Source organism: Vanessa cardui, chromosome 9 (assembly GCF_905220365.1).
Source record: "Vanessa cardui chromosome 9, ilVanCard2.1, whole genome shotgun sequence".
Lineage (NCBI taxonomy): Eukaryota > Metazoa > Arthropoda > Insecta > Lepidoptera > Nymphalidae > Vanessa > Vanessa cardui.
Window position 1 is genome coordinate 6,917,682 of NC_061131.1, and position 121,896 is coordinate 7,039,577.

General features: G+C 32.5%; 2 protein-coding genes across 4 annotated transcripts; both read left to right on the plus strand.

Moving 5' to 3' along the window:
* Positions 1 to 41,876: 41,876 nt before the first annotated feature.
* Positions 41,877 to 53,454, plus strand: LOC124532216 (zinc finger MIZ domain-containing protein 1). The gene is made up of 11 exons (XM_047106973.1): positions 41,877 to 42,264; positions 42,838 to 42,986; positions 46,872 to 47,001; positions 47,144 to 47,906; positions 48,015 to 48,147; positions 48,256 to 48,466; positions 48,551 to 48,891; positions 48,976 to 49,123; positions 49,330 to 49,668; positions 49,937 to 50,140; positions 50,349 to 53,454. The coding sequence occupies exons 3-11, from the start codon at positions 46,903 to 46,905 to the stop codon at positions 50,508 to 50,510; spliced, it is 2,400 nt and encodes a 799-aa protein (XP_046962929.1). The 5' UTR covers positions 41,877 to 42,264; positions 42,838 to 42,986; positions 46,872 to 46,902; the 3' UTR covers positions 50,511 to 53,454.
* Positions 53,455 to 60,830: 7,376 nt separating this feature from the next.
* On the plus strand, positions 60,831 to 121,633 carry LOC124532519. 3 transcript variants are annotated; one of them, XM_047107446.1, is made up of 10 exons: positions 60,831 to 61,101; positions 80,702 to 81,184; positions 89,762 to 93,648; positions 95,193 to 95,421; positions 113,419 to 113,546; positions 116,540 to 116,734; positions 117,292 to 117,546; positions 118,340 to 118,509; positions 119,249 to 119,457; positions 121,440 to 121,633. In XM_047107446.1, exons 2-10 carry the CDS (start codon positions 80,722 to 80,724, stop codon positions 121,571 to 121,573), a joined length of 5,670 nt encoding a protein of 1,889 aa, XP_046963402.1. In that variant the 5' UTR covers positions 60,831 to 61,101; positions 80,702 to 80,721; the 3' UTR covers positions 121,574 to 121,633. The 3 variants fall into 3 exon arrangements, with proteins under 3 accessions (XP_046963402.1, XP_046963401.1, XP_046963403.1); XM_047107445.1 differs by lacking the exon at positions 60,831 to 61,101 and adding an exon at positions 79,331 to 79,785; XM_047107447.1 differs by lacking the exons at positions 60,831 to 61,101; positions 80,702 to 81,184 and adding an exon at positions 86,439 to 86,737.
* The last annotated feature ends 263 nt before the right edge of the window (positions 121,634 to 121,896 follow it).

Consider the following 121,896-nt stretch of genomic DNA (forward strand, 5'->3'; position numbering starts at 1 on the left):
CTTACTACTTCTGTTAACTACTAAAAAAATTAATTCTACATACAAAGCAATGACAAAAAATTTCTTTGTAACTATTTTAGGATATCTGAAACTATGTTACGAGTTAATTTATCGATAGCACTAGTTATTTCTACTTCCAATTTAAATGCTTGCTGGCAAGGATAATTATAACAGAAGATAATTTATAAAAACCGTTGTTCAGTAGACGAATTTTGTAAGAAAAAAAAATGAAACCCTTGATAGACAGTGCCATGCGACTGTGATTATTAACAATAAAGCCTTTTTAGGGATAGCTACATGAAAACAGCCACCATAATCGATTTTCAAATTTAACATTCCAAGTTGTTAGTTCTTGTAGAAAAGAACTGCTGATCATATTTTTTATTATACTTATTTACACGTCACTCATCAGCAATGAAGATTATAATTAGTTATTCCTCGTACATCGACTAATTCGCAAGGTTGTAGCGCGCACGCGCCACCTTGGCCGTTAATAGTTTCAACCATCTCCACGCGTTTAGATGCAGTTCCCACGTTTATTCGCTTATATTTATTACTTTTTGCTTCATTGTGAGTGGAATACCGCGTAATAATAAAATCGAGGCAGTAACGTTGTACATTTCTTACTTAAAGTATCAAGAAACAATTTGACATAATGGATTTTTTTCTAGCGTAAGAAAGTCATTACGATACACCAGTATGAATTGTTTTTCCTCTTAATTGTTTAATTATCTTATGTAATTTATACATTAACTTAAACACTTTAAAAAAATGATGATGATGTTCTGCTGACCGGTTTCGGTCAAGGCGGTCATTCTCAATGCCAACTGCGCAAAAGATATGATAGCACACAAGTGTTTGCGCAAACAGTCGCATGAACAACGGTTGTACGTGTTTTCCGAGGCACAGTATGTGCTAACTTCAGAACTACAATTGAAAATTACTTACCATATAAAAAAAACCCATAACTTAAACTCTATAAGAAATGACGAATGGAGTACTCTTACCAGTATTTTTTTATATATTTGCATCAAATAAGTATACATTTGATTAATTTCAACACAATTTTGTGGCAGCTCAGAAAACTTATAAGGTACAACACCTATTACGTAATTCTCAACGTTTTTATTGTCATTATTCTCACAGCGAATAGTTAGATTAACACGTGCGTTTCGCCCTAGCGTATCGATAATAAACGACTTATCAAATAATCGATGCCTGCTACCTATACAAACTAACGCACCAACGCATACGATAATCACATTCTAAACTCGTACCTACATCTTGCCAGAAGTTGTAAATCGTATGCCATTGTCATTAGGACTATAATAGTACAAAATAATACATATAACTAGTAATCATATAATTGTAGTTGTATCGAAGCTGTAGTGTATGTATATATATAGTTCTCCGATGTCGCATTGTGTTTGAGAGACTTAATTAAACTATTATATGGAGTTCATTAATTGATGTAATTATATTATCAGTTTAGTATAAACCTTTAAACCTTTGAGTGTTATGTAATCGAATGTTAATTTATAAATATAGTGTTAAATATGCAGTGACCGATTGTTCACTAGATTTCTTCCTAATATGGTAAAGATTGTGTGATACCTAACATGATATGTTTCGAAATTTAATTTAATATATACTTAGTTTTATAGTTGTTAATTTTGACTAAAATCTATATTTTTTACCTTATGCTTAAATTAAATTAAATATACAAAATAAAAACTAGTTGTCGAGCAGACGATGTAATTAAAAAAAGAAAAACATAGTAACTTAAATTAATAAATAAGTATTAGATTCTTATCTCATCTATGAAATTAACTATTAACGAAAAATGAGAATGTAATGTTTAAATATATATAACACTGAAACAAGTATTTCCATTATTTTGTTACCTCAACTAACTCTTTCGCTTATCACTTAGCAACTCCTAAAGCGACACATACAGCATTTTAATTGAAAAGATATTACTAATTGATACCACATTTAAAACACTCCTAGTTCTAGACTTCCAATAAGGGGCACATTGCGAAAATAAAGCCAGCAAGTAATTTACTAGGCAAGTTGATCAGAGAGTGGATAGTTACCATGACATACCGTTTCACAGTAATTTTTCCACACCAGAATGACAAGCAGCAACAAACATAAATTTATATTATTCTATTTTCATTGCGTGTCCAGTGTGACAGAACGTATACAGTTAAAGTGATTAATGAGCAATGTATAATAAACAAAGGTAAAGGGTCAGTCTAGGTCACGGGTTACCGAGAGCTTAGTAAATTGCGGTTAAGTCGGCGTCTTGGCAAAGATCGTGGCGTAATACTAGGATGGCCGATTAATTGCGCGCTCTGTTCAGTTCTTTCGTGACAGATTGAGAGAATGTCTTTAAACTTGGGAAAACAAATAGATCTCAACGAATCGGAGTTCTTGTTGTCAATTTGGTTACGAAACAGGCAGCAAATCTTACAATTTACTGATTATGAAACATTATTATTGAAAACCCTTTCAAGTGTTTCAGTTTTATTATTAAATGTTTAGTCAATCGTAATTTTAATAATAATAATTTATGAACATTTTTTTAAAACTTAATATATATTTATATTTTTTTATATTTACTTTTAAAATTTCCTAACAGTACAGGTGGCCGAGGAATTAGAATGGGTGGTTATAAATGGTGGAACAGGTTTCTCCACGATGCAACGAGCCGTATTGGAGCAAAGTACTGGAATTGGCACCAACCCTTTTCTTTAAAGGTAATAGGAGAGAAGGCCTTAACCTAGCAGTTAAACATTCACAGGCATTGACAGGGACCCTGTCACAGATTCAAAAACTTTTAAATTAAATAATTCTAAAAAAAATACATTTTTCTTTATAATAGGGTTTCGCCCAAGCCCTAGGTGAGTAGAGCCCGATAGACGATATTCTACCGCCAAACATCATTACAAAGTATTTTATTCAGGTTTGGAGGGTAAATAAACAAATGAACGTTACTACAGCCGCAAGGTACATAGCAGCATCTTAGCTCCCAAGGTTGGTGGCTCAGTAGTAACGTAAGGAATGGTTAATTTTTCTTACAGGGCCAATGTCTATGGGCTTATTACCATCTGGTGACCCACGTGCTCCTCTGCGTAGATTTAGAATAGAAGATAGATGACCGTATCCAAATCATGCGGCCTGATGTGATTCATCAATTCTCTACCCTATACAGTACAGAAAATAAAACAAGGAAGTGAAAGACTATGCTACTACAAAACAAAAAGAGAGATGATGATGTAAATTAAACAAATTTAAATAGCGAGAAAATTACAAGAGGAGAAAAAGATGAGGACATACATGAAAACGTGTTTTCGATCATTCCAAACAATTTCGCGACATAACAACGTATCGTTTCGGATCTCATTTACCATATTATATGAGATTTCTACATATTTCCACAAACCAATTGAAATTATAAGAGAAATTCTTCATCAGTAACTACTATGCATATCAAATAAAAGTAATACTTCCATAGTTGACAAATACATAAATAATTATGTACTGACGCCGCGACAACGATGATGACCCGAATTGTTTAACACGAAGATAAAACGTATCGACCCACTTGATCGCCGAGCGTGTTACATCGTTACGTCGTAGGACCGCTATTTTGTAGTCTACATACGATGCCTAGTTAACGATTTCCACTAAAATAAATTGATGATTGTTACATTAAAACAAGAGATGCTATCCATGCATGTGATCTGGTACACCTGTTTTGAAAAACATTTATCCACATCATAAAACGAAATTCATAGAAAACAGCTAGCCGCCAGATAGTCCCAATTTTAGGCAATGACTTTTAAGATAGCATTTACATATCTTATGAAGTAGTGACAAACAAAGTAGCTTTTTTTAAGTAGGTATTTAAATTCAAGTAATGGTAACTTTACGTCACAAAGTTGTAAGTTCGCAATCTGCTAACACTTGCACCGGCCGACCCTTGCGACGTAACAATTACATAAAAACGTTCACATCAGGTCGTCGTCAGCCGCGTTTCCTCTTCGATCGTATAAACTTTCACGAAATCAAACAAAGAAATAGCGAAGCGACTCATTTGCATCATTCCCACGCGGACAAAAGAATGACCCAATCTGTTGGCAAAGAATAATGTGTTACCCGAAATTCAATGGTCATGGTTCGTCTGTCGTGGGTCAGCCGATCGAACTAGAGGAGTTTACAAACTCAACGATCTTTCCCACAATTTGTATTTTCAATAAAATTGCTACTAAAAATGTTTAATATGTAGGTGAAGAAAACAAGTTACAAGTTGTGTATACTTTATTTACATTTTCAGTGTTTTCTATCCAATGAAATATAGAATATCACAACTCGCCAATGAGTTAAGTCTCTAAATTCTGTAACAACAGGGTTGATTTGCATAGAAATTGCAATAAGCCGGGTATATTGGAGTGACGGTTGATTAATAAGTGTCGTAATGAAGAAAACAATAGTAAAGTACTTTCTACTCGCGCGTGCGACAACGTTCCACCGCTCCCCACTTACTGTCCCCTTCCCCCCATCGATGGAGAGTACATACCTAAGAGCTGCCCACGGAGAAAGCCTTTGACCTCACCCACAGGGCTTGTTTGCTACAAACCGTATTTGTGGCGATTTTACATACCAAGACTGGTATTTAGAAATTGGTCTGCGAGCTCCGATTAGAACTTTCGTGTCGGGATTTTATAGCCCCAAAAATCTGGCTTATAACAATGAAGGTCAAGACTGCGTCCTATAAATATCTGAAATAGCAACTTTATAACAAATTCCACACAAAACTATATTATGTGGTATTTCTCATGGAATAAGTACAAACTTAATGTACGTAGCAAAAATTATTTTATTATTTTTACTAATTATATCTTACCATTATTTCTCAGAAATTTTTCATTATTTTCAAGATAATAGGCCCGATATATTTAATTGGTTACGAATACTCAAGCATTGCTATTATTGCAATTATTCGAACGTATTATATGTCTAATACGTAAGCCTTTTCTAACAAATATAATATAAAAATATAGCAGTTTGTCAAATGCGTATTAAAAATATATAATTACGAAATTCTCTAAATTTTTACAACTTTTAAATTAAACACCCGACAATAAATTAGATAATAAAGTTTGAATTAGTCCTTGCTATAAGATATCAGACCAAGCGCGATAAAGACGCGCTGTCCGAGGTCGTCTGATCCCGTTGAGCGGGAGACGGGTCGGGGTAACGGGCGGCTAATGAGAACGAAGCGGTTCAGCTATGCAGATGCCGATTGTGCACGAGCCGAGTAAAGATGCTTTCACATCGCTATGCTAGGAAATCATTTTATCTAAGTATATAAATGACAAGTTTTGAAGTAGGTTTAGAATTTTTTGGGCATAGCAAAATGATAACGAAATGGATTGAAAAAATGATCACTTTTTTAAACACAAATAGATAACTTCATAAATTTGATTCACTGCGATTATAAACATCAATGTGATATTTTATAACTCTACAACTAAGTTAATAATTAAAAAGTCTATAACATAATCTATATCTAAATATCAATACAAACTTACCTTATAATGATTTGATTGTTATTTCAGAGTGTAATTATTATCAAATTTAGTATAAAGTATGATATAGATGATACTGTTGACATATCTATTGTGAATATGTTAATAACGGATCGAGATTGCAATAAATCATGCTGCATCTGCGCCGGCGCCGCGCACCGACGCGAGACATTGTGCAACCGCGGCGCAATGTGTCCCCGCCTTCACGGCCTGTTGCTTCGACGGTCACTTCTCGATCGCCGCACTACAATGAAATTATTTATGACTTACGCAAAACTATTCTTATTAAAAAGTTATGTACGACTTAATCCCAAAATGTACATTATGAAATCAATATATCATGATTTATAAATTCGCAACAAATATTAGATTGTTCGTAATCGTAAATGAGTAAGTGTTGTTTACTAACTGTAATTAATTTATAATAATGCTTAAGATTTAAATGTACAACGAATTGAGATCGCCAGCGAACATACCCACTTGTTCCTTCCCTCGGTATGAGCAAGCGGTGATCTGCTGAGGATCGGCACGCGGGGAATGTTTCAGTGACTAATCGAGCAACCGCGGCGAGTTCAACTCTTAGAACCTTAGAATAGTGGACACGTTAAAGAGGCCATCTCATAAAAACAATTTTATATCATAATTATAAAAAAACTTTATCATCACATCTCTATTTTGAATCTAGTTTTGGATGAAAAAATCTTATGTTTGCAATTTGCATGCATATTTTGCAAATTAATATTTTTTAAGAATTGTTTATTTATTAAATAATTTGTAATAAACACAACAATATGCACACATACCACTTCTAATTGACTTCTCATTCAGGAGTTACTACAGTCTACAAGGACTAAAAGTTGCGACGTCGTATTTCATGCCACACTTACGAGCTACAGACAGATTGCGACGTTTTAACAGAACAAAGATTTAATGTTCGCGTGTAAACCACGGTGCTTTATAAGTAACTGTTTGTCATCCGATGTTAGGGATAAAGACTGTCTTGTATAAACATTCAAATCTTTAAGATTAAAGTGACTTTGTTAGGACTATTTTATACTTAAAACGGTCATCGCAAACGGTCGGTTTCTTCGTTTTGTGATTCAAAATGTATTACTCTAATAATTTTAATACAATAAATATACGCTGTTATACACTTATACATAAAGAAAAGGTACGCACACTGAATTAGTTCATTCAATTTAATAACAGTAAAATAGAAGGTGGATTTTCGACGATTTACTTCAAACAGGCAGCCTTAAAGGAAACCGCTCGAACACAAATATGTTGCATGTATTGGCAACCATGACTAATGACAAATGAATGTATAAACAATAATTGAGCCGTATATATACTGCATCTGACCGAGCGATCTAAATTGTCCCCTACTTAATGCAGTTTAAAATGGACAGTTCGAAATCAGACATTTAAATAAAAAATAAATTATACAAATTTACAATTAAACTAAATGCGTGTCTTGTATTTTGCATAATTAATAAGGAATTTATTAGTAATTTTATTGTGTTGTAATTACATAAGCGTTGTCGCACGAAACAACTACAACGGCTCTCAATCTACGTCACGCGATAAAATGATGCATTAAAATAATTTAGTTAAAATCCATTTATATGAAATAAATACTACTCAAGTAGTATCATATTCATGTTCATATAATTGACTACTACATGCATGCGTATTTTTAATCGAAGTAAACACATAGTAGTGGTCATTATGCACTAGGCGTATTGAAATGAAAATAACAATGAATGTTTTATGAAACCTCTCGGTGGAAGGTAATCTAATTGCTCGAACGGTATTACACAATTACCCCGAAACGAATATTAAACCAGTTCACTAATCACTACAGTTAATGTGCTGTATTTATCAATAGACAAAAATGTAGTTTGTTATTCATCGTATATAAACCGTACGATTAATGCACAAACAGGAATTAAGCATTTATGGAATGTGGTTTGCGAAATATCAAAATTGATTGAGATTCATAAACTAAGCATAGTATTGTCATCGAGGAGTTATTTGCCGTTCTAAAAAACCTAATTCTTTTTGTTCGTTAGTTAATTCATGTTTACTTTTATTTGAATTTGGTTATATATAAGGTATTTATAAAATAACGGATAAAAGCCAATTATTAATATAAACACATAATTCCGATTAATACCGTGCTCGTATGAAACTCGTACTATAAATCGCTCAGTTCAAAATAGAAATTATGATTAACTTTATAATATATTAATATAGTATTTACAAGGAAATAGGAAACACTTCATCGTAGATTACATATAGGTCCACATAAAACAGCATAACTTTCTCCATTTGTTTTGTTGTAACGGGGCCACTGCGCCAGCGCAAGTAACAATACAATAGACAGAGATTGCGTACATCATATTCATGTAACAGAAACATTTACTTATACAGAAAAATAATTATTTAAAAGGAACTAATATTAATTTAGGTTATGATTTTTCTTATTAGAGATAAATTTCGCAAATTAAAATCATATGATGATATGATCAGTTCTACGTACGTTTAAGTTTACTTCATGGTGAATATTTACATAAAAAACATCGTTATGTGTATTTAAATGGCTTTACATAATAAAATCTAATCGATATTTATTAAAATAACAACAGATATTTATTACAACGCAAAATTATTTCGAAAAGAAACAACACAAATTCGTCTATGCGGGTATATCATTCTGCCACTAATGTACGATACAAAGTTACTGAATACATATTCAAGTCATACTAGAACCTAGATAATACCATACATTACAAAATCAACAATGCTAAGACTTTCTATTTTAAATTTTCTTTCGAATTAAAATTTCGTAAATTAATTCTTGACGATTATTTTTTACATTTAATACCTAATACCCTTCCCAACTCTTTAAATGTCAACCGATTATGAAACATAGTTTCTCTATAACCGATACGTCATAGCGAAAACACTTAGTCGCACTCATTGCGACGATTTGTAGATCCGTATCATTTTTTTTTTAATTTACATCTATATCTATAATATATATAATCTGTATTTCTTAAAGCATTTAAAAGTTACTTTCGCTCTGACATTGAAGAACTCTTCCAACTCCACGAGTTGCTTAGTTCGACGATTACTCCCCAATAACAACGGTAAGTAACCTCGTTACAGTTATACTCGTAAAATGTCATGTAAGCACGTTCAAACTAAACTAAACTCAGGCTGGTCCGTTGCTGTCGTAAACAAAATGTATTTGCGGTGACCGGAAAAATAAACTCATACAGAGTACGGTCACCGTATCTGATACCGAGTAGGTACTGGGTTAGTATTTAGCGTTAAAAAATACCCATACCATAATTATTTTTCTGGAATCCCGATAGTCTTTAAAATAGATCATAAAAATTGTTTTAATTCTATTTTATTTATATCTAAACATTGTAAGTTATTAATTTAAAAGGGTCATACTTGTTGAACAAAAGTCTATTTTTTTTTAAATTTAAACGCAAAACGAACAAGAACATGTTGAACTGGTCAACTGTTTCTAAACTAGGGATACTCGTTGAACTTTCTTAGGGCAGGTCACGCGAAAGGCAACGTGCAACTGACGCTCTGCACAATTTATTACTTTCTTTATTTTTAACATATTTTTTAATTTTTATTCCATCTATTAGAATAAAATTTAAAAATACTAGGAAATTTAGATAATCGATCGAAATGCCATCATTCTCAAAATCATCTTAAAGGCACGCTAACAAATGACCGTAGTGTTCCAAAATAAGACACAAATTGAACAATGAGCGCGGCGACGCGGGCCCGAAAAGAAAATTAATTTAGGTATTGGTGTCGGTCGGCGAACCCATGATTGTGAAACGCTGAGTGATTGCGCTCAGCATAGTTTGTGTAATCCACCGGCAACAGTACAATGCGCCACCGAGTCAACCGGCCCTCAGAATCTTCACTTGTGGTGAAACCTTTTTAACATCATTTTAAATTCATAGCTTGATATATCGAGCCAAATTCTAACTTTCATTATATTTAAAATATTAAGTAGGCTTCAGCCATTTTACTTTCGCGACTTTTTCAATAGAGATATTATACGAAAAAGAAAAAATAAAAATTTTAAAATCAAAACATCAATATTAATTAACAAATTCACAGTTCCACACTTTTTATAAATATCACCACTATCAGAAAACAATTACAAAAATTGCTGAGCAGACCATACAGTCGGTAATTGGATGATGAGATCTCGTGAGGAACGTAGCCCGAGGCGGCATGAATGAAAGCCGCTCTCTGGCATCGCTCTACGCACACTGCTGCTGTGTCCTGACCGCAAACAAAATTGACACTGTGATTATTAATATGTACACAATACATTGCCGTTTGTGGCATCCACAGCTTAACAAGTTCCTATGAACTTGTGTAATGTATTTTCACAATACGCAAACAATTGTTAACAATAACTACCATCGCGTAAACCTTTAAGGATATCGACATCCGCCAAACGAGTTTTTCCAGTCCGTATCATCGCAATATCACGGTTATTATTGAAATGCGCTGCGATCGCGACAGGTAAGTAAAACATTTATCATGATATGTTTACCTAATGAAGTGTATTTAGTGCGGTGAATATTAGGTGTGAAATAAAATGTAAATAGACGAAACATTTTGCCGCAAAATTTAATAAGTACTAGATATTTTTATAACGTATGTTTTTTATATTACGTTAGTTACGAAAGATATATATCAATAACGCAAATGGATAATTCTTATAGGCAAATGACATTAAATAACATGTATTATGTTTCTCAATATCATAACAATGACCGAAATGTGGCGCTATTTTTAATGATTACGTTTAGAAAGTCACCGGGAAACTTTGACATCAATAACATGTTGATTACATCTCCGGTCGTACTTTGTAGTCATATGAACACGTTGACTTTCATTTAGTTTGTTAAAACAATTATACTACATTACTAGGTTCTGTAAGTGACCTTCGCCCTATGGTTTTTTTAATATCTTTGACCTCACGGTACCGGGCGGACATAAGTATATGAGATTAGTTTCTAAAGAAACATTGATTTTGATGTTAAAATATTTACTTTGTATGCTTTGAATGAAATAATATGACTTGACTATTAAAATTACAAAATAATTATTATAAAAATTGAGATAAACAGCGAACATCTCTGTTCTTTTTTAAATATATTTTTAATCATTTTGTTATTTTAAAAAGTATTGACAAAAATTAAGGCAATGTTAATACCCAATATTAAAATAAGGATTATAAAAAAATACTGAAACGCTTGTCGTAGCTACGTAGCAAGCGTAGGGTCCTGACGTCACTAGTGTAACGCCTACGACTGCTACACGACGTGGGCTGTATCTATTCAGAATAATATTCATATATTTGACCTTTTCTTAACAAAAATATTTTGTATGAAACCGTAGTTTAGATACTAGTTATTCATGTATTAGTAGTAGTAAAAAAAAATAAAATAATAGCGACCAATAAACTAATAACTTAAAAATTCATAAAAATATTTATGAATGAAAAAAATGAGTTTCGTCTTTTAATGGCGTCAAATAAGCTACAATTGAAATTAAACTTACTCTTTTCGGCTGGTAATTACCAAAAAACTGGATAAAGATAAAACCACCATAAACACGTATATATATCTAACGGATTTTCAATCTTTTTGTCCACTGATGACTAATTAGGCAATTTGATCACATTTTAACAGAGCAATAATAATTAATTATTCGTGTAATAATAATACACACAAATTCAATTGGAATACGAAGTGCTTAGATACTACAACTTAAATAACATTGTAGACGATATTAGAAAAAAATCACTTTTGACAAATAAAATCCGTCTCATACATAATCGACAGGCTAAATAAAGCATAAATTGTTTTTCTCGAAAGAGTTTTTATTTACGACCACAAAAAGTAATAAAGTAGCGAGCAAGTGCGCGCTTTATTAAACTCGGCCGTATGCCACGGCGTACATTCCGGTCTCAAAACCTGTCTGAACGGGTGAAATCAAACGCTGAAATGTGAAGTAGGGACCGTCCTCTTCGCATTGTCTCATACATTATCAACGCCTTAACTCGTCCGTATAATATTCGTTTGAATCCGGGCAAAAATCGCGGTGTATGGTATAAATGGCCGCGATCTATGTAAATTGTGAATGCCTACACGCACAGATGCGCTTTCGAGATGATATCAAGGATGATGTAAACACCGGCTCAAGATAGAAGCGACAATCATTAGCCTTATTGCTTTAAGTCATATTAGATATGTTTGGAAATTGAAATCTTTAATAGATACACATGAAAAAAATTAAATATTCAAAATGGTAAGATACAGCAAAACAAAAAATAGCTATAACTAGCTAAAATATATTGAATTATGCGAATACGAAACCAGAAGCGTGTCATTCAGTTCGATTTCACCGCTGTGCGTTTTGATGTCAGTGACTAACGATGCAGTCTACTTTGCAAACGCCGGTTCGCAAACTAAACATAAGTAGCATAATCTGCATATGAACGTAGAAATGTGCAAGCATTTCTACACAACGACGAATGGATAAGCTTACATCCTTACAGAATTATCTGTATTTTAATGAACCTAAATTTTGAATTAATAAATATTTTCATACCTTTACTAGACACGATAACATTAACCCTATATAAAAATTTAACATAAATCATGGTTCATGACATATGTATCGTTATAAATTTCAATTAAAATCAAAAAATTCAAACAATACGCTTAACTAGATTAAATTAATAGCAGAAAAAATAGTTACCTTAGAGTTTTGTCAAATTCCACAAGAACTTGTAACTTACCGAGCTTATTTTCGGGCATTGACCTATCACCGACCCGGACATAAATCTTCGTAAGCTCATATTATCATCTGAATACTTAACAAATACGGACCGCTTACTTAAATAATTTTACTCTTAACTTTTATTACTCTATTTATTTAAAAAAAACTGTAAATATCATTTAAAAAATATTAGCTATTTGATCATTGTGGCCGACATGTCATTAAGTTACAAAATTTTCCCATAACAAATCATATAATTTAACTACTTGTCACAAGATAATTTCCATAAAATATATATCATTTAATTGGATAAGCCTCACTTTATGTGGCTTATATTCAACTTGTCTAAAGGAGCTTAGCGATTTAAGCAATGATTACCTAGTGTTTTCGCTGCAAGTGCGAGTTCGTCGCTACAAGACCGTTTACAACGCGAGATTTATAGCCTTTAAAAACTTAATGACTGCGCCTTAGCCGGCTTAGCTTAAGAAACCGATACACACGGAGGCGGTCTATACATAAAATTAACATTAAATCAATAAATACAACTATATAAATCTTATACAAATTAATTTATTAATATAATTATAACTCACACTGTCAAATAGATATCTATATTAAAACTCTATTTTCTGGGTGATATCTACTATGTACTTAGTATATAGTATTCGGTTCAGAATGGTTTATCAACTCTTAAAATTTTAATTTTAAAGGAATATTTGAGTACGGCGTTTAATTGTTTTATATACTAAGTAGACGTCAACTTCGTCAACGCTCATTCCTTACATGGCTCTGTGTCAACGCGGTAGCTTTTTTATTTTAAAATAATAAATACATCATTACCAAAATTGGTATGATGCATTACGGATTCACTTAGCGTCACCCTTGGACCGAACGCGACCGGTTTTGTGTCGAAATGAGAACATTAAGAGGAATAAGATCGCGTATTTCGACGGGTGTATAATCAAAGTAAAGCCGTACCGATGTAACTGTGAAGCAGGCAGGCATTTGTCGAGCTTGCCGTGTCAATAAACTTGATTCGAAAGTGGAAGACGCTCCGACTTACATAAGCAAGTAACAATGTGAGCCACGACCGAGTACGCATAGATTACGCTACGTAGATACGATATGTTTTAACTGCTTGAGTGACACATATCTACTACATGTTTTCTAATATATATCAAATTAATAAAAACAAGTGTATCAGTCCAAACCTATCCAAACCAATCGTAGTCACCTGTACCAAGTAAACTATCCACATTTCCGAGACAGGGTTATATGCAGCATAATACAAGTGCACTTATAAGGAAATTCTTTAATATTTGAACTTAAGATTTTTTTTATTATAGTTCACTTTAATACAAAAAGTTGCTTTCCTACAATCTAAATGAATAAATATCATAATTTAATATTTCTATACCATTAGAATAATTTCTAACGATAATATAAAAATATATAACTATTTTAATACATAAAGCACAAATTAAAATAATTTTATACATCGTATTTAAACCTCTACATCGAATGTAACGTTACATGTAGCATCTACATGTAACGTTTAAGATGATAAATCTTTTAAGATATATCACAATCCCGTTATAACTTATATAACTATAATTAGCTGTAAAATAAATTAAAGAAAATATATTTATAATTTAAACTTCTTCAAATTACGTTAAAGTTGTAAAAAGTAACGATAAATATGTTAAACCAATTTATATTTGAATTTTCTACCTCATTAACTTCTCAATTGATCGACCTTTTAAATTAATCAGGTGTCGATCTGTTTATATAGATATAAATTATAGGAATATAATGCTAATGATGCCTTGTAGCGTTTCTACGGAGCGAAATCTAGGCGAGTCGACTCAACAGTCAACACGGCCATGAATCGCGGCGGTAGTCCAGTTATTTGCAAAACCGCTATTTATAGCAATCCCATAAGCGAGTCGGTATTAGACTTATATCATGTATCATTTATAATAAGACTTATGTATATACATTTATTTTTCGCAAACATTTTTCATTAAAATTATTTCATTTTAGATGAATACCGTGACATAAACATTTCACAGTTGCTTACTGTTGTATCGTAGTGTAAATCAATAAAATAATTTATGTTTAATGCTTGTCATCTCCCTGGTGTTAGCTTACTATATATATAGGAAGACGAATCGAAAAGTAAATTTTAGCTAACGAATTACTAAAATGTAAACTTATATTTATAAACAGAAATATATTAGATCAATTATTTACCCAAGATTTCTTAGAAATTCTACAGTAAAATAAAAAAAGTTGACATTTAAAAACCACATACGAGTTGGTATCATAAAGACAAATTATTATAATTTTTCAGACTCTTTAAACAAATTTGATTTGTATTTCTACACTTCCTTTTCAACTGTAAAAAATAAAACTAAATAAACGATGACTTCCTAAAATCTTATTAAAAGTTTCAATATAAATTATTTACAATATTTAAAATCTCAAAAAAAAGTTTTTCAGAATATATTCGTAAAACTAATCTCTACTAGCGCGTAATTTCTGGATACAGGTGTGTTTATGGTTCCAATACCAGAATCAATGAACGGTGCTAACCATTTTTATTTTAATTACTTACTGCACTATAAAAGTCAAAGCATCAGAATCAGATTATGTAAATAATTTATATTTGTAAAAGATCCAAGGGGGTTTCATATTAACTCTTAAAAGTACTTTGCTTAAAAATATTTTTTTGTCAAGAAGAATTTTCATACGCGTAATATACGTCTACGAATGTAATCGCACAAAATGCGCTTTGAACTTTACGAGAAAACTAGTAATTCGAGGCCGTTGAATATCGAGCACCCCACCGCAGGTGTTAATAGGTGACGATGACAGCTTGCTGTCAGGTGGACAATTTGCGACAGAACATGTTTTTATGACTAAACTACTTTTCACATTTATGACAGATAAGTATTTTTGTCGGCACGTGTCGCAATTTTTTTTATAAAATAAAAGAAATTCCTTGTGTCTGCCCATATTAAATGGACACTAGCCATTTGCGCGGGAGATATAGTCCAAATATGTGTATAAGAAAACTGGTGTTCCACTATTCCCTAAATCTTTCTTGATTCGATGAAACAGTAATAGAACAAGACCAAAGTTCAAGAGTAGCAGCTTTATGTGTTTTCCGGAGCATGGAAATGTAAACATCGCCACCTTCCAGATTCCGAGCTACTACTAAGAATTTCTTAACGGAAAGCCTATAAACATTTTACTGAAGCAACCCAATATTTAAACCGAGAACTTTGGGATCTAAAGCCTGATATATAGAGATCTCAATATACGTATGAATGTAGTATTATGTAAAGATTACTCAAACATAAACGCAGTCTTTCAAAAACACTATGTTCATGCAATTTGTGTCGAGTCACTTTTGATTACAAGTATAATACGATCAGTAGCATGATTTAAAAATGAATTGAAATTAGCAAATCCTTAATGGATAAGATTAAAATGAAACCATATTCGTAAGTTTAAATTATCGTTGACGACAAAAATAATTAGAAGTACCTTGGTCGGTGTACTCGGTTTACTCGATGTGTTGGAGTACGCTTTGAGCGAAACGAATTTATATAAAAAGATATTAAAGTTGTTAGTTAATTCGAGTTTTTATAATTGGATGACGATATTGATTCCATTCAATGTATACATTGAAATTGTTCCGTCTTGATAAAAACAATATTTTATAATAAACAATAAACTTGATTAAATTATAAAAATATCAACCATCAGTGAAATGAATAAACTTATCCATAAACAAAATATTTTAATCGTTTACAAATTTATCTGAATTCTATTTGGCTTAGAAATGCTTAGCAAAATGCCCATCATTCAGCGATCAATCAAAAAACCTTTAGTCCGGGTCAATAGTTAGACAAAGGCTTAGTAAGATTGTAGTAGTCTCCGGTCGGGTCGAGTCAAATACTTTACGGTGAGTTTATTAATTAAAGCAGCCGACCTTGCGAGCGGCACTTGCAAGGAGGTCGGGCGCGTGCGAGCGAGACGACACTCAATTGCGCAGCTCGCACCTCCTTCTTCGATGCGATAGAATTAGGACTCGTTATTGAAGAGGGATACGCCGAGTTTGAATTCCACTGAACGCCGTATATTGAACGAACTATGTTCAAGCCACTGGCAGGCATCAATACGTTTTAAACTTTAATTTTAATTAAAGTGACGCAGGGGCGTACCATCTGATGCGGCGCGTCATCAAGCCGCCATCCGATCGACTCTCCTCATTGACCTTCCGTTATCTGCAGATTATCGGAGCTATAAACACTTTTGCATCATTTCCTGAAAAGCTAAAAATCGTTAGAATAACAACTTCGGCATTTATTTTTTAAATTTAACTAACAATTATGTATTTTTATTTTAGTCATAAAGTAATTATTGTCATAATAAATGTAGAGTATGAAAATTTAATGAAAAGAATAGCAAATTGAAAAAAGTTCAAAGTAAATATTCAATAATTTATTACGATCCAAAAAGGTTTTATTTTTTAATAAAATTTGATGATTATTATTAAGAATACTTTGAGTCTGTAACTGCTTAAAGATACGAAAATCAAATAAAACAAAACAATTAGTAACAAGTGTTTTAAAACTATATAAATCAACGCGAAACTAATCAACAAAGAGCTTTAAAAGTAGCTTGGACGCCGAGCAATTATGGATGCTAAGAGGCGAATCTACAGTAAGCCGGTACACAATGACGTATCATACCAACACAAACACGCGTCGAGTAGCGGAGAGAACAATCACAGAAGAGCGCGAGCCGGCCGCCGGGAGATCACTCGAAACCGCACCTTAAGCTCATTGTCAAACCGATTACAATAAACAAACAGGGACAGACGCGGTTGGAATCCTGTCAAACAGGCGAGTTCGAGCGTTGACTTATTATCGGTAGAGCATTTCTGTCGCGGAGGTCGTTAACCTAAATTTATCTTTATGTGAACCGAAAAAGGTCCACTTTAGCATGAATCTCGATTCGTACAGGTAAGACACGGGCGCCGTCGCTTACTGCCCACACACACAAACGCAGCTCTGCGCTGCCATAAATAAAAGATTCCTACAGAAACAATTGTTGCGTGGAGGCGAGTTGAGGCCTCAGTGAATGTACATAGTCGACTAATCGCCGTCAGTCGATCGCGAAAGTAGGTGACCGCCTGTGATTGACGTTCTTACGAAATCTCGTCCGATGACATTTAAACGAGGATGGCCAATATTTTATGCCTTAATTCAATATATTTTTCATTGTTATTTATATATTTCCATTCATATTGGTAGTTGTAAAATCATATAGTAAATCGATATCGACGATAAACATTTTCATAGTTGATAAGATTATTGACATAACTGCTAATCAATATGAGCAATGATAAGAAATCGAATGATAATAACCAAATTACATTTCCAATAAAATATCGTATCGAATGGATGATTTCTAAAAATAAATCACTTTGAAAAATCAAAGTACTTAAAAATAATATTGTTTTATTAATCCGAACTCCACGGAAACTTCTGTTCCGAGATAAAGCCGCTCTACTTAACCTCACCACACAGAGACGCGTAAACATGAAACAATACGGTACAATGCAACAACTTTATTCATGCATTCAATATTACATAATTTATCATATTTTAATCAGTATTGTTATGGAAATAAGGTTCTGATAATGTTTATCGACAACAGCGATGATCTGGATGCCGTATGTACGGCTACGTGTACTCATACAGTCGTAGGCGTGCTACGACGTACAAACACATGCAGGGAAAAGTACGTTCACGTAGGTACGCGTTGACGTTAATGTGTGGGAATGCTAGGGAAATTTATACGCGTTGTTCATTTCGTTCAGCATCACACGCCCGACGTAATTCACACATTTGTAACACTTTACAAAACGTTCGCTCCTTGTGATATTAACATTAATTGTACTTACTTTACTGATGTTATCAAACCACCAGTATTTGTATTTATTTATTGTATTTATAATAATACAAAGTTTTTTTCTATTATCATATCTCCTTTTTTTCTATATTTTATGAACACAATATCATAATGAAACACATATTATATTTAATAATTTATGTTTAAAATATATTCGATGCTTAAAACAAGTTACTTATAATTAACTTGCCTTGGCCCAATAGTGTTTCTTATCGGAATCATTACAGAGAAACTCACTGAGTTTTCACAAATAGATTTGCAGTAGTTTATCAGTATTTACAGCATGCGTTACCTCTATAGTTAATTTTTCTATATTAATTGAAATATTTGGAATTAAAATACGTTTTCTGGAACTACGAACACACAAACACGAACGTAAGTATTTTGTAACTCGACTATTGAACACTACGCTTAATGGTATTGAATCCCGGAGACGTTTTCGAAAGTTTTAGTGATGGTCACTTAAAATTTAAATAAGCAATATTATAATGAGATTGTTCGGATTAATCCCACAAACAAAATTATTTTTAAAAAACACATACTTTTATTGTCTATAAATAAAGTATACAAAACAAAAAGTTAAATATGCAATGCCTTGGTACGCATGGAGTATTTTATTCCAATACATTGTATGTGTAATAGCAGTGAGTTATAAATCTAATATATCTTAAGAGCAAGCTACGGAATCCACTTCTCACACTCTAGACTTATACTTGACCAGACTTGTGTACACATTTGTACTTAGCGAAGCGCGCCCACTCTGATGAACACTCGACCAACCGTAATAGTTTTATAAACTGGATACGGTATTTTTAACACTCATTAATTACATTTATACATTTTCAAACTATGTAAAAATAACAATCTTCGTAAATGCATTTATTATTTATTATTAAACGTGAAAGTATTTTAAATGCTCTTAATATAAACCTACTCTCATAATGATTTATAATTTAATGTATGTAAAATATATTTAACCTGTAGGAAAGATGTATTCATTGTATATATGTATTATGTATTTTAAAAATTCTCTTATTTATACCTTTAGTAAGGAACTATGAAATGAAATTATTTTATAGCTTCTTGTTATTTTATTTGATGCAGCGCTAAGCGAGATGTTAATAGTAACGTCCAACGGGCGCCGTTTTTATTACAAAATGACACCCACGACTATCTCTGAACTATATAATATTAAGCTTACCGTATCTATCGATACTAGAAAAAGTTATTGTGAATGAATGAATGAATGTTTTCAAGTAATGACTCGAACTACAGAATACAATTTGTAAAAATTGGGACAAAAATTCATAAGTCATCTTGAAGTAATAAATTGCAATATTTTTATTTGTTATTTTAGTCATTATGTTTTTTGTATGTCTATTCCATAAAATGAAACATAATTATCTCATAACTTCTATGAAGAGGTACAAGCTATAAGCTTTTAAAAACTATCACTCTCATGTAAGTTATCAACTTATTGGAATAATTCATCATTGTTTTCAGCTGAACTTGGTCTCTCAACAACGATATAGGTATTGATTTATTAATTCACACACATAGCTCCGGGCGGTCATTGAAACTAGACATATCAAGTATTATAGTCGGTTCAGATGTGTGTATAACCCCATTCAATTGATAAACTTCACTACTACAGCCAATATATTTACTATTTATCGGTTATTTATTGCAACTTTATAAGCGAAAAAAATAGTAAATACATACAAAATGGTAATTACTGCTCGTACTCATTGCACATTAGAGCGTTGAAACTCAATCAACACTTTGTTGATTAAAAGCTCAAAATTAGTCGTATTAAAACAATTTGATTACTAGCAGACAGGTACGAACTAACTAAGTAACTACGGTATTAAATAAAAATACGAACCCTTGTTTCGTTTACAACATAAAGGCATTCTTATAGCTACAATATTTAATCAACAAAAATAAAAAACAATAAATTCGAACCAATTAAATGTACATACTATATACCAATGTACTTACTTCGTATTTAGCATTAAAATAATTAATAAGTTGAGGAGGTTGAGCCTCGGAACGATAAAACGTCAAGTTCGTAAGAGGGACCAATTACATACAATTGTAAAAAATGTAATTACTCGGTAAACTGTGTCGTAACTTAGTTATTTGTTTGCCTTTTACGTCACGCTTTAATGTTCGTATTGTGAAGTGACACGTGATATGTCGTACGTTCGCATATAATACCTACAGCAGCCGCTATGACATCAGGGTAACAAAAATAGGAAATTGAATTTTTTTTTTTAATACCTAGTTTTGCATAGGTCGTGAGATTTTCAACCTCGCTGAGATTATGTACCTACCTAAGTGTGTTAATAGGTAAATTGTGTTAAAATCTAATAAATATAAATAAACTGAGGGTCGTTTAACCTAGAGCCCGTTTACCTTCCGGATCGCAATTTGAACTTCCGTCCATAACAAATTATATTTTGAACTATACATAATTCAATTATTTGTCAAATTTGTATTCTTCAAATAAATATTTATTTTAAAAAATTGTATTCATTTAATGATAAGTAGTTTCAAAATGAATGTGCTATTTAAAGCGACTTAACAATATTAAATAAAAATCGGTGTAAGAGGAAAATGACGTGGAATGAAGTATAGTAAAAGATCACATACGTATTTTTTACTATTTTGCTATTCAAATAAATCGAGCAAGTAGCCAGTCTGTAACTAGTAAAAATGTAAGTAAACCGAAATTTCCTTAAATTAAAAATTTAGTTTGATCTTGTAAAAAGCTCTGTTAAAGATGATAAAAAGATAATTTTAAAATAATCGTACGCAAAAAATAAAATACTTTTGTGTTTTCTCAACATTATCTAAAGGAAGTCTGTACCTTAAACATATTCACATAAGACTGCATTTTCATACTTTGTTAACTATGTGATTCGTAAGTATTGAGTGTACTTTTAAAAAAAATATGATAAAAAATCACTGAAATAAAGTAATGCGAAACAAGGACGCTATGTCCAATAGCTAGAATAATAATAAGAAGTAGTTTTGCTACCTCTACAAGGCCTCGCTTTTGTGACATCATACGTCCGCGTCCAAGATTACAATCGCGACGATTTACATTATTGTCATATTGATTAACAACTACCAAGTATACGTATAACAGGCTGTTATTTATAACGTGTTAGAAATTAATTGGCCCAAAACATATAAAAGTTTCATGTTACTAATTATTCTCCTGTCAACAAAGATGTAATATTAAATAAAGCAGCCTGTAAAATATTCCGGTCTTTAGATCAGATACACATCAAACTATCCGTAAATCAAATTTTATAATATTTCGTATAAACGATTTTAAAACCACTTTTTTGGCGTTAAACTTTTAGCTTTAACTTATCGTTTCGAACTAGGAACTAGAACTAGGAACCTACAAAGAAATAGGAACCTACTTCCTACCTACCTAAGGTAGGAAGTAGGTTCCTATTTCTGGGACACTTAATTGTTTTCTAAATTGGACGACAATCCACTTTTAGGATCCGCAAATATCATACTCTTATATTTTTTATAAAATAATTTAATTCATTTTTACTGTTAAACACTACCAAAAATAACTCAAAACGAAACCTAAAAAGTATAATAGCCTCAAAATACATAAAATGGAAACAAACCAATTTACGATACTCATTACAATGGGTCATAGATATGCTTGTCTTGATAGATTCAATTAAATAAAAAGCTCTGCTTAAAGGTAATAATACAGTTTATTGAAATATTTAGAGTTTACCATAAATATTTGGCTGAACCCTTTATTTTTGCGCTAATTTTAAACACGTAAAATATTTATCTCACATTTTTAAGTCTATTCTATTTTAATTAGCTTTAATTTGTCCGTCCAGGTTGATAGACAATGAAGTGAATTATTACAAGAAAATATTAGGTTTAAGGGCTGATATATTTTCCTACTTCTTTTAAATTAATATTATAATCTTACAATCACCCCATTTTTAAATATTTTTTTTAAAAAAAAATACTAAATAGGTATGTTTTATGCACCTTATTTTGTTTAGAAGAAACATGAAAGTTATATTTATATAGGTACCTACTTATAGAAAACCGTTAATACTTATTTCTAAACTACGGGATAACATTTTACAAACAATATCGATTACAGACTATGCCGGCTGAACAGTTAATCAGGTATGTCAACAATCGATTGTCACTTGACACCAGCACGTGGATATGTGATATGTGTTAACCCTGTCTGCATTTTGACTGTCGTATTGATATACCGCTCAAAATAGCTACTGTATATCGCTAATTATGCTCAATTATTTATTTTTCAATCTTCATACATTTAATCTATTACAATAAAAAAGTAGGGTCATGTCTGATCTGATTAACTTTAGCGAATACTTGACCGGTTGATTTATTTCGTAGAAAATTTCCTGGCCTACAAAGAGCAATCTAAAATAATGCTTCGATATCAGTGGCGATGTTATGCTAGACGTCAATAGCACACGTTCCTATTTGTCTATCTTAACTAATATTAATGCGAAAGTGGCTTTGTTTATGTGTTTGTTCCTTTTAATAATTAATTAACTGATCATCATGACATTTTGCACACAGTAACATACATAGGGTATTTAACACCTACAATCACATGCGGATGAAGCCATTTACGGAAATTAGTTTTTTTTACTTCATAAATAACATTTATTTCATAATTTACAATATTTATGTATAGGTAAACATAAATCAACTGTGTGAAAAGTTATCCTAGAGTATAAAATAGTTTCCTTATCAAACAATGATTTCCTATACTCTCCGAAAAAGGTCAATTCCAGGACATTAAGCGTCCACGGTGCAACATTGTTATTAATTACGGATAAGAGTTGCAGAATAATGAACGATAAGTGAGCATTGCGGCAGAGAGAGACAACAAATGTACGACCTCGCGACTCATCTGCCATGCTTAATCGGGTCGAGCGTTCAATGTCACATACGTCATCAAGTTCTTCAAGGGAAAAGAGGACGCGGTTCGCAAATCGCGATATCAATATGAATACATCAACATAAAATACCAAGAATCCAAATTAAATTCGATTTCATTTTGAACGTGTTCTTTAAATATATGATTCTCAGAATTTCATCTATGATCTATTAATTTAATCATTATGCTATTAAAATCTGATTTAAAACACTTAAGATTTTACTTTCTCGATATTTATATTTATAACTAATTTAATAATTATTTATTGACGTGATCTGTAGATAACATTTTAATTAGATAATCATGACAGTCAGACAATCATAAAATGAATACCTTTAAATATTTCGATTGAGCTTAAACAAAAAACTAGTATTTATTACAATGCAAACGTAGCTTACACGATTTTCGATCCGATTTTTAGAAGATCGTTAAAAGACAGCCACAGAGGGTAAGTATTTAGGAATAATTTGACACAGTTCGCGGGATTTAATTAAATTCAACAAAACAAAAGTCATTTTGAGGAATCGTGTGTACGATAAAAGCTAAAAAGATGTCAGCATTGGTAGTTACTTTACATAAACACATTTTTAACAACACTCGATTATTTTAGTAACAAAAACTCTATACAAAGTTTTACACAGGCGTAACACATTATAGCATAACTATAATAATAATTTTAATACAAAAAATTTATAGCGAAAATTCGGAGATTTAATATATGATAATAAAAAAAGGTTGGAATGCTCTATTCTTGTAATCATTCGCTTAAAACCCTGGTAAAATATAAAATAAAGCAATAAAAATAGATATCCCTAACAAAGTCATAACGACAATGTGATATTCGTAATATTGATCTTGAAATTCTAAAAGTAATTTTGTATAAAAGTTTACACAGAATTCGATGAGATGCTTTTAGTTTATTTGTTTCGCGTGTGACTGATATCAACGTTGTCGTATGCACGTAGCCGTCTAAAATTAAAAACAATTTGTACAGAAGACACCTCTACGTAGCAAAACAAAAGTCACTTTGACGAGATTTGTAAATTGTTTATACATACTCGTCTCTAAATAAATTTAACGACGCGCTTGGCATTGTTAAATTAATTAAAAATAAAACAGATTTTGTAACACAAACGTATTAGCTAGTATTATAACAATTCCACGTTGAAAACAATAGACTTGATTTAAAGAGTTGAAAATCGTTCGATCAGGTAATTCGCTAGAATGCGATGCACTAAAATTTTATCTCATCGATTAATTCCATACATCCTTGTCAAATAAATTTCAAGCAAAAAATGACTTTGCATCTGTAAAGGTCAAAGTTATAAAATGGTGTCATATGTTTTAACTAAACTACTACGAAATTATACCCACTTCTAAGTATTATCCCTAATAAATTATAATGAATAACGACAATTTTATTTCAATAAATATTTAAAAACCTCAATTGGTTAATCTATAAATTTGTAATATTCACCAACAAAAAACAGTCGCTGACATTCACTTATCAGGTTTAGCTAGCCATAAAATTAAACAAGTACCTCAATGTATGTGTGTAAAATAAAATATAAATATTAAAAATAATACAAGATATCACATGCACAACACATAGTATTTTTTAACAAAGCATACATAAATCAATGATTTCTTTTCCTGATGTAGATAATGATCGTTGGTCCGGCCGCTTGTAGTGGAAAATTTGTTGACATTTTAAGTAATTATATAACGAGTTCACAGGGAACAGTAATGGCATATTTTATGTGAATAGATGGAATAATTACATTTTTATACTAAATGTATCCGCTATGAATGAGTTTTTAAAATGTCTTATGTATGTTTAAAATATATATTATAATACAAATTATAATGTTTTAAAGATTAGCCGAATATGATATTACATGTATTACTAATAATTATATTCACAGTTTCACAAATTGCCTTTTCATGTCCCAAACCATACTTAACTTATAAATATTATATAATCTATTTTTTTTTCTACTGTACCTTTCCATACAAGATAGTTTGTATGGACTATTGATGTTTTCGAAATTCGTTCGTACATTATCATAATAATATGACAATATGTTTATTGTATATATCATGTATTTGATTTGCTAAATCAATGCGATTTTGTGGCAACTTAAATAATAGATACAGCTAATTTATGATCATGGTGCCAAGGCACTTTTAACTAGTTATTCAACGGATAATTAACCGATTTAATAATTGAAATCAATCATAGCTATCGAATGTATCCTTATTGGCTAAACACAATCACTCCTCTGTTACATTCAAACTTGACAAGCCATGAATAAACATGACTACTAAACATTTAGTTTTGACATTATCAATCATCGTTAACAAATTAAAAGTTGTACAAGTACTACCGTGTTATAAAGACATACTTTACTAATTAATTACATCATTATGCCAGACAGTATTAACATCATTGTAGCATAGTTGTTATGCATTTTATAAATATGCATTGTGAATGCAGGCACTAAATGTTAACGCGGTACATTATTAGATAAAAAATATATTATTTAAAAAATTGTCGAACTATCGATAAATATTAGCCAAGCGCTCGTAGAATATGTATTAAAATGTACAAGGTAATATAATTATAGAATATGTATTTGTAATGGACTTATCGGGCAAACGGGGTTAGCTATGACGAGGCACGCACAAACTTACATGTCAAATTAGGCATATGTTGCACAAAATTTGTGTCTTAACCGATACAGCATTCCATGCATCGTTGTATATTAACGCTTCTAGGTTGTATTGAGGACAAGTCGGACCTAGGAAAGGTAAAGGCTTCAATGCTAGTTGTTATAGAGCGAACGCGGACGGAGAGGCCGGTCGCTCTAACGCTGCGGCCCCGAAACAAATACGCACTATTTGCCAATACACAAACAATCTTAGTCAACGTAGGTAACTGTACTCGTGATCACCTTTGTTTACTATTACACAATATAAAAAAAGAACTATTGTATTTGAAACCATATTTTAATTTATTTACTGAAGTTCCATTTAAAAGTAAAAGTTCAAATACCGAACAGTGTTTATATAAAATTAATAATTACAAATAGTAATTTGTAATTATGGTTCTACTAACAATATCAATAATTATTACATAATTTGATGCAGGTCTTCATTTCCGTCAAGTTAACATTACATTTAGTACGATGCAGTATGCAGAGCATTAATTAAGATGGGTTAGATTAATGATTATCCGATAAGATTCTAGAACGATTGAATTATGAACGAAGTGTGAATATGATACTGCACATGTTCGCGAGCGCACATTATTTGTCCTCGAGAACACGTGACTCTTCTCGCTCGATTATAACAACAATAACAACCAAAGCCGCGTCAGCATACTACACATAACACACGTTAACAGCTATTAGGTCAGATAACGAAGCTCTTATTACCTATCGCAGAGAGACTATAACTTACACGAAACTATTATGTTACTTATCTTGAAAATTTTCACATTTACTATACTTACTCGTAGTTATTGTTATAATGCAATGACTGCGTTTATTATAAATTTTGAATAATATTTTTTTTACTTGTTGATAAATAAGGTGTATAATTTAAACTATCTTTTAAGCTATTGTTTAATATGATTCATATCGTTATCACTATAGACTAGGTTCTTAGGTAGGGCAGACAAACTGGCATCATTGACTATGGCGAAACAGGCATAAAAACATTTCAAGGTAAGTAGTGCAATGGATGCGACGCGGCGGTGCGCGTTCGTATATGGCAAGGTCGGCGGGTGCGCCCGCGCACGCGACATCAGCGCAATCACTTTCACTACGCGTCTTACCAAATGCACGGATATAAACAAGCTGGAACAGGTATGCAAGTGTTATAAAAAAACTACACAACTCGTGTTGTAGCTCGTGCGAAAGTCGTGGCTCTCATATTAGGAAATTAAAGTTGAAATACCTGAGATATCATATCATAGAAAAATCTAAATTTATTCATTCGCAATTAATTAAAGATTTACTATAACATACTATATTTCGTTTCGATTATAAAAATAAAATACCAAATAATACGAAAAAATTATCATTAAAACGATTGTAAACAGATAAATAAATTACGTAAAAAATTCTGTATAATATTTAATCTGGTTTAAATCACGTGTATGATATGAAAACTAGAGATAACGTCGAACGTTATTTTCGTAGGTATGCGACTAATTAAATTTTGATAAACGATTAAACAAAACAAAAGTATATTATAAAATTCAGTAAACGATGATAACAATTTTACTTCCATTGTTATTTTAGCTTTTCAAGCTGCAATGCATTGTTGTACGTGGAAAAACTGTGTTGTATTTTTATGTTTCTATACTATTTCAATTACGAATTAACAATTAATCGTCAGAAGATATAAAATCTTTTTTTTGTTACGAGTCTTTGAATTCTAATAATAAAAGGGTGTAATATTTTTGGACCTAGCATTTTAGATTTACACTAAATTTCATAAAATCTGTAAACATATCCTATAACCTTATTAGGAAACAATTAAAATTACATCCAATACCTTTCCTTTATTTTAATTTGTAAAATGTTATGTACTGAGCAGTCTAATAAAACGTGTTATATTGGCACAGGGTAAGTCGCCATAATGATAATATTTTTTGAATAATCTAACTTTGTTTCACCAGTAATGACACATCCAGTAAACTAATCACACACAGTCATATCGGTCTTTGCTTCCTCTTCACACTGCGCTAAATTCATTTCAGTGCGAACTGTATTGTGCTTTCGTAACTTGACTAAGCTCACGTAATCACTGTTACAAAGCACAAACAACATACGATACCCACACCCCGCAGCCTTTCTTAAATAAGAGTTCCTCTAAGCTATACCTATTAATCATTTACACGTTTGTTTTATTTAATATTGTAATACTTAACAACCCTTATTTTTAAGGAAAATATTATAATTCTTTACTATATTAGGATCTTAAAAGCAATCGTCATTAGAAATCGTCATTCACGTAAATGTCAAAAACAATACAATTATTTTTGTAACGAAAAGTAAATGGATAACATTTGAAGTAATTTTTTCTTTATAAATATATTGAACTACTCTTAAAATATTTTGTATATTAAAGTCCTTCTTGATGGACACACACTAAGTATGAAATTTTGTTATAAATTATCTAAAGGCGGAAGAACACGCAACCATGGCTAATTATTAAAAATACTGTAAAAATCGTGTAAATGTCAATATAACAACAAAATATTAATAATTTATTAAAAGACATTAATTAACTCACATTTCGATTGCATGTAAAGATTCCACGTACGGTAAGCGTGAAAAAATTGCTCGAGTGGCGTGCACACATAAAATTAACCGATAACACAGACGTTACAACCAGCATGTAAACTGAACGAATAACGAATTTCAACACGTTCAAAAGATTTGTAAGTAATAAAGCAAAATAAATCAAATCATAATTTATTTAAATATTTTAAAGGTATATATTTAAATAAGAAAAAACACAATATTTAAATAGGCAAGAGTGAAAAATATATATATAAATATACCTATATATTGCCCTTGGTTTAGGTATTGTAGGGTATGGTAATTATTTTTAGAATATTTTTAATATCGGCAAACCGCGGTCACGATTTGATAACTATTGGAAAATAATGTTATATTTGTGACGCTTTTATATTAATAATATAATAAATATATCTGAGGAAGTCCCAAATGAAATTCTTGAAAAATTTTTAGTCACTTAAACATTTGTAGTGTTAGTTAGTTTAAGAAATGACATTTCCTGTCTAAACATCAACTATCGTGCGATCGTTCGCACGCCTTAATAGAAATAAACTTTCCACAATTGTTTTATATTTACTATTGAACTCTATTAAAAATATTCTATAATAAGTATATTAATAAGGAATTGAAAAGCTGCCACTGAATTGACTGGTCACTACGAAAGAAAACTAAAGAGCTTCTTAACTCAAGCGTTAGTTGTAGCGCTTTATTCAATTATCTATTCTACATCTATTATATCTCCGATTTCTGTGTATCGTATGAGTGACTTGTTTCATAGAAATCCCAGCGATTCTTTTCATATATACCGCACGTTTGTGTATGCAAAGGTACTCAGAATGACTCACATGAACCCAAAAATTTCCAACTCGAGCAAATGACTTCATGCGATGCGGTCAAAATTATCATATGACTGATTTTTTACAAAATCCTTTTTTAACAAATGTTTAGCTTAAAAAAAGAGGTTAAATATAAGGTAAACAGAAGTTATATTAAGATTTTGAAATTACTTGACTGATTAGTACATTTTATAAATAAAGCCTTGTGATTTTTTTTTACAAGCAAGTAATTACAAATATGGTTATTGTGTATTGTTTAATTTATTACTTAAAATTATAATATCGTTAAAAATAAAGGAATCAACGTTTTCAAATTCAAAACTCCGTTTAAATTCCCCTATTTCAACCTTTTCACTTGAAATTGGGCATAGATGAGCTTATATTATTATATATATATATATATGTATGTATGTTTGGAGTGATAAAATCAAAATAAATTTAAATATCAGAGAAACAAAATCAAATTGCATGTGTATCGCACGAATAAGATGGAAAGGTTAAGTTTTTTAATTCCGATTGACAGCTCACCCTGAACAATACACTGATATTGATATACATATATACTGTAAGATAATACTTAACATATCGTGAATGTTATAAAAGAAGGTCTCAAAGTCAGTAATTTTTTATAAAATATTAATTAACGCTTTTGATATATTTCTATTACCACCATTTTATTACAGTTTACGTTTTACGATGTGCCTAATGGTTATATTTTTTTATGCGTTTTGAGTGTATTAAAATAGTTAACATACTTCATTGGTTATTTATTGATTGTGTTTCCACAAAATAAAAAATTTAAATACTTTAATAATAATACAAATAAGTATAATCAAATAAAATATCTTGACTTAGCTCACGAGGTTGTCGACATGTGGGAGATGGATACAGCAGTTATTGTGCCGATAGTCATTTCAGCGAATGGCCTAATGGCCAAGAGCCTCATCCAACACCTTAAGAGGCTCTCGTTAGGCAGCTGGGTCATGCGCCTGATGCAGAAGGCAGTACTCCTCGGCACGGCGCGTATTGTGAGGAAGTTCCTCTCGCTGGAGCCCTGACCACCGGTGGCTTGGACCCTGTTCCCGCCACTGGTTGGCCTCTGTGTTTTATATTTTTAAATATATTTTATAAACTTTGTATTTTATATTTAAAAATGTAATATATATGAGTAAAAAACTAAATAAAGAAAAATACAAATAATAATATACTATAATTTCATTATTTCTATCGCTATGATTCCTAGCAGAAAAATAAAGTTCAAGGTTTTCGTTCTAGGTTCAAGGTTCTGTCAGCTTAGAATCTGGTCAATGTAAGAATCTGATTTTATAAAAAGGTTCTTTAACTGTCTATTTCAGCTAATTTAATTTTTTTAAAGATATGATCGTCAGACTGTCATTGCTTGGCGCTGGGTCTCATAGGTCTAGGTTAGGTCTTCAAAAACAGCTGTGACCACTCATTGCCTGTCGGAAAACTCGTTGCTTTCGGCGCATCCAGATAGCTCTAACGAGGCGTCTGCTTCTCGCTTATCTTCGAGAGCTGGTCGCTAAAGCTGTCGGTGCTCCATGCACACTCGATTGCACTCGGAGGTGACGCAAATATTGTCGCCGAATCATTTAGTGAACATCCCTGCAGGTAGAGCACAGAATCGTATTAAAGAAAACCTCTTATTGCGTCCCAGCACGTTTTGCACTCGTCGACTTTATCAAAACTACTCGACAGTGAAAAAAAAACTTGCTAGCCTCGTCCAGCAAGCATATAGTACAGCACACAAAGATATATCCTACAGCTCTACTATTCTTGTACCAAGTGCTGCATAGACCAAAAACCTTTTGGATGTGACAAAACGTCTGCGGCCAAAGCAGCGAAGATACTGCATCGAAGAAAAAGACTATTTCACCCAATCTCATAGTTGCCGAGAGACCCATTAGGAAAAGCATAAGATGACTTAACACAAGATCAAACAGCATGATTCTATTCTTGGTAATTGACATGACCTCAAATATTTCCTATGTTGATCATCCCTTTTTAAACGACTTCCTCTCTTCCTTTTGACGTCAAATCGCTTTCAGGTGGGTCTCAACACCAGTCTCAGTGAGCCCCATTGATGTTGTCATCTACGAGCCTATGTTCTTGACCGCCGGTAAGCCCACGAGAGGTGGATGGGCTGGTATCTTTTTCTTGCCCTTCCTCATTCCCGGGTGAGCTCCACCACCGCCTTTGGTTTTCTCTCGAACAAGGATCTTAAGGTCCGACCGGGAAAGATTTTGACGTAAGGACTGGGAATTTCGCGACAGTGAGAGTCGCGAATTATTGTTCCTTTATGAATCCGAGAGTACAGGAATGACGATAACTTGTGTGCAACTAACGCGGATGTAACGCATTAGTTACATCGAGAGCATCACAAGTTATCCGAGATCTCTCTAACTTGTATTGATCCGAGCTTCTGTTTCAGACCCTCGATGCACTCGCTGTTGCCTATATAATAATTTTGACGCGAACATCCACGTTTTCCCTCTCCGGCCAGTGCATATGTCCGTCCACAACATTGCATGATTCTATTCAATTCTTTGCTTCAGCTATGCGATTGCATAACTGAAGCAAATCGTAGACTGGGGTTTCTAGGATTCTCTTTGACTGTCTTTTTACTTTCAAGTTATAACAAATGAAGGCGCCATCTTTTCGGAAAACTGTAGTTCTAATAAATTTTATACAATTAAATGAGGATTGACACAATTTAAGGTTTAGAAAATTTGAGGAGGTCTTAATATAATAGTTATAATATTTTTTTATTTGTTCACAAAAATATTTATCAAATTAACATGCCAATATAACTAGGCCTGTTTGAACCCAATGATTAGTATCAACTATCAAGATGTATCATCTGCAAGTAGCGCATCATCGAGGCACGGATGAATCAATGATCTGCACTTCTAGGTATGTGCGTCCGTGCAGTCATCATTCTCTGCCTGCACTACAATAATGAATACAAAGGACGGTAATAATTAATTAATTCGTCTAATGTACGAGGAATGTGCGATATGCGATGCGGCTACAGCTCAATGTAACTGGCTCAATCAGGATGTTAGAATATTAAGATTCAAATATTTGTTTTTTATTCTTACCGCATATGTCAAGAATTATTAAACAACATACATTAAATAGGTACAATTTCAAAAATCGATACGTCATAGAAAAAAAGAACATAGACCTATTTAAAAAATATTTTAAAAACAGTATACAAATATTTTTTGATCGCTTGTGATGAATGGATTGGTATAAATAAGAAAACACGACGTCAATAACATATTACATATACGCTAAATATGTAAGTCGCTGTTGTCCGATGACGGAAGGCAAAGCAAATAACATCATTATCCGGGTACAGTACATGTTACGAATGACATTCATTCATAGCTATTGTTATAATCGCATGTTTTGTTCAATGTCGCGCAAACTACTCTTTTCAAGCGTTTCGGTTGTTACACGTTTTTAAAACTTTAAACGCTTGGCATTATCAACTCAGAGTTAATATGAAATTATTTATTATTTTTATATGATTACTGATATTTCCTTCATTAACGTTTATACCTATCGATCTTTAAAATCTATATAATATATGTATAAATATTAATCAATTTATGGTATATCGTATGTACCTATCTAAAAATGTTTAATAATTACATATTACGTAATGCCTCTGTGATTATTATTGAACAATAAATGTTACTGTTAACTATATATACATAACTAATAAATAATAAAATTTACTCAAATTTTAAAAAACATTATGTGAATACTTATATAATTCTATGAATGAAATAAAGATGATTTTAACTCATAACAAATGAACAATTAAAATAAAGCATAATTGCGAAATGTAATGATTTATTTCCCATAAAAATCTATAGTTACGACAAGCTGTATTTACACGGTAAAATCTAAACCAACACAATCAACGTTTCGAGGTATGTACTCGTATATAAACGGAGATATTATGAACACTAGCTAGGTGACCGGTTCGAGCTGTATATACTCATTTACAAATACTAAAAGTAATAACTATTCATATAAAACAAAAACCGTTAGTATATTAAAAACATAAAGAAATTCTAATATTTGCGTTGCACTGTCCATTTAGGATATTTCTTTACACTAATAAATGTTTAATCTATTATTGTTAATATCACAGCCATTTTTGTATAATCAAAAATGTAGCGCGGATGTAATCGTGAGACAAAGACCGTAAGTAATAGAATATACCTACAAACATAATTTAAAACGCGGTCAGATCTAACCAAGCGACCTATCTATCCGCTATTACTAAATACGTGTTCTATATTGTATCCAATACATTGTGTAGTTTTCGTTAGTGTTAAGTTTTAGCTGAGATAATTAATATATCCTGTTCTGAAACCACATACGTCAATCTGTGTTGATATAAACCTACTAAATGTTACAAATTGGCGGGTGAGACACTTCTCACTTTGGGCGGGTTGCAGCAGAAATCGCAACCACGGCGCATGCTCTAAACAGAACGGGGCTACCTCACCCACATTCCTGTCTTCCGGAATTTCACTTACATTGACAGTCATAATTGTAACCATAATACACTGATAATATGGTTGTGTTACCTGAATCAGTATCCTTCAATTATCTTGTTATGTCGCTTGTATATAGGTCTCTAAAATCAACATGTATGACAATTTAATTAGGAAATCTAAGCCCTATATTTCTTGTTAAACTTCTGTAGGTACTTAAAATGATAGCGTACACAGTAAATGTAGCCTCGCAGGTTTAGCTCAATAGTTTTAACCGATGAAACGAATGACGCCTTTCAATCGTTTTATTAAATAGGTCAGGAAGCTCTTACTGTAATATGTTGTTATAAACTTTATGGGTGCGGCAGATCAATGCAATAATTATGTAATACCGCACTTACCTTAGTTATTTGGTATGTAAATTATAACTTATATTTGATTATTTATTACACATATTTATTGCATGCACCATTCAATCGATAACTAAAACTATATCTGAATCATCATATCCAATTCAATTTCTAAAGCTTGTGTTTTACATCAATCAAAACAGATTCTAAATAATGATATATCTATTTATTATGGGGCTCAAAGGTATACCTAATGTAAACCGTAAAAAATATCTATGAACTCGTGATGCAATATAAGTAGAACATGAAAATGAGTAGAGATAATTAATTTAAAATGTAATAAAATAAAACACTGACCATGTTAAAACTATATATAGTTTGAGTTTTCGATGTTGGCTTGCGGACAGAGACAAAGAATTGCCAATTATTCCACCTGCCCCCGCCGCACCTGGACCGGCTGCTCTTTTTATTTATTTCAACGACGCTTATATTTTTATTGGTAACCTTCTGACGCTACTCAAATGAACACTGAGTGCACTACTTTACTAATGCACCATAGCATTAGGTAAGAAGGAAAAAATGTTGAGTTATTATATTAGAACGTAATATACAACGCAGATCTATTTTAAAATTGGCAATGCTTTATCTTTGGACGTTATTGAATTTAATGTATTTGAGCATTGAATTAACATATTCATTGCAATTAACTATGATATTTAATTATAAGCTTTCTTAAAAACCCTCTGAAGATAAATTACTGTACGGAGTAATCTTTTGTTCTTATAAGTGCAGCTAATGGATCGATCTTATTTTGTTCATCCAGAACCTCCAGACACAAACAAAAAATACTATAACATTCAAGCTCGGTGGAGAGACCAACTTAACCTAACTGGTTACAGATAAGAACCACATGATATTGATGTGATTTAAAGATGCGGTTTGTATAAATTGAAATAAGGTAGCATTGACATTTCTTTTTAAAAATAATTTATTAATATTATCAAAGTTATTCCAAAAATTTAACTATACGAGCATAGGATAATGTTTTTAAGATAGCGAATCGGAAGTTTTCTTAGCAATGTTTTGTAAGATCTTGTCACAAAATGAGAGTAGGACACTTGCTAGTTGCTCAGTCTTACATAACTCCCGAACACAATCATTAATCTCAATTAGACTACAATAGACGTTTCAATTGGAAATTTTCCGAAAAAAAAAATAAGGAGATAGTGTCTCCGATAAACTTTCATAAAATATAATTTATTAAAATCAAATGTAAAATTAGTATTTCATCCATTCTGTCTTATTGACTGTTTTTGTATTTTTTGCACTTGTAATACGTAGTTGCTAAAGCAGTGACACTTAAAAAGTGTCAGCAGAAAGACACTATCCAAAATCACCATAATGATCCGAAAATATTTAATAAAATAAAGCGAGAAAACACGGACAAGATGCGTCGACATGGTTCATCGACCTCGTCGATATTTCTCGAAATTCGCTGCGGAATCCACGCTCTTTTCGCTTTTTAATTGTAAGTACTCAACTCACCGTCAAGGTGATACATTTTCAACGAATAATTAATGCCATTATCCTCAAACTGAAATCAGCGTAACAGCATACATTTAATTGAAACACAAATGATAAATTAAAGGGATAACGAACCTATAAGTAAATAGAAAACTATTAATTAAGTTCTATATTTGAATATTTCCTGGTAAGAAAAATAAGACCGCACCACAACCTGTTATAGTAGAGCCGACAGTAGAAGTGGGAAACGCAACTGTTGTGCAAATATTCTACACACCGAATCACGTTCTTCAGCTTTCTATATTTTGGAGGTTAAAAACATTTGAAAACATTATACTAACGCTGCAACAAAACATACTCATATTCAATGAGATATTGCCGTTTCCCATGTTAAAGTTTTTAATAATATATGGGTCATTTAGATACAAGACGGTCTTCGTTGATCGTAAACTAATCGAAACACATTGGACAAATGAGAAATATAATATTTACTACCTCTGGCCTTGGCCTTGCACGTTTATGACTACAAAAAGTTTTATCTTAAAATGCTCTTACAAATATACGTCTATATACAAATAATATAGACGAAATTAAATAATTTAGGGACATTTTCTATACTAGAAACTCATTTGATAAGGAGAACTTGTGGTATAAGCAAACAAAAAGTAAAATAACAGTGTCACTTGTTATTAATATATTTTTGCAATTCTCATTAAATAATTCGATATAATTACCAAAATAAGTAAATATATCATGACTTTCTATTGATACTAACGTATACAACACCAATACGCATTTTTAAAATGATGTTAAATAAGATACGTTGTATAGTTGTGTAAAAGACAAAAAATAACTCAAAATTTGAGCAAAACGCAGTTACATTAGGGTTGTTCCATCTGCATTATCAAAACAAATTAAAAAAAAATGTAAACGTGTTCCTAAAACAGGAATTGACAATTTATTAAATAGGTACCCCTGTTTGTCATATTCATGGTAATTATTAAAAAAAAAATATTTTTTACTCTAGCTTTTATTTATTTGTTACAAGATTTTATTATGGCACAATTACTACATCTTCATCATCTACAAAAACGTTGTTTTATACTTTAAAATAAAAGTGTACCTAACGTATTCGTATTTTGAAAATTAACAAAGGACAACATTTTTAAAAATACATTTTCGAGGTGCGACCCTAAGTTACAAACACTCGATGATGTTTAGTCGATTATAATTAGCCGCGCTCCCGCGCGGTGAGTGGTGTAAGTTATGAGATTTATCAATAATATTTTGTGGTTTAAGAAAAAAATATATATTTATATATATAAACTAACACTATTAAAAAAATATTTTAATAAAAAAAAATTATTATCTTTACTGACATAAAATAATTCTCATAATTCTGATATACATGCTTGATTTTTATTATAACACGTATTTGTGCACCCACAATGTCGTTTATAATAAATAATAAATAAATAATCTTTTGCTATAATTGTATTAATTCGTTTTTATATATTCAGTCGTTTACTTAGACTAGATAAGTCTGCAGACGGCTGCATGTAAGCGCGTGCCAGCGCGGGCGCGGGTAGCGGCAGATGTGCGCACAAGGCGCGTATGCGAGCTTGCATACACCTTTGCATAACTCACTCCTATTTACCTAGTGATATACTAAGATCAGTTTAAAAACTACTCATATCGATAAGTATACCTAGAAAAAGGTTGTTCTTGCAGTATTATTTAAGAAATAAATATTTTTACAGAAACATACTTTTCACACCAGGATATCGATATATATACATATTTATTTACTAATTATTTATTTACTAATTGGTATCATTTAGAAACACAGAGAACTGGAGTACAAACATTAATTTCTATTTCTATTCATAGAAGATGGAATCATCACACTCTTAATGTTTAAAAGTTGTAGCTACTCGTAAATTCAAGTACCATTGACATATTTTATTAATTCAAAATTAATAAGTACCTATACGACACAATATCGTAGAAAAAATCTGACGGGGCTACTACCAAATGAACACTATTACACTTTTATAAATGGAACTTCTGGCACTTTGACTCAGACGCGAGAAATAATAAGGATTCGGAACTATATTTAGTTCATTTGTGCCATGAATAGACGCGCCCACGATGTATAGCTCCGTAAATCAACGCCCGACTAATGTATTACAAACTCAAATTGGTGATGTCTCAGACGAAAACAGAATAAGAGTTCATATTTACAAAAAGTTACACTCATCATTTATAACTATTTTCCATTATTATATGGAATAATCACAGTACATATTTTAAGACAAATCTACTTAAAAGTTAAACAATATGAACTTATATTAAAAACCCATCTCCACGATAAAAAATCTCAGATTGGGAACACAGAAGTATGTATATAATAATTATATTAATACACAGACTTAAATTATTTGTATGCATTTACAATATAATATAAAGATAAATATAAATGTGCCAGTAAAGGGCAGAAGCGATATGTCGACACATGCCGGCACACCGCAATGCGGCAATGTTACTCCTCTGTACATATTACGAGCTGCTCTCCACTCCCTAATACTGTTGCTATATTTATAAATACAGAAAGTGTTTCAAATATTTGTAATTACATCCCTTTTTAAAATATAAACAATGTATATATTTACATATGCTTCTAATTGCTCATAAATTTCACTTCCGATTTGTTAAAAATACTTGCTATAAATAAAAGAACTGTATAGCACAAATATGAAACATTACAAAATTAAATAGAAGAAAAGCACGTAAATATGGTTACAAATTGATAATATGACCCGTAGTGAGCACGCTACTTCCTGTTTTTCCCATAGCATGTTTTTTTATTGTCAATGGGTTCGATGAGTGTGTTTCATTCAGTGAGCTATACCAACCGCAGATGATTACGTTCGGATTCGTTCTCGATGCGGTTTAGTTGAAACGTTCGCGAGCGATTGAGTTGAGGTGCTGGACGGATGCGTGCGATTATAATTAGGATTGTATTTCTGATTCCGACGAAGCTCGGTATGGCGGACACCACTGAATTCCATCTGAGTCATTGTGCCCGTTCTGTAGCCTTTATTTTCGTAAAACACTTAACCCTTTCACGCGCATCATTGTTTCGCGTCATCTTTACGAGTGTTCGCGCCAATTAAACTTCAATTATAAAGTTTTGGTTGTTATATTTCAGATTATGTTTTTATATCAATTATAGTATTATATTTCTTTATAATTCAATTGAATTAAAATATGAATTTAGCTTTAAATTATGAAAAAAGTAATATAAGTTTCAATTTTTAATAACTGATGCAGTCTATTTTTGATACAGTTTTTTTAGGAGAGCAGATAATCGCCTAGCTAATTTTATGCAAAATCAAACGCAAGAGTGTACACAGAATGATAATTAATTATTAAATTTAACAATATGTTATATTAGTAAATATTATCATATTTTTTATATGCTAATAGTAAATAACAAAACGGTTTTATTTAACATTCATTACATATTTAGAGATGTTAAAGCCAAAGCCCTAATACTATTAAATATATTATTTTCAAAATAAATTCAATAAATATACTTCACTTATACTTAATTCAACAAAAATATTCAATCCGTACAAATGTACCCACACAGGCGAAGCTATTGCGAAAAAATACAAATAATTTGCTGTAATGTGGTGTGATGGAAACAAGCCGGTTACCACGCGCGATTGGCGACATATTTTCCGAACGAAGCGCAGAACAGGTTTGTGCATAAGGGAGGTGCATGTAACTGCTTGCGAGTAGCGATGCCGACATACCCACTTGCCACATTACATTATGTGCTACTTACGACCACTCTAATATACTTACTTTAATTGTAATTAAGTTATAATCATCTTAACATTCACATTTTTATATAAATAATAATTATACTATAGAATTTAATTAAAATCATCGCCATACTATAGCAGTTATAGTAATAATTATAAACAATAAGCATGAGATCTTATGATTTTTAAATATTTTTATACGACGTCATTACATTTTGTTGGTGCCGCAGGTAAATACGTTGTTAAGGTAACCCTGATTAAGTGTCATAATTTATACATATATTTTAACTTATAATAGGATTTAAAAGTTAGGAAACTAAAGCAATTAGTTGAATATTACGTATTAAAATTAAAAAACAAAATCCTTGAAAAAACTAAACTAAAATTCAAATCGCGGGATAACCTAATGCGTTACATTGAATACGTGAACATATCGATCATAAGAAATATAATAAGTATTAATAGCAAAAAAACTTTTACACTTAAAAAGCTGTCAAACCTGGGTTTGACGTTTTCTAAAAATAGTTGATGCATATTCAACTATATCCGCTTTTTACGACTCGTGCGCATCAGGGCGGGCGTTGCGGCCACGTTGCAAAACCACTGAGTTGACGATTATAGCTCGATCATAAAATAAACATGGCGAGTTTGATTTATACCAGGTATCCAAAAGAATATATTTTTTATGATCCACTTTGTTGGTGATACTTTCAACAATATATCCAGGTTCTGTTAATCAAGGTATTTATAATTTATACAAAATTTTGTCACGTAGTTATATTTTCATGGTCATTCGGGTAACTGTAGGTAAAAATACATTACGTGCTTTTTATTTAGATAACTCATAATCAGCCACGATTTAACGTCATAACATTATCTGTAATGATAAGATTTCTACATAGTTAGAGGAAGTTCTCACTTACGTTATAATCAATGCGGTAAATTTAAATATTAATTCCACCTAAAAGTTGTACAAAAATGTACAACTCTAAAAATGTTTCATTTTTTTTCTAAAACAATGCCTTCGTAAAAACCGAAATTATTTCTGCTAAATGCTTAGACATTTATGAAAATCAGTCAGTTTCGGTGTTAAATTGGTAAAATGCATTGAATACTTTTAATATTATAGATACATATTGGTAGATTTATACTACAAATTAGATTTGTTTACGATTTGGATTATGCGCAGGGAAGCGCATCGGAACGCGGACAAATGCGCGTGCGCTTCGCTTTTCTTACTTTCCAGTCATCAGACTGCTGGTGGCTAAACGAAACTTATTGGCATATCGTATAAAACATTTGCAAACTGAATACGGTTCGTAGGCAAATGTTACCTATGATAATAACTGTAGCAAAAATAAAGCGTTATTCATTAACGGAGGTAGTGAGCATGTTGATGATTATTTTCTGAATTGTAAGACATACATATTTATACTGAGAACATACGAAGTTATCATGTATTAAAGACCGTCATCAAAACAAGTTGTGTCATAATCTGCACTAAACATATACAACATTGGCGAGCAAGGACATCTCAGGACAAGTCACTTGTCCTCTATCGTCAGGCGCAGGTAGTGACCAGGGGACATGCCCATTGTTTACCGCAGTTAATTATTATGCCTCAACACAGTCGCAGACGGACTCTTGGCAAATGCCGACTAAGCTTGTCGCTGTCCACAATTCTCACAAAAATAACAATTAATATGATACTAATTTTTAAAATTGTGTGTTTATTGAAATATTCTTTGTAATGAAATATCAAATAAAAAATCATTATACAAAAACATTGTCTAGTTTGGAATCTATAACATATCTTAATAGCATTAGATGAAAGATCACTGCGACTATCATGCTCGCAGTATCGCGCTCGATTGAGGACCGTTACGTGAAATGAAACATCGAGTACGCGGGGTGGGGTAGGGAGTCGACTTGATGACGATGGCGCCCGAGCTCGGCCGAGTACCGAATGCCGAGACGTCGACATACGGTGGGGGACGCGGGGGTGCGCCACTTTATCGCAGCGAGCTGGCAACGTCGCGCGGGGTGGGAGCGCCCCGCGGCGCAACCTCTCACTCACCGTCGCCGGTTTGCCAGCCAGTGTTACCTTTGACGGTCGAACGTGTGGTTGTTTGATGTCAGTGACGTTGGCGTCGGCACTCGTGCAACACGTCTATCATGTTTCGTTGAATTTAAAGTCAGATCGTTTATGGACGATAACAATTAATATTAGTACCTAATGCTTAAATATAGTGACAAATACAAACGATATTGGATTTGGATGCTCCTCTTGAATTGTGCAGTGACAATTTAATTTTAAGGAACCAAAACAGTGCAGTGAACTACCGAAAGGATTGCTAAGTGGTTTAAAAATTGGATTTTGAAGAAGATATTGGGATTTTTTACTGCTTAAATTGGAAGTGCTCATGATTGATAAAGGAATAGAAGTGCATTAAATAAAAACTATCAAGGTGTGTGATGGAAGTTGCTAAAATATTTTTTTAAATTTTGCCTAAAATTTCGTTTAAGTTGAAGTTAAAAAGAATTTTATTTATTTTTAAAGATTTTCAAAATTTTATTTGTGCTACGTTTAAAACGCTCGTAGGCTTATGCTACGCTATATTTGCCTCAGCTGATCAAAAAAAAAAAGAATACGACGATCGAACCGTTCATCGACACATAAAAACTGGAGAACAAAATAAAAAAAACCGCCGTTACACATCACTATTTGTGTGTTTTTTTAAAACCCAGTGTTGTTGTTTTCGAGCATAAAAAAATTTAGCATACCTACGTATGTAAGTACATGAAATTATAAAAATACGTGTAAATTCGTGTTTTGATGAACGCTTCGTCGTTTATAGTTATGACTAGTTAGTTGGCAAACTTTCGTCTAACGTTAACATTAAAATTGAGAACGATCGAGCGCAAGTGACACGAATGCACGACAATAAAAGGAAACGGGTTGAATCAATTGATTTTGCGTTGACAACAAGGCCAGCTGAGCATCATGAAGGTTATCTACAGTGAAGTGCATCGTGTTTCAGGGGGTGCGTTGAAACGACAGGACGGCGAACTCTGGTAATACGGCAGGATACGCGGGAACGAACATAAGCTACGTGGGAGCACACGCTCCCGATTCTGAAAAACATCATATTCTGCACGATAACATAGGCTACAGAGTCAACGCGCCAAGGTAAGTAGTAATGTACAAAAAAAAAACATAATTTGATTATAAATTTCCTTTTATTTTTCGAAAAATAAACATATATCTTTTCTGTGGAATTTATTATCGATTGGGATTAAACATCAAATTTAATTTAAAAGGTAGTTTTATCTCAAATGAATTTGCTTTCCTCAATTTAAAAAGTTTACGTGAACAATTCTAAAACATTGTATTTTTATGTATTAAAACCAAAACCACGTTTATACTGCATAGAATGTTTTTATCTTATCCGGAATAAGTTTGTTTACATTTCAACAAAACGCTGAAACGTGACTCGCTTACCTTTGCTTACCTTATCGTAGTTAACAAGCAATAAAATCAAAAATAACGTATACTTAAAATACCGCAGGTGTACGACATCTAAAATTATAACGATTATTAATTAAAAAAATTAATATCATTCGATATATACTTAAATAAAACAATAACGTTAATATTCAATAAATCATCCAATTGCTTAATTATTGAAGATTAGTAACAGTACAAAGCAAAAATGTAACTATTTAAGTGCACGATGCACATCGCTGCAATTATAATGAAAGAAATGGAAATGTGCTCTTCCATTCACACGCACAGACGCTTTCGGCACCAAGCACGCACACCATCAAATGTTGACGCACACTACGATAAATTAACGCACACACTACCACTTACACTCACACTTACGCGAGATGGGAATGCAAGCGGTGACTGCACTTTAGCTCTTACAATAAACACAAACAAACAACACATTAACACACTAAGCGCATCGACTAATTAAAGGCTCATTAAAATTATTTTAATGCTTCTATATCGCCAATAAAATTAGACAACTAAATATAGAATATAGTGACGTTTTAGAAATTGATTACAAAGCATAAATATTAAAATAAAATAACTCTTAAAGGCAGAGGCGACATCGATGTTGTGTAGAATCCTGTCATTTTAACGCTTTCTAATATATTTTAAAAAAGTTAACGAATGACCTTAAGAAAAAAATGACATATATTGTTGCTCAATGTTACAATTATTAAAGAATAAATGAAATGCACACATGTCTTACATGTCTCATAAGAAATTAATAAATTAAAATGTTCTTGTTTCATTTTTAAGCTTATGCTTATTCAGGTTAGACATCGGGTTATCGCTCACAGTTGATATATTATATTTATTGTAATAAAAAAATAAAAAAGGTATTAATATAAAGAGAAATATGTTGAAATATCTATATTAATATACAACTTATAGGTTAATTTAATCATCAATACGAAACACTAATAATAGATTTAATTTATCTTATACGGAAAAACAAATTGTTATCACAGTATCGTAATAAAGCCCCATATTGACGTGAGCAGGCCCACTTACCCTAAGCGGGCGACTCGGCCTAGTCGACCCTTCCCGCTCATTGTGTCGTATTCACCCCAGAACGCTTGCCTCCATTTGCAACCCCCGGAATTTGCTCCTTGAAGCATGATTCATTCGTTCCCAACTCGGGTGTCAATTGACAAAAATAAGATAAAAATCGATGCAATAACAAACAAAACAAATGTATCTAGCGAGCTTTAATTTACCTCAGCATTATAAAAACAGAGATTGGTTAAGTTTTACGATAATAATGAGGCATTAATTTAATAGTACTTACTATTTTTGTTAACTTATTCTTGTCCATCTCATATCTTAATGTACAAGGTACAACATTTTTGTACCGAATATTTTTGGACATAGTTGGCGTAATTAATTATTGGCAATTCTACGACGTAAAAGCCATAATACTATTTTGTGTGAACAATGTGCTCACAATTTTGAAGTAGCGTTCAAAGGGGGGTGACCAACTGTCAGCTTACATAGGGGCGAACATGCCATGGCTTCACGCTAACTCATTTACAATCTATACGAAACTTATAATGATTAATACCTTATTTAACATCGTGTTAATCTTTCAAAACAATACTGACAGTAGAAATTTAACATCATGTTATCAATTTAAAAAATATATGTTGTATGTTCTTGTCTAATAAAGTTACCTATGAAATAAGTTACTACTTGTACTTTAAAAAAAATGTATAGGTTATTTACTATCATCGGAATAGAAGGTTTTTAAAGAAATCAAAATTACACGTGATTATCTAGCTACTGCCAATTAGCTAAGAATTCACCACGTCTGCGCAACAATCTAAAATTAACTGCAGTCTATGTATCAAAATACCTACATGTTACTCGCCCATCTCTCAATAGTATGCCAAACACCTTCCAGCTTCTGAAAATAGCACCGTAGTCATTCAAAATGATTTATTTAGGCGTCCTACGGCAATTGAGAAATAATACATGTGGGACGTCGAAACTACGATATTATATAAAGATTAAATTAAAAACAGTAAATCCAAATACATATCGTCGATGTGTCCTGTACTTATCATTGCTATTTACAATAGACATGTTCCAAGAATCGTCACAAAAGAAATAGCTTGCTTTCAAGACCCAAAATATTTTGAGCAGAACGTAAGTTATTATTCGGATGTGGTACCTCTTTAAAAAAAACCAGGATGCAGAACACTCTTGATTTTTTGTCGATCGCGCTCTGTGATCGGCAAAAAGAAAAAGTCTCAGACAAATCTATAAAAAGAAGTGTAGGTCGGGCCGAGTTTACCTAAGAAAAGACCCTTGTAAATCATCTGCAGTGTCGATGTATTGTAAAGCGACGCGACGAGTTGAGCGTTGTTGACTTGTGTTTATTGGCTGTCGACGCTACTAAGTATCTGTTAAGTTATTTATTTTGAAGTATTCTAAAGTGGCATTTATATCGACCGAAATGGTTTTTCATAGCGACAAATTTCATTCTTTCATATTATAATCTTTTTATGCATTACACTATTTACACATGCATTATAATAGTTTTGTTTCCACGCCTTCTTTAAAGAGTTACAATAAAATTTAGTTCTCATATTGTTTTTGTGTGAGTTTATATTCATTATAAAAATATCCCGTAACACAATAGTCCACATTGTAGCACTACTACAGAAGCGCAAGTAACAATAAGCCCGTGCGAGTGTTTGTCGGGCATTTGTCGAATGGGAATTATTAGAAAGGGCTCCGGGAAGGCTCGGGAATTCGCCCCAAAAGCAGTTCACATGAAATGTTCTCCCACTCCGGCACCGTAGAAAAAATCAAACACACATCCCGATTGAAACACAGGGGTAACACGTCACTCACTGTATATGAACATATTGATTTTTTTTTCGTCATTGTTCATATAATAATAAGATCTCTGTACGTTCTAAAAAATGTCTTACGTCAATAAAATTCGGGTTGAATATTGGGTTTGAGTGTATTAATAATCGATGCGTTAACGCGTGGAATGTAAAATGTAAGACTCTGCAAGGCCACTTGCAATGGAATAGAAACTATTCATATCGTAGGTGAAATAAAATTAACTACAATGATTTCACGTTTTAGTATGTGCTCTGAGTTTGTAACAATAGTATGACGAGTTACTCTAGTATTATATAAATATATTTATAAATGTATATATCTATTATAAATATACAATATAGTTACCTAATCGAAACTACAAACGTATAAAATAGATAAAATGAAAATACATATTTTGTCTTTTGGTTTCGATTCGGTTCATTGCAACGTTTTAGTTGAAATTCATTCCGCACATCGGTTTCCCCGAAACTCGTAAGCGGGCTACAAGCAACCTTTTTACAATATTTTTTTTCTATTAAGACTAGTTTGTGTCTGCCTTTTTATCGATACTAAAATCCACAACGATTAATACCCAAACAACCATGGCTATTTTCTGTATAGTATTTGAAATAGGCTCAACAACGAAATGAATCCGATATTTAACATTATGCATTTGTTCTAAAGCGGCTATGGGTGCGCCGGCGGTCCGGGCGCGATGAGCGGCGGGGGCGAGAACGCGCAGTTCGGCGCCACCGCCGCGATGGTCGCCGCGGCCACGACGGCCGCGATGCAGGACTCGCAGCCCTTCTCGCAGGTAAATAATATTTAAGACGAGTTCGTAAATCACGGCTTAGAATTGGTTGATGGTTTCTACCTTTGGTAGAGGACGTTCTTTTCCTTTTTTAAATAGTTAGATTACGAGACTCAATATATTGATGCGTATTTTAAATTTTCAGATGCAAAACAATATGACTATGGGAAATCCCCAGTATAGTGCGATGAACGGCTACGGTCAGCAACGCAGCCATAACCCCGCTATGACGGGAATGGGAATGGGCGGGAATGGCGGCATGAATGGCATGACTGGCATGGGCCAGATGGGAAACGCTATGAATGGCATGAATCCTATGGCTCAAATGGCCAACATGGGCATGCACGCTAATATGATGTCTTCACAAATGGGTCCAGGACAAATGGGCGGATCAGCGAAAATGGGTCCTGGATACCAAAGGCGTCATACGCCGTATCCGTCAGGAACAATGCTTATGGGATCCAGGAAAACTCAATACATGGGGGCACAACCCAGCTTTGGTCCCGGACCTGGTCAATATCCCACAGGTTACGGTGGAAGACCGAGTTTTCAGAGTCAATATCCACCCCAACAACCCCTTGGTCCAAGTGGCAATTTCAATACTGGAATGAGAACTACCATGAGGCAGTCAACGCCACCCTATTCAAACCAAGGCCAATACTTCAACAGTGCTGTTCCGAATCAATTCCCACAGCATCAAGCTGGAAATGGACAATACGGTAGCCAATATGGCGGACAATTTGCACAAGAAGTAGCTATGCGATCCAATATGAGTTATCAGCATAGTCCCGTGCCCGGAAACCCTACTCCTCCGCTTACGCCTGCAAGCAGTATGCCACCTTACATCAGTCCAAATGCCGATGTTAAGCCTCACTTTAATGAACTGAAACCACCGATCGGCATGCAAAGTAAGAAACGCTTTAAATCATTGCAAACGACTTAATTACATTAACTTATAATTAAAAATGAATTCCTACTGATTATATAGTGTAATTAATTACTTATTTTACTTCTAGATGATGAGCTCCGGTTAACATTCCCCGTACGAGATGGTATTATATTACCACCTTTTAGATTAGAACATAATTTAGCAGTTAGCAACCATGTATTCCAATTAAAACCTACGGTTCACTCAACGCTTATATGGAGGTAAACATTCGTCACATTTATTTAATACATATAAACATACAAAAAAGCTAAGTGAAGAGTTGTTTAAATGAAAAACCCAGTATAACATATTTTTTACACCACTTGCAGATCTGATCTGGAGCTACAACTTAAATGCTTTCATCATGAAGATCGACAAATGAACACTAACTGGCCTGCAAGTGTGCAAGTTTCTGTAAATGCAACGCCATTAATCATTGATCGAGGAGAAAACAAAACCTCGCACAAACCATTGTACCTGAAAGAAGTATGCCAACCTGGCAGGAATACGATACAGATTACCGTCTCCGCTTGTTGTTGTGTAAGTATTTAAATATACATAAATTCTACGAAAGTATTAACAATCGTCTGAGAAAAATTATAATATATTAATTTCTTCTTTCAGTCACATTTGTTCGTTTTACAATTAGTACATCGGCCGAGCGTACGAAGCGTACTACAAGGATTACTAAGAAAGCGGTTGCTTACAGCAGACCATTGCATTGCTAAAATTAAAATGAACTTTAATCAAACTCCAGTCAACCCTAACAATGGTTCTAACCCTACAAGTGATAGAGACAGTGTTGAACAAACAGCCTTGAAAGTATCTTTAAAATGTCCAATCACATTTAAGAAAATAACATTACCCGCGCGAGGACATGAGTGTAAACATATACAATGTTTTGATTTAGAATCGTACTTACAACTTAATTGTGAGAGAGGATCATGGCGATGTCCAGTTTGCAAGTAAGTGATAACTTTTATATTTTGTTGTAGTTGTAAGTGTGGAAAGGGAAGAAATAAATTTATAATTATATTTTACTATTACAGTAAACCTGCTCAGTTAGAAGGCTTAGAAGTGGATCAGTACATGTGGGGTATCCTAAATACCTTAAACACTTCTGATGTTGATGAAGTAACGATCGATAGTGGGGCAAATTGGAAAGCTACTAAGATAAACACTAATGCTGGTATCAAGGTAAGCAAAAATACTTTAACTGAAATTTTTTTATGTTTATGTTTCTGTAATATCGTTAATACGAAAATAGTAATATTCAAATATACTTTTTTATTTACTTGGCAATAATAATTCTTATTTTACTACAAATTAATAACTGGACTTTCGTTTGATTTAAATATTACTAAACTGACATTTATAATCAATATTTTTTGTCAACTTTGCAGCAAGAGGATGACAGCAATGATACACCTGGGAAGAGAAGTAAAGCCGTGTCTCCTGGATCAATGAATATGCCAACAATGAATAATTGGGACATGAATCAAGCTCTATCACCCTATTTACCTCCAGATATGAACACAATTGCTAGCGGTTCTATGATTTCGTCATACAACCAAGGAGGCCAAAACAGGAACTCCGGGTCGAGTAATCAAAACTATGACTTCGGTATGAGCAATGGTCCAGGCAGCAACGAATATGCGGGCAATGGGCCACTTTCACACTTGAATGAGAGCGTAAACTCTCTAGATCCCCTTAATGCAATGGAGAAAAGTCTAAACGAGCAGGTTAGTACTATATTTATAATAATAAGTCTATTTCAACTAGATAAAGTAACACTTTACAATCTCTCTATAAAACTTTACATATAAATTGTTCAAGTCCTTTGTATTTTTTAATCCGGTATGATTAGCCAATATAATTATAGTAGGATGCTGTATTTTACAGTGTAAGGAAATTTGAATACTTCTGCTGTGCCGGTGTATAAAGGCGAAGTTGACCACTTACTAGTCTGCCTACCTATAATACATAATAAAAATAAATAAAAAACAATAGATGCCGCACACACCTCATACGCCGCACACGCCGGGCTCTGCACACACGCCGGGAGGTGGCGGAGGCGCGCACACGCCGGGCTCCAGTCACACGCCCGGCCCGCCCTCTGTCGACCATCATCCACTCACAGATGTCGACATCCCGGCAGACCTCAACTTTGATCCCGCAGCCGTTATCGATGGCGAGGGCACCGATAATCTCAATGTGAGTATATCTGCAAAAAAAAAATTAAATAAATAGATCAATTCAGACAGTAATAAAATAGTTTTTGGTATTTTATAAAAAAAAACAAGACATTTCAAACAAACTTTATATATGCACTCTTCCACAGCGTATTTACAAAAATTACCCGTAATTAACAATTATTTCTCTCTGTGTAGCTTAATATCTAATTGATTATTTATCGTTACAGTTGCTTCCGGAGACGAGTGTAGACCCGATGGAATTGCTTTCTTACTTGGATGCACCTGCACTCGGAGAGCTGTTGGCAACTCCGCCTTCATCCTCATCGTCAGCTGGTTCTCATCCACCTCGGGCACCTTCCTCTGACGATCTCCTGGCTCTCTTCGAATGAACCGGAATCATGTAAGAGAGGGCAACAATCTTACGAATGAAAGCTAATGAGGTGAAAAGATCTCGTTTAGTCATTCAGCTTCCACGTGTTTGCCGTGTACGGCCAAAATCCAGCTCTTCATACAAGTGGAGCCCGACATTGTGATACTAGATTTTAGTTCCTTCTCCAGAAGTGAAAACGTTGAGTGTCGCAAAACTTTCCCAAATGTATTACTCTAAAACTAATCATTATAAAGTGAAGAAAGCGACATTTGACATAGTCACGTGTGTCTTGTTAAAACAACGGCGCAGGAGAAAATTTAGTAGGTATAATATTATAGTTAATATTGTATTAAGACGAGCCGTGGGCGGCGCCCGCCATGCACTGCGGTGTTGTGCATGTATAGTTCCTCGCACCGCCGCAAACACGGTGGCGCACCTAAGCTATTCTAAACTGTAGTTTAAAATGTAACACAAATTTAAATTAATTATATATTAATTCAACTTCTTATTCGATTTGATAATATTATCGTCGATTAAAGTTTTTGATTTGTGTCCATACTTTGTGAATAATTTATCATGTGTAAATAAAAGAATATATTTTATTCATATTGTTATTTCGGTAACATACAGGACGTCGCACCGCCTGTAAATATAGATTAAAGCATCGCGACGGTCGCGGGAGGCATCATGAATCTTATAGTTCCTATTTAATGCGAGCGAACTATAATGTTCAATTGCCGTTTATTGTAAGATATTCATTGACGTTTTCGCATATTCTGCATTTTTAAATGGTAAGGTATAGGATACGTGAGTAAAATGCTACTCGCTTTTTGGGTGATATATTCTAAATGAGTTGTTTCCAATCAACTTTGCGTAACGAATCATTTGTTACTAAACTATATTGTAAATGTGAGTGCAAAATTGAACTCTGTTAAATTATTTTGCGTTATGTGAATCGAAGAATGATAGAAATATATTTTAATTTCTATAAATAAAAGAGTAATGAACTGTATTATTTGTAAATAAGAATCTAGTTAAGAATATTATATTATCTAGTTATATCTAGAAGAACATGGCAGATACTTATATGATGGCCAGTTTTAGTGTAGTATTACTAAATTAAAAATCTACACATGGTTTTACATGTACATACAAATTATAAATACCATATACAAGTCATTGCGTTCAGAGTGCAGATGTACTGACAATATGCCTTATAATATTCGAATACCATTTACCAATTTAAAAAATTAGTCAAATTTAATAGCTCAATATTTCATTACAAAATAATCATCAGACTTCTTAATTTAATTTAAAAACTTATTATACCTTAGTCAAATTATAAAACGAAATGTTTTATTAACAAAAAATATACTTGATTCTGTACTCTGAAACGCTTTTCTTATAGTTCTGAATCTAAGCTATTAGCAAAACCTCTCAATCTTTGCTCATCTTAATTCTACATTGTCAATATCAACTTTATATGCATCTATAGAAAGTCTAATTGAAAGCAATAATCAATAAATACAATATATATACAGACATATATATTATATAATTATCTCTAGATGTTATTTTAAAATATTATATTATATAGTTTTATTAACTGTTGAATAACTGAATCAGGAAATTGTGATGAGCATAGTATTGACATGAACTTGTTTCACATATTTTCAAATGTTTGGTTCTGATTAGATGTTTGTTTATAAAATATTTAAACAATTATAATTTATATTTTCAGATAATTTAATAATTATTATTGAAATCTAAGTGGAATTAAGTTCCCATAAAACAAATCAATACAAAATAGATTTTTGACTCCATTGCTTATTTTGAACTGCCAAGCCAGACTAAATAAAAACAAAAATAAATTACCTAACCCTTGAGATTATTTTTAACTCTATAAAGACTAAAAAAGGGTGTGCTTTTTTGGTTAAATGCATAATACAAAGTAGATGATACGATTGAAACAACAGAAGATACAAATTGATTTTGAAAACATATTTATTATTACTATCTGCAATCACCAAATTTAAACTTTTTGTATTAAAAAAGTCTATTTGGCAGTTCTTTGTTTCTAAACTGTGTATAAATACAATCAAAATGGAGTATATAGAGTAACCTACAGTGATAACTTACTCTTTAAAGTTAATGAACAGTTTTAAAATAATCTGTAACTTAAGAGTTATATGTATAACTTCTCACTAACTTTTGTAAAAAATTGGTGATTTGTGCATCTTTACTTCATGCTATGAATATGGACGCCTCTTTAGAGTTAGTCAACTATTATGAAAAACAATATAATAAGTCTTATACAAAGCCGTGGTCAATTATTCCTCCATTATAACATGAAAACGTCATTACATCTTATTAAAGTCAATGGTAACAGTAAGTCTAGTTGATCACAGCTTTTAACTTTAAAATACATACTTTTAAGGGACCTTCAATTCCAGTTAGCTAGTTCTATTTATTGTAGTGAATATTGCTATTGGATGGATTATCACATAAATTTTTGCAAGACCAAATCATACTTTTTTACAATTTTACCTTTGTAGGGTAAAAATTAATTTGTTTATATAAAATGAAAAATATCATAAAAATGTATAGCATATCACAGTACAGAAAGCAAAGATCAAATGTGTAATTCATCCAAGAGAGTAAATTATTACAATATATTTTGTTGAATATTGTAATGAACTTCTGTCAAATAAAGTAGATTTTGTGCTCATACAATTTTAAGAAGCAGCATTTGGAAATAAGTGAAGAAGCAATTCTGATACAAAATGTAACCGTGACTCAAAGTTCATGGAAAGCCAAACTGTACTTTAGTAGTAAAACTTTAAACTTAACATGATAATTCTTAATCAGGTTGGTTTCCACTGGAATTCATTTTGAAATGTGTAAAATGGGAAAACATAACATTTTTATGTTATTGAAAATAAAAGGAATTTAAAACATTAAAATAGATCTTTCATTTTACTATCTATTATGAACGAGCCTTCCGTGTTAAATGAAAGTTTATTATTCCAAATTACAGTTCTGCATGTCATATTCATAATCATCATTCTTCATTTCCATTCATATTTATCGCACATTATAAGCAATAACTATTCTAAAAAGATTTAACAAACTTACCTCTGCGAGATAGTTCTTGCGGTTGTTGTTTTGATCATATTTTGTCGTAAATAGTCAAATGCTTAAAAAATAACTGCTCATTATACCTTTAAACTTTTGATAAAATTTTCCTGAAAATTATTGGATACACATAATATTTTAAAATATTCAATTCTAAAATACGAAACTTGATAAAATTATATTATACGTGTACTTGTATATTATCAAGTTTCAATATTATTAATATTTAAGGCAGATCATTTACAGAATCATAGAGTTAGAGTTACCAGTGTATAACTCCTGAGCAAATAAATTAATATAACAAATTATTTATTAATTTTAATAAAAAAAAACACACAGTTAATAACTTAGAGGGTATTACAAGTGTTAGGTTAATATTGGAGTTGGTCGAAAACAATTTAGGTACTTTTATTTTATTTACGATTTTCATTTTTTTTAGTAGCAAAGCTCTCTAGCCAGCCAGTAACTTTTTAAATTTTTATTTTATTGATACTTAACAATATAAAAAAATGTCATCAATAATGTTTTTTAATTTTCTTCAAATCAATAACTCGGCAGTTATATCACTGTAATGTAACAAAGTTCGGCTTACGCTATTAAATTAATAGCGTTACGCTATTAATTTAATAGTATTAATATATCATATTGTATAAAGGTTCTCATAGAAACCAGAATATGATGCGTTCATATTCGAATCATTAGGTTTTTATTTAATTAAATTAAAAATCAAACCGAGTTTATACATGATTATTTAGAGAATCAAGTTACAAACTACTGTAAGTAATTAAGATCAGAATAATACGAGTTTCGTTTAAATACGTTAAAGAAGAAGATTATGAATTACAGACATTTTCGCAATGATAAAGGTATTATGACAATAACGTACCTACAACTCGACTCATGGAAGAAGGAAGAGGAGGAATTAAAATAAGATAAAATTAACAGAAAAAGAGTGTAGTTTATAAATAATATAAATAAATGCTAGCTAATTTCAGACTGTAAAACAAAAGCAAAAAAAGGAGCTCACACACTCGTCAATGAGAAAAAGCTTATATAAACTTTGTTGATGCGAATTGATACGTAACCCCAAAAGTGCTGCAACCAAAATTAATTATGTTGTCTGTCTTTGCGTTAAAATTTAGGAAATACTATTCACAAACATTAAAAAAGGACGATGGAGTATCATCCGCAAGAGTACTTTTAGGCATATTTGATTTTAATTTCCTTTTTTATTTGTTTTTGACTTGGAACACCAAATATGAATTACACTTCTTGAATTTTTCTTAGGTTAGATATTGTTTTTTCCTAGGAGAGGGTTAAGAAGTACTTGTTGAACCAAGTAGTGGACAGTGTTTTCAATAATAATTTTATTTATCTATAACTTTTGCCCTAATTAAAATTATTGTAAACAATTTTTTTTTTTAAACAATATAATATTTATGTATGTATACAATTACATAATTATTATAAATATATATAAGATATTATGCAGTATTTATATATGAACAAGGAGAAAATTTGTAAGGGTACAAGCTAATAAATCTTCAATAATGATTTTCTTCGTGACTCAGATCGCTTAAGAGCCCTTCCATTACCTTAGAAAGTGCTGTGGTGCTGGATATATGCCGATATTTATTTAGGTCAGATCCTCCTTTTTGGAAACAGCTTGCACATTAGTCTTTCTCTTTAAGCCTCCGGCACACATCCTGTAGAAACAGACATCTAGAACAAGCGCATTAACACTGAAGACAACTTCACTGCACACTTTATCACCACTATAGCTTTTCCATATATAGTAGTTAGTTATAATTAGTTTTGCCAGAAAATTAGCTTTCGGTTGCGGAATGTAAACTAGTGATCAGTCCGAATTTATGTGCTTTTCGTTCTTACAGGACTTGGATTCTATATTGTACTTTGCTTTCAGTGAACCTATGTTGGAAGCCCTCCTAACGCTGGGTGCGTCAGGTTAGGTAGGGGTTATAAGGAGATTTGAGTTAGAAATGTAGTATTCCATTCCCAAAATGTCTCACCAGCAATAGTAGTGGCGCTAGATCTCGAGTCTTTCCTTGTGCAGCTCGTTCTATGCAAGGGCTGCCGCAAATTAATTGCACATACCATTACATTATGGCGGCTAATAGCGCCAAAGACGACGTCTACATACTGGTTTTGTCACATGAGGAGCCTGGACCTCAACTTAATATTCTACTGAATGAGCAATCTGCAAAAGATACAGTAGAGAAGGCGCCTGCTCATCTATACCTTGGATCCTGATGGCCTAATCAACCAAATAGATCAAGTCATGCGTGATATCGAAAGTACGAGCAATCTCCCTAGCATGGTAGCCGGAATAATAGAGGTAGCGACAAGAAGGAGCATTTGTGTCTCCATAAGAGATAATATTACTAATCGTGCTATCTCAAGATGCTGGTGGACAGCATTGAAGTTAGCGTGGAATCCACAGATGATAGCAAAATCGATCTAAAACAGCTGATGATGATCCAGTCACGGCGACTGTCTTCAACTCCGGCTTTGACGTTGATGTGCTTGCATGTGGCTTACGTAGCCAATTTTATTCGTAAAAAACCTCGCACATTGCGGGCATGAGAGCACACCATTCAGTGTGCATAACATAAGTTTGGATGCCAAAATGAAATATTTGAAGAACCTCGACGAATGGTTGTTATAAAAAAAACTTGTCTCGCTTTATATTTTTGTAAATATTGGGTTACTTGATTTGACTACCAATATATTAAAATCAGGTAATTTTCTTTTCTAAATTCTATAAATAATTAGGAGACTCGACAATTTTACAGATTTTGATATTAATAAAATATTGTATTATTTTTTTTATGGGGGGTGAAGCTAGTATACATAAGCTGGGTGGGATCACTTGGGTGCCGGACCTGGTGATCTCTAAAAAATACCCAATAGCGCTTACTGCAAACTTTGATGGTGAAGTTTAGTTAATGCAGGTACTAGCCAGTCCGATCTGTCCACGTCCCCGCCGTACCCCCTGGGACCTTCTGCGACCGTGCTTCTGGCACGCTCACCATCAAGTTGGATCACAGATGCTAAGGACAAAGGGCGCAAGGCGAGTTACCGGCGCCTTAAAACCGGTACCACCGGCAGGGACGACACCCGAAATAAAACGGAGCATAATCTCGCAGCTCAAAGGTGGTACTCCACCGGGGATCTATAGATGCAGGGGGCTAATCACCCACTCATCTGAATATAAATTGATTACGAAAGGAAAAGTAAACTCAACGGACCAGATACAAAAATATCGACCTGGCTATGGAAAACGGATCAAAGATTTCACTTCATGTACTTGGAATGTTAGAACATTATACCGACCCGCAGGTCTTAAACTTTTGTGTGAACAACTGGACAAGCATGGAGCCGATATAACTGCAATACAGGAAATGCGATGGTTAGGGAGCGGTATCCGAGAACAGGCAAAGTACACGACCTATTATAGCTGTAACACCAAAGACCACACTTTCGGGACCGGCTTCATTGTAAGTAAGCGAATTAAACACCTTGTTATCGATTTCCTACCTATCAATGAACGAATGTGTAAGTTACGGTTAAGGGGGAAATTCCGCAACTATTCAATAATAAACATTCATGCTCCTACAAATGAAGCTATAGAAGAAGAGAAAGAAAGATGGTACGCCCGCCTAGAAGGGGAATACAACAAGACACCTAGGGGCGATATAAAAATCATCATCGGGGACTTTAACGCTAAGATTGGAAAGGAAACACTTAATAAACCAACAATTGGACTGCATAGTCTCCATGACTACTCTAACGACAATGGTCAGAAGCTTGTAAACTTGGCAACTTCTTTAGGTATGGTAGTTGAAAGTACTTGTTTTCCTCATAAAAACATACACAAGGTATCTTGGAGATCCCCTGACGGCCACACATTAAACCAAATTGACCACGTTCTTATCGATAGCAGACACTTCTCCAACCTTCTTGATGTAAGAACCCATCGCAGTGCCAATATTGACTCAGATCACTTCTTGGTAGTGAGCAAAATCAGAGCCCGTATATCTAGAACCAAGTATACCAAGTCCAAGAGGGAAGTTAGATATTGCACATCAAAGTTCAAAGAAGAGGATTATAGACTTATGTACAACAACGAAGTTTGTCGGCATTTAAGTATCACAAGTGACCTAGATACTAGCAGCAATATAGATTATGTCTGGACTCGACTGAAAACCGCTATTTGCTCAGCGGCGCTAGAGTCTTTAGGTACAGAGAATGAAAAGAAAAGGAACGATTGGTTTGATGTAGAATGCCAAGAAGCCACAGACAGAAAGAATGAAGCCTATTGTGTATTGCAGCAAAAATTTACTCGCGCTAAAGAGAAGATATATAAAGACCTTAGAAGAAATGAAAAACACATTCATAGTAGTAAGAAAAGAAAGTGCGAAGAGAAAAAGCTGAAGGAGATAAGTAACGACTTTTACCAGAAAAACAGAAGAGGTTTCTCCAGGAAAATAAATAAGGGCAGAAAAGAATTTAAACCAATAACGGCTGCTTGTAGAGATGGGGAAGGCCTAATTTTGGGAGATAAAGGGCAAATATTAGAGAGGTGGTCCCAATATTTTCAAAATTTGCTGAATTCTCAGCCTGCCAATGAATTGTTTCCATCAGGCCAGCCTCATAATACCACACCGTCTCTGGAAGAAGTGAAATCCGCCATACAACAACTTCAGAACAACAAAGCACGTGGGGTGGATAAAATACCCAGTGAACTTATAAAATATGGCGGAGCTTTTCTAGCGAAAGAGATTTACAATCTCATTAAACTAATCTGGAATAGGGAAACAATGCCAGGCGAGTGGAATGTCGCTCTTATATGTCCACTCCATAAAAAGGGCGATATTTTAGAGTGCAGCAACTACAGAGGCATATCACTTCTCAACACCTCATACAAGCTCCTTACCAACTTACTTGACACACACCATCTGTTTGTTGATTTCAAGGCTGCCTATGATAACGTGAGCCGTGACTTTCTTTACAAGGCAATGGAAGAAATGGGTATTCCAGCTAAACTCATCAGTTTAACAAGGATGACTTTGAGTAATACTGAATGTAGAGTGCGGATTCAGTCAGATCTCTCGAACATCTTTCGTGTGCACAACGGTCTTCGACAAGGTGATGCGCTTTCCTGCCTTCTATTTAACATTGTTCTTGAAAAATGTATTCAAGATTCCAAAATAAACACCACGGGAACTATCTTCTATAAATCTACTCAGTTGCTGGGGTACGCTGATGACATTGATATTATAGGAAGATCCGCCCAAGCTCTCGAAGATGCATTTATGGCCTTAGAAAATGCCTCAACTCCTGCTGGACTCCACGTCAACACTGATAAGACCAAATACATGAACGCTTCAAAACACCAGCGAGAACACCTGCCGCAAGTCATCTTTGGTGACAAGAACTTTGAAAAAGTTGACCAGTTCGTGTATTTGGGCTCCCTAATAACAAGCAGCAATGAAATAGCTGAAGAAATAAATCGACGACTTATTGCCGCAAATAGATGCTACTTCGGCCTTCTTCGCTATTTACGATCCAAACTCTTATCAAGAAGAATTAAAATACTTCTTTACAAGACCTTGCTTAGACCCATATTAACCTATGCATCAGAAACGTGGGTTCTGAGCAAAAGAAGTGAGGAGATGCTGCTTGTTTTTGAGCGCAAAGTACTGAGACGCATATACGGTCCTGTCCTTGAGAACGATCGGTGGCGCATAAGATACAACCACGAGCTGTATGCCCTGTATGCCGAGCCAAATGTGGTTGGACACATAAAAAATGGACGTTTGAGGTGGGCTGGTCACGTGCAGCGCATGGCTAACACCAGAATGCCTAAACTACTTGCAGAAAGCCAACCAGAGGGTCGCAGAAACCCAGGAAGACCAAAGCTTAGATGGCAAGATGGTGTTAATAAGGACGCAAAAACAGCGGGAATTTCGGACTGGAAAACAACATCTCTCGATAGAAAAGTCTGGAGAGACCTACTTGACCAGGCCAAGGCCCACAAGAGGCTGTAGCGCCAGAGATGATGATGATTATTTTTTTTTTACCTTAAAAAAGTGGATTCATCTCATATTCCTGGCATTGCTACACATACTCTGGCGTACGTATTTCTGCAGCACCATCAAGTAACATGATTAATTTCAGAGCACAATATTCGTTCCGAGCGCTGCGTAACAAGGAAGTGTTTGTGTAGGAATATAAAAAATGTGTCTCAAACAGTTTAAATGTAGATGGCGCTGCTGGTAGAGAGTGAAATTTCAAAAAGCAGTTAAATTATAGATTATCTTAAACTTAAGCACGAAAAGCTAGACTTCTACTATTTAAAGTGCTATTTATGATAATCAAATATATGAAATGCTAATTTCCTTATCTAATACACTCGGCGTACAGACACTTTTTCGATGAAAGACTCATGAGTCTTTGAGTTTTTGAAACGTTTATCTAAGTTAGATTAACACAATACACACTCAATAGTCCCCAATTGCACCATAGACTACTATCTAGCATAATTATTTTTTATATTAAATTTTAAAATTATTGAATTAATAACTATATATAGGTATGAATAACAACCTGGTACTACTTAAATTGTTATTGATTGTTGAGTGTCAAGTAATTACCAAATGGTATATATAATTATACCTTACTTTCTTTCGATTTATTCAATAATTTGAATAAATGTAAATTTTTCGTGTCTTTAGTGACTAAAATACACACTTTATACATATAACGTATTTTAAAATTTGCATAAAATAAATTAAAAATTTAGAAAAATCAATCTCTCTCATATTTTTGTATAAAAATAACCTAATGTTAATGATTTAAGTTAGCTTTAGAAATTCGTATTTTTTTTTTGTTTTATGTTGTTCTTAGTTCTACTCAGCACTCAAACCTAAAATATATGTTTTGGCTCTACAGGTGTATTAATTATTATCTTTTATTTAAAATATTGAATTAAACTTGGTTAAATCTGTACTACCTATTTTAAAATATTATAAAATATAATTTCATAATTCGTGTAGCATGCACAAGATGGCAGCAACTTTTTTCTCTCTCACACACGTACTGTAATGTATAACTTTTGTTCCGTTCTTTGACTTCTTTGTGATAGAGGCTTTAGTGAATAGCGATTGGCCAGTCTACAACACGACGGTCTTTGGACAGGTATCGTACTTGCCTTACCGGTTGAACGACACGAAACGATCGAACGAACGTCACTATTTTATTTAATTTTTAAAGCGAATAAACTAGGCACTACAACCCTCTAAATCGTGAAAGCAATGAATTGTGTATTATAATATTAGTTTTGTAAGTTTTAAAGTGTTAAGTGAAGTTTACAAGGAGTCTGTTTTTGTTACAATAACATGTTTATTTACTAAGTTTTTGTTGGACTTCATCGTTGTTTCTTGATTATTGAGGTACGTATGAGAACTTTATAATATAATTATGTTTTAAAAACGTTGATTTCAAATATGTTTAGATAAAAAAGATGAAAAAGTGAACTGAAACATGTAAAGTATGTTTTTTTTTTAATTATCTGTAAATCCGTAATTTGAATAAATTTTCTTGTCAATCTGCATGCATTAAATATAAACATGGATGGGTTATACTAAAAGTCAACATCATGATGTTTTTTTCTTTCTTTCTCTACACTAATGAATATACATATATTGGTTACTTTGGTAGTGTATATTAACTAAATTACGTTAGTTAATACTTTTGTAGATTACCTTACACAGATTAATTTGATTAAATGTTAATAAAAATGTCGTATCCATAGAAAATATATAGCAAAAATTTAATTGTCTTTAATAAAAATTATGTGGTGTTTTGTTCTATAAGCTTAGTAGCTTATGCCGTCCAGATTTTTTATTAATCCAATTACCTACTTATTATTTTCCTTCGACTATAGTTGAGTAAAGTTATCTGCATAATCAAATACCTGTTAAGTACCTATCGTTACAATGTTTAAATTTTTCCTCGACTGTATAATTCCGATAAGTATAAAACTTAGATCGTTTCATGTAGTTCAAAACTGAATACTGTAATAAATCTTATAAATTGAATTTATAGCATATTTTTGTGTATTTTTATGAATTAAAACAACCAAAAGCTGTCGTACGTACGCACCTAAAAAAATGTGTTTGCAAATTTTGGCGTCTAACAAAACTAGCTGCCCATAATATTATTGCAAAACATTTTTACTGTTACGTACTTTTGAAGTCCTAAATACAGCACATTTAACGGTGCGATACGTTAAACTCGTTACAATAAACGTTTAGTTATCCCGTCACATTTTTCGAATTACATGATAATCATACCGAACATGACTTCAAGGATAGTTAAAGCCAAAATCTGCATTTAATTTAAGAAGCAAAAAAGTTATTTAAATCTATCGTCGGATCGGGAAAACACCTTAAAGAACTGGCAAAAGAAATTCAACGAAACTATTGTTATTCGTGGAGCAATTATTCTCATTTCTATTCGCCTGAAGGCGTTTTATTCCCGAGATGTGCTTTCATCTAAGAAGTCATTCGTTTTATAATATATCCTTTGATATTTATATGCAAAAATAATAAAAAAAAACTTTAATGAATATGTAAACGTTCCTTGAAGATTTTTTTCAGCATCGACAACTTTGTGTTTTGAAACATCATAATAACTCAACCAATAGTGCGAGAAAGATAAAAACTTTGGTCAATTTTATGTTCCGATTTATTTTAATATTGTAGCGATAAATCAAATCGATTTAAAAACAGAATTAAAACAAAATTAGAAAGTTTAGAGGCCTCAATTCGATTCTCACAGTATGCCGTCGCTTATTTTGCCTATATGGTTCTGCATGAATAAAATATCCTACCGTGTAAAAATAACATTTTTCACAGACGATTTATTAACTACTTATTAGGTTATTTTCATGGTACAAGTAAAAAGTAACAACTGAACGTGACTCTAACATTAAGAGGATGCTTTAACGTGACAAATGACGGATAATTTATATTTCATTCACATGCTTTTGATAGAAAATATAAAATTGTATACATATATTTTGTTGTAAAAAATGACGCTGTAATAAAATAGCAAAAACAAATGTTCTAATTGTTTTTATACTTTATTATATATATAATATGATGTGTTATAAATGAATTGCATAGAAACAAAAATAATATTATGACAGTGCTTTGTACATTAAACATTTGTTGATTTGTCTTATAGCCACAAGTTAAAATCTACTTTAAATATAAATGTAAATCTTAAATCTGTAAACAATAATAATAAATTTAAATATAATTTCGTACACTTTACGAATTAGAATTACGTACATCACCTATATATTATAAAAGTGCGAAGTAATAATATAAGACACCTCGACGTACAATCGAAAGTATGTATAAAGTAAAGATGTAACTATAAAATAACGAGAATTATATGTATCTATATATCTACATATATATTTGAATGTAAATAAAAAAAATTGTGTCGAGCTATATCAAAACTCAAATGTTTATGGAAGAGCTTAAATATTACTGAACAAATACAATGTAACAAGTTTTATATAACAATAATATATACATATATATTATTTAAATATTGAAAACAGAAAAGCTGGCAACTTCCTTTAATGAAGACGCAGCGTTGAACTGAATATAAATAACTTACCTATTCCTCTTAAGATAATTTGTAGAAAATAAATTTCGCCCTCCGATGGTAAACCTCACCGAAAAATGTTTCAAACCTTATGACATTACGTATTTCATATCACTATGTCATTTCACGATCGAATTCTGCATCAAGGTTCAAGTTTGTTCTTACAGAAATGATCCACAGATCGTTATCCAATCAGCAAGAAAAATAGTAATCTATCATCCCGAACCATGCACTCAACCTGATGGAATGAAACTGCAACAAAAACATGTATAAGCATGGCGATGGGCGATCAAGTATAACAACATAGTTGAAACCATATCCTTCTATAGTAACATTTATATTGTTAATTTCTAGAAATCGATAAGAAATAAATACCAGTAAGTGTTATAATCGTTTCGTAATTGCTCTAACCAAAGTTATAAAATTGAATAACAGCTTAATTAGGTATTTCCAATTTCTTACCATTGGGTGGCCCGTTTTACATGTACGTCCGAAAAAAAAAAACAGTTTTGTTAGTACACTAAACCTTTACTCAACAAATTAGATTAGTCCAGTATATAAATAAATCTAAATATACGGACGTGCAACGTATTCAAAATTTTAATCTTTAAAAATTGAATATTTTGTTACAACGTTGATAACCAAAAGTAAATTGGTGTATAAAATGTATGGATGTTTGTATCAAGTTATTTCTTTTTTTACTTCATACTTCGAACTCAAACGTCTTGCAATTTATTTATTTTTATAATTATTATTTACATAGAGACTACAATTTATTAAATACAAATAATTAAAAAATCTATTCTTCACATTTTTTTATATTTAATAACTTATGTAACACGTAAAGTACGTAAGTAAAGTAAGAAAATAATATTTACCATTAATAATCACGTATTTGAGCGGCGTAAATAATGTTAGGTAATATATAGCTATACAAATAATAGCTTTATTATATTACCCACTTCGATCAATTGATGTCTATTTAAGGTATTAAAAACTAATTTATAGATGTATAAGACAAGAGATTTGTGAATTACTAAGTGTTTTTTCAATAATGTTTGCACTTGGTTTTGTTTGAGAAAGTAAGATTGTATATAACGTTTTTTTTATTTGCTGATAAACAGTTATAAGGATCAAGATATGGCTAACGTCTACCTTATAGAGGATCTAGTCATAAATATGGGAAGAACGTTCACCAATATCATGATTCAGTCACAGTAATGCGATGACGCATACTAATGTTGGAAAAAACTTAGGTAGAGATAATTCTTTAACAATGGATATATAAACGAATATTTATTGAAAAATATATCATATCATAAAATGTTAAGCTAAAATAAATCAAAAATAATGAGTGACAAAAAATGGTTAACAGAAGGGGGTTATTTATAATAAAGTACGTGTTTAAAATGTTAGGTCGTACGAAATATTGATTTTAAGTTCGAAAAAAATATTTTATATTGTCTAATATAGCCGTCCAAAGTGTCATTATTTTACACAACAAATACTCTCATATAAGAAATTAAACAAGAGACATCGTGAGAATTAAACGATCGCATTACTTATTTTTGTAAGAACTAGACACCCACCCACAATTAAAATAAAAATAAAAAAATATTTTACTTGGAAGTACTTAATTTTTTTTATTTGTTGAAATGTAGTAATTCAGAGATATTATCTATTTATGTTGAATTAATATAATTCTGCCTGTTACTATATTTAGCGATTAGTGGTCGTGCTGTAGTTCGCTCCGTCTGTCATCTTCGAGCTATGTTGCAAGGAGTATCCGCTACCTGTCATTACTAACTGTCGCTGTAAAGCAATCGTGCTTCCCGTGTCAATTTAGAACCGTTAACAGTGGGAACAAAGACCTTTATTGCGCGACTGTATCAATACTTTTATTGAGAGAGAATCCGTAACAATTAAGAAATAAATAGATTAAGTACCATAGTCATTAAATATTATAAAATATTATGAGCTGTGTTTGTGCTTTCATTTTGTATGTTAAACATTTACATAATAATAAATGACTTACGAAACATTATGCACATATTTGTCTTTTATAAGAACAGTTACATGTGCTGTGACTTATGGCTTTACTTATTGCAATCACAATGTAGGAGATGTAATTAACATAATCATTATACTTCACATCATGATCGTGATCACGTATGAAGGTTATGTGATGTTGAACTAAACATGGTCACTTAGAAAAACAACAAATAGCTTAGAAATAATAGGTACCATCAACATGAAAGCAAAATGAAAAGTAAGGAATTCAAAAAGTGTAGATTATAAATTATATTTCTTTCAGAAAGTCGTCATCCTCTTAAACAAAACAGACGTATTCTGAATACTCACTTTGGTACTTACTAAATAACTCTCGGTTAGTTAAGATCTTGTCTTTGAGAGGAATCGGGACGCGTGTAACTATTTAACAAACAGTACGTAACACCATTTATTTCAGTCATGATCTGCTTTTATATCAACAGTGAATTTGTTAACCTATATTTTATTATCAAATGAATCAAAGTGAATCTCGCGACTATACAACATCGCCTGGAGCAAATGTTTTTTTAATTTGCCCCATGTGTCTTGTTACATCCATCTGTTACACTGGTTTTAAGTAATCAATGGTAAGAGTAAAATTAAAATTATCATTTAATGCATTCCTTGGTCAGCGTCAGTTAAATATGTGGTTTACGAGTAAATAATTATACTAGTATTGCTTAGGCTATTATGTATGCAACGCGGCAAACAGTATGAGCCCGGACGTTGCCCTCGTCGCCCTCACTCCCACTGGCCTATCGTAATATATAATATGAATGAAATACATATAGTTTATTAGAGACAATGCCTTTTTCCCTCGAATTTTATTTAGATTTATGTTGACGAATTCAAAATATCATGTCTAATTCATCTTTAATTTCTATTAAAACGATTTTAATTTTATGTTAATACCAATTAGTCTCAGAAATTGCACAAATATGTGTTACTTTATATCTATAAAACTTGCAGTGTTGATTGCAACATTTGATTTTAATTTGATACATGCGTGCAATGTTCAGATGCAGAGTGAAATTCACATAATATTGAAATCAGTCGTCAATTTCACCTGTTCTTGATACTTGTAAAAAACTCTATTGTTTCAAATTATGTGAAAGCAATTGGGGCTCAGTTGTTATATAATATTAATTGACTTTAATGATTTCATGGTTATAAAACTACAAACTCCATATGATATTCTCAGTATAATATAATATATAAGGTAAGTTATTTGTTAGGGAAAAAGTGAAATTGTTTGTAAAAACAATGTAGAGCTCTCTTTTTGTACAAAACAAAGCAATAGTTAATGTTTCTTATGTTTAATTTTATCAGTACTTGCCACATATGCAAATTTAGAAATATTGCTCACCTAAGTAGGTTTAACTAGAAGTAAGGTATAACTTTTCATGTTAATACTTTCTCATCTACAATTTTGAAATGAAATATTTAATAGAAAAAATATTATTAAAGATTGCTTGGAATCCTTTACGCAATCCCACGAGTTTTGTTGCGTGTCGTTTCATACCTAAAGATAAACTGAGATCATTGCATTTTGTTAAAGCGATTAAAAGATGTTACATATGATGATGCAATATTTTAGTCATGATTTATATATATATATGCGGGATAAATATATTTATATATATATATATATATATTTATCCCGCAAACAATTGGCCGTCCACTGAAGGCGAAAATACATTTAAACTGGCGTCCACCTGCTTTTGGCGTCCGTATACCGGACGCCACTTTTTTAGCCGGTGGCATTGAGGTCCTATTCATCCTAGCTAGCCGTAGTACAAAAATCGACGGAAGCTAAAATTCGCTTAAAATAGTTGGAATAAAATATTGAAAAGTTCCCGAAGAAATCACCGCGCGGGTGAGGCGCTGCCGCAGCGCGTATATCGCACACAGTATATCGAGGGGAATTCCTGACTACGGATTCGCTTATTTGGCGTCCAAAATTGCGACGTTGCCGTCTCGCTCATTTCACTTACGACTTGCATAATACCTATTCGGTGCTTGAAACAATAATTTGTTTGTTTTACATCAGTGTGTATAAATAAACTGTTATTGAAACTTATTTAATGTTGTATCAAATATATTAATAATGAATATATGAATTCCCGAGGACTTCGTGGAAGAAAATTTTTAAATATTTTACAATAATTAATATGTACATTAATTATTCATAATAATAACATAAAGTATGTCTGTCTGTCTGTTATCTTTTCACGCATAAACCGATTTAGATTAAATTTAGTATGGAGACATTGTAGAGAAGAACATAGGATAATTTTGTCTCCAAAATCATACCCTAACGAGGTAAAAAAGGAAAGCAGAACTTTGTACAGGGAATCTATATCCGCTTAACTGATTTAAATTAAATTTGATATAAAGATAGGATAGTTTCCATCCACGAAATCATCCTCTAAGGGACTAAAAGGGGGTGAAAGTTTGTACAACATCTATATCAATCGTGATTGGTATCTGTACTGTTAAATCTTCTGTGTAAACAAACCGGCGTAAAGCTTAGTACTTTGTACAGGCGCCAAATAGCCATATACGGACGCCCAATAGCTGTATACGGACGCGCAATAGCTGTATACGGACGCCCAATAGCTGTATACGGACGCCCAATAGTTGTATACGGACGCCCAATAGCTGTATACGGACGCCCAATAGCTGTATACGGACGCCCAATAGCTGTATACGGACGCCCAATAGCTGTATATGAACGCCCAATCAAAAATACATAATCAAAAATCAAAATAAACTTTATTCAAGTAGACTTTAACAAACACTTTTGAATCGTCATTTTACAATTAAGTGAAGCTATCAAGCTACCACCGGTTCGGAAAGTAGATTCTATCGAGAAGAACCGGCACGAAACTCAGTAGTTACTCTTTTTCAACATTTAAAAATACAAAGTCATGTTAATTAATAAAATTATATATATTAAATATCCTGCTAGGAAGTCAACAGGTATTACACGCTCCGCGCTTTTTTATTATCTATAAAATCTTGTTTCGAAAAATTTGCTTTTTTTACCAATGTATTTTTTACAAACGATTTGAATTAACGAAACGGCAAAGTTAAAAAATGTCTGCAGAATTTTATTATAGAATCGGATACCTTGGCCCAAGAAGGATTTATTAACTTTGCGGAGTCGGAAACTTGGCGTTATAAGCTTATCTTCAGTTCTAGTGCACATACAATGATTATCACTGATTTTATCAAAGTGATCAATGTTACTGTGAATATACATTATATTGTTGTAAATATATTGCGACGTAACAGTGAGTATTCCTACTCTATTAAAAACATCCCGAAGAGAGTCCCTAGCTTCATGATTATAAAAGAAACCGGATTGCTCTCTTTTGTAAAATAAAGATAGATTCAATATCTGCAGCGTTACCCCAAAGTAATATGCCATATGACATATTACTGTGAAAATTACCAAAATATAGTATAATAAGACGAGCGGTATCAACATCAGTTAGTTGTCTAACTTTTCTAACCGCGTATGTTGCGGAGCTGAGTCTTCCTGTTAGGGATGCTAAATAAGGACTCCACTGAAGTTTGGAAAACAATTATATTCCTGAGGACACCGTAGTATCGGCTACATCAAGACGGTCAACATTGGGTAGGGTAATAACTACACATTTTGTTTTTTGAGCATTCAAAACTAAATTATTTACTGTAAACCAATTGTGTATCTGTGATAATGCACCGTTAACGTCGTCATAGTCAGTTTTTTTTGTCAACCTTTAAAATCTGTGAAGTATCGTCAGCAAACAACACTATATCACAAATACCTTTAATATAGAAAGAAAGATCATTTATATATACCAGAAATAGAAAGGGACCCAAAATTGAACCTTGTACAATAGCAGAGCGATAGTAATCTTGAGGCATACAGTATTATTTGAGGTGGTATATGTGGCTGCAAGCTACCAACTTTAAATGAAAGCACTGTTCCCAGTAAATTCATTTTATTATAAATACTATCATTTTATTATTGTAAATATGAAAATTGGTAGGTAGATTTTTATGACATACAGGAATAATAAAACACAGGAGATAACAAATACAACAACAAAATAATGTGATAGAGAGGACATAATTATTCCGATGAAGTTTTATGGGCAGAGCCACTTGTGCTAAGAGCGAAAATGAGAGACACTATTTACGCAAACCAAATATGAATCCCATTTTGAAATCGCCCAAGTTTTTCGCTGATCCTCCGTGAGATGTGTATAACAGTCGTCGGCGTAATCTAGGATAGCAAGTAAATTCGTATTTACACATTATAACATATCGGGCATCATATATGTAGAAGTCTTACGAATATTGGAACAAAATAAACGTTGAACTGTTTGTACAGAACAGCGATAGGAAAAGAAAGAGACAACAAACCTAAAGCTGGCAACGTCGCACTTCCAAATACAGTCCATCCTGTGAGGACGCTAAATAATCGATGCCATAGGTAAATTATGATCGATATATCGAGGATGCCTGAAATGTATCATCATGGTTAGGGGTTCAAAAATGTTTGGGCCTGACTGAAAGATGAATATCGCGGATTTTTTTTTTTTATCAGAAATCAACGTATCCCAAGGACCTGGAAATCAAAAAACTAAGCAGTATTCATTAAGACATGTTAATTAAAGTAAGGGGAACTTGGGGACGTCGTAATGATGCACCACGTGCATGACGCCAAAAATGTTGTAGGATGTATATATATATATATATATATATATATATATATATATATATACATCCTATATATATGTGTGGATGTATAATAATTTCTTACGTTCTCATAACCTAATGTATAGAAATGAAAAAATATATTAAGACCTATTTCGATTGTCATGCCGAATCCATAACTTAAATAAATAAATATATAGGTATACATTTATGTGATAATTTCTCAAAGATAAAAATACATAATTAGAAATGTTAGACGTGTTGCAAGTTGTATTAATTGAAACATTAAATATTCTTGAAAATCACCGACAATCTACCAATTTTTAAAGGAGCTGTAAATCAACTTTTTAATTGTTTTAAAAATATATTTAAGCGCCTATTGGAACCACGACTTGTATCTACGTTGAAGCATAGCAACCTCACATATGCTGGACAGTTATAATAAATAATATTCGATGCAATGTCTGACCCAAAAAATAGAGGTTATGATAATGAAGCTTATAAAATAGTACATATCGATATGGTTAAGTATGTTTGTATATTAGGGCAATGCCTGCCATAACCTCCTTTAATAATATCCAATAAAGGCTATTTTTGAGAAACTATGTATGAGACTGATAGAATAACTTTGAAATAACTTACACCTGATTAAAGAGAAAGCCTAAATGTATTATAAGTATAGATATACCTTGTTTTAAAATAGTAAAAGTTATTTAACGATGTAAAGTCTTTATATTCGAAAAAAAAACTGCGTTATCTCTTAAAGATTATAATTCAACAAGAGCCTTTTAAACAAAATCAATAAATGGATCTATAGATAGTCAACTGGTCTGTTCCGTTATTTCTACAAATCGGCACGCATACTAACATATTTTCAATGCACTCAGACTACAGTCCACACAGAAATGTCGCCCTTCTATATTTATCTCGACAGGTGAATGTTCTATAAGAACACCTAAAAGATAAGTCGTTTCAATATTGCTTTCATAATTTGTGCCCGATGCAGACAGTCGTTAGCAGCGACTTTTTTTTTAATATGTGAAGAACACAATCAGGCCTGATACTAAGTAAATACGTAGATTTCCATTATCACATTATGGGTATGGAGTAGACGTGTCGGGAATAGAAAAATATATTTAATTTTGTATATTTGTTTGATTACCTATAAAAAAAATTATAAAAATAAAACCTCTTACGCTTTTCCTTAATCCTTTTGATCCGATCATCCTTTAGGTCAGATATATTTTTACTATCATATCACCCTAATTTCCTGTTCAAATATTTGTTGTTGCAGTATAAATAAAATAATTTAAGAATTTAAGTAATCAGTTTAAAATACCCATTATAATATGTGATATTAAAGTTTGAAATAACATCAAAAATGTCAATAATTATAATACACTTTTAATAAAAAAAATAGGTATATACCGAAAATGTCAACAAACACGGTGGTATAAATAAATTTATCAAAAAAACTAAGTGCTCTTATAAAGATTTAATTAAATGAACGACAGGATATAAGTTTTTGCTTGCAAACCAATAAAACTGCTATCTAGACTATATTATTTAAATTCTATTACTTATAGGAGCTGGTTAACCACTTAGGACGAATAAAAAAAAAGACATTACAGGCCGAATGGCACAGTAATTAAAACACAAGAATCGTAACTTAAGATTGCGAGTTCGAGCTCGTACAAGCACTACTGAATTTTCTTCGACTTATAAGTACTCGAGTTGAGTACTCAGCGTTAACACAAAACATTGTAGGAAGACTTACACGGTTTGGATGAATCTCTCACGTATGTACAGCCAAAGGCTAACAAGCCAGATTGGTATAATCCAAACAGTCTCCTTAAAAATGAAAACATAGAGCCGAAATAAAAACAGAGATCTCTGCCCGGCTGTGAGATATAGAATTAAACAACTATATAAACCAAGAATAAACTTATCACATAACAGAATAAGCAAGGTATAGACAAGTATATTGTTAGTATCGAGTCACTATAGTACTACAAAAGAGAAAGCGAATTTACCTGCATTTGCTCTGACTTACGATAAGTTATTTATTTACCTACTCTTAAGTTATCTGATGGTTCAGGTAAAAAATGCAATCACGCAACTTACGTAAACAAAGGAAGCTATTTGTTGATTGAGCCATGATTACAAAATATAATTATAAGTAATAAATATATGCTATATCTTTTGACTAAAACTATGAACCCGGATGAGGATTTTCGTGTTTAGTGTTATTTTATAAATATTTACATCTTTAAATGAGATTCTACTTTATGTATATAATAAAATAATATTTTAAATTAACGTGGCTATTTTTCTTATTAAAGATATAGATTTCGGGATATTTACCATGTTCTTAGATAATGTCGAAATAACGAGCTTCACCGAACAAAAATAAAAACATGGTAAATATCACAAAATCAATACATAACTTTAATAGTAAAATAATATTCTATTTATCAAATTTCTTTTCTTTTCTGCCAGGTCTAAATAAATATTTCATTGAATTTTTGTTACACAATCGTTATGAATAAAGTAACCGGCATTTACATTTTACACATGTTGTAGTTACACATTTGTATGCTTAATAAAGTTTAATTGACTGGCGTCATGTCTTAGATTATATACAATTATACATGCATATAACCTAAGCGTCATGTATTCTTTGTGTTTGCAACAGACATGCAGTTCTACTAATCCATATTATCACAGCTTAGAATACCAATATTCAGTCAATTATCCTTTAAAATATCTTTCATTATTTAAAGACTTCAAAAATTTTGTCTATTGTATAGTTGTGCATTGGTTAGTTTATTATCGTGATCACATTAAAAAACTGACATCGTAGATACTGTAAAAAAAATTAGAGTTTATAACAAAACTCTTCGAAATGAATTTTTAAACACTCACGGCCATAGAAGTAGGTTCATTTTGCTGTTCATAACTGTAAAATGATTATTAATTTTAATGAAGCTATGGCCTTGTAACAGGTATTCGGAGAGAGGTAGCGTAATCAAGGTGACAAACTAGAAAACAATGCATGTGGGCAACACATGTTTTACTATGGAACCTTTACTTAAAGGCCATTACACACTACTTAATATATTGGTGCTGTGGTACATACCATTTGGATTATGGCCAAAGAAATAGGGAAACAGACAATTGAAATAAAACTTAGCTCTATCATCGTTCGCTTATAAATGCCTAAGTATTAGCAAACAATCATTAGAAATTTATTGAATCTTAACTTATTCAAACATTTACCGCGCACCTACTCATAATGCCCAAAACATTTTGTCGTATCAGTGAGAATAAAGTATTATATCATTTAAAACATACAACGACTTACAATAATACAATAAAAAAACAGTAATATGACTGCGTCATTGCGACAATAATTACAAAAGTTAAATATCAAATTTCTGTATCGGTACTTACTATTCACGTTTAGCGTTATGTTTACCATTTAATTATTGGCACGTAAAGACCTTTAAGTATATAATTGTCTGAATATGTAAATACAATTTTCATAATCGGAAAATTATAAAGTTAAATCACTGCATATTATCTATGTATATTTGGAATCTGTGTTCCTTGGTTTAGAATTGCTATTACAGGAACCTAATATTTAAATATTAATGTAATATAAAGATTTGTAATCGATGCTTTTGTCAAACAACATTAAATTTGGCTAAATAAATGAGTTAAAATTAGATTTTCACAAAAACAACACTATATTATTTTTTATATTGATGCTAACCTTCCGCGTCTAGCGTCTTGAACATGGCCTTCAGTACAGTGGTGAACAGTTTCGGCGACAAAACGTCACAAATATGGATAAGATCTTCATTCTGCTGATTATGTACTAGAAAGGTCATCGTTGTCGGTTCAAAAGGCACCATCACCACAACTTGGCTTCGTTGCTACGAGTCCAGAGCAGACCAGCTTTCGTCTAGACATAGGAGCTGATTATATTCCACAATATTTAATTAATTTATATGCAGTACATGTTATATAATTACTTTATCTGCTTATATCTTAATCAAATAATAATCAAAGTAAATAAAAAAATATATGACGATTCAATTTGATTTATCAAAATTAAAAAACACCAGGGCCTTAGCCCAGCATTGTATAATTATTTCCCATAAAACATATTTGTCTGTGTTCAGAAAAAATGTAAATTATTTTCTATACAACTTTGTAATAATTATATTATAAAGACGTGGAATATTATGTTTGAATACGATAATGTTTGATGATGAAATACGACCCTGTTACATTTTCATTATTTGTTTATATGATTAACATTTCAATAGACTTGTGGTTTTTATTCGGTCTTATGTATAGGAAATAAATTCTTAACGAGACCAGTGTGCGTGACGGAAGACGTAATCCAGTAAAAACTACAGATCGTTCTACATCAGCAGTGTCTACGATTCAGTCACTATTGTCCGCGATCTTCACACTTCGTTAACGAAATCAATGTCGGTACAAAGAGTAAATATAAACGAATTGTAAGTTATACAAAACGTATTAAAGGAAAGTAACATTTTTGTATATTTAACATTAAAAAAAGCCATCTCAGCTCAACGTTTAAAAAACTAAACAGTATATTCACTACTTCCTTTATTATTTTATTTTTATCTTTAACAGTTTTTGTATTATTATATGCTTTTCGTTTGTTCTATATATGATTCATTTGTAATTTAATTGAATTTCATAAATGTCATGTTTACTCATTTTTCATTTACTCACAAACGTTTTAGCGATACATATAGTGCATTTGAATATATTAGTACTGAAGTTACGGATATTAAGATGAAAATGCATGAAAATCGAATGAAATTTCTCTTATTAATAAACATTTTCATGCGCGTAATTATTCACCGTCTACTGTTTCCGACAATGTCAGTTAATCTAATAGATTACTAATACTACTAATTGTCGGCTATTAATACAAAACGATAAGCGAATGATATAACTCATTGTACAATAAATATTTAGGCTAACCATATTTTTCTGTTTTATTGAAAACAACTCCGATTTTTGTAAAAAATACAATAAATTTAAACCGTTAAATTTTGTACAAAAACTAAGAATAGGTACGACTCGTTGTAGTTTGTTTTATGAATAATCTATTGTTTAATCTGTAGCATTGCCTTCGACTTTAATATTTTTATATCATTTATATCGACAATTCTCTAGTATTTTTTATTTATTATATAATTACCAACAATTTATAGTAGATCGGTAATAAATCAAACACGAGTTTCGAACATTTGCCCTTCTCGATTATTATTTACGAGATATTACTAAAGGAAATATAAAAAAAAAAATATTGTAGTAGATTAGTTTTTTGCTTACATTGTATTTAATAGGTATTGCCATTTACTTGTCCTAGATATCCAAGTTACTATGTTGAGTAAGAATTGATACATCCTGTCATATAACGCATATAATTTGAATGAATAAATAAGAAGTTGTAATATGCAGCTTATTATTAATTTGTGTTTTAATACAGGTATTTTTTTATTTTATATCTAAAATAAATGACACCAAACATTATTTTAGCAAAATAATAAGATTGAAATGATGAATTGCAAAAAATACAATACTAGCTGAAACCGCGCCTTCACCCGCATATTATTCTGTTTTTTTTTAAAGATCCTTTTAAATCGACCATGTATTGTAATAATAATGAAAATTTATATAAAAGATTGAAAACATTTTTAAACAGTTAGATCACGGTTCGCACTACTAAAAATTGGACGTTTTTGCGTATTGACTAGTGTTTTTCGCTGCTTTCGAGTTATATTTATCATAAAATCCACTATAGTAACTTAAATTTTAATTGACTTAACACAACAATTAAATATTAATAAAATGATGAACAGAAAGAGATTAATCGCTAACTAGTGAAAGTAAAAAAATAGGTAGGTGAGGTCTTTGATTACAAGGCTTAGAGATAAAACAGGAAGGCTGCACGCCAAGAATAACTACGGCTAGATATTCAATACAAATATATGATGTGAAAGCAGATATGATATTACTCTATTCCATTCCGGGCACTAGTTATATAATTAAAATTTTATTACAGTAATAATATTATTATTCAAATTACGTTCATATATTTTTATTAAAATATGTATACATACTCTTTATTATTTTCTCGGCCTTTCTCAATCTTATTTTTTTTATTTCTCTCTTATATTATATGCATTTAATATTAAATTTTTAAAAACATCCATGGTTCATTTAAAAAAAAACATATGTTGAATAAATATAGAGCAAGTAAATTTATATCTTTATATTAGTATCTAATTGCTGCGTAAAAAACTTCGTAAATAAATTTACACTTTAAACTGTCGCCTTCAAAATCTCGCCTGATATAAGAATTTTAGTAACTATCCACCACCCGGGTCCAAACCGAGCTAACCAGGGGAAATCAGACCTACCAACGTACAGATTGATACATATATTTATATATACTGAACTAAAATATCAGCAGTATAATTGTTAAGGAAATGCAGCCAGTATTAATTGACAAGTGCTTGTCAAGGCGAGTACCTACTTATCATTAAAATGGTATTTCACCTCACGATTTATATTATCTACAAATACCACAGTCTGAACAAAAAATAAATAGTCCTAAAATTTAAATTGTTTTATTAATTAAATAGAACTGGGTTCGTGCCTTCGATGTATGCTGTAAAAACAACATTAATAAAAAAAACGATATGTTATTGTCGTTATAATAAAATTTAAGTCTCATAAATATTTTGTATTAATAATTATACACATGAAAATTTTCGAGAGAATTATATATATGATCCTTTAACTAACATAGCTTAAGACGTATTTGCGAGTATTAGGTCTGACATAAACATTTTTTTAAGACATTTCATACGAACTGAAGAACGATACACACGACTAGTACTAATTATTTTTAATTAGCAGTGTTGTTTTTGAAACATGATTCGCTACGATATTGTGATATGATATAATCACTTTATATTGCATTTGGGTACGTGAGCTTAAAATGCGTTTTTAATATATGTGTTCAGTGGTGAAGTAAGCACACTAAGGAAGCAGCATATTATTATAAAAATATACATACATGCATATCTACGCACATATGAAATTATAATTAAAAAAGCTTTAAACACGTTCCTTAATAAAGGAGGTTTGCCCAGCGAAAGAGCATATACCAGTTAAACAGTCATCGTAAACTATAGGTTCCATTTGATGATCAACCATTTAATAGGCTAAGGTCTCGTTCAAAATACCTTGCACTTAAGTCATATTTAACGCTATTATACATGCTGGTCTGCAATTACGAGTGCCTAGTAATATATTTTAATTACGTACATAATTTCCGCAACAGTTATTTAGCACAGGGCTAATAATCGTTATATTGCGCGTTGTGATCCGTCGATAAATTACTGTAACCTACCTATGACACATCTGTTTGTATATATTTTTCCGTCTGTATAAAATGCTGCAGATAGACGCTTCCGTGATTTGAATTAATCAATAAAAAAATAAAACTGTTCTGTACATTTTGCTCGACCAAACTTATGTTGTTTTTATCAGTTATTCGATAACAAATAGGTAAAGTTTAATAATAAACAGATCTTAAAGTGGATCTGGTACAAAGAAACATTAACCTCAAACCATATAATTTAAAAAACAATTAAACAAGCTAATTACATTAAAATAATAATTCTCACGTTGTTATAAAATTGTAAGTAGGTGTGATGTCGTCGTTTTGTTATATCGTTGTTCAGATAAAAATCTGTTTCTATTGATAATAAAAGAATATTTATATAAAACTAGCAACCCACCCGTTCTTGCACGGTTGCAATACTGGTACTAAATTCTGTAGTATACAGAATTCGTTCATTTTACGACATCACATTAGAAACTTCTTAAATTATTAGTGTTTCTTTACTATATTTTCCGTGTGTATACGTATATATATAATAACTTTATTAAAACCTTATGTTATATAAAAACATTCCTCTCGAATCATTCATTCTATCTATCAAAAACTACATTAAAATTCGTTGCGTAGTTTTAAAGGTCTACTTACTATGTAATGGTAGCATCAATCAACAGTTACAGAAATAAATGTGTCATTATACTAGTTTTAAAAGCTGCAAGTTAATCACTTTAAAGAGTAAATCAGTAAAATGGAAGTAAGTTACAAGTTGAAGGTGTTACGCGAAGAAAACTGAACACGAGATAAAACAAGCAAACAAAGAGCCATAGACCATACGATACCGACCCGCATTGTCTGAGGGCATGGGAAACTTGCAACCTGACTGAATTTTTATGGGAACGTGAACTTGTCATACACTCATTACTCTGATTACCCCCACAATTAAATGTAAATTAGCTCATACTTACATTTTTATATTTGTCATATAAATCAAAAAAATTCTTCGCTATAAAAGTTACTCGAATGTCTACATATTATATGTTACGTTGTATGTCATTTATAATTATTCTATCTTCGATTGTTTCGTTTTTGTTTATAAATATATTTTATTCAATAGAAATGATTTCTAAATCAACCGTTGAATATTGTATCCACGATTTTCGTATTTGCCGTAAAACTGCTATTATACAGCCTGTTGCAAGACCAATTCAGGTTAACAGATGCTCTCCGGTTGATTCAGGTTAACATGGTTCCGTTAATTGGTCTCTAAATGTGGATGGCCATTAGATTGATAAAATACTTCACATTCGCACTGCAAACTATCGAAAAATTATAATAACTTTTTTCTTTCCTATAAATATATCGGTAACATTAAACTCAATGATTATAAAAGTATCACATTCACACAAAGACAGACAAAAGGATTTAAAGTTTTTTTTATCGATATTCATACGTCTCGTCAAATCAAATAGACAAAAAAATTATCCTTCAAAAATTATAAGTTAAATTATCATTTAACTTATAATACTTACTCTATATTAAACTGCTTTACAATATCTTAAATACAATATACAATATAAAGAAAATATAAGTAAATTTAAAAGAGAATAAACTGATTATAAAAGTAAATTAATTTTGTGTACACAATACGAGGAAAACCGATCGACGATGAGACGATGCAAATATTTCTTTATCTTTTTATCTTATCGGTCTCTAAGAACAAGTTAGTGTCAGTTTTTTACTGTCCGTCTTATTATGTAGATGTTTTAGCTTATTTATTTAGTTAACAGTTATTGAATATTTAAATAATGTAATTTTAATTATTTAAATATGAAAATCGCTTCGTAGAGAATATCGTCTTGTCGAGCTAAAACAACAGTTCATGGTATTACGTCGTGTCTACTGTAAATTGTGTGTATACACTTTATGCAGCCAGTTGAACGTTCAGAACCGTTGGCTATGGACGTTACCGCGCTACCTTCTCTAGACCGCGACCTTTGACGAGCAATGTTTCATTTTGCAATCCCACATAACTACAACATGAAATACCAACTGTCTCTGTATTAGAATACAATCTGTTAGCCACTGTTTTTTAAAATACGTTTCAGTATCTTAATTTTATTTCGCGTAGATAACGTCCTGATGACGTACGTTTGTTTAGTGAAATTGAAGTGATAGGATGCAGTGTAGATAATATTATATTTCTTCGGTTTGCGGTTGTGGTTCGTGTCGAAAGGTACTGTTGCTATATGTATTTAACTTTTAATTTCTCCATTTTCTCAATGTGTTCATTTATTAATATGTAAGTAAATGTTAATGAAAACAAAGGGAATTCTAATAGAAAGGTCGGAGAAACGAGTGAAGTGGAACTAATTACTGGCAATAAATTATGTATTTTAAGAAATTGTTGATAACATATATGTCTGTATTGAATATTGTTTACATGTCGAAATATCTATATCTTATTGCTTTAAATATAATCTTATTAAGATAAATCATTTTTGTTTTGATAAATAATGATTTTGGTTCGATTCTTTTTTCTATTTTTAATGAATTTTCCAGTCTTTTGCTTTTAATAACAATATAACTGTGTATTATAAATTTGTATATAAAGAAAACTATAAACGGCCTGTTAAAATTTGGAGAAAACAAAAGGTCAGATAAGATTAAATTTAATGTACACTTGTAGCAAAGAATAGAAAAATTCATACATTGCTACTTTCGAAATATCTATTTAAATTAGATAATTTACTGAAAATAAGAAATTAATACGAAACTATAATGTACATAACTGATATTTCATAAGTTGTTACTTAGGTAATAAACTAATTATTGCTCATGGAAATAATTTTATTATTATATAAGGTTTCTCGAATCAAACTCCTCCGCTATTCATTACATTAGCAAAAAACGTGATCAATGGCGTAATTAAAAGCCATTGTCAAAATAATAATACTGACGATTAATTTACACATTATACACAGTTGTTACACATTAAATAGTAACTGATAGAGCTATTTCTATCAAACTTATTACAAAAGATTAATGAAATTATGTAGATAATTAAATAATTGTTGTAATTAATTGTATTGTTATACATTAGTGAATTGAAAATAAAGTCAATTTATAAACAGTTACTTATATTTTTTCAGATCGCGCAAATGCAGCAACAATGCAGGCTCAAAAAGAATCAAGCAGACCAAAGCGGAGCATGAAAAGGCGCAATTCTAGAAAAAAATCTTTGTCGCCGTCAGATTTAAAATTTACTCAAGGGGACGCGAAAAGCGAGAACAAATTGAACGGTAAAAGATCATTATCCGAGGGGTCAGTGAAAGTGAGACACAAGAAAAGCAACATACAGAGGACTTTGACCTACCCCATTTCGTGTGCCGATTTCGAAGATGTCTCTATGGACGCAGTGTTTAAGATGAAATGTGAGCCTGGGCCGCCTGAAAGTGACGAATCAAATCTGCCGCCGACGAGTAGTGATAGAGATACGGAGGATGATGTGCGTGTCATGGCTCAACCTTTGCCGCAAAGGCCTCGGTGGGACTCGGGAAGCGAAATGGACTCATTGGTCTCCATAGCCGTAAGAAAAGCGTCGGCACGACGACGCCGAACGCCAGCTAACCTTGGTAAGTTTTTCTTTGAATTGAATATTTGCATTAAAACGACACGCTCAAATAGGTAGAGGTGGGCATTGTCAACGCTATCCAAAGTGTATTGAAGGTATCATATCGTATTCTGTTTTAATTATCTGAAAAAACTCGTGTCGTATGAACCAGTTTCCAGCAGTGCTTAGACCAGATAAACTGGATTGTAAAATTAGAATGTAGACTAACGAATGAAATAAAACAATTTTTTTAATCGACTTTTAAACAAAAAATATGACAATCATGTTTATACGTCAAAGTAATTTGAATAAAGCTCGCATACTTTGGGATTCTCAATAGATTAAGATCATTTACACAACTTAATATATAATAAAAATATGAATTCAGAGCTTCTTAAACAGGATATAATTACTTGAAAATGGACTTATAATTGAAATATTTTAAATGGAATGGTTGATAATTATTTATATATTTAAATGCTCGGAATATTTTATCCAATTTCGCAATGTCATGAACCGCTACAACCGGTCTGAGATTGTCATTTTGCAAAGAAGAACCTAAAAGAAACTAAATATATTAAATATTCACATATACTAAAAATATTTGAAAAAACGTCAATTGAAATGAAAACTTCAATGTTAAATTGTTTCGACATAAAACTTCGGAAATGTAAAGGTCGCGATTTCTTGCAATATCACGTCTATTATTTATTTAAATGTATATCAAATGAAGTTAAGCATTCAATAATCTTATATTAAACTATCAAGCGACCCCGGCTTCGCACGAGTGCGGTGATTTTACTTTTTATACTAAAGAATGATTATTATGTACAACGTTTACAGCTTGTTTTGCCATTAGACAATACAAACTTAATTATAAATTTGTAATATCTTCGAAAATATTCATTTCAATTACATGTTCTAACAGGTCATATTGATCCAAATTAAATCCACAATGTATTTAAGGTACTTAATTGGATGAGGATTCATGCTGTATTACTAAAATTGTTTCATAAAGTAATTGTGACACTTAGAACAGAATGTTATTTTTGTTATATTTTATTATTATAAACAGTGTACAAATTGTTGAAGAACCAAATAAAATAAATAAATAAATAAGTCAATATTTCTCGTATAAGGTAAAGGATACAAAATGGTTATTGTGGTTTAGGAATCAAAAACAGACACATTTTTAAATACCCTTATTTCGAAGGGTTCAGCCTAGTACCAGTAATTGCCAAAAATGTGTTTATTAACGATGTCATATTATAAACATAAAATTTTTGGTGTTTCCTTATAATTAATAAATTATACATATAAACCTTCCCCTTGAATCACTTTATATTTAAAAAAAAAAGCCTTTTCAAAATACGTTGCATAGTTTTAAGGATCTAAGCATACATAGGGACAGACAGACAGCAATAAGAGACTTTGTTTTATACTATGCAGTGGAGTAGCTTATAAATATAATCATGGTTATTGAATTCATTCTCATACATTTTAGTAATATGATATTCATTCGTAACTAAACACGTGGTAATTTAGTTGCAGACATGTGGAAATTATCGCCGTGTCAACATTAATTTATTATTTGCACAAACATTCGAATTCGAATTTGTATGAAAATAGTTTCTGCAATCAGTACATAATCGCACGTAACTTACAAAAACGTTACTCGTGATTTTTCTATAATTGATGCAACGGGGCATCAGATTTTTATGTAAATTAATATTATGTTCGAAAACTAACAGACTAGATCGATAAAATGTTCTGCCATATGGCTTATGATAAATATAAAATTATAATTAAATAGATAGAGATAATCTGTCATATTGTAACGTCGAACTGTAATGTGTTTATACCACAAAAACCCAGGAAGAAAACATTCTCAAAATGATTGTAATTCGTTTTTTATAGAAAAAGATCATTTAGTTTATAAAGAAACTTGTGCTTATCCTCCACTAATAACGTTTACAACCTTGTCAAAATATTAATAATAGATACTTTTTTATTAAAGACAAAATTTGTTAATATTTTTCTTTACTACTACGTTGTAACGAGGATATGATGAATACAATGAAAGCTTAAAAATAGGTGCGGGGCGTAAGAAATAGCACGGAACCTAGAAGAATACTTCTAGGTTCAGAGTAACGATAATTTTTTGTACCTCCGCGGCATTTTGAGTGTCGGTGTTAGCCAAAGTAACGCAAATGTGTTTAGATAAGAACATTGACTCTAAACGTAACTGATTAGGCATTGTAAATATTTATTTCTCAAACATTATTTTTAAGCTATGATTACAGTAGAGTTGTATATTTAATCTCAACGTTTTATATAAGGACACGACTTAATAACACATATGTGATGTTATTATTTCTTATTCGTTAGGAAAAAATATTTCAGTGACCTATCTTTAAAATATAGAGAAAACATATTCAAGTTAAAAAAAATATTTTCGGATATTACAAAACTTTGTGATGTTTGTTTGTTATTCTTAAATACAGATTTTGTGATTAGATATTTTTGACATCGGTCACTTAAATTTTACTTTCGAAATTAAATTGTAAAAATAAAACAAAAAAAACGTCTTTAAGAAAATCATGGAAACTATGCTCATAGCTTAAGTATTCAAAAATATATACTTATTAAAGTCCTGGCGTGAATCCGGAAAGATTAAATAAAAACATAATTACGTCGTAAGAAAAAAGTAGGTTACATGTTACTACTAGGTTTAAATGGAGATGCACAAATATCTCGGTGCAATCTTTTACTACTTACGATAACAACTCTATCAAACGTACTGTTATAAAATAATCGAGAACTGTCTTAAAAATGCCATTTCAAAATGAAAATACACATAGAATAAAATTTTGAATTATCTATGCTTAGCACTGCCATCTATACAGAGTAAGGTAAACATGGAATCAATAGGTTGTATTGTAAATATTGTCATAGTTTTCGGAGTAACCAACAGATGGCGCTTACACGGGGTTTTGTTGTATAAAAAGTAGCGTTACTGAAATAATAGTTATAATAATTGTAATTATATAAAAAAATATAAATTTCGTATTAAATTTTAATAGTGAATCAAAACTATTAAAGAATGATAAATGAAAAAGAACATTTGTCATACGTATTAATTCATTTGGCCTCAATCGTTTATTTATTATAAGAATAATAATGTAATGAAGTGAGGATTATTTTATAAACATATATTGTACGAGTCAAGATCATTATGGCTCTCTTGGTAGGTGATCTATGCAGAGGAAGTGTCGGCATCCTGTAGGCTGTATGCGTGTGGGATGCCCTTGGGGAATAGGCCAATGCAACGCTTTTATTTAAGCGTAGGTACAGCATTGACATAGAATTGATTTTCAATATAAAATGTTATTCTGATAAGTTCTTTGTTACTAAAACATCAAAATTAAAAAAATATGCCAAACCCCTTTATGCAAAGATAAGTAAAGACGAAGGACAAAGAAGAACAAAAAATATATTTATAAAATATTGATTAATTTTAAGTACGTCTTGTTTTCATCTAGAATAATCGTCTGTAAAATTAAATTGAAAATATTTTATGCCAAATATAATCGTTTAATTATTACATTTTTTATTCACTATATGTGTTTATAAATTTCTTATGCTAAATATGCGTTATAGTATTATATCTTTATTCTACCAAAACATACACATATTTAAGTAATCATGTATAACGTTGCTAGCGTTGAAGTCTTTTACTTGTTCATCTGTCAACCTAACCTCGGAAACGAAATAACTTAACAGAGTATTAAATAAGCGTCGTTTTACTAAATTTATCAAATAATTATGTTAATTAAAGTTATTGTCTTACAGTGATAATTATTATAATATGTTTTAAAGTATATTACTTATAAAGAAAAAAAATGTTCTCGACCTTCAGTAGTGTATTGACCTTCTTTATTTATGACATAATATTAAACCTTGGCTGAAACTGTTAATGTAATTTTGTTTCAACAATAGCTCGATTTAACGCAGATGTAAGAGTTACCGCGTGCCCAATGGCCGAGTGCTAAGCTGTAATTGCTAAATAATCTCTTTATATAACTTTTAGCTTATCTTTAACAAACCTTCAATTGATGAAAATTTATTTTACAAATTACAATACAACAAAGCAATAAAATTTAATCTATGATTACATTCAGTTTTATCTTTTGTATTAAAACCTTTTGTACGTTAAACTGGCGTTAGAGTTACGCGTGTGTGCATGGGCAGTCGAATGCTTTACTTACACGAGCAAACGAATCATACTTTATTTGAAGTTGGCTCTATACTAAACAGTTCTACCTCGCAGGCTGTTTGGGCTAGTTTTGCTGTTACAAGTTCATTGTTCCTCTAGTGTTTCATATTCGGAGAAGTCTTAACCGCCTACCTGTGTGTGAATCTTTTTTGCACCAAAGTTTGGCCCTCGATAGAGGTAAAGCGTTTTTGTGTATCATCAAAGGCCACTTACGACTTTTTACCATTTAGTTCTATTTTGTTGTTGGCGTTGAGACGCCAGTGAGTCACGACATTAGTTCGTTGAAAATTCGATAAATTGTGTATCGATACAATTTTTATCGATATTCAATAATCCAAGAAATTACAGAAATTTACTTTAATTTGTGTAAAAGTGCAAAAAAACTGATTTTCCAGAATATGTAGTCTATCTATACGAAAAACAAACAAACATACAAACAAACCTTAGATTTAGATATACAAACTCAAATTTCTTCATGTATAATACATGTAAGATTATACCATTAAATTACTAGTATTTTGGTCCGAATTCATAATGATTATGACAAATTATTTAAGATCATTTACGACAATTATATCACACATCAATGCGATGTTTTCGTTATTTATTTTTGACTTTATTCCTCTTGCGATTAGAACATGAAATGAATTAAATACTTTAGCGAGATTAATAGTATAGAGTTTATACTGTTTAAATACGGTGCGTATTTTATTTTCATTTTGTATTTGATTGTTTTAATTTTAACGCTTACAATAATAATATTGTAATGTTATGAAGGGGATGGTATAATGTAGTATTGGCTATTAATATACTATGGCTATTAATATACGGTTTTTCTCAATATCCTTAATTAATTAGTACATTTAATTCGTTTATTACCGCAGTAAAAGTTGAGTATTGCAAAAAAAAAATATCGATAACGAAATAGTCGAACAACTAGATACAACACTAGCCGCGGTGAGCGCAGCAGTCGGCCGGCTCCCTGCGCACATCCGCTTGCGCGCTCAGCCCCGCGCTCGTTCGAAGCCCTACGCATACAAGCCATAACAAAATACACGTTCCAAACTTAACATAAAAACTCTTTTGAACAAAATATATTTTACATTTAAATTGTGTTCCATGTGTTTGTACAATTGTGTTGTGTGTTTATGTTGTCGTAAAGTTGCTTGTGTGTGTTGTGACCGTTATACCAAATGTCGTTAAACAATAACTCTTTTTAAAGTATTGTAACGTTTGCAATAAAGTTTTGTATTAAAAAAACGTATATATGGGATTTTCATTGAATACGTCTCATAAGAAGTAAGTAGATATTTAACTGTTTAATATTTAGTAATTGGATAGAGACGAAATAAGTGAGTCAGCGAAGTGTAATTCTATCTAACGTACCTAGTTACCTTTGTAAGTAAATTAGTAACGAAACCCTTCGCGTTCTCTTTAAATGGATTATGGACCCAGTAAAAGAAGGCAGTATGTAAACCAATATCGGATAACCACGCGTCATTCTATATTATATGTACTCTTGTAGAGTACATTAGTTTAATTTACCGCATTTGATTATTTACCGCTATTTTATAAAGAAACTATATAATTGACATTATATAGTTGACTGTAATTATTACAACACAAGTATAAAGACTACTAAGAAAAATAAGATACCATCACAAAAACATTAAATATACCTCAGCCAGATTTTAGTGTAAAACAAGATGGGGTTTAACCACTTCCAACAAATACGAAATCAATTCGGCATGGGCTTAAGATGACGTAAGGTAAAACCAGCATCACGGCTTTTGTTACTATGGCATAGATCTCGATTGTGAAGATGACCTAAAAAAACTTCTTTATCTGACAGTCCGTGTGAATTGATTGACTTTTCGTGACTTTTTCGAAATGAGCGAAATGATATGCTATTATGATTAATAGCATCTACGATCACTTAATGGTGGTAACTGTGAGGCCTATATAATTTTGACTTATAATCAAAAACGTATTATGCTTAGAAAACATGGACGACGTATGAATGTTGCACATATTCACCAACGACGTGCTTGCACCTGAATCTTAGTAGAAAGAAACTATAATACCCAGCGGACCGTAGATCAGAACCATAAATCTTCGGCAAAAAGTATTACATAAAAGAACTGTGTAAGTTTTTGTAATGGTTTTAGGACGTCTTACTTTTTTGTAATATTAAATTAATATTTTTAATATTGGATAAGTATTTCAATTTTTGAACTAATAATTCCGCTACTGGAGACGAAAAACCTTTTTTTAAACGTTGCATGTAGTAAAGATGAATTAAGACATATCCTTCATCAATACACAAACAATACAAAACTGTACCATGGTCACATTTGAATCTATTAATCTTATTGCCAAATAAACTAGCCAACTAGTCGAGTTCTATATAAAGAAAGGACAAGCTAAATCTGTGTCCTGGCCTCGCTGCCTCCTCTCGGCCCACACGCAAGAGCCTTGGGCTAGCGCCAACGTCCAAAACCTTACTTTCATTGTTTAGTACCCTTTAATATTTATAACTAGGTTGTACACTACTCTTATTTAAAACAAAAAATTTTAATAATATGATATATTTTTGTTTACTGATTGACTTTGCTGTGTATGTTATTAAATATAGTTACCATTCAAAATAATTTTCTTTTAAATCTAATTTTATAGATATAAGCCACTTTTTCATATCGTTGAACACGTCACAATACCGATTTCGATATTGATGTCAATACTATGTAAATACGCGCTATATTAATGGCGTGTTTGCAACAATGTAATATACATACAGCAACTCTTGTTTAAAATCACGTCACAAGTAGTACATGATACGAATTTTTAATAATCGCATGCTAATTTAACATCTATTGTTCTGTCATTAATATCCAAATATCATTAATTTATGCCGGAAATCATGGCATTACTTAAGGTCTCTTGTTATCAGTCTCATACAGTAGGGTACATTCTTACGTTGCTTTATTAATATATATATGTACTTTCAATTTAATTTATGTCCTTAATAAGGTTGGTTTAAAATATAATTCACAAAAAATTAATCAATGATTATTATCCACATTATGATTTTTCCATTCATTTTGTAATTAAACTTTAGTAAAATTCGGTGATAATAATATGTATTATGTTGTAAACAAATAATCTTGCTCTATTCAGATAATATCATAGATATTTTGTTATGATATTGGCTCGTGTGGTACCTTACTTTCGACTCACGACGTTGAACGGGCCACCCATCCGTGGTGCTTTCTAGAGACGAGCATTTTACATTGTAACTTCACGTTGTATGAAAATGGCGTGTAGCGTTTGCAATGATGAAGACGGAAAATTATGAGGCAAATAACTAATTATTATTAATGTTCCGATCATTTGTTTATAATTTCCGAAACACGTATCTGCTTAATGTTACCTGTCTTATATACGAATACGAAATTATTTATTACGTCCGAACAAAACAAATATTAACTATTTAATACAAGATCAAACAACTTATATATTATTATATATTAAAAGCATCGATTTAATTGTTGCAATTCTTGATAAGTAAATTTATTAACTAGTTTAAAATATGAACTAGGTTATTTTTCAGTTTCCTTAATTATTAATAAAATTATAAAATAATTAAGTATATTTCTATAACTGTGACAGTATTTTGATGTTAACACACTAGGTCCTTCAAAACATTTTTAATATAACAATATTTAATTAAGATATTTCAGTATTAAATGTTTAACTTTTATAAATTTACTTATTGATGGTTGTTTTCATCTTCTTTCTCTCATTTCGTAACAAACAACGAAACTGACTTTATAACGTTTGAGCAGAACGCCTTACAGTATTTAATAGAAATTTGTCAAACTGACGCTTGCCTTTAAATATCTACAGGAGTAGTCATACTGACTAGCTTCATCGTTACTGTTTTATTAACGTTAAAGTTAGATTAGGTACAATAAACTTGTTAAACCAAGATGTTACGATTTTAATTAAATAATACTACTAAAAGTAGTAATATAAATAGTACAATGATTGTAAAAGTTGTTTAATATTATTGTTTCATTATAATTGGCTTTAACCATATAAGGGTAACTGATATTAAACTGTAAATAAAAAAACCGTAGAAAGGTTCGTTTTACTTAATTTTGTTATTGTACTTGTTTTCATAAACCAGACTCTAACGCCCACTCAAAATGCTCCAACAAAGTCCACTGTCGTTTTATTACACTTTAGAAATAATTGTTTTAATACATTACGAGTATAGTTTATGTAATATTTATTTATAATTGTATTTTCTTTGAATTTTAGATTGGGGCGTCAATAACGAGCAAGGAGAAGTAAGTGAACCAGAGGCCGGTCGCATGCGTCCCGAAGACTACCGCCTTGTGTTCCTTAGCTCCGACTCATCGTGCCGCGAAGACACGGAAGACTCAGCATCTACCGCGTCTTCTGCTGCGCCGCCCGCGCCCGACGACTGTGATTGGGACTACTTCGAGCCGGGCGCATCGGCGGCGCAGACACTACCACCACCATCACCACCCACAAAACATACACCGCAAGCCTGTCTTCGCACTTGCTCTTGCGGCGCCGAACCTCGTATAGTCGCTGTCCCTGTACCCGTGCCAGTACCGGTTCCCGCGGCGCTCTGGCCGGCCCTTCTTGCTTTCCCAACACAGACGCCGCCAGCTCCGCATTGGAATACATATCCGGGTTTTCCACCTCTCGATGCTGCGGCTTTCGCCCGCCTCACGACGGCCGCTGCCGTCGCAGTCACCGCTGCCGCCACCGCGTCCGTTTTACCGCAAAATAGACTCGAAATGACTGTAGAAAAAACTGATAAAGCGATACAGTCCGAGCAACAAGTGCCAACAAGTGCTCTTGATAACGATAAGGACGATAACATTATCGAACGCGCAGTCGAACATGAAACGTCAGATGGAATAAAAGTCATCGCTGAAGACTCAATATCCATTTTGTCGGAAACTGTGGAAACAATGCCAGACCATCTCGATGCGGAGAATGCCTTTGCATCATCAAATGAATCTGCAAATTCAAGTGACTCCGAGACCGGAATTGCACGGAGAAGTTATGACCTCAGAAGTGGCGCCCCCGAAGAACCAGCGACATCGGACGAAGACTCTGACGATTCAGGGGGTGGAGGCGGACAATTTTCACGTGTGTTTGTTGTTAATCCCGCGGATTCTTCCTCAGACATGGAAGATAATGCAGACAGCAGTGGAATCGACTGTGACGATTCTTATGACAAAAAATCCGATAGTTTAGAAATAATGGCTGTGGAAATGCCCTTAGATAATAACATTAACATTGAGCCGGAGGCTGCAAATGGAAGTATTTCGGAAAATAATGATAACATCGTTATTCTAGGGTCAGTTAATTTTTCCGAAAATTATCCGATGATTAATTTTGATAGTAATAGTGAACAAAATTGTGAAAATGAGTGTAAACAAACTAATTTTATAAAGTTCTGTGATGAAAATATGCTTCAAAGTGAAATGTGTGAGAAATTCAATAGTTTTAATACAGTTAGTGACGACTACACGAATAGCTTGGATTATCAAAGTAATTTAGACAATAGCCGGACCAGTGGCATATCAGAAAATATCGAGTGCGATTCATTAGATAATTCATTTAACTCGGACTGTAATATAAAAGTATCTGTCGAGTGTCCCTATGATTATAATTATGATAAAAATATTTCGAGTGAAATAAAAAAAGACTCATACCGAAAACTATCACCCTCGCCGGAACTAAAACAAGCGGATACAAGTTTATTACCATTACCGTCACAGAGCGATGAAAAAATAGACTTGTTTAAAGGTATTGAACGCACGCTCAGTGAGTTATTGAAGAAAGAATTAATGGAGGACCAAGGGGAGGAGAAAATGCACGGTTCGCGGCCGGTTTGCGCCGAGACGGAGGGGAGCGCGGGCGCACCTGTAGCGACAACAGTTTGCCGCTCGCGCACGGCCGAAGCGGACGGGTCCGCGCGTTTCACGAGCCGCGTTATGATAACGCACGATCGTGTCTCCGTTGTCACGTCAGACACGACGCGGCTCATGCGTGACATTATAGTGCATCATACAAACTCGCAAAACGAACCGGAACCGGGCGCTAGTGAACAACAAAACGATACAAACGAACGATTATCCGACGACGAATCGGCGCAACCTTCAGGTGGAGTGACTGTTGTTAGTAATGCCGACACTCTCTCGGCGGTTGTGTGCCTCGAGGAGGGGCTCGCAGATGACGACTCGTGGGTTGAGGACGTTAGCCACGACGATGCCACTTCACCTTCGGACTCAGATTCGGGAGATGAGGCTACGTTGCCCGCTCGAGGGGACGATTTTGCATACTGTAGACGTTCCTTAGATTTTACTTTGCATACTATAGTCGAAGAAAGTTGTGAAGAGAGTGAGACGGAACCAACAACAAAGAAGCAACGACCCATCTCTGCTACTGAACTGGAAAAATATTTTTTCTTTGGCTTAGGGGACGGAAGGAACGTTCGGGATGATGAAGATCCGGTTTCGGAAACATCTAGCATATGTAGTGAGGGTGATGAATCAATAGTTGATACGGAACAACCGAAAAGAAGTGTCGATAGTGATGAACTTGTGTCCTCGCGTTTAGAAAACTATTTTTTGTCTGGTTTTATGGGTTTCAATCAAGAACGACGCGATTCTGATGGTTCTGGAAGTGTCGGAAGCGATAGTGAAGGTAAACAAAGTCCCGAGCAAAGACGAAAGCGTTTAGTTCGGGCTCGGGGAACACCAAGGTCACACTCTTCATCTTTAGACAACTTATTAACTGGCGATGAACCTTCTCAAGATAATCAGGAAATTTCAGATGGCTCTAGCACTGAAACAGAAGACCGACATGAATCCCTTGAAAGACTGGACATGCAAGGTGAAACAAAAAGAAAAAAAAGTAAAAAGCCACGTGGTTCACCAGCCGATGAAAGGCGTCAGTCTGTTGAATTTCCTGAGGAAACTCGAGATGATACAAGGTCTGTTTCAGAAGGAGAAGATGGAAGATCGTCACCACGAGTTGAATTCCCACCCTTAGGATCTGAGCTCTCAGAGTCCAAAAAACAAACAAGTAGAGATAGTGGTTTTGTAGGAAGCTGTGACGACTTATTAAGGAATGGAGACTCGAGTTCAGAGTTCGCTAGATCTCACGAACCTAAAACTGAGCTTGAAGAAATAATTGAAGAGGTGCGGCAAGACGTTGATGAACGTCCAGAACGACCGCTTTCATCCCGACCCCCTCCGAGTCCATTAACAAGAAAAGATAGCTTTAATAATTGGTCATCCGATGAGGAAACGAACCTCATGATGACAAAAATGCGTCAATTTTTCAAACAAATGATTAATACGGCGAACGTTCGAACCTCAACCCCCACATCCAATCCATCCAACACAGAGAGTCCACGCCCGCCAAAGCCGCCGCAGTTACTTTATTTTGAAAGTGAATTAACTCGATTAATGAAAACCGTACCCGGCATTCGAGACGAAGAAGTTCGTGAAATTGTTGAATATCTGTCAAGTGAAGACACGTGGAGTGATTCATACGACTCCTCAGACTACGCCGGCTCCGACTTGGAAGGTACGGCAGCAAACCGATCAGCCCTAAGAAAGCAAATATCTGACAGCTGTAGAGAAATAATTGATGAGTTTGATCGCGGCAACAGTGAAGCGGGGTCTCTAGAACGAGATGCTGTTGGCGCTTATCAAAGATTAGCGGCGACGTTAGGACGAGCCGGAGACGGATCACCGCCGTTATTTGGGAAAGTAATGCGCCATATTGGCGGTAGACTGGTAGCGTTAATGCATGAAGTATCAGGTGGTGCATCTCCGAGCACGGATGACGACAGTGCTTCGGAGCCAGGCGCTTTAGCCCGTAGTCGATCTCACGATATCCTCGAGGCTGCGGCGAGTCGAGGAAGTGTTGCGAGTGATTGTGAAAGGTTTTCGTGGCGTGGTAGTTTTGAGTCAGCTCTGCTCGCGGCTGACTCCCGCGGAACACTGGGTGGTGGTGGGTGTGAAGCGAGGCGATCCCCGGGCGTTGCCGACTTAGCAGCTCAAAAGTCTCACTCAAGAAGTTGTGGGGCAATCAGTGGTAGTGAAGACCGCCTATGGCGAGGAAGGAGACGTGCGTCGGCTCCTGATGCAGAGGTAAGAATCATTAATTTACTAAAATATATTTATTTCAATAAAAAATAAATGTAACTTTACAATAAACCTACAAAATAAAAACACTAGCTAACATAACATCATAATCTTACATTTTAACACTCATCTTAACTCATAAAATAGGTTAGTAAATATAAGCTTAAAACTCATATTACATTGAACTTACTAACTTTAATATTTTCTGAACTCAAATAATCTAAATAAAACTTAATTACTAAACATTAAAAATTCGCTTGACATATAAACATCCACACATAACTGAATTCTACGAAGAGGCAGGACAGGGCGTACTATCGTCATTTATCATTTAATTCATGCAAAGCTACAGATCACAATTAGTAGTCCCATCAAGAAACAACATACTTTTGTTTCGATCAATCTCTCAATCAGTTATAAAATTCGATGACACTTATCTTTATGATAAAAAACAGCGTTCATATATATAATAAATCTATTAGTGTTTAGATAAGATCTTCAGATACCTGTGATATGATGACGCTGGCTTTTAGCCGCGTCAACTTATTTTGTAGAAATGTAAAATAATCAAAACAATCTAACAATTTTAATTATCAATCTATAAAGATAAAACTTAATAAGTTCCATACAAACAAACATATATTCAAAGGATACATTTGGCACCTTATGCAACTAATTGTCAAAACATAAATTTATAATTACAATACATGCACAAAAATAACAAAGAATTTCTAATAATTACCATAATTGCTGGTAATGTGAGTAATTAATGCTGTAAGCTATGTATTGCATTCATGCAATAATGGTGGATAATTACATTTATTTGAATAATCCAATAGAAAACAAACATAGTTACTTACAAATACGCAAATCATCAAAATATACTTCTATTCTCAGGCTGTATAATAATTGCTTTATCGTTATAGCAACAAATTAAATATCTAAATCATATTTTTAATACATACATACTAGAAATCTAAAACAAAAATAAATAATTAGAATGTTTTCTAATTTTTGTTAATGTCATCACCATTCCAATAATTACCATTTTTTTAAATAAAAATAATGTATTTGTGGAGTCTATTGGACATTGGTTGTGTAGGGAAGCCTTTGCTGTTAGTTACGCTCGCTTATCATATATTCCACCGTAAGACGCAATCGCAAGTGTACCTTATCGGTAAACCTTATTGGTAGCAGGTACATTTTTTGTATAAGCTGGTGGTGTGTAGTGTAAATACACTACTGAATATTTGATCACAAACTTATTGCGTTCGTCGAAAATTAATCGAACCGATAGATTTGCTCGTAGTAACATCAAGCATGCAATATAGAACTACTTATCTGTAAATTATTTATCTATATCAATAAATTCATATCAGCAACATTAATAGTTTAAGCAATACGTACGTCTTTAATATATAATAATATGTACTATTAAAATAGCAAGACTCAATTTCTGATATCCAATATTATATATAAACGCCTATATAAAAACTTTTTCTCAAGTAACGTCACTCGACATAATTAGAACTATTTTGTTTTTGTTATAGTCTGAAGAAGAACAACGTGCCGGATCACTGCCTCGACTTCCGTCTATCACCGGCACCAATACGGTACCGGCGGGGCCGGTAAAATCAGCTCGGTATCGAGCTCCTGGCTTCAGAACTGCGACGAGAGCAGCCTCGGCGCCAGGTCTACACGTTCCCAGACGTAGGCGAGCTCCACCGACACCTCAACCCGCAACTCCGTCGGCACCCGCGTCCGCTCCCAGTTTACAAGGTAAGACATTGAAATTAAAGAAAGATTTATACACATATATTTACATACACAAACACTCATACACACATAGGTCCTATAAACGATTAGTAACGACTTGCACTGGGCAAAAGCCAATACATTTGGTACATCCTCTACACTACCTACGATTTATAGATATGTATAATTATGTATTATGTCTTCCAATACAAATAGGTTTGACTACAATGTTTTGTTTGAGACAATTGAACGAAGACAAATTGAAAACATGAAAATCAAAAACAACCGGTACTCGATAATTCTGTTTTCAATGTTCATACACAATAAATAATAATAAACTTACAACGATGGAATAGTACATTCATTCCTTCGGACTTGAAAATTGTAAACTTATTATGAAATGTGAATTCCTGAACCAATATTGTAAAGAAAAAAAAACACTAAATATTTAAAGTATTCGATCGTATCGTTATAGATTTTCGAGTTTTTTTTAATTTCTTGATATACTTTATGTGCACAAAGAGGCATCGTATACACTTGCAAAAAGTTTTACCGCAAATTAATCATTGTTTGTCAAAATAAACTACTTCATTTTTCAAAGAATATTAATAAGAACATTAGAATATGGTAAATAAAAGTCAAAAACGTAATAACAGACACGTGAAATTTAAGTTTTTACAAGTAAAATAAATGGAATGTATATTGTTATAGTCTGACGTATTATTTGTAATGTCGTTCGTTTTATATTCATCAGAGAAACTAGCTAAGAATTCGTAGCCCAACTTTAAAAAGTTTATTACACGGCGCGTTTTACTTTCGCCTCGGTTGTATAATATAATCAAATGTAAGAAATTATAACTTGTCCAGTTTGGCCGTACTTTAGATAAGACCATAGGATGTCATATATTTTAAATATACATTCTATGTAAATATTGTAGATTCAAATGCGTTTTTTTAAATACTAGAATATTTATGTTTTCAATATAATATTACAGCTTTTTTCAATACCTAATAAATTAAATAAAAAACGAATTCATAGCGATAGATGCTGAATTTGATAAACTTTTTAAATGTATCTAAAAATTTACATAGATAGTGATGCAAAATGCTCTATAATTAATTACTTGCGTAATATACTTTGACGAATTGAATACTTATTCGTTATTATGATTATGTAATAACTTTAGAAGTCGCGTATATTTTTTATAACAATTATGTCTATATAGTATAGTGTATGTATATTCATAATTGTTATAAATTATAATATCAGTAGATTTTCAACGATGCTTGCCTATAAAATGAATGAGACTTACACATAGGTAGACTTACACATAGGTAGACTCCTAAATTGTTACATAATCATTGATATTCGTCAGTATTACGTTTAAGTACATAATACAATGAAAAGGTTTGCCTATTTTCGTTAACAATTATCCTAAGGATATATATATAACGCAAGGATATCCGCCGATATAATTTGTATCGAACGTTTATAAATGGCAATTATGAACCGTTTATACTACTATTAAAATGCGAAAGTAATTCTATCGGTCTGTTTGCCGCTCTTCCACACCAAACCACAGTACCAAATTTCATGAAATTTGGTTTGAAACAAGCATGAATCTCAAGTACGGACTAAGAACGCCAACCTCTAAAACGCGAACGAATCTGCGGGCGGAAACTAGCAATATATATCCGCGACGATTGTAATCTTTGCTTGGTCATTGTTTGTATCCTGTAAGAAATATTTTTTTATTTTAATGGTGTAATGTAAATGAACTGATTTTTTTTTTACCTCTAGGTCTGTGAACTTTTAAATTATATCTTTTCCACGCGCCAATTAGTGGTCACAGATTGTGGTTCCATTATGTTGGGAAAATTTCATCTACAAAATTTATAGTATCAGTTTTAAGTGAATTACTTAATTTAATTTTCCTTATATACATTAATTTATATTTGCATAGTTGTTTAAGTATTTATATAATGTTTTAATATACATAATAAATAGTTAGGTGGTACAGGCACTTTCTTATTACAACTTTAGTTCATAAAATAAATTGATAGTGAATTATTCATTGCAAAATAGAATTGTTTCCATTTCTTATCTAGACTAAAAAATATGTAGATTACATATACATAATCTCATTCAGTATATTTTATAAATGTGTAATATCGTTTCATATCCATCACACGCTATTCAGTCAGTAGCCTGTTCCCCAACCCGTCACACTATTATAACCAACTTGACCAGGTTAAGAAGTAGACCTAACTGTTGTATAACTATTTTTTATTCGTGACTCCATTCTTTGTAACCATCGATCCTAAGAATTTAAACTGACAATGGTTTTAACGGTTTAAAACAAATGATTAACCAATCCTTAGAAATAATACAGCAATTTCTCGTTTTAAAATCAGTCGTAATGTATTTCGCTGAAGGATCGAGATCAGGTATATGACCTTGTCATTGTTCCAAATCCAAATATTCAAGAACGCTAATATTTGTTTCTCTTGCTTTCTCGTGCGTGTTTTTAATGAGAAATATTACTGTCAACTCTTCGGTATTTATCCGCCTATATATTATTATGGTGTTTGCTAGATCATAACGTAATACCTTTCAAAAAGAGCTACACTGGTTTCGTGTTTCCGGTTTATCAGATGTAACCGTTCTTGTTTGACTACATACATACGCAATACAGCATCTGGCTTAATAACTGGGCGCTTTATTAGGCTGACCTTACGATATTTAAGTAAGCCGAAAGTATTACTTAACGTTCACTTGATTTGACCCGGATCCAAATAGTATTGTTTCTGTGTTGTTTCGCAAATGCTCGCTGTTCAGTCGATTGTTTGATTATTAACACTCTAGACCTTATGTACCTACGACCATCCTTAAACTAAACATCTTCAGACACAAGTTTGGCATAAGACTACAAATACATAGTCTACAAAGTGTTAAATTATATTAAATTGTATTGGAACTGAAGATACATAATAAAGGTAAACCTGCTTTAACAGTGGAGGAAGGTTTCCTACATAATATTCTTAAATTACTACATAAACTACCTATTAATCTATCTTTTAAATAAAAATAATTGAATATACGTTTACGGTATTGTCATATATAATATATAAAATTTTATGTTGCGCCCTACTATTTGCTTCATGCTTTTGAGATCTACAAAACTTGCGTTTATAAATGTCGAGAGCTATTAAATATAAAGAGATTTACTGACATTCGCTTAAAAGTTTCGGATTAGTCGTAATTATTTTTTCAGTGCAATAAAACAAAAGCATGTGAGGTGTACGTCGTTAATATTGAAATGATAACACGGTCATAATCGATCGCCATTGTTTTAAGAAAAGTATATGGCATCTACCTACGCACCTCCGTACATATTGGTAGCGTGTCAGTGAGCAGGTGATTAGAATATTTAATCAGACACAGTATTGGTACCTATCAGACGAATAAGAAACGTTTAAACGACTAGGAAAACCTTTATCATACTAAGGTCAGCTCCGTGACACTACATTTAAATTAAACTTTTCATGTGCACTTTCCAAAATTGAATAAGTACTGGGTAATTTATATATTCGTCTTAAATTTTTATTTCAACTTTGTCACGTAGGAATCGAGGGTGATTTGAACAAAAATAAATTTTAAATGGCATCCATCTATTTGTCTTAAATCGTTGACCGTGTTAAAAGTTTAGTTTTTTGAATGGAGCTAAGACACGAATGAGGTATCTTATAATCTAGCTGTTGCCTAATTTTACGCTTAAACGATCACTGTTTATGGTATCCGGTAACAATTTAGGTTTATAAGAATAATAATGCAATAAACATAATAACATCATAGTTAGTTATTTTCTCGGAATTATTTAAATATATTCAGTATTTTATTTTATGTATAGATTTTGATTTGATTTCACTTATCTATATTCAACTCACGTTCTATACATATATGTTTCCGAACTCGTTTTAGACATTCGTATTTTAATACGTCACCTCTTCAAATGAAGAATCCAATGACTTTATTTAGTCCATAACGTTCAGAAGTATACAATACTATCAATTATCAACAACAATATTATCAATTATGGTTTTAATTGTAATTTTTGATTTCCCAATAGGCTTAATTTTTTTAATAAACATATTTTGATGTCAGCACTAATTTAAAAATAAAAATTTTAACAAAAAGAAAAACCGCCTTTTGACAAAACAATATTTTAAAACAAATGAACATGCAATAAAAAGTAATAAAAATATTCGCGTATTCAAAAGAATTAGAGTCCTCCAATGTAAAATGAAATGGAAAATATTAGACTACTTAAAAGTCGACTTACGGTTATATAACGTAGTTATAGTTATTGTTATATTTGGAGCCGGTGTCAGCCAAGAAGGCCCTGTAATATAAAAAAAAACAATACGAGAATACTTTAAGAAATATGTTTTTTTACAAATTACCTTTTATACGATAATATACTGGGTCAATCAAGAGGCTCGTATCGCTTATCTACGGTGTTGCATATGTGTCACGTTTGTTGACTATGGCCAGTTTGGTCAGAGTTATATTTCTTTATTCAATAAATTGAAGTTTAAAAAAGAAAAAAAACTATGCGCTTGGGAGTGTTATATACGGGACTTGTCAAAATAGATCAAATAAACTAAACTCGAAAGGTTTACTAGTGGCCATGGAAGAGTTCCGTTATCAGATCAGTTTAATGGCACCAAGTTGTTGTTATTGTCATGCGAATTACGTTGTAGATACTTACAAAGTTTCAAACTATTGGAAGTAGGTTAAAATTTACTTCCTTGTTAAGTTTGCGTCCTGATTTTCTTACATTAAGTGAAGTTTATATAAAGTTCGTAAAAAATAACTCTTTTAAATGTATCCTAAGGATGAAAAGTGATACCCAGAATTTTTGATATATCCAAAAAGTAGATACTAAATTTAAATCATATCGTTCCATAGACGAGACTATATACTTGAGCTACATTTGGATATTCGTATTTTACAAAGTTTTTAAATTAACTTGTTACAAATGATCGATTGCGTAGGAATGCGTATATAAATCAATACTATAGAAAGTTTAATAATTCATAAAAGATCAATCGATTCCTACTTTATAGCTATTAAGAAAAAACTCGGAAAGCATTGTTAATGAACGCAACAATTTTTATCGTGTACATGTAACCAATTGTGATAGCAGTTACTATATTGACGTGTTATTAATGCTTTCACTCCACTCTTTCTCACAACCGCTGGAGACCAACACTACTATTGTAATTACTGAATAAACAATTAGGTATATTATGAAATAATTTATATACAATATTACGCAACTCGATAAGATCGAAGGTATATTTAAATTTCTTGTTTCATGACAATTGAAATAAATAAGTCCTTCAATATATTCACACGGTTTATTTTCGACGTGCCAATTATCTTTGCCATGAAAACCTTACATTGGCGTAACCAGGGTCTTGTGAGAGGAGGGGCTTTGGAGGATCAACGCATCTATAAATTTGGATTTGAATAAAATTATAATTTATTAGGTTTTTTTGGAGAGTGTTTTGGCACCAAAATTATACGAAGGCCATACCTTCCCATCGCCCTACCTGGCTATCCTATGTCATAATCACATATAGTATGACATTTAATATTATTCGTTACTAACTGGCGCATCCATTATATTATACGATATGGCTTATAATATTAAATTTTAAAATTTTCGAATAATAATAAATATGATTACACATATAATTCATTTGGAAGTATAGACAAAATGTATAGTACAGTCAATGGTTTTGTGACTGTAACTTACGTTTACCCTAACAATTTTCGTCCCATATGGGCATAAAAATTAAAAGTCATTAAATTAGTCATCATTGTACGTTATTTGGCTTCATGTATCAAATTCACGCCATCAGATATACTGATGATAAATTTATTTCAGTTTTAGTTCATTGAAGTGCTAAAAATAAATAGCAAAGCAATATTAACATAAACATTATCAAGTACCTGCTACTTTTAAATTGCAATAATATTAAAAGATTATTGCTAAATAATCGAATGTCATAAGCGTGGGATCGTCAACGTTGAGTAAGTGAGTTTCGAGATCTTTATCATTATGATATTATTACTTTATCTGAACGCCAATTAATTGCACTTCAACACGTTTTATTTATTTACCAACATATTACATATTGTTTGTCAACCCAATTTTTTAGGGTCGCAGTATAAGTCATTTATAAGGATTCGGTAGTTCACTACCGGCCGCATATTTGGCGTTTACCTTGTAAACGCTTTTGTAGATAAGTTGTTTCCCTGCAGTCACACGGATGATAAAAACGCATAAATACGTAATGCTATTAATATATATATGCTTAATAAAATCCATTAGTAGGTTGTAACGACACCCACGAGTTAAAATAGACTTAGAGTGGCCCTATTCTACTTTGACTCATATGTAGGTACTTAATGGTGTAAAATAAAATAATGCAAGATAATGTTACTATATTATAGTAATATCGAAGCTTGTCGTGACTGCTCAACTAAAGGCTTATATTTCGATGAAGTAACTATGCAAATAGAGTGTATGGTACCTCAAGCAATCTTAGTACGCTCCAAATGTCACACCTATAATTTCATTGAATAGCAATACTTAAGCAAACGCCACTGAGACTGGTATCGATATCACTTGGAGTCTTACACAAGAACAGTTTATTATTAACGTGAATTTTACTCTTTATCAAGTTTTGCTCGTTGAATGTAACATTCTATATCTTGGTTATTTGTGTAAAGGTATGAAACATTTATACACGAGGAAGGCGGAGATGTCAGAAACTTAGATCTAACCGAGGTCAACTGGTTCGAGTGACGCAACTCCTTAGATGAGTTTACTTTAACAATAAGTTACCTTCAGAGTTTTAACTTAATTTAAATTTTATTCGCAAAAAATATACGATTAGCGTAACTTGAAAATACTGAAGTATTTTGAACGTATTATTTCACGCTGTTGTCTTTAAATTATCGTATTGCGAAATATAACGCCATACTGGATCAATATTTATATCATAAACATTTACAATATTACCTTTCTTTGACTATAATAGCAAGTACTTCTGAAGTATCATTATGATGTTATAAAATATGTAGCGGCACATATTCCAGTAGAAATCATATCTAGCCGCAGCACCTCCTATGTATGAAATGTTTACATTTGCTCCCCGGATCCGTTTACTCGCCTTACCGGTTATCGACCTAAGTTGAGAGTAAAACCAGATAAAGCGTGCTGTTGTTCATGGTTATCATTATATCAAACTGGATGGGCGATAATTAATAAAACCTCAAACATAGTGTCTTCAAATATGCCTTAATGCTTAAGTGCGTTATTCATATACTAATATCAAATATTTCAAAGCTTGATATGGTCTTAAAATTATGTAAAATTCTTAAACAGTCAATTTCTCTGGTTTTGATTATGTATCAATCTGGTTTATAAAAAATGAAATTGAATAATTTTACGGTCTTAATTATATTTTTGATTAAGTATTCGTATAATATTTTATGAATTGCGATTAAAAAAATCATTACGGTAGAGGTTCCCGCTTAACCACTTTCTATCGTCATCATGGGAAAACAGCATTCGAATGTTCACCCGTGTTTACGTCTAGATGAGAACTTTCTCTATGTCCACGGTGATAATTTACTGACTTCGTAGTCGATAAAACAAGCATAAGTATGTTCCATTGTTCACGCCTCCTATATTCAGCGTCATGCTACAAACGTTTATTGAAAAAAACATTATTGTAAAAGTAAGAGAATTGTTTAAAGTATTTTTTTATGTTAGAAATGTATCAAAGTTATCGTTATAAACTGAATGAGAGATTACTCACCACTAATTTGATAAAATGAAGGCAAGTCGACGGAAACTGTTCCTACCAGTTTTAGTCTCATATTTGAAAGACGTGGTTTGTCTCTGACAGAACTTGCAAAATTTAGGTGTCATGTCTATATTAATACAATATAGAACGCATTAAATAAACATGCCTAAAATCCAGTATTGTAATAAATATGCATTATCATATTCATAAACTTGTTCATTCTGTATTTTTTTCTAAATACCTAATCTACCGATGTCTTTCTGGAAAACTAGTTGCAAGAGTTATATTATTTTATACAAAAAGATAAAAATATAAATCGTGCCTAACACATTTAAAAAAAAAGTAATTATAATTACCGATTCAGTTTGTGATACTGCCTGGAAACAAAAACATGCTGGCATTTAAAAAATAAGCTCATTAAAATTAAAAAAAAAAAAAAAAACAAAAACTTAACCAAAGGACAACACGAGCATGTCGGTTGAGATTTGTTAGTGAAAAAGAAAAAATATATATCTTACACTATAGGTAGATTATTTAATAATTCTCAACGAATAAAAAGTTAAAAGGTTTTTAATATTCATGACTATCGCAATCTCGTATACAATAAATAAATAAAGGGTATTTAGAAATACATAATGCACACGTCTGAATTGATCGTTCAATAGTTTCACAACATTTACAGTGTGCATAGAATTATAATCTTTATTTTCCTAAAAATAAGAACTAGAGATGTACACTCAGGTCACGTATAAACATATTAAAAGTTGTTGATCAACACTTCAATGGATTCAATGTCAAGGTTGTAAAACGGACAACGGTAGGTAGATTATGCTTGTTCGTCTTGGTATGTGGAAAATAAACGTGGAGGAATAATTTAATACAAGGAATAGTTTAGGAAAATAAATATTAAAAAAAGTATACTATTAAAAAGATGCATAAAAATGCATATTCCAATTAAGCATATCCAAAATCCAAACATAATAAAGTAAACGAACAAAATCAGTGTAATATTAATAATATATATTTTAATGTCATTGAATTTTTTGCGTGTCTATAAGGATAAAGTAATAAACAAAAAAAAACGGTTTTTTTTTCCAAATCTGACTGTGATATATTTGGGTGGTACACACACTTCATCATAAATTCTACCGCTAAACAGTAATACTAATTGTTGTTTTCCGGTTCGAAGGGTGAATGAGCCTGTGTAACTACCGACGTAAGTTCATCATATGTGACACCCAAGGTTTACGGTTATGCAAGAAATTATTAAAATTTCTTACGCCGCCATGTACCTATTTGTGTCTTAGTAGTTGACCACTTACCATCAGGCGGCCCATTTTCACGACGGCCTACCGATGCTTGAAAAAATATGTCACAAGTATTTTTAATTTTAACGTATACAAATTTTATAATTAATTTATAGTAAATCTTGATTTTATGATTGGTGCGGTGTCAGCCAAGAAAACCCTGTCGTATATCTATCAAAAAACAATACTAGAATACTTAAAGAAATATATTTTTTACAAATTACCTATTAACTAAGTATACGATAATATACTGGGTCAATTAAGGGGCTCGTACCGCTTCTTTCTTTTGACTGTTGAGGCGTGTGCCCGTGGCTGACACTGGCTCCAAATATAACAATAACTATAACTACGTTATATAATCGTAAATCGACTTTTAAGTAGTCTAATATTTTTCATTTCATTTTACCTAGGAGGACACTAAAAAATATGTTAAATATGCAATGATTTTTATTACTTTTTAGTGCATTTATTTTTGTTTTTAAATAGTGTTTTGTTTGAAGTCGGCTTTTCTTTTTGTTAAAATTTTATTTATTTGATGATTTATTCTGCAAGTGGTATGGATTTTTTTATAAACTTATAATAATATTTTCTAGATATCCCGGTCTTACAATCAGTGTCATTAAGGCCTAATTATTTTGTCGGTCACAATTTTACAGCGCTGTGGTTACCCAACACGATTGATCAATATGCGCAGGCGCCACTTGAGTGTACCTACTGCCTGTAATGGGAGCAAGTATTCGCTATATTTAGCCATTCATATTGGTAACAACATATTTATATAAGGTTTTAAACGTGTACACATAGCCGTATTAATTTCTTTCCCGTCCTTTTACTGTTTCCTACTGTCATGTAGAAGAGCTGTATTTAAGCATATGGACATAAATAGTAAACCTATATTCATTATGTAAGAATATCCATATAAAATAAGGAGGAAACAGAAATTCTTTGTTGTGGGACATTTGTTGGAAAGCCACTCACTTACCTTTATGAAATATTCACTTTTATGATGATTTCGTGCGAACCTTTTGTATGTTACTTTTTGTATTAGTATTTGAAATACAAAAGTTTTTAAAATTAAAGTATTTTTAAAAATCTGCTAAAACGTTCTATCCACGCAGAACTTACATATTTAACGTAACTTATTGGTATAGGCTATGCCAATGGAGGGAATAAAGATAAACAAAATATATTTTATGTATTATACATTTAGAGTATTGCATACGATTTGTCAATAACTCAGCTATATTGTGTAATATTAAGAGTATATGATTAATATATCTCTATTCATAATACAATACTATTGCACTTAAACACTTATTTCCACTTTAATTATTTTTCTAAAATTATGATCACAGTTTCGTCGTAAATCCATAGCGAATTTCATAAATTTCTAATAAATTTTTAACTCCCGACCAATGATATCGCGACAATTTTCTGTCAAATTTTGTTTATTTGCCTTTTTCCTGTTATGGTTAGATTAGAATAGACGGTAGACAGCGTCTATCATAAAAAAAAACCTTATATATTTTATTAGTATTTTCAACCCATTATATATTTTATGTAAGAAACGAATACCGTAATTCGTGCGCGATTTACAATATGCATTATTAAACTGTAGTATAATTACAAACCGATTACTCGTTCGAATTGTGGCTAAAGAGTATTCATTATGCAATAACGCACACGACAAAACAATTAAAAAATTATCGTTATCGGGTCATCAGTTCAAAACTTTTTGTACTGGTCATTGCGAAATAAAAGGAAATTATGAGCTCGTGATTAAAGAAAATACTTGGACTTTAGAGGGAAGATCACCTTAAATATTTCTCATCTCGTCTTGGTATCTAAATGGTGTCATTAATAAAAGGCTTGTGCATTTTTCGATAAATGTTGTATCTCAAATGTTGCTAATTATTCAACCAATAAGCATTAAACTTCGTATTCATGTAGTCTGGTTTGACGGATGTTATATCTCACATGCGCTAAATTAATGGAGTCATTTTTCTCTTACTTAGTATAATGGAAAGTAACAATTTACTTTAAGACATTGTGCTATAAAATGAACTAAAATATGTTTGAATTTTTATATTTCATGCTGTTATCGGCACGTATTGTCAGTAACTAATTAATTTTTAATAATTTTGTTCTGTATATTTCTGTATATTTTCGTGTTTAATTATAGTAAAAGTTCAAATTATATGTCACATTGTGTAATATAATAGGATACTATGAATATAAATTCTAATAAAAATTAATTGTATTTATAAAATGTAGCGAAAATAGCTTATCCATAAAATTGATTTAATGGCAATATCGTTTCTTTGTGTTTGAACACCAGTTAGTTGGATTCTTGCAAAATCATGACGATAGAAATGTGTAAATCTAATGATAACATTGAGTCATTGGCGTGAGATATTTCTTTAATGCCACACGAATCTGCTTCTTTCAACAAGCTCTTATTTAACTTAACCCGTTGTCATGTGTGGGCTAAGTCTTATTGTTGGCATAAAGCAATTCCACACAACTGACTAAGATAATAATTTGCGCCTAGTGACAATAATATTATGATCTAGTTAGTATGTACGCTAAAAAATAGAAAAAGAGTAACTACTGAGTTTCTTGCCGGTTCCTCTCAGTAGAATCTGCATTCCTATTCAAAACTGTTTGTATAAGCCTACTTGAATAAAGTACATTTTTATTTTGAAATTGAACTAAGTATATACATAAATTAAATAAAATGTTATTTTTAATTATTATTTTTTAATTGGTAATATTTTCGTATGTGTATCACTGCAGTCAATTATTTAAAAGATGCTTGAATGTTTGCACCTACGTCAATTAAAACTACATGTATACTTAATATAAAATTCAAATAAATGTAAGTTATTAAAATAAAACTCGTGTGGTAAATCCTTGTTATACTTATAAACTGTATCATTAATTTGACATGTAACAAGTGGGTAGCTATTATTATATAAGTAGTACACGTACCACATAGTGTCAAATGAAACTCATGACAACTATTTGACCTATTGCTGCATAGAATTCCATTAGCTCACTAACATAGTTCAAATGAAAACAATATTATTAAACTTAAATGTAAAAGGCATTATATATGTAATGTGATTACAAAAAAAATATATTTTGATGAGTATTATTAGAAGTAATTCCTAGAAGAGAACGAAAACTTCTAATCTTATCTGCTTTAACAACTTATTTATAAGGAACGAAAGTAAAAGTTCCGTTCCGTTTGTGTTTTTTCTTCAATTATGCAATTAAAACACGATAAGCTGTAATTAGACTTCACCTTATCTGTCAGAGAGAGCGGACAGCGATCACACAACGATGTGACAATGGCATTTTTTTTTTTCGGTCACCGTGGACATTAGCCTGAACAATGCCACTTTATGTCCACTATTTTCATTCTTTACTTTACATAAACGTAAGTTCCTCCAAATTGATCTCTATAACCAGAGTATAAAGTTTACATTGCTGCTTCATCAACATTTATAACAAATACGTGTCGATTATGTTAATTACAGAAAGTATTTTGAAATTTTTGTCACTTTATAAACAGTAATCAGACAACATATATTCATTTTAATGTTTTAAATAGTTTGGAAACTTATTTAGAAAACTTATGTTGATTAATGTATTTTGTGTCGTTTGATTAAATTTCGCAATAAAAGGAAATTACTAATTCACCTCACACAGACTTTCGTGTATTTTTATATACTGCTCATGTGTTAAGTGTTATGTACAAGTACTTACTATTACTACTTATGACCTTGTACGAGTGTAATATAAATGAATGTAGAATTCCGGAACTAAGACTTTCTTACGCTTGTGTTAACATACATCGGAGCTTACACCATTAGGATTTTTTTAAATGTGAAATAAGAATAATAATTGTTACTAAATTAATTGGGCTTTTAAAGTTGAATTCATATGCATTATCATAAAATTGCGTTTTAAATTTTGAATGATATACTAAGTAGGGTCCATAGTGTGTGTCTGGTCTGAGACGTTAGAACATAACCGTGACCATATTTAAAGGTTAACTTTTGCTTGCAAAATCAATGAATATATTGTAACTATGATATATTAAATACTAAATATATAAATCTAAACATCTTTGCCTTTGTTTTAAAATGCAAGTGCAAATACGAAACAGTTACAATTATAACATTAAGGGCATTTGTTGATTACTTTATGCTCAAATATTACTAAAAATAGTTTGAAAAATATAGCGTATGAAACTGTTATGTCCAATAGTCTGCAAACCATGCGAGAGCTGTACCCAATAAGTAGTTTTATGTCCGTGACATACATACCTACTAAGACCAATAAAAGTCTAACGTGATTCGAGTGACAAGACATAGATGGCGTTTACACATCGACATATTAATGAAAACCGTTCAATTTTATAATTCTGTTTACATTTATTTTATCAAGGCTTTTAATGTATTTTTTGTTTATTTTTTAAATCAGTTCCTAGAGGTAAAAATTTTCAATAAAATGTTTTTCTTACTGCATTTTAGTTGGATTCGCATTCACCATGTCTTATATTCCACATTAAATTTTTTATACATTCTACCTTGTTTCATCTCATTTATAATGTTAGCTAAAAACTATATTCAATGATTTTTTTTACTTTACGTCATTACTTGTATAATAAGATATTTTCATTTGTTGTTATTATTAATTTATAGGATTTCAAGTTCGATATTTCAAAATGTCGATTCGGTAATGTAAATAAATTAAAATCAATTAAGTGCGTAAGATCAAAAGGCAGACCTAAATTATATTAACTGTGACCCTCGTAATGATTCACTTAGTCTCAATGTTTCGTGTACGTTTCTATTGCTTGAATACTAATGAATTTGAAATTAAATTATTCGAATGTGAGATTAAATATATTTAATGGATTTAATGTAATATTCGTATTTTAATGACCTACAATACTGTATTATTTTCAAAAGTGTTATTAAGGTCATTAAGATCATTAAGGTCTTAATAATAACTCATCCATTAATAATTGTAATTTAAATTCTTGTAAGACCTTTATAGTTAATTTTGTTATTCATAACTTCTATTCATTGAGTGTCGGTGGTTAATCTCAGTTAAACACGGAAATTAAAGTGGTTTTTCGTCTTGTCAAGAACAGTAACAAATCGGATTTATATAATACAACATAACCTTGAAGCTTTTTGTTTAAAAATGATATTCACGGATATGTCCAATAAAGTCCACTTAAAATCCATAATAATAATATAAATTGAAACATGGCTAAATAAAAACAATCATATATTGTAGTAATATGAGAAGCTGATATCTGATCAATAATTATAAAAATAAACTTTTAAGATTTTTTATTGTTGCGCAACTTTTTCATCTAGAACATTAAGGTGTCATGAATATTTACGTCGTTTAAAATACATTATATTTTATATAAACCTGACCGGTCTTGCCTTATTAAAAGCCTTTACGGCTCGGAGTAGGTTTAGTCTCTCGAGATCCGACAGCTAATAAGGTTGTTTATATTCTTAATAAGTTGCATCAACATGAGTGAACAAAAAGTGACTACAAGTAAATCAAAAGATAAAAGAAGTACTAGTAAAAAAGATGCTGATGTGATGTGTTGGAATTGTTTTACTTCAGAAGATAATGATAACGATTTGGAGCCTATCTCGTTACCAAAGGTACGACAGGAAAACAGGGAAAAGTTGAAAGTGTACGCTTTTTTAGCCTCTGAGCTAAGTAAACCCAAAGCAGTGTCTTTAAAGCAAAAAGTGAGTGAACATTATTCTGTTAGTAAAAAAATTGATGAAAAATTATTAAAAAAACAGGCGAATGAGCTAGAAAGTTCTAGGGATGTTAAAAATAATGACAAAAATGAAAAAACAGAAAATAAATTAGAATATGACATTGTCGATACACATGAATCAATATTGGAACCACCTGGCAGTTTCAGTAATGAATCGAATTCTATCAGTGTAAATAAAAATCCAGATACTTCTACCGATGATTTGTCTAAAGAATCTGAAAAAGCATTGAAAGATGTTAGCCCCAAAGCGTCGGTAAAGCTTACACCACCGTTAGTCAAAAGAGAAGCAGAACAACAATCGGTTGAATCTGTCTCTGTAAAAAAGTTAAGTTATAGAGATATAAAGATTGGGTCGAATCTTAACGATAGTGCATCACCAAAAAGACTGAAAGAAAAATGTTATATTCCCGAGAAAGAATCTCAGCAGATAAAAGAACCTTCAACGAGTGGAGAAACAAGCGAAAATTCAAACTTAAAACACATCCTTGTCCGATCTCCAATACTTTCGCCTAAAAATGTAAAAAATGATGCAATTCCAACTAAAATACCCGTATTAAAACAACATCTAAATAATAGTCCTGTTAATAAATTAAAGGATGAACCAAAAAATCAATTAGCCAGGAAAAGTAGCTATACTTCGGAAAAAAGTTTATCGATTGATGAAAAGTCATTATCACCCCAAAACATAAGAAAAGAAACTAAAAAAATTGTAGATGAACCTAAAAGAGATAACAATGTAGAAAATTTAAAATCTATTTCAATATCTGACCTGTCATCAAAAAGTACTAAATTACCTGCAAATTTACCTATTGAAGACGGCAATGATAAAATTGTATATAGAGTGCAAATCGAAACTTCTACTCCCAAAAACAAAGATATTGAAAATAATTATTTGGAGTGCGAAAGTAACCAAAAATCATTCGAAACTAAAGAAAACACTTTTGTTAGTTGTGATAAAACAGATAATTCCAGTTCCAACTGCTCTGAATCAGGATACGCAGGCTCATCAACCACTGTTCAAAATTTGTCCGACGGTGAAAACCTCAATAAAATTAAAATTCTCGATTCCAAAACTAAAGAAACGATTGATAAAAACCAAAAGACTGTTGGTCAGGAAAACAAAAGGGCATCACTTTCTGTTTTGAATACATTCGGTAAAAAACCATTACATATATCTTCCTCGTCTTTGTCTACGGGAAATAGTGATACAAAGAAGTCATTACGATGGAGCACGTTATCTATGGCTCCCCGCTCAATCAGTTTTGAAGGTATATTTTATTACAAATCCAGTTTTCACGCATGAATAGTTATAAGAAGTAGTTATATACTGTTGTGTTAAATTGTCTTTTGTTTTCAGTTTAAATTATTTTATTTATACCTTAAAAATCATTAACCGCTACCAACTTTCACATTTACATCTGTAACCAAATTGGATTATATTTGTGCTATTATTATGTTACAATTCTATAATCTACATAAAACTAGTAAGCAACCGCAACAACTAACGTATGAAATTTATATCTACAATGCCAGATTGAAATCGATCTTAGATATGTACCAATTGATTATTATCGAATGATCGATCTTCATCTACGCCCCAAATACAAAATTTATCGTCACACTAATTATATAATCAATATTATATACTAATTTATAATACTAAATTAAAGAACTGTTCATTCCAGTGGCACGCACAACATAGTATCCTATTAATAGTATATTTTAATTGGTAGCGTTATTATGGCAGTATTAGTTCAGTTTATTGAAGTTTGCGAGACGTATCGCCAATGTAGTACGGCAACAGGAAACAATCGCAGCCAGCAGGATGCGATAAAAACGGGATTTATAATTTTACTAAATGAACAAACAGTCACATTTAGTTTCGTTACGTCGCGTTCGGAGTGAATCTTATATACCAATATGGCGACTCCTAGTTCGGTACCACAATCGCGTTATCGCTCTTTGGAAACTAGTGATGTTAGTGTTAAAAATCAACCTCAACAGGCAAATGATAGCGAATTTGTTAATATTTATTCTGTAAATTCAGATGGAGTTGAAAGCCAATCAAAATTTTGCAGTTTTCGTGATTTTTTTTACCGGTACTGTATTTGTTGTAAGAGTAACAAAGACGAAGCTTTTATTTCGCCCATGGACGACCCGAATTCCTCTCTAGTAGGACACATCGGTCATAGATTTACTTTAAATACAGAATCGCATGCTCCAATACAACGAAAAAATCCGTCTGTCGTTATTACTAACGTAACAGACAATGATTCGATAAAATCAACCACATTACTCTTACTCTCCAACGAACAAGATGCGAGTGCTATTAGTCTTTCCAAAATAAATATAAAAAAATATACTTCAAATGTACGGGACAGTTCAAATGATTCTGGAAATAATAGTGGAAGCAGTACTCTCAGAACTGGTGAGAAAGTGTCATTCATTCGCGAAATTATGAGTTGTCGGGATTCCTTTTTAAGATCTTTGGAGTGGTGTGATAATTCTCTGACAAGGGGAAAAAAGTATCGTTTCGTAAAACGTGACGATTGGCATGAAAATACAAATGACGGTACCCAGAAATCTATTTGATTTCCAGGAGCACGTATGTCTTGCACGCTGCACTACCTATGTATTGTTTCAATATAAAGTGTTAGGTTTTATTATTGAAATAGTAACCTAAATGATGTCAGATGTCAAGCTCAGTTCTTTATTCTGTACACACTTACACTTCACACTACTTCTCATTACGTTATTCCTAATATTTTCCATCACTTCACCTTTTAACATTAACTCTAGTTTAAATATAAAGCAGAAAGCATATTATATTTGCCTGATGCAGCGAATGTATCATGAATGTATTTAAACTAAATGTATCGATGTCAACCAATGTTTTTTGTTATTAATATAAACCATTATACTGTATTTATAATATTTTCGGAATGTTGCCATTATTATTTAAATGGGATTTCGTTGCTCATTAAAACTTTTTTATTACAGATGAAATGTACATATCAGAAGGGTTATCCCCTGGACACGCTACACTCCCAAGACGTTCTAACTCACCGCTTCCTCATGATCGCGATATGGACAGAGATCGGTTTCCCATCAATAGAAGTGGTCTACAGGTGAGTTCAGATTATTTTGTAGAAATTAAATTAAACCTATTCAATAAACCGAAAATTTATTCAGAAAAAACACTTTTAGAAAAGTTCGGAATAAGATCAAATAAATTCATATTAAATATATAATTGTTTTACCTAAAAGTTGTGTATGAATCTGTGTAACATAAAAAAATAAAGACAAAACAATCCAAAGTTTATGCCGTACTTGGAAATTACGAAACAGAGTGGAAAGATGGATAAGTCGAATGTTTTATTGGCGCTTAAACTTAGTTTGTATAACTGTAAAGTTAGAAACAAGTATTGTTTCGGAGGCCGCGTTTGCAATTGTATTATGTTACCAGCACATTGTCATGACTCTTACAACATGGCCTGCGAAGTGCGAATAACCGGGTTTGCAAAATATTAACTACAAGTATTTAACGAAAGTTTCTCTGTACGATTATGATTATTAGTTACAATCAAAATCGTTTATATTTTTGGAACGTCATTTAATTCCAAACGTTATAAATAGTTTCAATGAAATTTACTGACAATATTTTTTTACAAAACTACGTTACTTTCATTATTTTGAAATTCGTATTTATCAATAATATACGCCTACTTTTTAATATCAAGGCAAACAGGAAAAAATTGAATTTATCAATAATTAACAATTAAAATAATTAAAAAGGTAGGTTGATAAAATGAAACAATCGAAGGTTTTTAACTTTGTACCTACTCTGCCCAATTCGACTTACCTCACCTCACTCGGAATTCAAGAATCGTCTCGATCAATTCGAATGAAGGTCTTGTCATGGGATTTCAATGTTACTTTTTGTTGCATAGGCGTATAATAAACGACTTAATTCTTTTACCTTAAATGTCATCATGGAATATTGGCTTAAATTTTTTCTTTTCTATAATTTTTACACAACATGCATCCAGCATGTTAAAGAAAAGATCAACAGAAAATGATTAATACTCCTAAGTATAAAATATAAATATTCCAATGTACTAACAAAATTAATGAAATAGACCTAATTTTTATACAGACCGTATGTCTTAACATACCATAATGTGTATTTGCTTTATAACACGGAGGCAAAATAAAGTTCTTACTCAATATAGTATGTGGTCCGCTGACCTACTACATTGCATAAGACACGTATTGATTTAAAAGTATCGTACCAATGTAACAAAAAACCCTACAAATTCCTGTCCTATTTTAACATATTATATCATTATACATAAATTTGAATATTTTTTGGGTATATTATAAGGTATTTAAATAATAGTAACTTATATCAAATGTTGTACAGTATAAAGGTATCGTAAATTCTAGTCCAAAAACCAGTATAAGAATAATACAACTATGCTATGGTAGGTATGAGTTGGTGGCACGCTCGCACACTGTTATCGTGTAAGCAAAACGAAGGCCAAATATAAAGTCACAACAAACCGTCTGATAAACATTTTAACAGTATGAAAAACTTTTTAAACTTATGCAGACAGGCCAAATTAAGAGAAATATATATCCACGACAGGATTATGATAATCCGAAGTGGTCGTTATTTAATATGTCTTTATTTGAATATTGTAGTATATTTTATGTCAACGTTTTTATAAAAGTAATAAAAACGAATCGATTCTGTTCAAGAGCAACTCAGAGATTAAATTGGTATATAATTATATTTTGTTGTTGACTTAAGGTCATTTAAATATAGAAGTCAATTTAATTAGAATAAATTGAAAACATTTGAATATTAAATACATTATGAACGAAGAAATCATTGTGTGTTGTAAGTTCTCACCTTATCTGGTATTATTATACATATTTTAAAATATTAAATTAAATAAATTCTCAAATGTCAGTACGTAGGAATTTAATATAATTATATATAAATAAAATACTATTATTTTGAAATAAATATAATTTATAAATAACTAAGTACATATATGAGCCAAGACATATTATTAATTTCCGCCTCCAAACACGTTCAAATGATTGGCTATGTTTAGAACGAAACATAAGTACAACATACCTTCGCTGCTTTTAAAAAATATAAATCCCAATGCAATTCATTCTAAATTTAGACACAGGAATTATTCGAACATAACATTTTTTTAAATTAATTATTTATAATTATGTTGTCTTATAACCAATTACAATTAATTACTCAAATATTAACTTAAGCTGGTTGTTTGTTAAGTAGCATTAACAAGGTGAAGGCAATAAATACCATTTATAGAATTATTAGGTAAGTATACCTACCTACTCAATTCTAATTTGAAACATTATATAACAACACGATTTAAATTGCTTATTGGTGATACACGTGAATCTCCACCGATGATGTAGACTCAAAATTGCCCACGCAAAGACCGTAAATTTTTCACATGCTTAACTTGTATTATAATCTATCTTTTGCTCGACTTTACCTTGCGTGTGTTCCCGCTTTGGAGCAGCGTTGTGTAATAAACCTTACCTCCTTTAAAGGAGAGGAGCCCTATGCCGAAGCTTTTACTGAATTTACTTGATGTTAAAAATAATCCAGTATACAAAAAAAACTTAGATATATCATGTATAGAATGCCATTACCTTAGTTTATTTGAAAATACGTGTGTACGAACGTATGCAAACATGAGTGTGATGTTGTCATTGTTACACGTATCTGACGTATCGTGTGGCAGGAGATAATGAGCGTAAACAAAAACAATCAGTGTTGTGTACGCTTGCGACACAATGTACAAAAGGCTCAACGGTCTGTTTTTACACAACTATTAATTTGTGTGAATAATCCTTATACACAATCTGTAACTGTTCGACGTTCGACTCCTTTCAAATGACTAATCGTCGTTAGCATGATACGCTAGAAACGTGCGGAATAAAGTAAAAACAATTAATTATTTTAGAAATTAAAATTTGTAACAAATTTCTCAGGTGTTGTTTAGTTACTTTTTTTTATTTACTTGGCTTTGAATGTGTTGATTAATTTATTATAATTTTTTGTCCAAAGGCACGATCGGAGTCTATGGCTTCAGTTTATTCGGGAGCGGGTGAGGGTTTGCGAGGGAATGTGACAGTGCGAGGAGAGGTACAGTTTTCGTTACTGTACAACTATCGGCTCGGAGCTCTGGAAGTTGGCGTCAAACGGTGTCGAGATTTGGCTCCCATTGATGTGAAGCGCAACCGCTCGGATCCATATGTCAAGGTATTTATACAGTTTTTAAAGTTCCTATGACATTATGAAAAAAATTGTCTCCAAATAAGACTTCTTATAATTTAGCTGTCGCTTTCAATTCTCATAACAATTTTAATTCGTTTAGTGGGCGGAAACCGTGTCCAGATAAATCTAGATTTATGCATTGAAATATTTTTCATACGTTAAGTGAATAAATGCATTCATAATTTGAAACTCTTCTACTACTTATCTAATGTAATATTTATAAACATTTCTTGACTAAAAGCTATAGCATTTTAATTGGTTTTAATAAATAGGTGTTAAGTGGGTATAGACTTAATGCACAAACCTTTTTTTTATTTAATCGTTCAATTGACCACTAAGTGCTCTGAAAAATATATAAAACACCATAATCGACCTACCTACTTTGGTAATTAAATAAATATTGAAATGTTCATGATTAGCTATATAATGTTACTGACGCAGATTCTGCTTTTAAGCTATTTGTAGATTCTGTGGTGTTAAGAATGTTATTTAAGGCATGGCGTAAGAAGGTTTCATGTGTGCATGTCTCAAATCCGTTCCAGGTCTACTTGTTACCGGACAAGTCTAAAACTGGCAAGAGGAAGACAAAGGTGAAGAAGAACACTCTGAGTCCCGTGTTCGAAGAGACGCTGAGCTTCGCGCAGCCGCTCGCCTCGCTGTCCGCGCGGACACTGTGGCTGAGCGTGTGGCACGCGGACATGTTTGGACGGAATGACTTCCTCGGCGAGGTCACGTTGCCGCTGGCCGACGTCGTGTTCGACGACCCCGAGCCCATGTGGTACAAGCTTCACGAGAGGGTAAGAGACCTTTTCTGACTGTTTTCTTGGTTGTAAGGCTCTGTGCGAGCCCGTCTGGGTAGGTACCACCCACTCACCAGTTATTCTACCGCCAAATAACAGTAGTCAGTATTGTTGTGTTCCGGTTTGAAGGGTGAGTGAGCCAGTGTAACTACAGGCACAAGGGACATAACATCTTAGTTCCCAAGGTTGGTGGCACATTGACGATGTAAGGAATAGTTAATATTTCTTACAGCGTCATTATCTATGTATATATATATTATCTATATCTCATATGCTCGTCCGCCAACCTATTCCATAAAAACAAAAAAGAAACCTAACACAAGGTTAAGGCCTCCTCTGGAGCTAATTATGCCGTACAAATGTGGCAGAAGAAACATTCACCGCCGAGAACGAGTTGAATTAAAACTTAGTTTCGGCACATAAAAACTCAGTAATATTTGCTTAAGTCTGAACCTTCAACCACTGGTGATACACGCTATCTAACCACTGGACCATATCAGCTCATACTCCATGTGTAGATCAATATCTCGTTCTTCCTGTATATTTGGTCTACTTGCTTGGATTGCGTTCACCAGAGATACGAATGGGAGACATTCGTATCTCTGGTGAACGCAACATGCAGCAGAATGTTAGAATAGAAAGTTTCAACGAAACAATTTAAAAATACAAATTATTCGACTATGACTCGATATTTTCATCAAAGTTTAAAATATGTTATTAAAATGTATATGTTTAAATAACAACAGTGATTATTATTTTCATAATACATATATATGTTTTATATATACAGACGGAACAATTCGATGAGCACCAAGGCTCGCGAGGTGACCTCATTATCGGTCTAAAGTTCGAACTACAAGACGTCGCCCGCGGAAAGGGCACGCTACACGTACTGGTTAAGGAAGCCAAGAATCTCGTCGCTACCAAACCCAACGGTTTGGCTGATGTGTTTTGTAAAAGGTAAGAATATTTTTTTTAAATCATTATGCAATCGCATTCCAAAATTTAAAAAAAATCTCACATCTATATGCAAATAAATTGTCTGTTACGTGATTTTAATTTAATAAAAGAATACAGTAATATCTATTAAAATTATCTTAATTTTTTATATTTTAAAATTCAATTTTTTCATTATTATTTTATAGCAAAAAAAAAAACGTTTTTAATCTAAAAATATTATTAATGATTCTACTACCTGGATTCATTTAAAACTAATTCTTAATCTTTTAATTACTACCATTAGATAATTTGAGTATAATGTATCTATTGTTATGCTTCTCATATATAGTACGACACAAATTAGACGTAGCATCGGAAAATGCAATGGAATGAAAATAAAACCGATTACTGCCGATTTACCCAACCAATAGAAATAGCTCCCTATCGCGACATTCGACGCTATTCGTCGCTATAGATTCACGCGTCAGAGAACGCAAGTGCATGTAAATCGACGCGTCAAATTGACGAATATTTTAGGTCATATGATATTACAAGTTATTACGTTTGTGCAAAGATCATATTCGCATGAGAAATAAATATTGATAATTGGGGATAGCGTACTCAATTCAAGTGTGATCGGTTTTACGAATTTTGCCGATGTGACATCTACGTTGTGTCGTACTATACATATCTAAATATATAATATTATACGTGTGTGCGTGTGTGATGTGACGTGTGTTGTGACGTGTCCGTGTTGCAGCTACCTGCTGCCGGAGCGCGGGCGGCTGGCCAAGCAGAAGACGTCGGTGAGCCGGCGCACGCTGAGCCCGCGCTGGGAGCACACGTTCACGTACCGCGGCGTGGCGCTGCGCGAGCTGGCCACGCGCGCGCTCGAGCTCAGCCTGTGGGACCGCGACCGCCTCGCCTCCAACGACTTCATGGGCGCCGTGCGCCTCTCGCTCGGCACCGGTGAGCCCACAACCACTGCTTTCAACTCTCAAACTCACCCGCTCACTCCACGACCACTGCTTTGAACTCTCAATCTCACACGCTCACTCCACGACCACTGCTTCGAACTCTCAATCTCACACGCTCACTCCACGACCACTGCTTCGAACTCTCAATCTCACACGCTCACTCCGCGACCACTGCTTCGAACTCTCAAACTCACACGCTCACTCCACGACCACTGCTTTGAACTCTCAATCTCACACGCTCACTCCACGACCACTGCTTCGAACTCTCAATCTCACACGCTCACTCCACGACCACTGCTTCGAACTCTCAATCTCACACGCTCACTCCACGACCACTGCTTCGAACTCTCAAACTCACACGCTCACTCCACGACCACTGCTTTGAACTCTCAATCTCACACGCTCACTCCACGACCACTGCTTCGAACTCTCAATCTCACACGCTCACTCCACGACCACTGCTTCGAACTCTCAATCTCACACGCTCACTCCGCGACCACTGCTTCGAACTCTCAAACTCACACGCTCACTCCACGACCACTGCTTTGAACTCTCAATCTCACACGCTCACTCCACGACCACTGCTTCGAACTCTCAATCTCACACGCTCACTCCACGACCACTGCTTCGAACTCTCAATCTCACACGCTCACTCCGCGACCACTGCTTCGAACTCTCAAACTCACACGCTCACTCCACGACCACTGCTTTGAACTCTCAATCTCACACGCTCACTCCACGACCACTGCTTCGAACTCTCAATCTCACACGCTCACTCCACGACCACTGCTTCGAACTCTCAATCTCACACGCTCACTCCGCGACCACTGCTTCGAACTCTCAAACTCACACGCTCACTCCACGACCACTAGTTTCAACTCTCAAACTCACACGCTCACTCCACGACCACTGCTTTGAACTCTCAATCTCACACGCTCACTCCACGACCACTGCTTCGAACTCTCAATCTCACACGCTCACTCCACGACCACTGCTTCGAACTCTCAATCTCACACGCTCACTCCGCGACCACTGCTTCGAACTCTCAAACTCACACGCTCACTCCACGACCACTAGTTTCAACTCTCAAACTCACACGCTCACTCCACGACCACTGCTTCGAACTCTCAATCTCACACGCTCACTCCACGACCACTGCTTCGAACTCTCAATCTCACACGCTCACTCCACGACCACTGCTTCGAACTCTCAATCTCACACGCTCACTCCACGACCACTGCTTCGAACTCTCAATCTCACACGCTCACTCCACGACCACTGCTTCGAACTCTCAATCTCACACGCTCACTCCACGACCACTGCTTCGAACTCTCAATCTCACACGCTCACTCCACGACCACTGCTTCGAACTCTCAATCTCACACGCTCACTCCACGACCACTGCTTCGAACTCTCAATCTCACACGCTCACTCCACGACCACTGCTTCGAACTCTCAATCTCACACGCTCACTCCACGACCACTGCTTCGAACTCTCAATCTCACACGCTCACTCCACGACCACTGCTTCGAACTCTCAATCTCACACGCTCACTCCACGACCACTGCTTCGAACTCTCAAACTCACACGCTCACTCCGCGACCACTGCTTCGAACTCTCAAACTCACACGCTCACTCCACGCATGAGACGTGTGTTTGAACATGGCTGCGACAATACTGATACTAAATATACTACAGAATTTTATTTATTTACGACATCACATTAGAAACTTACAAAATTATCAGTACTTCTTTAATATATTGTGCGTTTAATATATACAAAAACCGTTGTCTCGATTCACTCTACATACATATTTAAAAAAAACCGCATCAAAATCCGTTGCATAGTATATATGTATATATATAGTGTTAAAGATCTACCATACATAGGGACAGGCACTAAATTACTATTTATACTATTTGATTATGTATCTTTATGGATTAATAAAAATATTTTTATTATTATTTCTCAGGTACATACATGGGTGCAACAGTTAACTGGATGGACAGCGTGGGTAGAGAAGTTGCTCTCTGGCAAACGATGATGCAGCGCCCTAACTTCTGGGTCGAGGGTTCTCTACCCTTGAGACCGCAGTTGAATAACTAAATAGAATTGTAAAATTTACATTGAACACCGATTTTAATTAAAATAGATAATTACATTACATTTATTTTTCATTGTAAAATATACACGCGACATTTTTCCACATCAAGATATTACTTAATAGACTCAGAAATCGTTATCTCATTTGAAGTTTCTAAACGAAATTTTTTTTAGATATATTTTTTAATTTCTATAATTGTTAGATGAAGATTAATATGTTTAATCTTGCATTTTGCTATAATTATATTATCTCAGTGGCGACTATTTAAAATAATACTCTTATTTAGAAACTTTAGTGCTAAGAATATTGTCTATTTCAGACCTGT

Excerpts from the sequence above, each read along its gene's own strand:
- LOC124532216 (XM_047106973.1), top strand. The coding sequence starts at position 46,903 with ATGAGCGGCGGGGGCGAGAACGCGCAGTTCGGCGCCACCGCCGCGATG. Across the intron at positions 48,148-48,255 it reads CACTCAACGCTTATATGGAG|ATCTGATCTGGAGCTACAAC; the intron begins GTAAACATTCGT and ends CACCACTTGCAG. Across the intron at positions 49,124-49,329 it reads ACACTAATGCTGGTATCAAG|CAAGAGGATGACAGCAATGA; the intron begins GTAAGCAAAAAT and ends TCAACTTTGCAG.
- LOC124532519 (XM_047107446.1), top strand. The coding sequence starts at position 80,722 with ATGCAGGCTCAAAAAGAATCAAGCAGACCAAAGCGGAGCATGAAAAGG. Across the intron at positions 116,735-117,291 it reads GCTCGGATCCATATGTCAAG|GTCTACTTGTTACCGGACAA; the intron begins GTATTTATACAG and ends AATCCGTTCCAG. Across the intron at positions 119,458-121,439 it reads GCGCCTCTCGCTCGGCACCG|GTACATACATGGGTGCAACA; the intron begins GTGAGCCCACAA and ends ATTATTTCTCAG.